The sequence below is a fragment of the Neodiprion lecontei genome, chromosome 2 (assembly GCF_021901455.1).
Source record: "Neodiprion lecontei isolate iyNeoLeco1 chromosome 2, iyNeoLeco1.1, whole genome shotgun sequence".
Classification (NCBI taxonomy): domain Eukaryota; kingdom Metazoa; phylum Arthropoda; class Insecta; order Hymenoptera; family Diprionidae; genus Neodiprion; species Neodiprion lecontei.
Window position 1 is genome coordinate 35,998,625 of NC_060261.1, and position 144,179 is coordinate 36,142,803.

The following is a 144,179-nucleotide window of genomic DNA, read 5'->3' on the forward strand; positions in this document are numbered from 1 at the left end:
TCCTCCTCGGGTCCTCTCGTTCCTCCGCGTATCGATGCGATGCTTGGGCGCGTGGCGCTTCGCCCCGTGTCGCGAAGTTCAACAGCTGAGGGGACCCGACCCCTCCTCACCTCAAAAACCGAACCGTATAATACGAGAAATTTGACATACCTCTCAAGCGCCGCGTGTCTATCTGGGCGCGATATACGCGCACGGATATAATGGATTTGTCATGTAAAATCCCCCGCGTTTTCTACAGATTGGCGGAAATTTTCGCAAGATCGAATCAGTGCAGCTTCGCTTTGAACTTTCAATCTGTTTGGAGTTGGCTTAGATTTGACATCAAGGGTGCGTGGCAAAGAGAACTCTCGAACGAAGTGCTATGAATCGGTTAAACCTTTTTTCGTCGCACGTTTGCACTCGCTAGTCGTTTTATACACACGCTTGCCGAAGTTGTTTCTTTTTTTTTTTTTTTTTTAAATTCGTTTTTCTTGCAGCATACGAGTTTGCGGAAGGAATTGGCAAAGGCAATCCGCGGGGTGCAACTAATTTCACGTTTTTTTACCACGCGATTCAAACCGCGATGCGTGAAGAGAGTAATGAGACACGGAGATAAATATTTAGAAATAGCTTTCGAAAAACATCGGAATAACTTTTGGCCTATTTTTACTCCGCACTCTTTGTTCGGAGGATTTGCATTTTTTCGATACTGTTATTTACACACACAGATACATTTATACACGGGTTGGTAAATTTTGCGAAGTAATTTTTTTTTTTTATTCACGTTTGACCTGATTTTTAGACGATATGGTAGAAGATAAATGAAAAACAAAAAAGGAAATCAATAACTCGCCGTTTCTACGGCTTACTGTACCAGCAGCCGCGTATTCTCATATCACATGCAGGATAGAGATATTCCGCAGTATCAATTCCAGACGAAAGATTTTCCTCAGGTGAACAATCGCGCAGTGACTGCAGCCTCTGTAGAGGAAGGAGAAGAGATTTTTCTCGGATTCTTACACAGGGTGAAATCCTCGTCTACCCGGGGGCAAAATCTCGTGTATACGTGTATACGGATGTATACGTTTAACGTTATATAACTGTATATATGTATATGTGTATACATGTAGATACATGTATCCTAATATACGTATACAGGTCTCAGTGCGCGGTGAGAGTTGTTTGTTTTGTTACGATAAAACGTGAAATCCTTGCAACGTCAGTGCGGGATGAAGAAAAGTATGAAGTAAAAGGAGACGTATACGTACAACTATATCGAATGGGCGAAACTTTCCTATGCGGATGTAGTATCTTACGCCCACATATACATATACGTACCACATCTGCAAGCGTTAGGTATATGAGGCACGTGTGAGTAACTAAACAAGCATCGGATTCTCTTAGAGCTTTCCCGGTAGTTTTAGACCTCTCTAACTTTCAAGAAAACTTTTCCACCCCTTCGGGCTCCCGAATACCCGGCAACATGAACTTGAGTTTCTCCGAAGGATTCCTTATACCCGAATTACGGGACAGGTTCTCTGCTTTACGATCGCAGAAACGGGCTGAGCCACGCGAAATTGCCGATGATTCTGTTTAATTTTTACAAATGTTAAATCTCATCCTTCGCTAGACGTAAAATCGAGGCTGCTACGCCGGCTATAAATCTTCCGCAAAGTGGTTATACCGAAAGCTCTAACGCCCGGCTGACGACGAGGTGTTCATTTTATTATCGGCAAGTAGGTGGGCTTGCGGCTTGAATTAAAACCCACGTGCCGTTCGTCGACGTCGAACGTTTAGCTTTTACTCCCACATCAAAACCTGCGTAAATTCCGAAGCGAGTTGTGTCTGAAAGCGGTAAGCTGAAAATTGGATGTTTGGAATTTTGGTCTTAGTTTCCCATCTCGTCGAAATAATCTCCACTTTCACGACATGCGTTAACCGCTCGATTAATTGCCCCTCCTCTCTAATTACCGCAGGCAATTATTCAACAGTCGTCCAAATCAACATCATCACGTAATATGGTTACATCAGGTGTCGGACTCGCAACTATGTGTCGAGATATCAGCTATAGTGACGATATTAGTGATACGTATAGTAAAATTCGCCTTGAAAAATAAATTGTTGATTAATTTTCAATACTCCATCCGCTGTTTAAGTTTAAGGTTGAAATTTCTTTCTAAAAAAATCGCCTCGCGTTAAGCGACATTGGCGATCTGAAAAAAGGGTCTGGTGAGAAAATTCGACAGATGCGATGGAAGAAAATTTAGAAGGGTTGCATACCTGTCCGCGGTACACGTATAGTCCAAAGTAAAATCAGGATAACAAAAAAAAAAAAAAAAAAGAAAATACAGAAAAGAAAAACAAAAAACCGGCGAAATGATAGGAGAGTAAATTTTCAGCGCCTGCACGTACATTATAGGTATAGAAACCCGCACTCAGAGAATTATTTCCCTCCGACTGCGCTTCCGCCCCCGTCTTTTTCTCCCCTTGTATTCATCCGGTTCCTCTTTATACTTATATCTGCTCCTATCCACTTTCAGCGGTCCAACATTCGCGTATAGTATACGTTATACGTGTACATATATCGTGTGGCACGGCCAGTAAATTTCACCCCTGGAAATTTCCTAAATAAACACCGCGCGACTCAGACTCTGCAGCAGCAGCGGCAGGAGTGGCGACACAACGAGCGACGTAGTATCGCGGCAAAAAGTAACGAAAAAAAAAACAAAAAAAATAAAAACAAAAAAATAGAAAAAAAGAAAACAGAAAAAGTGCAACGAAAAAACAAGAAAAAAAAAAAACGGAAAAGGAAAACTGGTGAACTGTGAAATGAAAACGGAAAACGAGAGAGTAATCCTAAAAACTGCGGTAAGCGTAATATGCGGAAAATGCTGTTGCTGACAGATACTCCCTCGCGAAAATGGCTACCCATTTATTTTTATACTTGTTGTACTCGTACACCGTAAGTGATAAATTGCACGCGTGCGTATATGCATGGTGAACGTACCGTATTTGTGGGAGGTGTCAAAGCGAGATTTCGCCAAATCAGGTTTGCAGGTCTCGGTGTTTCAAATTACTCTGAAAGAGTCGTCGAGGCTGCGCTGAGAAATTATGAAACGCTCGCCTAATCAAATCGGTAAGTTTCACTCCAGGGATTCATCGATGTAGAATAATTCACCCCGGATCGAAACTGGTGCGGTATATTAAACGCGGCGTGATTGTTATACATACGCGTTGTATCCAGTATGGTTGTAGTGGTTCATCGAGAGAAAATTACCTCTCTGAATCCTAGTCTTTGGATAATAATTGACGTAATTATCACGTGCAGCGTGCAAACTTCGGTGAAATAAATCGACTTTCTCAAGCATTCCGCCGCATTTCGTCGGACTGTAAACGGCCTCGCGTGACCGCCATCAAGGTTTGCAAACATTCCTTACCCAAGACCTGAGTAGACGTGAATTCTTTCGGGTCACGGTGTTTTAACGATCTGGTGATTTTCGACCATCGCGTACGATCGTTCACGGTAAAAAATCAAACGGCTAACTTACTTGTGTTGTATAGGCCTAAACATTCGACGCAGCGAATGTTCTGCCCAGTTCGCTAATTGTCTTTTTTTTCACCTTAATCGCTACCTACGCCGCCGCTTTCGTGTCTAATAGCTTTCTAACTATCAGAATTTGCGGATAAAAGAATGAAAAAAATTATGGCGGTTTGCGTGGTTGCCGAACCGGAAGAAATAGCTCAAAAGCACTGGTCAGTTTCGTCCTTGATGTTTTACTTCGAGAGAAAAAGTTCACGGGTCCCATTTCTTCGCAGGCGATTGTTTCTACTATACATACATTATTTCTTCTCTTTTCTTTCCCCCGAATGTTATAAAAATTATCAAAGAACCTACTTTTAATGAATATGCAAATGGTTTGTTATTTTGCTTTACCATTTCTGATATCTGCCGCACGGAGAGCCTCGAATCAAAATTTAATTATGTTTCGTTAGGGTAGAACTTGAATCCACGTAATGGAAATTCAAACCTGCACAATGTACAACAGGCGCAAATTGTTTACATGTTTCCTTTTCTTTTTTATACATTCTTATTCGCAACCGGTTCAAAACGAGGGAGGAGAAGCAAAGAACCGTGCTCTGCGAAATTGCGAGAGAAATATAATTCTAAGAAAAAAAAAAACGTCAACAAAAGAAACTCTCCGTTCGCTATTTGCAATTAATTTAATTAATTCCTAAGCTAATGAATTTTCATTTCAATTAATGAAATGCAGCCGTTCGTTGTGACCCGAGTAAAAGTATGCAATAACACTCAACAACCTCTACGGAGCGTAGAATCTTTTTTTCTTATGATTTTTAATTACATTTTCCCTTAATCGTAAGTCAAGAAAACCTGAAAAATGGAGAAAAACTTGAAAATTAGGAAGAATATTTAATCAGCCAAATTCCACGAAGCTTTCATCGATGCGAGTATATTTTTAATCCCTGATTTACGTTCGAAGATATTTTTAATGAAAATATTTTCTTCTTTGTTTCGCTTCTGTTATTTATTGTATGTAAGGTTACTTTGGAAATGAGATGGGATCTGTCTTTCGAAAAATCTCACAACTTTGCCCGAGCATAAAGGTGTAGCGTCAGCTATCTCGGCTGATAATGAGAAAGATAATAATAAATGCGACGAAGCTTGAAGCGACACGCGCGGCTGAGACAAAGTTCCCCTTTCCCTTCGCTCTTCAACCCTACATATCTTTCATTATTTGTCCTTTATCCCTAGGTGGATGAGATAACGTTCGCTACCCGTGGTCCTGAAACAAGCGAGCGCCAGAGACGGGTCCTGAAAATGGTAAATGGCAGGGGCAAAAATGTCCCCCCTGGGGCTGCAGAAACCGTACGGGTGAGAAAAAAAGATGCCATGTATTATGTACAGATGACGGGCCGAAACTTTTAGACCAACATTTCCAGAGTTTCATATATACGGACGATTTTTTTACTAGGTATAAAAATACGATATCTTCCGAAACGAACCCGCTGCAGGAAGCAGACGAAAAGTGAGCGAAATTTTCACAGGTACGACTAGAAAGACGTGACGTCGAGTTAAGGTGACGGGCAGGAATTTTCACCGCTGCTGTCCACGTAAAAATGTGCGCAGATACGTACAAGGGAGAGAAATGGCCGAGCTATAATTACGTAATAACCTGCCCCAATCTGGCGGGGTTGACAGTGCGTGCCGCGACTCTATTTTTCACGAGAAAGTCTCGTTATTACCGTCTCTCTCTCCAGTTTCGCACCAACAGAAACGCGACGTCCTTTCGCCAATAGAGCTGCACGGAGTGACGGGGTTGTTGCCACGTTTGGGGCTGATGGAAAAGACCGTTTCACAGAAAATCTGTACTTTACACCGATTTCATTGCGAAATAGTCGTTCGTCGAGTATTTATCATATATTATTTTTGGAAGCTACAAGGATCTCTTCAAACGTCCAAAGATAGAAAATGTTTTATTTATAAACGAGAGCTTGGCCAGAGATGCTCTGCTTCAAGGCGCTTGAAAATTGTTAATGGTAAGAATCTCGTAGATTCGTTCAGTGGCACTTTACGATGGCTCGTTTTATTCAGAAGAGCATAATTTTCTGCACATCGTTAATGTTTAATTTTGCAGCATTGCACGAATATCGATTGTTATCAAGGAGTAGCGGTAGTCAAAAAAAAAAAAAAAGAAAAAAACTACGAGGTGGAATTGTCCTTTCAATCAAGTATTGAATTTTCCCGACTTTTTGAAACTCAACGCTTGCAGCTTCGCTCGGCGGTTGTCGGGAGGTTTATGGCGCCTTGTGGGGGGTATTGAGACCCCCTGATGCCCCTGGCATGAGAATAAACGGTAGCTGGATTTTAACGGCGACCGTTAAAACGACGGGCGAAAAGAAACGGTAGGCAGAGACCAACGGTTTGCACGGGTGATTCTTATACTGCGGGCAAGCCAAAACGAGGATTTTGGAAGTACGCTTTTAGCTTTTACGGGTCACTTAACGATCCCGACTCGGCTCTGCACCTGCTGGCAGTGAGATTACCCTCGGTTCACTATTAAAACTATCATTCGGAGTAGATTCCTCGAGTCATTTATCTCGTACTCGTTTTTCCAGTCTTTTTGTCACCGCATTATGGTGAAATTATTTCACAGTCGACGGAAAAAGAAATGTGGGGAAATAAAAAATTAGAAATTTATGTCTTCCAATATTTCATACCCGTGGATCAAATTATAGTAATAATATAATCATTCGCCGTAATTAGTAAACGGTAACAGGAGAAATAATTATAGGCATCGATCAGTTTTACCGGAGTTCATTTACGAAATCAGATTTATAACGCGCGTCAAGGTACACGCGAAGCTTGGTCTAGTTCTAGGATTAACCTAATGAGACAATTAATTTTCACAAATAGCAGACCCTGCAAGCTCTGCAGCGTGTTTCCTTTCTGTTACTCTGACATTTCTTATTATTTCCACCGGAAGGATATTAATTAGCAAAAGTTTAAACGTAGAAATGCATCGTTTGCGTAAAGTTACAAATGGTTCGACCGATACTTCATCCGTCGACGTGATCAATTACAATGCTGTTTGAATTTCCTTGAAGAATGAAACACGCGTGGGGAAAATTGATCAAAACTCAACGTCTTGCCATTTTCGTTCTCAACATTTAAGTTGCAACGGTATTTGCTCTCTCCAATTGTTGGTTTACCACTTCGCAAAGTAAGCGTCAGTCCTAATGGAAGACTGACGCAGGAGATTGCCAGTCAGAAACTTTGCCGCTTTACTCGAGTTCTAAAACCAGAATCTTCTCGCAGTAACGCCACTCGTGAAATCAATCCGATATCCATGCTCTGGAATATTGGAGAGCCTTGAAGTGGTTCGCTCCTGAAAAAAAGATTGACCCTTCATACTTACGAAAAAATTCCCGATTTACAGTTATTTCGGTTATCGTACGACAGAATTTACTCTGAAAAAGGATCAAGAAACTTGAAGGGATCGTGTTAAGAACAACTGCTCGGTGTTGAAATTTTCGTTTTATTCGAGGATTCACTCCCATCATAGCTTACAAGATACATAAGCTCACTCAAGAGATTTCACCTGACTGCGATGATATTGCAGTTAGATGTTACAACGATTCCGTTATATTTCGGTGTAACATCGCCGTTCGTTCAGTCCTCCAAATTATCGCGCGGGTAATTCGGACTCCGATTCGCTGCTTTCGTCGTTGCCGCTTCGACGCGACGTGGACAATTTTAGGCCCCGGCTATTAGCGTCATTCCGCTAGAATCGACCCTTTCGCACCCAACGCGAATCGCATTTGTTCAGTCAATATCTCTGCAAGTACGCGGACAGTTCGCGAAACGGAATGTCGTGCGAAACCCTGCACGCGTGGTTTGAAACGTGGGTAATTACGAGGGAGTAATTACATCCATGCAAAGTGATAAATTACAACGACGAGCTTCGCCGAGCATCTTGCATAATCTCGCGATTAATTAATTAGCCCGATCGCGTTCGCTCTCTTTTATATCGCTGGTTCAGTCGCCCGCTAAGCGACTTATCGTTAGAGTAGCTGGCTTTACGGGGATACTAATGAACGGGATTTACAGGTGCGATGAACTCCAATCTTTTAAGTTTCAGTTTCCCAGGCTGATCACGGATGTCGGATCAATTTCAACCCCCGCGTCTCGGGAGGATTTTTATAATTACTCCACTCCCACGCTTCCGTCGCACTCGCCGTCCATCCAGATTCCCAAATCTGTGGAGTTGGCAGGAATAAGAATGAACAAAAGTAAAGTAAAAAAATAACTTCGGCGACCAAAGGCGTTTGTTCTTTCTTTTCCTCCCACACATTCGTAAGGTATGAATATCAGCCGCATTCGCAGTGGATTTACCTGACGGCTCTTGAAATTATTTACCGCATTCGAGACGTATAATCGTCAAAGAAACGAAAATTGAGTTTCGCTGCTTCGGATTCCCTCTTTCATGGCTTTTTCAATTCATAGGGTAAAAATTAACCGTTCGAAATGTTAAATTAGTTTAATACATATAAGACACAGACAGTTTACTATTTGTGAAAAAAATTTAATTCCCCTTCAATTGTCGTACGAAAATTTCGTTCGCAATTACAGATATCATTTCGTTCTCATTTTATTCAAAGTGTTTCAAGCGATTAACGTGCAGTTGAAAATAAACTACGTTTTGTTTCCTGAGAAAATTATATCAGACGTTACATTGACACAACGAAGAGTAGTGCATTATAATTCGTACGAACCAAATTTCTCCCGCGCTTTTGTCCATTTTGTAAAAGGCTTTCAACGTCATATCGTTTGTTTTATTCTCTTTCTATTTTTTACTCTCTCACTCGCTCTTTCTCTTTCTCTCTTTACATCTTCACTTTTATTTTTATTTTATCACATCCAATGGAGCCTTGTAGTTTTTAGACACAATCTCGCGCGCGGCATAAAATCCGTTACGGATTAATTGTCGTTGGGAGGTAGATAAAAAATAGAACAAAAAAAAAAAAAACAAATTAAAAAAAGGACGTCCTCTTTTACCTTCAGATCAAGTTTTACCGTCCTGATAGACTGCGGAATCGTTTTAAAAAAAATGTCCGAAAATGCAGAGCATTGCGAGATAAATATAATTGCAAGAGCAAATATTGTATATATTTCGATGAATTTGAATCAAATTACAGGCAAAAAAAAACTGATCGTTCTCTGTCATTTTGAACGAAGAGCAACGAAATTCTTGGCTGATCTTCGCGTCTTCCCGCACTCGTCAAAAATCAAATCATGCATCCGCAACTTTACGGTGATGGAAAAAAAAAAATATATACATCCACGATATTTCGCGATACAGAGAACGATTTTTCGTACGTATCTGCTCTGCAGTTTCCACAACGGCGCAGGCATTATATCAGCTGAATTAATGAAAAATACCGAGGGTCATGCATGGAGCAGTAAAAGCGGGACATATTGTGTGGGTCTGTTTGCGGTCGTTGCGTCAATTAGTATTCCGCGTCGACGTCGACGTCGGCCTCTGGCTCTGGCTCTGGCTACGGATAGCACCATGTAGGCAGAGGGCTATCTCAGGAATATAATACCGCAGCTTCGTATTTATTGCTAACGCTAGCCGCTGAAATATTCATGAAATATACTCGCAGTCTGCGTCCGTGCGGTCCTTGGATCACAGCGGTGGTCCCTATAATGTATTTAATATCTACCCTGTCTTGCGCGCTTTTTTTTTTTTTTTTAATCATCTATTCCTCTATTTATTTGTCTATTTATACTTGTTCAATTTCTTATCCTTATCTTCCCTCAGATGCACAAGTTTTTTATTTTTATTTTCACCAATCAATTATTCTCCATCGCGTTCTTATACAATTTAGAAAATTTATTCATTGATCCGCGACTAATAACAATCATTAATCGAAAACAACGGGTTTCATTTTATCCAAGTTATTTGACTCAATTCTTTATGTATGGATCAGCTGTATACGTATACCTGCGGCGATTATACGGTCGTTGTTCAACTTAGAATTAATCGACATTCAAAGTAATATCTCCTTTCTGCACAACGACAATATAAACTTGTATTAACGATACTATTGTGCAATGCGTATTTAACTCTGTCACTGCGGCAGCTATGCGGTATATTTTGTCATGCGGTAGGTATAATCAATTCACGAACGTAATAAATGTATCATGTGTAAGTTATTATAAATATTCAGCTTGTCGCGTGTTTAGCATATTTACAAAACGATACCATCTCCTCTGTCCCTTTAATATACATATACATACAATATGTATGTATACATAGTTGAATCTCTCTTTTCTTCGAACTTCAATCTACATACCAATACATATGAATATAGATTATATCCTCGATACTTCAATATACATGATGTGTTCGGTATAACAATTATAATGTAAAAAGTTACTCGCTAATTATACATGAATAGACAAAGTTATGGCATATATTATACATGTATATGTTTATTTTATTCACTGTTCAATTGCACATGGTATAACACTTCATGCGTTATTCAGCTTCGTCGTCAGATCAACTCGACAACCGGCACGATACAATAACCCGTGAATCAGACGATCGGTTCACTAATTTAGAAAAAAAAAAATTTTTATTTTTCGTTTCCGCAGTATCGCCGTGATCACAAAGATTTCCGCAAACATTCCGGACTTGATCGAAGTCCGGTTTCTGTTTTTCTCCATTTTCTTTACAACGATCAATTTTTTCAACAGGGAAAATAAAATTTTTGATCTTTGTAACGATGGTTTAATTTCATTACGTGTTTTACGAGTACTAATAAAAACAAAAGAGATTCTGACGCTCCTCATTGCGATAGTGATATTTAAATTGCCCGGTGTTCCTGCAAGACTTCGCTATTTTGGATATAAATTTTCAAATCGTACCACATTTCATAATTGCCAATCACTCGCAACTCATAAATTGCTCGCAGCTGACAATAAAATTAAATTTCCTGTCACATTGAACAATGTTAAATACCATATTCGCCAACGTTTTCACACATTTACTACCCCAAGAGGGAGAATTGCCGCATCGGCGATTACATTATTACATATTATGTACGTAATTATTGATCGTGAAAAAGAAAGACGATACCAAGAGAGACGATTTCTATTTCTTACATTTTATTCTCGTTCAGTAGGTGAATTCATTCGATTTCTTGGGATGAATGTATCAGGGCGATTTTTATTGCAATGTATTTCTACCTATGGGGGATGATTAATCATTAGGGGATATCGATGCCAAGCTTGACGAGAGACAGTGCAGTGTTCTTTTCTCAGAACTCTGAACATGCAAAGCGCATTTCCTTCGTTCTCGTAAATACACCCACCCATCAATATTATCGCGTGTCAGATGTTGGTTCTCAGTGCATATCAACGTTTCGGACAAAGCTCCTTGCAGTTATCGCTGGAATACAATTGACGATAGTTGGATACGTCGAATCCATTACAGAGCTTCGTTCGTTACCTACAGAAAGAGTAAAGTACGTATGGTGCTATTTTATCGCATCTTTTTACACGGTGAGTTTTTATTGTCGCCCTAGAAAAATCGTCGCATTAGAGAATTCAGTTTTTCCGATAGTCTCACGTCACTGTATGCGTATTGATGCAACTGCATCGTTAGGATTCGATTACTCCACGGTATTAGAAACAACGTGACAAAGACGTAAGGCCACCGCGTTTTTCTTGGACCGTCGAGAGTTTCTAATTCTTTCGGCACGAATAATTCTCGCTCTGCCGGGCAAAATTCTTCGAGAACGCTTCAATTCCAGTCCATTCCAAAACTCATCGAACGACATTCCGATGACTCCGGCTAGGTCGCCAGATTCTGAAACCAAAAAACAGCAACGTGTTAGAATGAGGATATTAAATGAAGCGAAAATGGCATCGAAATTTCCTTCGAGATGTCGGATATTCCTCAATTTTTTTTATAAAGTTGGCTAAACATATGGTTAAAAAAAATCTTGGCCTAGAACATTGTACATGATTTTACGTAATACCGAAGACTCCGTAACTGGCGTGTATTTTCATATTTTTCATTTGCTTTTTTCAATTACCGTTCAACGGTGGGTAAATTCAATAACGTAATTGTTACGCCTATAATTTTTGCGGTAATTACGTCGACGCGATATTATTTATTACAATACAACACGTTACTTTTACTATCCGCACCACCGCGGTAATTAGGTGAACGCGGTGTAATGGATGGTGGGAAAATTGGAGAGGCACGTATACGATCAGCAGAAATTACCTATCTGCAGTACTAGAGGTGTATGTAGGTAGAGGTACAGGCCGAATGAGCAGTTGCAGCGGAGCTTTCGGCACTGCAACTTCGTTGACAGGAATGAAAAAAGGAAAGGCAAAACAACAGCTTGCAAAACTACGAGAAACAATTGGAATTTGAATTTGAATTTGAAGACTCCCGAAAGCGCCTGATTCCGAATTATTTGGTGGCGAAACTTGAACAAAAAATAAAATTCTGAAGAAACAACAAGATTTCGAAATTCAGGACTCCGAAAATTCAAGTTACGGTAGAGCAAAATTCCGAAAAATAAAATATACTCACACAGCATAGTTTGCTCAACGAGTGGGTGTAAAAAATTAGAATAAACAAAAATCAGAATTACCAGAATTCCTTACGAACAAATATCGAATATCCGTGAAATCAACGTGATGAAATTCCACCAAGCCAGAAACTCACAGAACTGAGAATCTTTGATCATATTCCGAATTTCCATATTTTAGATTTTTTAATTTTCTCATTTTCGCACGTTCCGAACTTTAACTTGTCCGAATTTTGAGGGTTGAGTTTTGTACCGTTCGAAACTTTGACGTTTCGTCGACGTTTGATTTCTTTACTTCAAGTTTCGCCACCAAAAAATTCGTAATTTCGCGCTTTCGTAACTTTTCAAATTCGTAATTACACCCCCGCCTCAAACAATTATTAATACCGCAGCAGCAGCAGCAGCAGAGAAACGGCCAATGCAAAAAATTGATGACCAAAATTGATCCGAACATGTTTGCAGGAAACTCGCGAGAAGATCAGGGAGCCTCGATAATTTCTGGTTTAAATTACCGAATCGAGCGTGCACATTGACGCGATTTAATCGCCGTGCGCCTGAAGGCATCGATGATTTTTGAGGTCGAGTGTACGCAATCAGCCGCTAATTGGGAAATGATTGGAGGCGCCTTTGCCGATAGTATCAGCTCTCGGTCTATAACTACCCCCTCAGCCTACATAACTCCAGCGTAATATTAATGCCGCCGTAAATGCCGCAGCACGCACATACCGTTGATACATAGGTACCTACGCTTATGCGCAAGGTGAGCATGATAGGGGATCTGGTGTACATACCCTTACGGTAGGTGTACGTAAATATAATGCATTCGCGATGTGGGCCATCAGATTTTTTATCGCTTTTACTCACCCTGAAATAAACCGAAGTGAAACGAGCCGAATTATCGGGCGAGACATCGCACGGTTGTAATTTTTGCGCAATAAAAAATTGGATGAGAAAACGAAGCAAAATTAAATTTTGATACTGATAGTAGAGCGGTTTTATTTTGATTTTCATTATTCATTCTGCACCTGCGTCAATTAAAGTTGCATAATACACTGAATATATATTTACATACTGAACATATATATATATATATATATGTAATGCCGTTGCGAAGAATCGCGCAATCGGAAAAAACGTGACCTGAATTTATGTACAGCTCTTACGGTGTTCGGTGCCAAAATAGTACTTAGTGTGCTTGCAAAAGTCGGTAAAATTAATATCTTAAGTTTTTGTGGGAGCGAGTATGATTGAACGCAAAGTCTTATCACGTACGGTACGAAAAATTAATAATCCTTCGATATTTCAAATCTGCTTCAAGTAAATTCAACGTTACCAGAATTGATCCGAAAGTATAAAATTATAGTATAAATAATTTCAATCAAATATCGATTTATTACCAGCGTTTCTAAGGACTGCACGACGTTCTTGAGGGGTGCTAAAAGCTCGCTGGCAGAAGTTAGTTCGTTATTAAACATTTAATTACATTGACGATAATCGAGTTAACAAGTGCGCGTCGCTTATAAAGCCTGGTGGTACCTGACACAGAAGAGCTTTGCATGTTTGTTCGGAAATACGAGTACGGATTACAGTTTTTGAACCAAAAACTTCTCTACACAATTAGAGAAAATGATACGCAAAGCTGAACGATCGATATTTCATTTAATTTACATTTAATCGCCGGAGATAATTTTCAGGGTATAAAATACGTCTAACAGAGACAAATTTTGTACAAGATTATATGCAAAAGGTATGATAAACATTGTCAGGGATCACTTGCTTATACGATATCTTGAAACTTTTCAACAAGCTCAATATTTCATTTACCCGAAATTGCCCTGCAGTTTCTGTATTAATATAATTAATATCCGTGATTCTAAAAGAACAACAGCAGTTCTGGGGCATCAAATAACCGTTGAAGAACATTATAACACACATCTACGTAGGTATACATGACGTTGAAAAGTTTGTTCAACAACTTTAAAATCGTGTCACGAATTTAAGGTAAGTAATCGAGTTGTCGGCTCTTTTCCTTCCGGGGTTTATAATATGGAGAGAGCTAGCAGAGTTTCCTTCGCGTGTCTCCCTGCTCTCTCTCTATAATCTCTAACCTCATGCACCTTAATACCTCACGAAGCCACTCGCAATACTCGCACCCAAATAATCACGAGTTGAAAAGGTCTCGGTATACCCCTTATAGAATCTGAAAGATAGGTATTAAAAAATTCTGTTTCACAAAGTATCGCAGTCAGCCATCAACTGAAATACTCATGGAAAGTGATGGCTGGAAACAATATCGATTCTATCCTTAGCGTCGTTTCAGGGGACCAATTACGGTCATGAGTTAGTGATTTCAAATGTTTGTAAAAATGATTCGAATAAAGTTGCGTAGTACTGCGATTATGCGAAAATGAAAGGTGGAATAAAAATAGGGTAATATTAGGGTGAAAAATAAATAACGGTGCATTGATCAATGTATGATTTCCTACAAAGTCACTGAAACGGATTTTCTTTAATTTCTTGGGTAGTCAGTTCGATACAGCAATTTCTTGATCACGATCAATATCGACGCAATGTTGTAAAATTAAATATTAGACTGTGATAAAAAAAAAAAAGAAGAAAAAATCGACTGCTTCAGTAAATTTGTACAAAATATTCTCCCGAATAAAATGTGCCACGAGTAAATTAGCAAAACCGAATGAATGTAACAGATTTTTACTAACTTCAAAGCGATCTTACCCAACTGGTCTTTCCAAAGCGAATCCGTTTTCGTATAAATATTTTAGCTTTGTACTTTTAAACAATTAATTAGAAAAATTCTCGACGCACGACTATCCGTTAATAAAATCATTGAAACTTGGCAATTTTTAGCGAAACTTGCGTGCTGCTAGCTTGCGTCTTGAGCGCAGAGCAGACCTTGTATAAATACATAGTTATACATATACAGACAGCAATGTATACGGAAGCGTGTGAGGTTCTCTCGCAATCAGGAGCGATACGAGACTGCGGGTGCCAACTGTGCTTGTTCACCCTTAACAAGGATTTCCGTGGCTGATAGCGGGGCGTGTTGGCGGAGTCGCCGTCTGCTGCAGGGCTGAAACGACGAAGGGGTGCTTTTGGGGTCGCTCCTTGACGTGGGGGGGAGATGGAGATAACGCGTTTAGCCTTAGCTGTAGATTGGCAGCATTTAATTGCCGAAATTGATATCGTGCTCGTGTAAACGGGAAGCGGCGAGAGTTCGTCGCCGGTTTCAGCTCACCTTCTAACCACAGCTCGTGCATATATCTTCTGCAGGGATCAACTGCACCTGCACTCGATGCTCGTTGCCCTCCCGTCATGTTCGCAATCAGTTGTATTCGCCACTTGTTTACAATCAACGGTAGTCAGTCTTGATTATTATCGGGTGTTAGGAGATTAGGGAAATCAGGTAGGTGTTTAACGTCTAATCGCATTAAACAGAGGGTATAAAAAGTTGAATTCCCGGACAGAGAAATATTTAACGTAGATTTTAAATCTGTGCAGCTGTGTGGTGAATACATGGATAGCATTTGTTTTTTTTAGTCAAATCTACGTCAATTGTGGCAGATCTACCAAAGCTTATTGTAATTCTTACTATCGGTTTTTTTAACACTCGTTACCGGATTTGTAAATCTTGCCACAAGTTACGAAATAGATTACGCTTTGATGTCGCGAATCCACCAAGCTTTTGCAAAAATTTCAATCTAATTGTACCAATTTCCGGCCCGTTTTTCTCCCGATAAACGGACACGTGCGTACGATTGAAATCGGTTTTCAAAGCGAGAGATAAAAATCACTATATTTATGACCGTTATAAATGCAATGTGGTAATATTGCATGTATAAATGAAAGTGGCGCGCTGAACTGCAAGTGCAACGTACGATATAAAAGATTGGAATTTTTCGAGCACCGTTTATGTGTCACCGCGTCACGTAGCTTGCCTATCCGCCATCAGCCTCGCTTATATCTCTGCTTTCATGCACGGATGCGTCGCGACGTTGGGCGTCGGAATATTTCTGACTCCCAATCGCGTTTCATCACGCCTTCGGTATACCGGATCACCGAGCGATACGTTCCATAGATATTACACATGCCTACGTATATTCACGGCAAAGGTTGGGTGGGTGTTTAAATCATTCTCGCGACTAAAACCTCGCCCTGCGTTCAGCACGAGAACTAAAATGGTAAATCAGATTCCAACTTATTGTCATTTACAACTGTATCGTTCGACAATTTCAAATATTTGATCTCAGTGACAGCTTGTAGAGTCCTTACATGTCTATGTTATGTTTATATAAGCCCCTGATGTTCGACAGTAGGAAAATCGATCAACACTTATCTGTAATATATTGAAAATAGGATATATTTTCCAGACAAACAACACTTGAAGAATAATAAAATATGTCACACTCAGCTTTCGGTGGCGTCTGGATTAGGATGACGAGATGTTAGCTGCGGTTGTTCAATAAAACAGCATCGCAAAAGCTTCGCAACTATTATAAATTATTATATTTCTCTTAAAGTTTTTCGTAACCCTCGTCACAAGACGATCGGGATTCATCTAACGCAGATTATTGATTAGACATTACAGTATTCGTAAAGTAAGAGCAAGTTTCCCATCCCTTTGAATAAGCAAACCAAAGTAAAAAAAAATTCGATACATCGAGTAACTATTTATTTTCACGTTCCAATCACGAACAAGACAAAAACTGTTCGACAGATTTTGAAATTATTCTATGTAAGAAGAAAAAAACAAATAATTACGTAACATAAAGCACAATATATTAAAATGCACAGCAAGGTAGTGATTTTAAACTGTTGCGCCAGAAAAAAAAAATCACGGAATAACTTTCATTTTCACGTAAGAAAAAAAATAAAAAACGGTACACCCTATATGCGCATAATTACGCGATGCGTACCTGCGATACGATAAGCGTGTACAATATTTATTCGCGTGCACGCAAGTGGTCAGCAGTTATATTCGTTACCCGAATGAGGAAAGTGCATTATATTTTACGTATGTATACGTGCTATACCTACACCATACCATTAATATTTGAACAACCTCAGTCAGATTTTCGATATCGCGAAGGTATAAAAGGTGATGAAGCACTTTCGCACTAACGATAAGATTTACGAGCGATAAAATATGTCGAGGTAGGGTAAAGCGTGTGATTTTTAACACGTGATTCCGCTTCGCTCTGCTGCAGCACGACACAATCGTTGCGTCTGCAAACTTTTACATTTTCTATTTTTCTTCTTTTTTTTTTCCTCTCGTGTACAGCTGCAGATACACGCGAAAGAGTTTCACATTTCAACATTTTTATTCCAGGACGTTGAATTCTTCGGCACGTTGCAGCGATGTTCCAACGATTCCCCGATCAAATAAAAATCGAAAAACCTAATTCCTTATTTTCTAGGCAGTTTTTCAGTAGAAACTATTTCATCACGTCAAAAATTACGATAGTTGAAAGGAGAAAGAAAAAAAAAGAATAACTGAAATGCCTGTGTAATCCCGAAAAAGATTACAAATGGTCGTTAAAAAGTGACTGAATATTTAAGAAAGCTATCAAGTGTTTCCCCCGCAGCTGGAATAACAAGAGAGAAAGAAAAGAAAAAATCCGAATGTCAAATAAATACTCCAGAATTCCTGCAGTACCATAAATGTTTCTCATTTTTCTATGCAAATTCTTCCTTGCGTAACGGTTAATCCCTCGAGTCCGTAACTGCATGTGTACGATAAAAAAAAAAAAAAAAAAAAAAACACTAGGTTCTACTGCTTTTTTTTCCATGTGTAAAAGATTGTAAAATACAAGTGCACGTACATTATATACGTACGCATATATGTATAGGTGCGATACGCGTGCACGTTTACGGATGAGACGTAGCTTTTTCCCGCGGAATGATCAAAGCCTGAAAAGAGCAACGAGTGTACGAAACGGGGGACGGACGTTATTGTAAGAATCTTGCTCCCAGCGAAATGCGATGAGGGAGGGCCGAGATACGCGCGTGGTGCACATCACCGTTGGGAACAAAGGATGACGGAAGTCATCACCAAGGATTCGCCCCCGAGCGACTGATTTTTACCGTGTACTCGCATCCGCAATGAAAATCCGAACTCTCGACCAAGATCCTGCATCCTTGAGCTGCAGGGCGATTAATCCGAGATCTAAAACATCGATGTTCGTTCGAAGAAAATTACTCGAATTGTGTCTCTCCGGTTTTCTTCAGTCTTCGATACGTTGTAGTGCGTCAAAAAAACACCAGACACATGTTCTTTTGTACGCGCAAATACGGCCGTTTGACAGGTAGAAACCACACCCCTAAAATTTACTTCCGAAATTCGATTCTTCAGGATTTCTCGACAAGGAGGTAAAATTCTTTGTTAAAAAAAATTTCGTGTTACTGACTATCGACAGATGATAATATGTACAGTGATTCGACCCTCGGGGTTTGCTGCACCAATTATTTCTGAGGGAGTAAACTGTGGAGATGCTTTTAGCCTCATCAACGGCCAAATTATAACACTAAAAAATATCTACGTGTCCGATGTTTCTCGATGTATCGTAACGTGTCACTGCAGAGTAGGGTGCTTCATTTCTTAACTTTTTTCTTTTCATAGTGCCACTAGAAAAATTTGTGACAAATGTTGAAATAAAAATTGTAAAACCTGGAGGTAGTACGAAGATATTTAGATATCGCTACCAATTGTTGTAATTTTTTTAATTCCTTTTTCTATGTATATATACAACTTACGGACTCATATACATATGTATTTTAGTTTATTTTTATCGTATGGCGGTCTAATTAATCATTGTTTATAAAAATGAGTACTGAAAACGAAATGGGGGCATTAAGCTGATGCGATACTCCTACTTCGGTAACAAAAACTGTTATCCAAATTTCTCCGAGACGATTAATCTTTCGCATAAAAGACGAGACCAGCCAACTGCGAGATTGTTAGGCACAGTTTGCTCTTGATTGTTCAACGATTAATTGGACCACGATACAAAAAAAACAATAAACTAATATATATATATATATATATATAAGTACGTAAGGTGTGCACGTAAAAATAAATAAAAAATATTACAATAATCGGTAGCGACCTCCAAATAGTTTTCTACCTCGTCCAATTTTTTTTCGTCGCATATGTCGCAACTTTTTCGAATGGCACCTTGAAAGAAACAGAAGTTTAAAAAATGATCCACCCTAATGAAGAGTGAAATATATGCGCGTATATATAATGCACGTGAAACTGTCGCGTCGGCGTTTAAAGATGATTCGTAAAACGGACAAACGAATGATTATCCGCATTTCGCCGAGTTTCCCGAGTGCAACATATGCATCGTCCTGCGAGTCGGCAGGATTCTATCGACGTGGTCGGGCTTAACGTTCCAGCTCTGGAGGACGTAGGAGGACGGAGATAAAAAAAATCTGATCTACCGTGTCATGTTCCGGCTGCGTTCACTGTTCCGTAATAACGTTAAGCTACGGGGTGCCGAAGCATACACGCGATAGAGACATGACCTGGTGGCAGAGCCGGCGTAAACCGGAGCGATATATCGCCAATGCTCCGAAGCACCCCGGCGTTGCTGCAATAGACAACAAAATGACGAGATGAGATCGGATGAGATCACCACGGACGATGCGGTGAAAATAGGCATCGTAGGAAAATCGACGATCCCGTATAATTGAAGTTAAGCTTTGAAATGTGAGTAAAGAGAATCCGGAACCGGGATTGGAGGGTCGAAAATATTGACCGTACCAGCGAGAATTATTCGGGTGAAAATGACACGGTACTTAAATAGGACGTAGGTAAACCGTAAAGGATCAACACCCTAGATTTTAACGGCAAAATCTGTGCCGTATATATTTAGATCGAAAATGAGGATTGACCCTTGAGTGAAATGATTTTGCAACAGTGGAGATTTCAAGTTTAACGTATAGAGCCATATTCGCGATGCAGACGTAGAAACGATTCGCGTCACTCTGTACGTTCGGTCAATAGTAAAGTTGATCTTTTTCCCGGCCCTCCGGAGAACCGCTGATTTTTTTTTTTTTTCTTTCCTTTTTCGTTCGTTCCGTGAAATATTGAGGACCTCTTCGCGTTGATCGAGAGAACTTGCCGTCGTTCTCAAGTGTACGGAAAGTCGATCGTTAATTGACGTGTTCCTTCCGCTGACCGACTTCTGGCTAAACATGGTATACGTAACGCAATAAGGAAGCGAGGAAAGGGAAAATGAATAAAAGTGACGAGAGATCGAGATTAAATTTACGCTACATCGAAATGATTGTATTCATAGATTATTTTAATTCCAGAATTAAGGCTGCGCTTTATCTTGTTTAATCAAGATTCTGTTCGATTGTACGCTGTTTATAGTTACATACATAAATTATTCATAGACACGTTACATGAATGTTTCAGCGGTATCGCAAGGGTGGAAAATTTTCTATTGTACCGCAGCTACGCCGAGTTTCCGCATGATAATAATAATGATGATAATTTGTCTGAAACTTTAGTAAATTCTGTTCTCTAGAAATAATAATAATTTTCCCATTTACATGTATTAAATGGATTATCATTTTTCAAGAGGTTTTTTATTCGTCTAATATTATACGTATTATTACTTGTTTCATACGTGCGCCTGACATAAATGTGAATGTGATGAATTTTCATTGACAAAATAGAAAGAAAATATCCGTCAATATTTCTGGACTTCTTCAACATATATTGGCAAAAATTGAATTTGACTCGTTTAAAATAAATCATATTTCTGATCAAACTTTCAACGCTTCGCTCCTTCTTTCCTATTTTCTTTCTTTACTCCCATTGACTTGAGCTTTATAAATATTCAGTATGAAATCTGGCGAATTCACGCCAATAATTCTACTCAAATGACGACATTTTTCTTCACCCCTAAAATTTCTACCCCGAATATTTACGAATACATGTAACGTAAGATTGATGTCTCGTATGTTGTGCGAATGACGAATCGATTATTCCTCGTGTATGGAAATTGAAAACGTTCTCACCGAATCACGATGTAAGAAAAAGAAAGAAAAAACACGCAAAATAAAAATAAAAAGAATTTTTTTTTTTTTGACATGGTTCGAGTCGTTACGATCGCGTACGTCTGTTCTCTCCTTTTCGGCCTTCTTTCTCTACTCCTGCAAGATTGCGTTCTTGATCCGCACTCGAATGGGAATCTCTATTGGCGAAGGTTATAAAACCGTCGATATATGGGATGAGAACGGGGGCGAAACAAAGAGCGGAGATCGATATATAACCTGTTATCAGCCTCCTCCTCCTCCTCCTCCTCATCCTCGTCCTCCTCGTCCTCGCACGTCGCAGCTACGTAACCCAACAGATCAGGGTACACGTAAGTCTGCGCTAGTGTGTCGCCTGGCTGATGTAGCAGTGTGGACATCATGCTTATATCCACACCCGCAAGCTCTGCTCAGTGTCGCATCGTCAAGCGAAACACGTGCGCGGGTTATCACTCCCGAGCTTTATGCTAGTCTGCATGTTTCGGGAGCACATGATCCACGGTACCTACGTGCAGGAAGAGCACAGTTTACCTCGGCAACGTCATCCGTCGAGCTTCGAGCCCTCCGCGCGTCGACTCACCCTCGTTGTCAGTCCCTCAACCGCCTTGCAATATTGGCCACGAAGTGGGTAAGAAAGAAGAGACCCGGAAGCACGTCGCACGCCTGTTCGCCTAAGATTTCTACTTCCGGAAAGGTTGTGTAAACAATTTAAAAAGGAACGAAAATTCCTGTCCGAATTGCGTTCGTAAGGTACTACAGTGGTGAGTTTATTAGCTTTGAAAAATTGATGTTAAAAATCTAAATCAACGCTCGTGGAAAGTTCGTGGCCAGGGAACGAATAGCAGCTTTCCGTCAGTCGATACCTGGCTGGTTATCGAGGATGCTGCAGCGATCGGATCGGTACGGCAAAAAGTAGGAGTCGCGAAACTAATTAGAACCGACGATCAGATATCCACAAGGAAGATTATAGATATACGTATAATCGACAGGAAATTAATAATCTATATTCCGGTTTCGAAGCTGTAACCACTATGCATAAACTGTAATTACAGTTGAAACTATGTACGTATGTCCGTTATACAAGCTATAGGTATAAATGCAACCAATTACTACGAGCAAAGTTGTAGAGGAAGAGTTGCAAAATTGTTTTAGCTGCACGTGTGTATATATGTGTAATTGTATATATATGCGAAACTTTGAAAGGGAGAGAGAGAAGTTCAATTTCGCAGCCCGTCGTATAATTAAGTAACGCAATTGTGATTCGCTTGGGCGACAGGCGGTTCGGAAAGAGAGAAAATCGCGACGTCGAGCGTCGTTTCCATCGAATCGCTAATTTTACAAGACTTCTCAATTCATTGATACGAAGTAGAAAAAGTACGAGTGAAAACCTCTTTTACTTGCTTGGAATCGGATGTTCTTCTCGGAAAAAGAAGAGAATATATAAAAAGAAATGCTTGAAGAATAAAATTACCGTGCAGCGATGAAAGTCAAAGAAATTATTTTAATAAAATATTGGAAATTGTTTGACGAAAAAGTTTGATGTAATTTTTTCACGACCGTCTCTCGTTCCTCGTGTATTTTTTCATTACCCGCTCACCGGGATATTCGTTTCCTCCACAAATTTCACGACACGCGTGTACGCAGCTCTCGAAAACGGTTCAAATTCTAAACAACGTAGGTACAAGCCATCCAATTTATCAGCAAATTACCCCCGGGCAAGTCGAAAATTACCAATGAACCGGAGGCCGACTGCTCTTTGTTTTCATGAAAATGGAGAGCGAATGAAAAAAGGACAAACTGGGTGCGAAAGAACCGAGACAAACAAATCTCACTCCCTCGGTTTTCAATGTAGAATATAACAACATTTCAAAACGGTGGAACGTGAACTGAAATATGCGGTAACATGAGCATGAAATTAACGTTGCAGTTTTTCGCTCGAAATTCCCCAATGAGTTTGTTCACCATTCGCCGTGAACAAAATTAGTTTTTTTCTGTTTGTCTGTTTGTTTGTTTGTTTGTTTGTTTGTTTAGGCGGCCGTGTAAGCCCGACCGTCGGAATATCGTGTTTGACGCAAGAACGGGTCCCATGTTTGTCCAACATCGTTTACATTTCATTTTGCTGGAATCCCAGGGTCGAATATCTTCGGCCCAATAGACGAGCAAAGTAACGCGCCCAGTTTTGCGCATATTGTAGCTATATACGGACGTAGAGCGTGGATCGCGGCATAGTCGTAGATAAATGTGTTACACACGGTTTGTCCGGGCGCACCTCCCAGCTTCCGGTTGGCGAGCCTTCGACCGAACCTCAACCCGCAAGCCCCAATTTTCCTTCCCACCCCCGCCTCCAGGGGCGGCAGAACACGAGGCGTAATTGTTTAGAAGCTCTTGATCTGTAATTCCACCCGCTCGATGCCGTGGCTGAAATAACGTTAGGGAGAAAATCCTACGGCGATCAAAGTTTCCTCCCTCGAAAACCACCAAGTGAGCAAACTCGTTCTGATTCAATTAAGTATCGACGGCGTTCCGCAAATTCGCCACCCCAGCGCTTCTTCTCCGGGATCAGTTTGCGACTCAACGGTGAGAAATTGGGTATTTCAGATTTGAAAAATCACCCAAACACCTTATTAGCCGCCGCACATCCGGTTCCGTTTCGAGATATTAAAATTGGAGGCGGAAAGAAAGTTTCACGTTAAATCAAGCCCACTTTCTGTCGTGCAAAAATAAATCCCACCAAATTTTTCATCGACCGTAAGTATTCTTCAAAAATCGTCTACTCCGAACGGAAGACTGAAAGAGATTTCCTTTCCTATCAAACTTTTGAATCTCTCAAAGGTATGCGCGAATGTCCGATAAGTTTGGGTCAGTTTGCGCGTCGCAGCCACGGTTACGAACGTCGATAAGCAAAATTATACTCTTCGCCCCGGAAGGATAATGAAAAAACGAAGATTAGAAGAAAACAAAAATTCAAATAACAAATTAACATTTAAATGTGATAAGAACGAAAAGGGACGTACCTTATATACGGGACACAATGGCACGGCAGCTGTCCATTTAGAATCTCGTAATTTAATTCTAGAGACGCAAACAGAAGCGAGGAAGTCGGTATTTGCAGCGGGCAAGTAAGGGAGGGATGGAGCAGAGAAAGGGGGAAGACGGAAGATTCGAGCTGGAAGATTTTCAAACAATTTGCAGCTACTGTGAAAAGAAGTGTTTCAGTTCAGCCGTTCTCCCGATCCCGTCAAAGAAATGAATATTAAGAGAGTCGGTCGAGAAAAAAGGATGAAGAAGAAAAAGAAGACCAAGAAGACGAAGAAGAGGCGCGAACGAGAGTGAAAAGGGACTCCCCTTTGTTTACCCTGTAAAAATGGCACGGATTTCCTGAATCGCGATATCCTTCTCCTTGTGTTACCTTCCGCTTGGTACAAAACGTTCGCACTAAAAAGCATATCGTTCGGAATTAGTTTTGTTCAACCTTTTTTAACGGAATGAAAGGAAAAGAAAAAAAAAAAATCGGAAAGGGACTGGGGGGGGAAGGACAAAGAGAAGAAAGCGAGAATATCCTTCCTTCTTTTTTCAAGCTTTCCCCAATTTCCATATTCGAGATCCGTCAATAATGTCCCTCTTCTCTTTTTTCCTCCTTGCGTACACAATATTTCGCAAGATTTCCCGCAAGTATTTTGCCGCGAATCTTATCTCGCAAGAAACACAACGTAGAATAAATTTCGTACACGACAGAAATACAGGTTTAATCTGTGGTTAGGCAGCAATAATTTTCAGGAAAAAAAAAAACAAATATATAAAAAATACGTTCCACAGCATTTTTTGGAAAGAAACAAGTAACCGGTTTTTACCATAACCTCTCGACGATTGCGAGATTGCAGGCTAACTGTTGACCTGAGGCATGAGCGATAAAAATTTTCCTACGAATACATTTGGATGTGTCATTCTTCCAAATCGTGATATTTGGGACATTTTCTACAACTCATCAACCAAATTAAAAGAATATCAATTTGTGTTCATCTCTATAAAACGCATTAGTCCGCATTATTGCCGACTATCGATACGAATCGAGTTGATAAATTCTGTATTGGCTAAGAATCAAGTTCAGCACCAAATTTCTCAGCCATCAACGGGCCGCGGTATGATTTCTAAGAGTTATACATACATATACATCGATATCGATTGATTTACTCACGATATCTTCGATCCGCGAGCATCCCCGCCTCGCCGTGCATACGAGGGCGACTATCACCCCGCCGCCGAACATCAGTATGAGAAATACGGCAATTTTCCACCCGTGATCCCGCTGGGGGACGATTTTCCTCGCCGAAGGAAGTCCGGCTACATCGCCGGTCGAGACGCCGAGTCTCGAGGCCTTGAAGAGCAGAGTCCTGAGCCTCCTCGCCGCTTTTTCGCAGGCCATTTTCGAAGGATTACTCTTGGACGTCGGCCTCGTCCTGACGTGCACGTGGTCCATGGAAACGCCTCGATTCGCAGTTCGATTGGATTTCAGTCAGAGGAGGGAGGAAAAGAGAAGAGAAAAAAAGAAAAAATATAAAAAAAAAAGAGAAAATACACACCACCAACCGGAGAACGTTTTCGCCGTTTGTGAAAATCACTTGCAGGCACCGACGAGAGAGTCAACCGCAGCCTGATCCCCTCGATTCTTCATCTTTCCCTCGCATTCACACTCCGCCCTCCTCGTATATCGTCTTCGTAATTCATCTTGGAAGAAGGAAAAAAAAGTCGAAAGTATCGTCCGGGTGGTGCGAAGCCAGTGTTCACCTGAAGTAGGAAAAGTCGTCGTTCGATTCGGCCAGATGTGTTCATTCACACGATTGTGAATCGCCTCGGCATCATTCTTTGCGGGACTCGTTAACCGGCAGGAATGGAAGAGCCATATATCACAGCGATTACTCCGCCCGTTCGGTGACAAGGAAAGGTTTTACCCTGAAAAACTTTTTCTCTGTTAATTCCGGGCTTTGCATTGTCCGTTAAAATCCACCGATTCCGATTCGCCGTATTTCGGAGGAACGAGAGGAAAGGACGCTGATTAATCAGCGCTTGCGGAGATTCGATCCAAGCTTCTTCCCCGCAGAACCGGAAGCAGCCCGCAGCGGCAGCTCGACGCGCCACATCCGTCCATTTTTGAAGTAGCGACGTCGTATTTCCGCTGATCGTCGAGGTGCGGAATCAGCACCGGTTCGATGGGTCTGTCGTTAAGGATTGCAGCACCGGATTCCCGGCGAGGTTTTTCAGCCGATACGTTTGCGTCAGCTCCTTATCCTGCATCGGATAAATTTTATAGTCGGTATGACGTTAACGGCGTTCCCGTATATCTTCAAGACTCTTTACGATGACGAGCCAGCTGATAGTTTGGAAAAACTTGGCCATCGGGAACGCTCAGCTTCTGAAAAGAAAAAGAAGAAATCCGTCAAATGTAAGTTACACGACGAAAAGGCCGCAGACCGCGCCTCCGACTCGCCTGTAATTCATACTAACGCTGAAAGGACGATATAAGACATCCTTTGAGGCCGAAGTCAATTATTCGCGACAAGCAGACCGATACAATGACAAACTCCCTCCCACTCGCCGTGCAACGCGACAAAAGAGTTTTGCCTAGGAATATCGGCGCCGCGAATCGGCACACGTAGATGGAAAAAAAAGTAGGGAAAGAGAGCGGGGTGAAAAAAAATTTCTAGACTCCATTGTCGCGGGAATTCTCCATTATGCTCTGAAACTGCCTCATATACACGTATATAATGGAACGCACGTGAAAAGTTCGATTGTCCCTTGAGGATTTCTTTGGAAAATTTCTGATCCAATCTAATTATCATCACGGCGATGTACCCTTACGCTTTTTACGCCAGATCCCCTATTATGTTATCAAAGACCCGAGGGCTTTAATTCTGACCGGACGGGGCCCGTATTTTGTCTGGGAACGAAAATAAAAGGACGTAACAACTTTATCCTGCGCCTTGTTCACCCTCAAAAGCTTCAGACTAATTAGACAGTTTCCATTTTCCTGTTCCTCTTTTTTCTTTTTTTTTTTTTTTCTCTCTTTGTTTTGTGTTGTTTTTTACATCACAGTATCGGAAGGAGATAACGCTGAACTAAACGCGAACAAAAACCGTTATTACCGTGTGGAAAAAATCATCGAATTAAGTTTATCAATCAAAAGTTTTTCACTATTCGTTTTTCATTTATTTTCAATTTTGTCAAGTCTCCGAAGGTGGCAATAATCCTATTCGAAGAAACGGCGAGAATGGATAAATTTTCGGATCTCCGATGCTCAAAGTTGTATTTTAATGTTTAGCAATGTACGAAATGAGCGATAATTTATGAAAATGGTAAATTCGCCGTCTCCGCACGTTTCTCACTTTAGAAATACTTTCCAATTTCGAATGCTGTGCACACACCTATAAGATACCATGTATAAAGTATCCGATCGATTATTCTCGTGACAAAGTTCCTGCCAAGATTACGCCCCCAAGACTTTCGGCAGTCCTAAACTGCCACGATGAATAAATAAACAAGGAAAGCCGCGAGGGTCACCTTGGCTTAGCCAAAAGTCGCGTTTCGGAGTGATTTACGACGTGATTTATCGACATGGCCAGCATCTGAAGAACTTGTAAAGAAAAAGAATAAGGAACAAAAAAAAAAAGAAAACTTTATCACCAGCTCAAAGCTCGTACGTTACGGTTAGAAATGCGTACACATTATACATCCAGGCATTCAGTATTTACGCTGCGTTGGTAAAAAGTTTAACCCTTCTTAAAAGTAGGTACCCCTCGTTTTTCCCTCTAAAATTTTCACGAAAAGCATCCGCCGGCTATACAATTTTCGTATATCTAATCTCAACTCCGAGAGGTTGATTCAAATCACCCATCGTATGCCGACGACGACGACGATGATGATGATGATGATGATGATGATGCTAAACAAAAACGCTGAAGTACGCGGATCGCTACAATGTTTCTCTTTGATACGATATTAATTAACTGCGTGAATAAAAGGTGAATACGGTAGAAGTTGGTTCAAGGATCGGGTTACGCCATCGCGGCTTGCTAACTAAGCGAGCAAAGACTCGTCCTGTCACTCTCTCTCACTAATTAGTTCCTTGAAGCAATAAGCAGCCACTTGGCTGTCGGAGGAGTCTTCCAGCCTCGGTGATATCCTCCCTTATAAGCTATGCGCCTCTCACCTTTACCCGTAAAATTTCACCCGGTGGAACTCTCTTATTTTCTCCCTTTGAAGGGGAGATAAAAGGGGAGGGCGCGGAACGATTCGCGATGTATAATTTACCGGGATATATTCGCAGGGTTCTCTTTCCGCTACTTTGTTCATCTATTTTTCATTCATCGGTATAGTTACTTTATCATGTATATTTTACAAAAGGTTCGTCTTCGCGTATACAATTGAGTTGCAGCGAAAGAAATATTCGCAGCTACAGATCGGTTGGATTCTTTCGATTTTTCCGTATCCTTAGTTTGCATGAAAATAGACACTTGTAATTTATATCATAATCCTTGGATCACAGCTTCGAAATTGTGTAAATTATTTTTTTCGCTGTCTTTGGCGAAGAAATAATTAAGGATAGCTAGGTATTTAATATTTTTCGGAACAATGTAACAGAATTAACCTGAAAGAAACCTGTCGACCTAAAAAATTTAAAATGCATTGATAATACAGTGCTGGATGTGTCAAGAGTCTCGAACGAACGGTGAAAAGCTTTTGAGGAAAGCCTCAATAGCTGAGAAAAGGTCCGCGTTCAAACGGATCACTGAACAATCCATTTGATTTTCAATTTTTGAATGGAAATATCGACTTGGCGAAGCGTAAGAATTGATCCATCCGCCGTACTGCACAGTGAAATAAAAAGTCGACACCTTGTATCTTATCTTCCAACTTCTCCTTTGCATTATTTAACACTAGAAAAATATTAATCATGCCAAGCTAGGCGAGATCTGCCAGCGTGAGAATTTTCCTCGCGAATAATTCTCTTTACAAACTTTTACGTCAAATTTACCAAAGAATATAGAGGAAAAGTCTGTTTTAGCTGGAAGATGGAATGAATTAAAACAATTTAGAATCAAAATAGACAATGAGTTTTTTCAGGTAGCCGGTCACAATGTCATCTGTTCAGATTCGCGAAATAATATTAGTGATGATGATTATACGATTGACGGTTTTCTCAGTTTTCGTGCATTCAGCTTATTCTTTCAATCTTATGTTTTGTTTCAGTGATCGAATCGGTAACAGGATTTGACGATCGAGCCAGTCTGGTGAAGAAAAAAAATATGTGTTCAATGCTAAGTGACAATCATCAATAAACGATTGTGAATAAGCTGAGCCGAGCTTTTGGAAATATGAAAATTGATTTCCAACAAAGAATTTTTCTCCTCAGGCTAAAGGATGGTTTTCCTTTATGAAATATTCACCGTTACGAATAGCTACAACTTTCCCCCCTCGTTGTCAAAGTCGTCTATAAATACTGAGCATACTCGCAAAAGCCTTTCAACATTTTCTTTCAACATCGCATCGTACTAGCGCGAGAGCTGTTTATTACCAATTTTTCTTCGCAAAAAAGAATCCGCGAGCGCGCAACGAAGTGCAGAACAAGTTCCTCCGTCGACGCGGGTTGTTCTTTGTATTTCAATCCAAGAAGTGAACGAAATCGCGTTGCCATCTCGGGCTGTCGTTCGATCGAATATTTCCGGTGCTACTTTGAATTTGGTAATATTAGAACGGAATTGACTGTAGGTGGTTGTTTGTTGTAGGTGGAAAAAGAGGAAGAGGAGGACGGGAAGAAGTTCGACGGTTTCTAAAATTTACATTCAATTCCATCGACGATTGGAATCGTCGTTTGTACGAAAAAATTTCCACAAAGAGGACGACGAGTGAATTGTCCGAGAATTCAGCACCGGCAGAATAAAATAGAAGCGAAATTTTAATTCTATTTCCTACGTAACGCTGAATCATTCTGTTCAATGTGAAAAAATAACGTCAACTCACCTCTATAACCACGCGCAGTAACGTGCAGCGTTACGTTTTTTCATCTATATTTGCAAATTTCTGATTGGACGGTAGATTGTGATAAGGGTAATAATAGCAGCGATAACGAACAGCGGAAGGGCTGATTTCGGGCGAGGGGCGATGGATCAAAGTTACCCCGAACACGTGTACGGCCGGGGCGATCGCGTTTGTAGACAAAATAACGGAGAATTATTGAGCAAAGAAATAAATCAGTGAAACGGGACGAAAGCACCGGCGGTTCAACCCCTGCGGAGTTTCCTGGTCGAGTATGAACGTGATAAGAGGAACACGTGTTGAGCACGCGCTATCGTCGAGCACTCTTCTCCCCTTTTCACCCTTCCTCACTCTCACTCCGATGATCCGAGCTGATTTCTTCCTTATTGAAATAATGCCTGAGAGATATTGAGAAAGGGAGGGAGAGAGAGAGAAACCGAATAAGAGAGAAGAAAAACAACGGGCTCTGTGCCAAGATTTAATTCCCATAAAACAAACGGACCGAAAGTTTATACTGCCAATATTATTTTTCCGCGAAATCATGACCCGCTTTTTTACTTTCGTTCTTAGAGCAAGATCAATTTCGAATAAAAGTACATTTTCACTGAAAGGAAAAAAAGCACGGTTAATCTGATTTTGAACCCCAGTTTTTAGAGGCATGCGAGTAAAATTGTGAAATTCAGCGAAGTTATTCGATATCTGTGAAGGAGTGAAACGGTGATGATTCCGCGCTGTCGGCAATATTCGCGACAAGGAAACAGCGGACAGCAACTGCAAGAGGCGAAGAAATGTTGAAATTTAAAATGCCGGCAGCTGTCGGCTGACAGCAGCAGGATGACGATGTAAAGCACGATAAGCACCTAGCCCAGACCGCGTGGCGATGGACCGAAAATCGTTTTAAAAATATTATCGTGTCGCTAAATTGTTTCAATAACGCTTCGCGCCGCGCGTCAATCCCCCCCCCCCCCCCCCCCCCCCTCATGCCGCAAGCACGCGTGCAGCTTCGTTCAGTCGAAATTGGAGAGGGAAAATCGGTGAAATTATAATCGCGATACAGGTAGTGTACTTTGGGTATGATATGCACGTGGTTATAATCGATACGATAAATTCCAGGGAATACCGAAACCCGAAGCTGTTACCTAATTCTATTACTGACTGTGTCCTGAATAATGGAGTGCTTAACGCTGCGAGCTTTCGTCCTATGCGGTTTGAAATAATTCACGGTGTTTTTCCATTCGGCGTATTATTTCACTAACTTTTTGAACCCTTGGAACAATGATGAGAAATTGATGACGTTTGGATAAGCCCGCATCCCTACTATTTTATTTTTGTGCTCAGAGACATTTCTTTGGTAATTCGAATTATCGCAAACGTATTTGTTAATCAATAAAAAGAATGGGAATCATTTCAAGTGTACTCTTGCGGACTTGAACCATTGGGAAAATTCTCTCGACCGAATATTTCTGAAAACCACGTAAATTCAAGCTCCGGATATATAGGTACGTGTACAATACTCATCACGGCAGCTTTGTTCCTTCTTACGGTAGTGATCAAGGATATAAGATCCGTAACCGAGTCTCGGCTGAATATTCAAATCGCGAGGGAAATATTTCCGAGTGCCGCGATTGATGCGTGACAGATTATAATGTCTACCTCGACGGATTCGTAAAGAAAGAGAATCCGTAACTGGAGAAAAGCCCGCTTTAAAAACACACTGAAATTAAATTCAATTTCTGTACGCGAACCCGAAACGATACGATTCCGGTACGACCGTTCATTCTGTACTATCTGAATTATACCCAAAGGGAAAGGAAAAAGGATTTGAATAATTTCCGCGCAATCGGCGTAAGAAGCACGATAATAAAAAAAATAAAAAAAAAAAAAAATAAAAAAACCATGGCCATTCGTTTCCTTTCATGTATTTCATAATCACTCTGTGCCCGTCTTCCTTTTTAAACAATCAGAATCCGAAATCGCGACGTGACGAGATTATCTCGGCTGTAATATCGATCAGAGATAATTCGCCACGTGTTTTCCAGGGACTGCATAATCGAGTCGGCCTGCAGCCACAAGTGAAGCTAATTAGCGTGAACGTTCATTAGCCCGAAGTTGACTCGACACCGAGTCATAGACCGTCGACTATGCAAGGACTCTTGAATCCCCGCGCGTGCAATGCAGCGCCGCTAAGTACACACTTGTCTGCATACATACGCCTTACACATCCGTTGCACGTGCGCGGATCAATTCAAATACGAATGAAAAATCCGCTGATAAATATATTACCGACACATACTAACCTTTTTCGAAACTCTGGCAGTTCGTCGATCAGCGAGCAGTTCTTGTATCGAAAACGGATCACCACCTCAATTTTGGCGCGAGTATCGAAACATTCGTTATTTTCTTGTCTTCTTTCTTCTTCTTCTTTCGTTTTCATACGTTTATAATCGTATATACCCAGAACTACGTATGTATATTATCAAACACAATCTCGATTACTCGTTAAAACGACAATAATAATAATAATAACAACAACAACAGCGATAACAATTACGACAGCAATTCTCTGAGCGATCGAGAACGCGCAGAGCGTTGTCCGTATTTTAAAATCACGAGATTGAAATTATACGGACGAATTTGTATCGCCGAATTTCTTTCACCCCGGCACTCGTACGGATGATCTCTGCGCTTCGGGCAGCACGCGCGTTCCGATTTTCTAGGCCTCGTGCCCGGGATCGAAGATCGTGCGATCGCGGCTAACGGCACTCGTCAGGCGTCGCGACGCTCACTGCGGAGGCGGAGCGGCGCTCTCGCCACTTATAGCTGGCTCGCTGCTCTGCCACCCCCCGGCTTCGTGCCGGTTGTCGGCGTCCTTCTCGCATTCGACGCAAGCGTGCCAAACACGGTTTAGTCAGCTGGGAAGACGGAAGAAAATTTTTCAACAGTGGCGGGTGGGTTGGACCGTTGCTTTTCCCACTCTCGGCCGTCGCTGCTGTCCGTACACTAAGAGCCGCTCCATAAATTACGTTCGCTTCGGTTCTCAGGTGGGAAACAAGATCGGGGAAAATGGAGGAGGGGGGGGACCTACTCGAGTGTATCGTTTTTGCTTTTTCAAACTAATCGGAGAACGTCTCGGAGGCGCTTGCTTTCTTTCAACCTTTCTTTCCTCTTCTTCGCGAATTTTTTTTTTTTTTTTTTCTGGGTGGGGGGGGGGTTCGGCGAGAGTCAGGGTGGTGGTGAAGATGTAGAAACAGTCGATGATGGATGGCTCGGAATGCCGGATTTTGACAACGCGAAGTCTGTTGAACAGAATTTTTTAATGTATGACGTCGAAACACGTGGAACAGTCAAAATAGAGAAAAACAAAATTTTGACGAATCTGTGACTGATTTTTTATCACTTTTTATAGGTATTTGCAATACGTTATATAGTTCTGTGCACGTATAGCGATGATAGAAAGTTTCGGCGCGTGGAAAGATAATTCGAAAAGTCTCGGATCGATGAATTAAAATTCGGAAAATTAGCCCGAACTTTCGCGTCTTTGAAAATCGACTTTTTTAGTCTTACGTGTGATATACATGTATGTATACACGCAACGAACTAGGAGAGAAATCAAAATACAGCTTTTATTGCAAATATGAAAACTTGAGAAAGAAAGGAATTACGAAGAGGCTGTACAGCGAAATTCACTTGGCTTTACGACGGGCTGCCGGAGCGAATAGAAGGGATGAAAAAAATTCTGAAAAATAACCTCACGTAATTTACAGACGACCTCCAGGGCTTAAGAAACCATCTATCTTGCGATACACAGTCAGGTACATGTAGTAACGTTATTCAGTCATTTTTCGTTCCCACATTTTGAAGCGTGAGAAAAAAATGTCTGTATGCTAAAAATTTTCAGATTATCCCGAGCGTTTAGGTACACGTAGATTCGCGCTTTCTTTTTCACGGCTCTACATTCTATACTTCTTCTTTGATGTTCTAAACTAATTTATCATATCAAAAGCAATTGTTATACTTACGTGGACGTGACTGTCGATTTTCTTCAATTTTACACAACGTTTGTACCACGATAGCCGTTTCATTTATATTCAAACATGTGTTTCAAGCATCTGACTACCCCGTCGTTTCGCTTTTTCAATTATTCCGAATTACATTATACGAATAATATTTAACTTACAGGCACAGCATTATATTTTGATTCTGGGAAAAAATTATATCGTAATATTATGTACAATAATATGCGTACAATTCTTACATTCAACATGATCACAGAGTTATTGTAGCAACCATTTGCGTTGGCAGAATATACAGTAAAAATTTTACGAGTACAAATTCCGTTCAATTATCTCAAATTGGCCGGTCTTCCGTACTTTTTTCGTAAAAGTTTTTCTTCTTCCCTAATGTAATGGCTAAAAGTACAAAAAAAAATCTTTTGCGTAAGTATCTTTTCGACCATTTCTCTTTTTTTTTCTCTTCACGAAGACAGTTCAAGAAAATGAAATCCACTATCGCGTTCATTGAAAAAGGTGAAGTAATGAAAAATGCGATGATCATGCGATGAAGAACAAAAATTAACATTTCAAAACTATGACGGATCACGTATCACGACATATTTTGTACTCGAATATGTAAATGAACCCTCAAGGAATCATATAAATTTTTAACGTAACGTGCACAAGTATATTGCTTGTACGCATCGTTATTTCCCAACGAAATGCATTATTTATCTATCATAGACACCCTAACTTCGATATGTTATAAATTGATTGCAAATAAAAAGTATTCGTGTAAAAAAGTAGATAGTAAAAAACAAACGATAAGAATTAAACGATAACGATAAATCGTAGAAAAGTTTTTTGTGACGTTTTGTCTTTTCGTTTCATTATAAACTTTGAGCTCTCAAGTCTGTACTATATAATTATAAATAAAGTTCGGAAGGAATTACAACGTTTTATCTATACATCGAATTAATACGTGGGATTGTTTTCCGACAGCAACAATCGACTAGTTACTTGTAAAAGGCACCGGTTCTAAAAAGCACGATATAATTACAGTAATGATGACACCACAATTGGATTCTGTACATGTTCGAAGGCCGACGATGACTGATCTCAAGGAGATAAAAGCCAGTCTTAACCGTTTTCCTCCCAAAATGCTCTTCAATCCTGTTCCCTAACTTTGTTCCATTTCCATTTCCTTTTCCTTTTCCTTCTCCTTATCTTCTTCTCGGTGAAAAAGAAGAAAACGGGGGAAAAAAAACCAACAAAATGACAAAAATGCGTCCGCCGCAGGCAGGGTGGAATCCGATGATCGAGTCCTCGTGTTATCAAATCGCGGACTAGACGACCGAGTAATCGTTGATCAACGCCTCGCCAAAGTGTGTCACGACATAGTCGTGGTAGTACATCATTATACAGAGTGGTTGGCCGATTATTAGACTAGCCCAAACGATAATGTTGCCCCATCTCGCCCCGCAACGGACCTCGACGATCCTGCTAAGCGCCGACAAAGGTATCTGACAAATTGAAAATATCCCACGTGTTATTGCGGCGTTTTCGAGTTGAAGAAAAATTTGTCCCAACGTGTGAACCTTGGAAATGAAAATTCCCGAAGGTTTTTATCGCTCACCTGACCCATCATCCCCATGAACGCCCATATCTTGAACGTCTTGAGCGGGACGCTGACCAAATATTCGTGAAAGAACGCGCTGATGAAGAAAACGGTGATGCTGGCAACGGTCTTGCTGTATCCCATCTCGACTACGGGGATGTACAAATGTCTACGGAAAGTACGTAAGGCATGAACTGTGCGAAAATAAATACGAGGATGAAACCATAATTTTCCATTCCATCAGCCAGCTTATGGATAATAATAATTCAGGAAACTGATCGTCGTCGAAACGGGTTCGGATGATGACCTAAGGACAGTTGGCCGTGACGGGGATCTCGTTATAAAAGTGCGGAACAGACAGTTCCTTTTTCCAAAAATTTGCGTTAAATCTCCCGATTTTAGCATCTCGTCACTGTCACTCGACACCCTCCGCCATCCGCGACGTAAATAATCTCTGGATCCCACTCACCGCACGGCCCATCGATGTACCGGTAAATTCCAACTCCTCCAGAAGGTGTCGATGTTGTTCGAGTTCCACCAATCACCGTAAAAATTACGGTCAGCAAAGTGCAGCAACTCACCCATCAGATTCAGGTAGGAATGAAAGGATAAGTAGAAAAAGCACAGCCACATCAAGTGGTTTGGAATCTGTGAAGGAAAATTGAGCCGTAGTAATTTTTCCCCCCTTCCCTCGTTTTTTTTTTTTTTTTTTTGGTTTTTTTTTTTGAAACTCGAAGAATTGACGCCATTGCCGTTTATAATTGATGGGTGGGTGGGAGGGAGGGTGAGGGGGGGGGGGGGGGGGGGGGGAGTTTAGTCGCGAAGAGGGGATTAAATTGACGTGACCCTTTTTCAGCTTGGATAGGGTGGAAAATTTGAGTTTAAAAATTCACGACTCGATTGTTCTTTTCGTAAGAAAATCACAAGAGGTAGCATACAGAGCGACGGCTGCGTCGATTCTTTTTTTTTTTTTTAATCATCCCTTACACAGTATTGACGAACCTCTTACAGCGACAAAATGACAACGAGTAAAGACTGATAAAGCAATGGGACAATTTGAGCCAGAGGCGAACGAATTCTTGTATATAGGTATCTCGATGCTCGTACGTATGTGAAACCGTTCCTTGGGAGTTAGAAGTAAGTTTCAATGGTCGTAAATACGTACGTGAACCGCAAGAAAGAAAAGTTTGAACAACAGTAAAGTACGGAATCGTAATGTCGCAAGGACCGTATCATATAGTGGTGATAAAACAGTAGAAGCTAAAGGAAGAAAGAAATAGTAGAAAAGGCTTCATATAACTTCTGGCTGCAGTGCAGCGGCGTGTAAGGTGCATCAAGGTAGGTATGTACGTATACAACGTGTATGTGTATGTATATATATATATATACGCACACATACATATACATGTACGTGTATACGCATTACACACAGACGTACGAGGATCGGTAAGAAAACAAAATTAAAAAGCCTCAGAGAAACGGAAGTTTCTCGCTTGGAGGAAAGACCTCGGGAAAATAGAGTTGGGGGCTCGTATGTGGGGAGGAAGTTCACCCTTCCCTTTGTCGATGCTGCAACATTATTAACCCCTTTGCGGGCCGGAACTGGCGACTACGTCGAGAGGAATGTTCGGACAGAGACCGAGACGAGTCATCCTCGTAATGTCAGGAATGCGATGCGAGGGATCGACGCGGCCCTTCGATGATGGGGGAGGAAACGGAAAGTCGGTATCCCGGGTTTGCTTGTTGGGTGCGTAAATTTGACGACGACGATCGACGATGATTCGGATGTACGCTAATCGAGTTTGGAATAAATTTTACCGAAGAAAACCGATGCGTTATAATCGATTGAACATCCGCGAGGACGGTAAGAAAGAATGGAATTGTAAAAAGTTGAATTTGGCAAGTTAAGGAGAAGAGGGGATCCACGGTGGTTTGTTTCCAAGTACGTATGTATATGTATGAGATTCGTTGGAACGGTTCGAGATTTCCCGCTGTCGGGAAGAATCGAATCAGATCCAATTAACACGACAAGGAGTTAACAAATATTTGCTCAAGCGGAAGAAACAATTTCAAATACTTACAGCGAGCTTAAGAAGACGCTCCGAAGCTTTGGCGACGTCCATATTCTGAAACATAAACAACAGAGTCTGAAAATGATAACACGTATACATAGTATATTGTATATACCTACTACCCACCCACGCACACACATATACATATATATATATATATATATATATATATATTGTATACGTATAGATAGATGTACAATTGAACAAACAAGGGTCGAGCTGGGAAATGGTAGGATGATGTTGCAGGGAAAACGTTGTAATGCCTTTAAAACGCAGGTGCGGAGGCGACGAATCGTATAACAAACCGGAGAAATTTATCTCCGAGTCTCCTTTCTCCTCGCGCGCTTTACTGCCGAGGGCTTTGATAATTTCCTCAACTCCCCTAATTATTCATTCGTAAAATTATATAATTAAATGAGGAAAATAAACAATGAATCCTGCAGTATAAACTCTCGACACAGCTGCGCCGATTTGAAAATGAAAAAATACAAAAAAAAAAAAAAAAAACAAAAATTACGAGATACACAGCGACAGCTGCAGCAGCAGCAGCAGAAGCAAAAGCAGCATGACAATTCTTTACTCCCGATCTATTTCTTCGGCGTGTCAAGTCACCGAATTTCTATACCCGGCCAACAAACCTCCCGAGTAAATGGTTAAGGCTTCTCCTAAGTGCTTTTCATTCTATTTATTTAACCGTACCAGCTTCTTCTTTCCCGATGGCGCGGAAGCCTCGCGTTCTCTCCTCGAAACAGGCAGGTTATATATATATATATAATAAATATACAACCCTGCACCGCAACTTACTTTTCCCTGACAGCCACCCAGCTGGTTACCGGCTTGGTTAAATTAATGCAAATCTTCAAATCCCCCGACAGGTAGGTAACAAAAAATAAAAGTAACGAAGATTAATAAGCCTAATTTATGTATTTACGGGAGTGAAAACGCGGGAATGCACTCTGCTCGATAAAATTCTGATGAATTGAAATCTTTACCCTTGAGTATCTTCGCGCCGAGTCTCCTCGCGCTTGACGCGTGTAAATTCACGAAAGCTTTGTTTAGTAATGCCGGTTTACACGACGAAAGTTTCACGTGTTAAAGTCAAACGACAAAACTCACCGTACCGTACGAATATTGAAATTAACTTCCGCGTCTTCCCTACGACGAAAGGGACGCTTTTCAAGCAAAAATTTCTCCATCTTCACATCACGTTTTTATACGTATAAAATATATGTACTTGTATGCGTTTGTACGCGTATGAGACGCCTTTATTATACCGAAGCATTTAGTAGGTAGAAATTTGCGTAAACTCCCGAGATGAACATGACAAGGGAATCGCAATAAAAGTTGCACGTATGTATCGGTATTACATACATCTGTACAATACGAGAAGCCGCTATGCACGGAGCTGTTGGATGGACGGAATTAATGTAAGTCACCTAAAGAAGGTGACGCATAAAATTTCATTCTTAGGAGGAGTTTAATATCTCTCCGACACGTTTCGCCAACTCGCAATAAAATGAAATCCCGCGCGGACGTATTTAATACATACATCTACATACGTACGAAGGCGTATATACGTACGTTTGTATATTATGGCGGCTCACACGTACAACAGAGACACAATTTAATAAATGCGAAAGAGAACAATATGCAAGAACTGGAATGAAATTATTAAACTGCGATATTGTTGCCACCGGGAAATTTAGAGAAGTTAATAGACACGCAGCTAAGCCAAATTCAGATTGACGTTCGTATGTTTTTCCGTATAATACGAGAAAAGAAAATTCACAGCGACGTCTGAAACTAATGCGGAATTTCCCGTTTAACCGGGACCTGTTGAACTGATCTGTTCCCAGGAAATTTCTCAAGCACGAATGACGCGGGAATCGACGAACTGGACGATTTCCATTTGTTCAAGAACAGCGAGTAATGCCATTTTCCAAAGCTGCAAGCTCCCGGATCACTCCCCGATCAGCTGAAATGAAATATACACAGGTTTATATGTACGTGTGCGCGTATATACAAGTATATACGTCTGGCGAGTAAGCTCCGGTAATCTATCTGAATCCGGCAGCGCCGCCCGAGTGAATGCACTACGTTTCAAGTGGTAACGTAAATAATTAAAGGGTTGTTCCGGATCCCACGGTGGTAGGACGACGCCAGAAATCTTTCCTGAAAGCTTTCCATTAGCTCCGCTTTCCCCGTTTTCCTCGTGTACCCCGAAGCCGAAAGCTTTAAAATACATTGGCTCGTTGTGTCGCTGTGCAGCTTTATTCGAAGAGACAAAACCCCCGTGTTGTACCTCATACCTGGAGCTTACATTATAAACACCCAGAGACATACATACACACGAGGAAATTTCACAAGTTCGAGCTCGTATACCTGTGTGTAGAGAAAAAACACGAGAAGAAAGTGTGAGAAAATGAGAAAACTCGCGCGTTTCCGTTTTCGAGTGAAATTCAACGCGAAGGATTTTTCGAAACAATCAAACTCCTCGACGAGCGAATATTTACGCGCTAATTTACCTCCTCAAATATTTTCAACGAGTCACGAAAAGGAGGTTGGCAATACCGAGGAAGATATCGCTTATAACCGCATAATAAAAATCGCTTCAAGAGTTTGTTATTATAAGATTGATTCCCCGGGTGGAGGAGGAGAAGGAGGAGGAGGAGGAGGAGGAGGAGGAGGAAGTCCCCGCACAGCGTTATAGAGGAGGGGAAGAGGAGACCGCATCAGACGCTAATTGGATTTCTCAAATAGAGGCAATCAATCTTGAGATAATGGGTGTCTAAATGGACAATGAAGGGGTAGGAGGATATACAACCCGAACCCGTGCGGTGGTGAGTTGATAGTTGATAGTTTGTTGTTCACAGAGCATATCCCTTTGCCCGGCTCTGTATCGCGGGTATTCCCGTTACAGGAGCTTCCTGATAGCTTTGCAGTTGTTAGAGCTAGGCCGCAAAACCGCTGCAGGTTCCAGGCAACGCGGATGGTTTATAGACGGCTCGTATTTTGTCATCCGTGAATAGAGTTCGACCATAGTTGTAAAAAGCTGATCCGAAAGCTCTGGACAAGCATCGTTCCTGACAAGATAATATGCCTGACAACGAGTACAAGAAATTTCACTGCAATAAGTGTATTAGGTACTGACAACGAGTAAAAAGCCGTTGAAATATCGATACAATCGATCGATATCGAACGGAAAACAGCAATCGCGACGGTCTGTTCGTTATTCATTATAGAAACTGTAAGCAAACAACTGTCCGAATTGATTAATCATTCAAACCGTGTAATCAAGCATGTCGCGTAGAGATACATCGGTGAGTATAAGTTGGACTCTTCGTTAACGGGGGATGTATTATTGACCGGCGAAACTATGACGGGGGAAAGAGTGTCGGTTGAGATTTAGGGAAGAGCTGACGAAGAGGAAGAATCTGGGTCGCGAGAATTGTCGACAATGAAAAAGCGCGAGAAGCTGCCTATGATCAGTGACGTATGTAATACCCGGGTGCACGGGGGGAGGAGGAGGAGGAGGAGGAGGAGGAGGAGGAGGAGAAGGAGGATCAGGTTTGAAGGATAAAACCTTTTTCACCCCTTCTTCGTACAATACAAGCGAGAGAAGAAAAACAGATTAATTCAAGACAGTAACGCGGTGTATCGGAATAGATATTCGACGAAGTGATCGTTTCCGTGTAGAAATTTCCGCGAGAAAAAAGAAAGCTTTATTTTCTTCGTGCCAAATATACGCGCACATACGTGTTTCTTGATAAACATTTTAGCCGCCGCCGTTCACTCGGGTGAAAATTCAACCGTCATACCAGCTGCAGTGATAAAACGTTATCGACAGCGTGAAAATATTACCCCGAACGGAACCCCGATGTTGTACGTCACTGATCACACGTATTATACGCCGAACACTGTGCCCAGCTTGTAGATACGGGGAACAAAGAAGCGGGTGAAGTTGTTTGACGAGCAATCGACAAGACAAGACATTGATCAGGTATGGGAGTAAGAAACAAAAGTAAAGTGGCAGGTGAAAGAGAAAGAGAAAAATAAAATAAAAGAAGAAGAATAAAAAAAAAAAAAAAAAACATAATGATAAAGCGAGTGTTCTATGCGCTCTAGTCAAGATTGAAGAGCTTTTTTCCCTTCTTTTCCCTGTTGTAGAAGTGAAAAATAACGGGGAAAAAAAAAACCATGTGTATACCCAAGCTATCCGCTATCCGCTATCCAGTATTTCGAAGAGCTATTTTTCATCTTTCGCGATTGTCTATACATTGCAAAGATCTTCGCGTACAACAATCAACCGTATAACTTATTTTAGACTTGTCAAATTAAGATTTATATCTTAAGCGTATACGTATATTTTCGTCACGGTTATACACTCGATACGACGTGTGGTGTCGGACTCGTTTGTCGGGAAGAGAATTTTCGTCCGCTTCCATGAACGAAATATGATCTATGTTACCGGTATAAGTTGATAAAATACTCACGCTGAACGGGATCAATGAATTTTTCACCGACGGGATCATCCACTGCTGAAACAACGACATCACCACTTGGCATCCGACGACCACCTCCAATATGCGTTTGATGAGGAAACTGAAATCGAAAGCGTTACGTGTAGAGTGAAAAAATGATCGAATACTCGACTGATTTCGCAACGTGAAAATCCGAACTGAATCGTACCATAATCGTGCGTTTCACCTTTTGATCGGACGGGATGAGAAGAAGATTGTAAAAATGAAGTTTATAAAACGAGGTGAGGCTGATTCGAGCCTTTGTAAATCGTTAAGACCACAGCGTGCAACGTATAAAGCGGTGTAGTTTTGTCCGACGCGATAAACGAAACGTAGGTGGGATATCAAAGTTTACAAGTTAGTTGAACCAAAGTTGTTTTATCCTCGATAGAATCGGCCACTTGAATATCTAACTTTACGACTATTTCCCTCTTAAGAGTTGAGAGTTGGTAAAAGTTTATACACGAGATCCCCGGCGTTAAAAAGAAACTACAGCCTCGTGCCGGGTTGGTAGACCAGTTTGGCGAAGCACCGATCTCGAGAAACCAGAGGCGTTTCGCTGTCCGGGTTGATGAGTGCTTTTTTTTTTTTCTACGTTATTATTGAATTATCGAGCGGGCACCACCGGCGAATAAATTGCCTTCGTCGACGATTAGCGTCGCGACGCTTCGCGTTGTTCACCGTCAAGGCCGCGAGAATGTGATAAACGCCAATCTTTCGGCGGCCCCTTGACGCTGAGGGTATTACATGCCCGATCAAATTGTCTCTCCATCATGATTTCCTCTCGCGATGGAAATTGAACGTACACCCGCCTAATGTAGCCACTATCCCGAAACACCCGAGAACGAGACTCGAGATTTGTTTGCGTTCAATCGTAAATTTTTACTAAAATTTACTTCGATAACCTTTAACGCTTCTGTTTGTTTGTTGTCCGCTTCGGACGTATATCACGATGAATCTGTGAAAACTGTTCTTACCGTTTGCGGATCCGTTGCGTTCTGGGAAAATTCAATTCGTAGCAGAGAGTCGGTGCAAGAATGTAGTAGTAGACGTCGGCCAAATTCAAGTTGTCCGGATACTGAACGAGCTCGGTACTGCCGTTGGTTTCATCCCCATTATCCTTCGGCAACTTTGCGTTCTGCTTTGCTTTGGTGGCTGCAGCGGCGAAAAAAAGAAAAAAACATCGTTCAATTAAGACTTTCTCCGACTGCAGAATATGCCGCGGTTTCTAGCCCATGTATAATTCTATCTATTCACACTGAATCCCACCGCAACTAAGACGCCGGATCCGTTCATCCGATAAAAATTTTCTCCACCTTCAAGGTGTCTCGCGCAATTTCAAAAGCACAGGAATTAAATTCGCGCTTGACAGCGTTGTTGTTAGGTTATTATTCTTCATCTTGTTGTTATTTTTCGAGATATCGGAGAAGAAGAAAATTAAACGAGGAGATGAAAATCAAGTGTGTAAGCATTTGCAGGATGCTTGAAAACTGCGCTGCAAAGGAAACACGTAACCTGCAATATGAGAGGGACGTTGTAAAAGTAAACGGTGAAAGATCAAGCGAATTTTAGTCTCAAACGCTTCCCGGGGAAAGGAAATTTTCTCTAGCTCCGTGCTGCATAGAGGCGTAGAAATAGTTGGGTAAAGAGGCTCTTTCAATTTCGTTAACGAAACAACAAAACAAAGTCCGCCTTTCAGTCCGAAACGGTGGCAGCAGCAGCAGCAGCAGCAGAATCGCTCCAAAGGTCTGAAAAACGTTCCGAGCGATCTTTCGAGCACGAAGAATAATCGACGACGCGATGTTTCCCTCTTTTCATTTAGCCAATTCGCTTCACACGCCTCCTCCTCACTTGTTGCCCAATCCCTGCTATTACACGCTCGGCGTAAGTAAAGAGCTGCATTGGCAGTCAGTGACTTTTGAGGTGTAAAAAAAACGAGCGTCTCTCGCCTGCACAATTTTCCACCCTTTCACACGGTACGGGAATAGGTTAAAAGAAAGGTACGAGACGTGAGAATAAATTATACCCATAGAGAATCAAAGTGCTCTACTTTTTACCCGCCGAGAGAAATTCCGTGTACGTGCATGCAACATACGTGTGTAAGTAAGACACAGACGAAGAGCAGAAAGCTTCCCGGCGTGCGCCTCTCTCCCATGAGTGTACACACATGCATGATGCAGATGTTCACGCACTTTTTCGTACCGTCTACCCTTTATATTCCCGGACTACCGCGGAGCATCCCCCCTCCCCTCCCCATCACCACCGCTACTTTATGCGCAAGAGAGAAATAAGCTTAGGAAACTAAAAAAGTTTCACCGTGTTGCAGTTGCATCCCGAGAAAGCACGCGGCAACGGGGGTTACACTGTGTGAACTTCTTTTCACCCGCAACGGCAACGCTCGGTACTGCACTCAATTCACTTTCCATCATTTCCGTAGGGTTTTACCCTTGCAGGGTTTTCAGCCGCGAATTTAAGCTCGTTCAAAGGAACCATGTTTTTTATTGTATTTTTTTCTTTATTTTTTTTTTCCTTTTCTCTCTTCGACACAAGCGCAATTGGCACCGGAGTGATTTTGCAACGACTCGCGGAACGTGCTTAGAGGAAAATACGCTCTGCGAAAAGCCACTCAAAGGTATAGTTTCATTGATAACGTGTTTAAATAGGATGGGAATAAAAACGGGATGAAAAATACGCGATTCTGTATCGAAGAACTTGGGTAAACTGCAACTGCGCTTCCTTTCCCAGGCTATTTGGCCCCATTCAATTCTGCCTGCAGCCTCAAGACGGCGAAGAGGCAACCGGGAGTCCCTCGCCTCTCTACGGGATCAGGAATCTCTATTCGACGTCCCGATTCACGTGAAAGTCAACGCCGTCCTAGTTTCCTCGGTTCCCTGCAAAGCGGCGTTAAAAGTAGCGAAACAAGAAATTACATCTGACAATTTCCACCCGCGCATTGCATTGTAATGGCGAAAATTAAGCGCGATACTTTACGAGTTGGGTCTTCCAACTTCGTACGTCGTTTCGCATCTTTTTTTTCACCTCCGCCATCGGATATATCAGGGAGTTTGTTCGACAAGTAATTACGTATTCTTACCGAATCTTGGGAAAGACGCTTGCGCAATTTTCATGCCAAGGGGTGTTTTACTGATTGTGAGAAAAAAGTAACACCGCGGTTACAATGTATATTTCATGATTACTTGTCGTTGGATAAAAAGTTTTAAATCTTGATTTCTTAGTTAGGCATTTCTTAATTGAAAACTCAAAGTGCACAAATGAAATCACTTCATATTGACAACGACCGACCTTGTCTTTTGCCAATTGACGCATTTTAAAATAACTACGTTTGACTTCTATTTCTAAGCATATATTATATTCCGAATTAACTTTTGTTACTGTGTTCCAACCCATTTATTTTAAATAAATCTTCCGTCTTTATGTTTAATTCGAATTAAATACCGAGCCCTTAATTATCGTCCATTGTTTTACCAAGATTATATCAGCAAATACTTTATCAAGAAAAGGTAAGTGCCACCCTTTGATTACAGGAGCTCATTTCCTCTCAATACGAGCTTAACCAAGAAAGGAAAATTCAGCGTTCATTTCAGGTAAATCGTGTTTAGGAACTTTGAATTAGAACCAGCGTTGAATTATCGGGGCGAGTTGCTTCTACCGTAAATGAACAATAGTCTTAATTATTAATACAGAATTTTATTTCAATATTATTGATTTCAGCGTGAATTCGGAGATTGCGAAATTAATTCGAATCACACGGACACCGTGATTGCTTGAGTGAATGGCCTCTTTTTCCACGAACCCCGAAAAATTTCTGTGTGCATGTTAAGCAAGATAATGTAACGGAGAAATTGAGTAATCCCCGAGAACGAGAAACCAAATTTATTCCTTCAAAATTATTCCATTACTTTGCCGACGGATATAATCAGTCTTAAATTAACTCCGAACAAGAGTCGCGAATTCCGCAGCGCTGCTAATTTGTAAATTCAACATTACATGTAGTTAAAGTGACTTTCATGAAGAATTCGCTTCAAAACTCCGATAATTTATTCGAATTAAAAAAGTTGCCAAAGTCAAATTAACAGGAATTTGACGTAGAATTTTCACGTCACTGCGTGAAAAACCTTGTCCAATTTCGATTATTTTCTTTTTCGCTGATGTACCAAAACCGAAATAATAAGAAAACAAGTGGCTTTATGCCGACAGCGAGAAAGCCCTCGAACTTCTCTTTTTCACACTGCCGATTCCAAGTTCAGGGAAAAACAAAATATCGTTATCCAATTCAAATTCGTGATTGACGATTCAAAAGCTCTTGGATACCATATTGCATAATAATATTACGATTTTTTTTTTTTAATTTGAACCACTGAAATGGATCCAGGATTATAAACTTTGGAATTTTAACCTTGGATTCGTATTTCCACCAAAATTCGAATAAGCGAAACGGGAAGTTGAAAAAGAAATTATTGAAAGTGGAAAAAATTTTGCGAAGAAGCAGCAGACAGACCATCTCGCGGAGAAAATTTTACACGCAGTTTTGATTAATTTCCGGACACTAAAAATTAGAAGAAAGAAAAAAAGTAAAAAACGGTACAAGCTCGTAATAACTCGGTGGGCGATAATTAACGGCAAGCGGGTCTGATTACCGTTTACATTGGCAGGCATATTTCGTTGTTCGGCCAATGTTTGCGTAGGGTAAGTCGAAGCCAGGGAAATGAGTAGAGAACTCGTCGATGGTTCTAGATTTAAAGTGACGCTTTACCGGAGAATCGCTGATGATAGCAAAAGCGTCCGACTGCTGCAGCGTGAAATCTGCATTCGTAACTGATCCGTGGCAGACGGGCACGGACGTACAGGAGTGAGAAACTGATAGAATTCCTTCAATTATCCAAATCCGATAGATGATCCAATCTGGAATTCAAATAAGCCGTAGCAAGAGATGAACCCGGTCTATATCCACGCCCGACTATCGCAACTCACGCGCTACATCCTGTTATCGAAAATCTAAGGCTCGCGGGGGAGGGAAAGAGGGAGGTGAAATCGCGGAGAATCGGAAAGGAGGCAAGAGGGACACCGACGACGGCACAGAAACACCAGTGGAAAGCCGTCAGTGCAACAATGGACGCCTGCCGTGTAATAAGCGCGAAGAATTCGCCCCAAATGAAATTCCAGTCTATTCTTTCCCGATTCTTTTCCCTCTTTTCTCCCTCTCTATCTCCGGCCTTTCATTTTTTGTTTTTTTTTCTTGCTTTCTTGTTTCGTTTCTTTGTTGTTTGTTTTTTCACCTCGCAGAGAGCTCTCCTCTTACTCCTACTTTTGTATTCAGATCTCGTCCTCCGATGCCTCTTCTCCTCATCTCCTATATTCCATTGTTATAGGTTGTACGCGTACAGCTGACTTATTCCTATTCGAGAATTCGCGTTTTAATTGTCACCGTTTCCCGGGTCAGTACTTTTTACCACATTCATGCATGAGATCGGGTTTATTAATTTAAGAAATAATTTTCTACGAGATTTCGACGAGGATACGATGTTTTCGTGAATTCTGAACGCAAACTTTCTCAAGTAGCAAAGCTCTTGTATACCAACGGGAACGGCATTAAGATTATTGGTTTCAGAGAAAATATAGTTTTTTTTTTTTTTCTTTTTGTTAGTAAAGAGCCATCGCACTAAATCCCTGCGATATACGTTTAATAACCCGAAACGCAATCACAGCTTCAATGGGGACGATTTTCACTGACAATCAGGCAAAGCTCTGCAGCGAGTCGGAGTCAAAATCACGACGCGTTATTATATGTATAATAATAATAATGTCATAATAATTATAACGCGTCAATCATACCGACGATCAGAGTTGCGGGTTATTCGAGGCAGTCGGTAGATCATCAAGTCTTGATTATACAAACCCTGTGTGCCTACACGTCGCGTTTACGTACATGCACACATATATATATACCTAATATATACGTATATAGATATATACGTGAGAGTCGAATTTTCCGCGTGAAATGCGCGCGCTTATTATACGTATATACTAATATACTTATGTATAGGGCAAGGCGTGCAAATGGCAGGCCGCGTGTCGAGGAGCAATTATGGAAGGTGCTCAAAATTGCTCACGGAACACTAGGAATTGTCTTTGATGATCATTCTGCCGTAATAACGTTTGATTACGCCTTCGGCATACGCAGCTGACATACATCCACACTTACACAGGTTCGGGTACGTAACTCGTCTCTCGTATGTGATACACATGTTTATACATACCGGAAAGCTTGCTGAATAACTAACGCGCCGAAGCCTGAATTATACTCTAGTTCCTGGGCCTTGAATTCGGAAGGGATCGTTACACTTTGCAGGAAGCGATTTTTTTTTTTTTTCTTTTTTTTTTGCCGAATTTTATTCATACTGACGGGAAAAAAGTATACGCCTTGAAAATTTCGTCGATATATGAGTTTAAAAAAAAAAAAGAAGGAAAAACATTAAGGAATCTCTTCTATAAATTCCGATACCTTAATTTCCAGCAAAAGTTTGGAGAAAAATTCCTCCGCCAAGCTGCGACCAGAGGAAGGATCAAAGACGAAGTACGAAGGATAAGAAATTAGGAGTTCGGGAAGATATAAAAAGGAGAAAGGGTGGATGGAAGGAGAGTTGGCGAAGTTGCGAGCTACCGACAATCGATACGCGTACGTGTTACGATTTGTCTATATAGTTCAAAACAGCCCACAGGTGAAAATTGCGGAAGATTCTGCGGTGTGGAGGAGAATTGCCGAGGAAGTAGGTATCATAGGTATCAGAGTTTCCCTGTTCACGCTGCGAGAGTTAATTTGTTGGATTCATTGCGCTTCCTCATTGGGGTCGTTACGGGAAATAGAGACCGAGTCCTGCGGGTTATATCGTGTGAAGTTGGAGGAGTTTGGGGAACGGTGAGAAGAGATAAAAATCTTTCAACATGTCCTCAAGACCACGTTCGACAAACCTGAAATTACTTCGGGCAACGGAGGTTGATTGAAAAGAAAAGAAAAGAAAAGAAAAGAAAAGAAAACGGTGAAGTATAAGAAGAGCAGAAGAATAAGAAGAAACAAGAAAACACCGAAACGTTGTGTCGGATCGATTTCAACAATCACTATCGGCAGACGTTCTCTCCAAATATTCCGAATTCGGTAAGATTTTTCACTATCGATTATTTCGATCTCGTAACTGCGCGATAACAAAATCTTCGCATCTCGATATTTACGCGACAAAGTAAACAACTAATTCATACGCGTTACATCTACATATAACATAAAAATGTCCTGTACACAACAAATTGAAATCGTACCTACTCACATTTCGATTGTTCAATAATGTAGTATACGATCGTCCGAATAAAGACAGTAAATAAGCAATTTGAAAGTATCGTAAACGATAACGTACAAGTCTCCAGTTTAATATAAAAACGAAGATTTGCTTGAGAAGGGAAAGGAAGAAAAAAAAAGAAGAAATCAAATTTCACCTGATACACCTACACGTAGCGAAGAAACAAATATACGGTTATTTTATATTCTTTACCTTCCTTTCTTATACCCGAGCTGTTCAGTTCTTTGAGGACATGAATTTTCTTTATTAGGGTAAAATTATCGTTGCGCAATTTCGGCGGCCTCTCTCTCTCTCTCTCTCTCTTTCTCTCTCGCTCTCCTTCCGCTCAGTCCTCTCGTGTCTTGGAAGAGACGGTCGAGTTCTTGTGTTATAACAACGAGAAAACTACATTGACCTCGCGTGACGAAGAGGCATTCGACGCTGATGAATTTTCTTAACTACATATACTCTCTCTCTCTCTCTCTCTCTCTCTCTCTCTCTCTCTCTCTCTCTCTCTATCCCATCGTCCGTAGAATGTTTTATACAGCTATATAATACAGTTGCCCCCTTCCTCCCCCTGTCAATAACGTGATCAAAACTCTATGGGAGTTTAGGGTTGCGATGGTGGTGGTCGTTTACAAACGGAAGGGCGAACCCGAATTATGAAAACGTGTAATTTCACGGGCAATTTTAACCCCGAGAGGCAATGGTTCGGCCCAATCAAAGCGCGACTCGTGAAGTGATGAGTTCTGATCGAGCATTATACCCAGGCTAGGTATACATATGCGTGTGGGTACAGGTTTATACGCACGCAAACAATTTACGACTCCATGCAACTATCGGATTATAAATACATCTAAAATCTTCCAATAAATCGGTGGTTTTACTCTACAGCACCTCGAATTCTTGGGCAATCAGTTTTAAAGGTACAGGCGTCAACTGATCCGGTCGAAAAAGCATTGAAACGAAAACCATCAACCGAAATCTGGCGCATATGCGATTTGTAGAAAATTATTTCCGAACAAAATCAGCTAAGATTCTTCAAAGTTAAATGAAATTTATTACAGCTTTCGATTTGCGTGAGAAGACTTGTCACAAAAATCGAACGTTTTAAACCACATTTGTTGAATTCTTGTATTTTTTTTTATGATGAAAGAATACTATTTCAATTCGCTTACCTTCATAATACCTAAATAAGATTAAGATACACACTTTAAGGGTGTCGAATAAAAAAATTTCGACAGTTATTTCCTGGCGAGCGTCGTAAAACAGTCGGTTCAAAATCCAAAGACGCGATCGAGGGAAATTCTCTGAAATTTTTCGACAACTCGTTGAATTCCTTGTGAAAATTTCTCTCGCCTCTACGTAAAAATCTTACCCCTCGACGATACTTAGGCTGTCGTGGAATGAAACCTTTGCCAGATCCGAGATGCGGACGACAAATTCCTCCAAGTTTCAACGCACGTTATTGTATAATTAATTAAAGCCAAGAAATTGTGCGGATTTATTATGTACGTAATACGCACACAGTTTAAGCAAAGGACGCCTATATTGTTCTACGCTTACCCTGAAGATTGTTGTACGAAAGCGATTGCCTTCGCATTCTCCCCTGCGGGTTGACGTTTCTTCTTCTGCTAGTTCGGCACCACATGTTCACTTGAACGTAGGACCACAACTTTAGGAACAACATCGCGTACAGCATGCAGACGTACATCGCACCGACTGAAACAGAATAATTCCGAAACACGTTAAAACCGTTTGAATTCCGTGTTAAATAGAAAAGAAAAAATAAAAAAAAAGCAACAGGAATTTAATTTTTACGCCCGTATCACGGAAAGTGACAAAAGTGTGAGAGATTAAGAAAACACATGAGACTGGACACAGAAAAAACTTTATGCTTTTTTAAAGAAATCAATTTCTAGACGCATTATGTAGAAAATTTTGTCGCGGGAACGCAATATTTTCTTGTAAATACCAAAGTTGATGAAAAACGATTGTTTAAGAATCGTGAAAAATTTTTATTCAATAAAATATACTTATTAATACGAAATCTCGATTTTAATTTCATCGATTTAATGAGATAACAGTTTTTTCGTGATATCGTCAAGATATCGAATACCCTCTGGCAGATTCATCTAAATTGCTTCGTACAGTTCACTAAATCTATTCGGTGGATAAATATTAGTAAAACTTACGAAACCATGAGAGTTACCGATAGATTATCGCTATTAAATAATATGTTATATCGCAAGGCAAGAAAAATTTTTGTCGAAGTGGTAAAATACTCTGCAACGCGTTTTGTTTATTACGACCAAATTTCTTTTTCCGAATACGAAACGTAGGTAAATATTATTGTTATTACTATTATTTCACAATATTGCAGTTCAGCGAAGGCGGCTATTTTTATGTATAACACACGGGGTGAAACCCTCGGTAGATCTGCACGTTTACCCGCAGCATTTACTATATATGTACACAAGGTATAAAATTTTCCGATATTTCCATTAACCGGAGAAAAATTTCTTCACCCTGCATTGTTGGTGTCTTAATTAAAACGCTGCACAGTGAACCTCCCCTTACAATTTCCTGTATAATACCTCGAAAGCCCGTCTCTGCAGGTTGAAAATCGCAATCAATTAACGCCCGCGGGTCGAGAATCAATTAAAAAATTATGTGCATTCCGCACCTGCTCACCTGCAGTGTTCTCGATAATTCGATTATTATAGCTGTAAAAACTCGCGTAATTAGTCCTGCAATTACTCAAAATGGAGATGAATTTTTTTTCCCTACCCTCGTGTATTTGAATCGCGCAGAAGTATATTAACCAACCGTACATAGTGATATTGATCTGATATTCCTGATATTAATTAGTCCACAGATGAAAATAATAAATCAATGAATTATAGTAAAATCCAGGATATGTAAAAATTACAAGAAATTTCCAGGTTTTCCAGAACCTAAAACCTAGTTTTCACTGACATTTTTCCAGATCCAGTAAGTTACTGAAACCTAAATCGTTCGGTTTATAAACTCTATATTCGTGTCGAAATTCGATTCGAATTGAAAAGAAGTATAATCTATCAAAGAGTCAGTTCAAGCCAATTTGTTTTCTCAACGAGAAGAGGTGAACTCGATGCCTCGAAAAATCATTTCTAATTCCCACGATAGAAAATTGATATTTTCATTTTTTTCCATCACCAAATTAAACATCCCCTAACAATTCCAGGTTTTCCAAGTGTATGGCCACCCTGATATTCGAGTTAAAAAAAGATGTTAAAAGAAAGCAATTCGTCCGCAGCTTACACCGCGACAAAAATTTATTTCAACCATTTCTTAACGCGTGTACATTTTGTACCCACACAATTTCGTATTTGTTTCTAAATATTTTATTTTTTAATTTAATTCTTTCTCCCATCTCCCGTTTGAAATGTGTCAGCCGCGGCGACGAGATATGCCTAAAAGTTGATCCGAGCTTTCAGGTGAAATATATGAATAGCAGTCGTAAAACGTGCCGGCGGAATAAGTTCGCCGATTTGTATATCCTGCGAGGGCAAGAAATATGTACGAAGAAAAAATTCTCTTTCCCATACACGTGCACATCAGGGTTTCCCCGCATCGTATCTACACGAATATCAAACACGGATACGTTTCCTCGCTTCGACGATCCGTCGAAACGTGGCTCGAGAATCGGCCAAGAATAAACTGAACCGGTCTAATAGTGTCTTCCTCCCCGAGAAACAAACTGGAATGAGTTCAGGAATACGAGGGAATATATGGATCCACTCACTTCGCTCGGCTGCACAAACGGACCATCTTGCAAGGGTCTATCAATTTCACATGATCCTCGTGCCTGTAATAATGCCGATACGGTACACGAGCGATAATCGCCAAATGTCGTGGCATACATTAAGGATATAATTCTCCGTCACCTTCGCTTCAGGGAACATCGAACACGTTTTTTCTGTTTCATTTTCTTTTCTTTTTTTTTTTTCAGTTTCTACGCCTCTTCCAAAAGCAACTTGGCCCAATGGAATTTCGCTCAACAATTTTAGTAACGGAAATATTATCGTTTACTATCAAGTTTGAAAAAAATAAAAAGTAGAAAAATGAATAACGACATTGTAATAATAATCCATCTTTTCAAAATCTCGCAGTCTTAACATTATAACTGTAACCGTACAACTTGAGCTTCCGCTGCGATTTCAGGAATGAAAAGTCAAATTTCCTTCCCTAATCGCTGTATCGTATCTTTGTACGAAAATAATTCCCCCGACAGGATATCGAGCGTTTTAGTACCTGTAGCTGTACGGAAGTTAAACCGTCCTGGCAAGGATGGACAACCCTTTAACCCCCCGCGTCATGCTTACCGAAGAGAATCCCGTATAAGCGTTCAGACAAAGCTGGAGTATAGCCAGCCTGTTAAGTTAACTAGCTCGTTTCTGGAAACGCGGACGCGCGGCACTCGCCTACGCAAGATAATCCCACCGAAATTGGTTTCGCGTATAACTTGGAAAGCCCGATGACGCATGACACAAATTACATCCGGTAATACCCGCGGCACTGATTGATTTTGGTACCTTTACGCGACGATTAAAAAGTCTGCAGAGCGAAACAAAAAAAATAAATAAATACTTGGATACCAGGCACCGGCACATTTCAACGAGAAGATCGAGCCTGTCGCTTTTCCAAAATCGCTCAAGGACCGTCGGGTGTAATTCTTTCGATTCGATTGAGTGAAAATTCAGTGCTAGAAATTTTTAAGTGATGGGAAAGGCGACGCTGCCTGTGGTAGAAATATGCATAGGCGTCTGTAAAAAGTCGAAATTTCCGAAACAAATAAAGGCTATAACGGGGCTGCAGCGGGTGGAGGTACAGCTACTGGAATAGCCCTGGAGTTGGTGCCAAGTTTTGCCTTTATACGCATGGTGGCTCTCGATAAGTATTACTGCGCCGTTGTGCCAACAGTGGTACAAATTCGTGCCAGGAGAACGAGAGGAGCGAGTCTCGGTAGGATCTGAATGTTCGACGCTAAGGAAATGCCCGAGAAATTCGAGGGATGAAACGGTCTGTCCGTTTCATTGCGAAACGTATGCACGGTGTGCGTGTGATTCTACGTCTTCGATTGCAAAACCAGGGACGAGGCAAATTGAGAAATGGGGAATGAACGAAAGAATTAACAATAAGAGATTAAAAATGGTGTTAGCAATTTAACGATGAGGATTCGCATAGCTGATAGTTAATTTTTCTATGTATAGAATTCACGTTTATTTCATACAGTATGTGGTCAGTTTGAGTTTTGAAATTAAATAGTCCGAGAAAAATGTGTAAATGAGGAAGAATCAACAATTCGATGGCGTAAAAAGAACGGAGCGTGATAATAGGATAACGAAAAAATCGAGCGACGAGACGTACCTCGAGTATATCGAAGGAAAGCGAAAGCAAAACTATCAATCCTTCAACAAACATAGAAAATAAGTTGGCAAATTATTTCCGCCAGGGTGAAATATATCGTCTGCATCGACTCGATCCGCAACAAATGGTGAAACAAAAAAGAAACGATATTGCTTATGAATCAGAAACGGGAACGAAGAGATTGTACAGAAAAAAAAAGAAAAACTCCTGCGTTAACGATCAGCGATTTCAATTTTTTTTTTTTCTTTTTTAAACCACGATAAAATAAGCTGAATAATAATTTGAACGAACTAAAGCGTGTGTGAAAAAAAGAATGTATCGAATTTATATGTACAGAGTAAACGTCGTACGCGATGCTTAAATTTACCGTGAGATTTCTCGTTAATTCTTCATGCATGTGTGCAGTCACGTTTCCACTGTTGAAAATTTTTATCGTAAGCGTTTGAAATTAGGAAAAATCAAGTAAAAGATTAAATTAAATATTGGCGAAGACCTCGAGGAGGGATAATAAGTAACTTTAGAAAGCACCATCAGACCGTGAGACAAAGTCTCGCTCGGAACTCGGATCAACGCTTCCGAGATAAGCGTTTCAAGTTTTTTCACTACATCTGTACATATTCCAAAGTTGTTGCAAATCTTTGTAAATTATTTTTTTGCGCTTGGAAATATCGCCGCCGCACTTTATTCTTTGGAAACTTTTGTCGCGTTTCGTTATATTTTTCTTTTTGTTTCTTTCCTCGAAATTTTTCTACAAAAATTTGCAGATGCGTAATTTAAGAAACGACTTGAAATTCCACTTGTCGAGTATCTCGGACGTTTCGTTAAAAAAACCGGGCATCCCGAGTGTGTAGTTATCGACTTTTGGAAAGGTTGACACGAGGGAGGAACTACGTGCAAGCTTGATTCGAAACCCCCAAGTGAATCGGGGCTCGTGTCAGAACCGCTTTAGTTGTTTCGCCCCTTAATTATACGGTGTAATGTCACATTCAATACCTTGCCGATTCATACCCTCGAAGTAGCACGTTCCCCCCGTTGAATTTCTAGGAGTTTATACACGCGAACTAAGCCTAGCACGATCAATTAGTCAAGTGTTTGGAATGTCTCGCTAACGTGACAAAATCAACAGATCATGATACGGAACATTATACCCACCTCCCTGCATATGAGAATAAATACGTGAGGAAATTTCTACGGGTGATATTTTTGATTTTCGTACAAGATTCGGAGTGGATAACGGTACAGGTTGGTTTTTTATTTATTTTTTTTTTTTTTGTGCGTTCTTTGGATTTACTCACCCAAACTGAAGCCCGATTCCTTCACGTGGATAACCACCATCGGCATCAGGACCATCGCCATGAGATTGACAACGTGAAACACCATTCCAGGTCCATGAGCGATTATTTCCTGTGAGGCATAAAAATTGACCGATTTATCGCGTTTCCCATTTCTTTGCGAAACGAGATTCAAAGATTTATCAACCGCCAGATTTTTTCTTTTTTTTTTTTTGTTTGTTTCGTAAGTAAACGTGAACAGTGCACGTGGATTCATTAAGCTGAGTAAACTGAGTGATAAATAGCGGATAGAGTAAACAGCTGACGCAATGGCGGTCATGTTTCAAAATATAATCCACTTCGTGATTTTGGCCTTAGTTTACCGTCGATTTAGTATAAATTAGTGTGAAAACGAAGTTTTGTCGAGTTTTTCAGCGGTTCCAGAATTCGAAGACATAAATTTGGTTCAGCTGAACGGATAAACTGATTGGATACCTTGAAACGCAGAGATAGTTTCCTAACCTAATAGATCGGCATTAATTGTTTTGAAGCGGTATTTTTGATGCCCGATATTCCGTAGAGTTAATAACTTCAAGAGACCGCTACGTTTATCCGTTTTTTTTTTTTTTTTTGTTTTTTTTTTTTCTCTTTTTACCGATGTTTGTTTCAGGAGTAGCAAACATTGCTGCGAGGCATTTTTTGCCAGGTTGTGATTGATCGCGGTTTAGTTGAATATATCGTTTTATCGAAGGGCTGGTTAACGGGGTCAAGCTTCAGGCCAATATTTATTCAGTTTGTTTGATTTGATAGACCGCATCACCATGTGTCGGGTAGATATATACGCACCCACCCTCTGTTCCCAATGTTATGTTTGGGAAGCTTTTTTACTCGCAAATTAATTAAAAAGAATAAAAGAAAAAAAAAACGCAGCGGGGAGATTGGTAGGTACACGAAAAAGTAAAAACTCGTACATAAATTTCAGGCTTTTTCGTACTCCTCACGCTTCACACAGCGATATGAATATTGCATACGTATGCAAAACACGTATACATATATATATATATATATATATATATATATATATATATATATATAATCCATCACACGTTCCGACTCAACTCAATTAACTTCAACACTGCAAGTTTTCTTTTTTTTTTTTGTTTTTCATCTTCGATAGAAGAAAATTTCGTTTCGCTACCAGTAAAATAAATTAGAAAACAAATATAAATTCAGAATTCTAATATAAATGGAATGGAATTCATTATATAGGTACATAGGTTATATGTATAACCTATTTATATCGATGAGCGCGATCTTTTGATAGTCCCAAGAATAAATTCTTTAACGTTTCGAAACACAGTCCGACGTTGCAACTGTGGTAAAATAATTTGCAAATTACGACGTATATTGGTTATAATTTAAAGTGACAAAGCTGATAAGAGGTCGACTCGGCGGATCAGTAATGACTGAGCGTAAATTAACATTTCTGTAATAAGAATTCATTCAAGAAAAGCAGACGATTGTTGCTATTATAACTATTATTACAACTTATAATATAATAGATCAAGCCACATTTTGTGAAATCTATAAATATATAAACAAGACACGCCGCGGTAAATAGAATATAAAGGAGCATCGATCAGTTGTAAGGTCAATCAATAGCTGGCGAGGCTGTAGACTTTATTCGTTCGGGTGATATTAAGCTATCGGAATCAGATTAAGGGACAAGGGACATTTATTAGTTATCGGATTCTCGTTCGAGGCATTCACTTTGTATTAATAAAGTCAAATAGCAGTTAATGAAATACCGAAGGGGCAGACGGTATTAAAATTTTCCAACGCCGCGCGAGTTTCCCCCGTCGCTTCAAGAACAAAGGATCGTCATACGCGTACAGATACACCTATAGAACACCCTACCCTACCCCATGCACTCTACTCGGGGATACGCAAGCTCTTTCTCTCATTCTCTCCCACGCCGGCAGTAATTATTTTGACGTTAAAGTGGTCGGAAAGAGAAGAGAAATCGGACAAAATAACGCCGTACGCGCGTGAAATTACCGATCAAGGCACAAGGTGAGGAAACGGGGTACGGTAGTTGTAGGTATAACAGGTATAAGTATAAGAGGAGCTTAGGGAAACAATCGAAAAGCACGTCTTAACTTTTTCCCGTCGGTCACGTAGCTACGAGTTCGCCTTGTGGCTGCAGGGAGGCAGGCAACTTCTATACGAAAACTTTTACACACTTAATAAATCTTCCCGGAGCCCGGTTTCGTCTTGATAACAACCCGGGACTGTAGCTACCTACTCTATACGAGTGTAAGGCAACCCGAGCGGTGCCTTATAACCAACCAACCAGCGCCAGCGAAACCTCAGGATTCTCGCGATCCACTAAATTGGAGTCACGTACTTGCTGAGTTTTTTGATCCCGCGTGACGCGGTCAATTTTTCTTCTCCGGATCTTTTTCCTTCGCGATTATTCTCTCCGTTTTACCATCGTTTTTTATTTTTTTCTTTGCCCATGTTTTGTATACTTTCTAAATTTGATCTCGAGTGGATGTTTCTTCATTATTATTGTTTTATTTATTTTTTTTTTGTCATAAAGAAATATGAAAAAAAAAACGTAGTTTCTAAAAATTTTCCTTCGACCACAGAATATGTCTCAACGACGAGAAATAATTATTGGTAAAATTTTCGTGACTAAGAGAAAACGTGTTATAGAAACTTGTTGAATCAGTTGACATTGTATTACCTGTTCTTACATCGTTTCATTAATATACTGATTTTACTCACCACAGCTAATCCCTTTTCGATCAGTAAGCACAGGATAACAGGTACCGTCGAATCTGTAAGAATAAAACGGAAAAACCCAAATTAAAATGTGTTAAATTAAAAGACTACTATATCAATTTTGAAAAATTGATTATCCGAATTTGTGTCTATGCGTACACAGTATGCGATTCGAGAGAAAATACAATAGAAACAACTCCGATCCTTCAGGCACGATGTAAAAGTCCTTGCAGGCAATAATAAACCGTGACGCGGTTACGCGTATAGGTATAGGATATACTGTATATCTGCGGAATCGCGTATACATATATACAGATATATGCAGGGTTTAATAAGAATATAACCGCGAAACCTCGACGATACTCTGTACATAGGTACAGGTATACGTGACCCCTACATAGATTATACGTATGCTTGTGTATGTGCATGTAAGCTCATGCAGACCAAACTGAACCGAAGGCAAAACTCTCTCCGTGAGCGAGTTAAAATATTGCAAAACTTAAATAAGTTTAAAAGATGTAAGTAGCGATATGAAAACGCGCCGAGCCGAACTGCGCGAAGAAGTGTGTAATATAGTACATAATAATTTTACAAGGTATACATAATCACACACACATATATATACGCGATATGTGTATCCTTAGATGCACGCAAATCAATCCGCATATACATGTAGAATATAACGCGAGAATTGTGCATATTATCATAGCGATTTCAAAAAATCCTAAAATCCTGCGAAATTTTGCAAACAAAATATGATTGTATCACAACGTCTAGCGCAGAGTAATAACAATGACTTGATATTTAATGTGTAAGAAAATAAATTCCCCTGCACAACGCGACTTTTCACTCGGATGAAAAACGTTTTATTTATTTATTTTTTCATTTTTTTTTTGCATCCATTTTTCAAACACGCCGCGCGCACGCACGCTCGATACAGCAATAAACAACTGCAAAAAGCTTATTCCCCGAATGTAATAATCAAGTCTGCAGCGCACCTCACGTACTACTGCAACAAACAAACAGCAACAACCTCGCATGCTCGTGCAAATTTTTTGTTTCGTTATTTGTTTATTTATTTATATTTATATGTCAATTGTAGGAGGAAAAAAAGGAGAGGAAAAAATGTAAAGAAGCGGCAAACGGTCGAAGCGCGTGGGAGGTAGTCGTGAAAAATAAAAAAAATAAAAAGAAAAGAAAAAGAGAATATGAAATTGCAAATTTACACACACGCCTGCTGCAAGCACTCCGGAATAACAAATATAATTATAGGAAACTGCCGCGGAATTTCCGCAACGGCTCGTGAAGCGACACACTTTACAAATCACTCGATGTAATAACTCAAGAGGTCTCCCGACAGAACTGGCGAACTGATAAGCCGGAAATTGCATTTGGCATTTCGCTCTGCTGACGAATGAAAAAGTTAATAATTACCCACCGGTGCCGCCTCTACGCGGCTTCTAAAAATACACGTGCCTAGATTCTTTACCTCCGCGTACGCACACGTTTTTCATCAAGTTGTCGCAAAACAATTTTTCCCAATTTTCCGGACACTCAGAGAATTTTTCTGTACAGGCCGCATGACGTGAGTCTTTGACGAAATAAAAGAAATTCAATGTCTTTTTGCTCGCGCGGAATACAAAATTGGACACGGTTCCCGAGAGCGTTAAAAAATAAAGTAAAAAAAAAAAATATGTATACAACCATCAACGGGCAAAAATACGAGATTTCTGTGTATATTCAATTTGAACACCCACGCCGTATTACATTTGACACAATTGAATTTCGCGATTATATTATCACGGCTGCATAATTCAGCGAAGAAATATTCGAATAAGAATAAAGAAAATAAAATGTAAAAAAAAATAAATAAATAAATAAATAAAAACACCCGCATTAATTCATTCGTGTAACGAATCTCGTTGAATGCTATAATAGTCAATTTGCGTGGATAATTTAATTATAATTCGTATAATATATCGTAGAGATGAATAAATGTTGAGAGAAAATGAATCGTTGACTTATGAAACGTACGAAGAACAATTACTCGCGGGTGTATAATTATCTGTAATACGGCAGCCATATAATGTTATAATTTATAAGTGTAACGAGGCGCCGCGACGCCGTAAGAAAGCCAGGTTTGCACCTGGGTCCACCACCTCGGGCAGGGTGTAAAGCTGCGACCTGCAGGTAGCAGGTAAGACGTAGTATCGCAGTTAAGTAAAGCTTTAATTAGTACTCGTAATTATTCGTAATTAGCACTCGTCGTCGTTGCCCGCGGAGAGCGAGCTCGAAGGCTTTGGCGCGACACAATTTTCACCTTGCAAACCGCATGCTGCGGAATACAGAGGAAGTGGAAGAAGAAGAAGAAGAAGAAGAAGAAGGAAAAGGAAAAGGAGAGGGAGAGGAAGAAAAAATGAAAAGAGCAGAAAGAGGGAGGGAGGAATAAAAAAAGCCGACAGAAAATTATTACTCCTCTCCTATAGCCGTCGCACTGTCCCCGGGGACATTAATTAGTCTAATAACAAACCTTAAAATAACTCCGTCTTGCACAATTAGCATTGTATAATATGTGCATTATGTAATAAGTAATAACACATACAGAGTGGTCGAAATGAACGTGAACAAGGTTTGACCTCGACCTCCACCGAATTGGTCGCCGATTCATTTCCTACTTTTACTCCACTAAATATAAATTTTACAATTTTTTCAGATTTTTTTCACCCGTCCTTTAGGAGTAGGTACTTTAGATCTGACCTTCCATAACTCGAAAACTGTGCATTTGGGAGTAAAGTTGTACAGGGGAAGAAATTGTGTTTTCTTTTTCTTAATTGGTCGTAAATGATCTTTTCAGAATTTTTCAGAAATTTCAAGTCGACGTGTTAAAATTACTCTCGACTGCACCTTGTTCACGATCATTCGGACTACCCCATATAATACATGTTACGATTGTTATGCGGGCAATATTGCACGCAACTGCCGGCTAGCTTGACGTCAAATTTTATTATGACAAACCATGTCACTCTAATTTGACGTAATTAAATATCGTTTATCAAGATTAACAAAATACAAGTAAACTATTCGTTTCCATGCATTTTACTTGATTAAAATTGACCGCAAACCCCGTTTCGGTTGATGATATTATGGATTTTTCGTTTGGTTTTTTTCATTTTTCTTCCAAAACTAGCCATCTACGCACTCGGTAAGTTGTACCCTAGACTTTCTGCAAGGCTGCAGACGACTGTTTACGCAGGGTACTTTGCAGGAAGTTTTCTGGGGGGGGGGGGGCAAATTTTCGCACCTTGATACTCCGAGTTCCCGGTTAAATTAGTAGAGCAGGTACAGGCATATATTACATATGTTACAAATCGGGTGGACGGGAATTACAGATATTTTATGCGAGTCGAGCGTTTTCCGAATGGTAATTATTTTGCAAGAATTTACCGTGTCACAAACGAAGGAGGCAGTCAAATTACAAACACTTCGGTATAAAGTTTAGGAAACCTTAATTCTCGTTATAATCATCGTCGTCAAGGTTTGGCTTTTGGAAAATGGCGAAAAAGGAACAAGAAGGCTTTTCTGGCCAATTATGCCAGTAATTAGCAAGACATGGGGTAAAAAATACAATGACTCCAAAAATAGTACATAAAAAAAAAAAAAAAAAAAGCGAAAAAACTGGCGATAAAAATCACGAGCATTTGAAAGAAAAAACAAAAGAAAAACCGGAAGATAAATTGCCAAAAACAAACAAGATAATTGTGCGTAAAAATGATGAAAATAAATTTTTAGTGAGATAATACGCTATCGCGTTACATTTATCATCGTCTGGGTAATAATTCCAACGATATGAAAAACAGAGTTTATCGTTTCAAAGCCTACAAGTTACAAGGTATATCACTTTGTTTTCTCCGAATTAAACTTACAGTTTTATCGTTAAATTGGGCTATATGTACGTACACTGATATTTGCGACAAGTGACTGACAATTTGTAATTACTTTCTCACAAGTTGTTTCTATTTTATTCCTTCAACTCCTGAAGTCACGCCATTGCATCAAAAAACTCGAAAAAAATTCATCGATACTCTTTGACTATTATATTGTAAGGCAAGTCAGTTATCTTTAGCAATATAAAATTTTAAATATGAAGCAAAAATTCCTGAAACAACAATATACCGGGAAATTAATAATTTTACTCAAAAGATCATAACTCACTGAGTTTGAAATATTTTAGAAAAAAAATATGGATTTATCTGAGTGAGGAAAGTTGAATTTTTGAAAAAGAACGAATAAACGATTTTTATGATATTTTATTATTTATCTTGAATCGAATCAGATTATTGTCCGATGTTTTTCATATGAATCTTTATGCGGAGTCCTTAATCACGTAACGGATGCGATTGTGGCGAGCGAATAATGAAATTAAAACTAACTAGCTAACGGATGCCTGGTGTACCTGGTTTTTGTGCTCGTGCGCTCGCTTACTCGTTCTCAGTTTTTTACCATATGATACGAGATTTACCAGATACCTCTTGAGGATTGTTCAATGAGTAACAAATGTTAGTCCGCTAGTCCGTGAAGTCGATTTTCATCAAATTGCGGACCTCGAGTGCAGTAACTACGAAGCGCTAATCCTGGAAGTTCAAATCCACAAGATAAAGGACCTGGACAGCCAAAACTACGGAGCGCTTGTCCTGGAAGTCAAATTTCACCAGGTAGCGGACCTGGAGCGTAAAAACTATAGGAGAGCCAATTTTATTGTTTCAGCAAAGGGTTATGTAAAAGATTATTAAACTTGTTTCTGGATTGAAATTTTCAACAATCTTATTATTTTGCAATATTTTCGGTAATGTTTTTTTCGTATTCTGTATCAACGGCTGTAAATTATACTGAATATTTGACGGCGCCGTTCGATTTCGATATATCATTCGCCATGTTTCACGATTCATCTCAACATCAGCATATTTGCACTATCGTATAATTAATCAAATTTACGTCAGCTAATGAAGATACACGCACAACGGTGCAAATTTCGCTGTACAAAATTTGCAAATATTTTTCCGGAAGCCCGGGGATATATTTTCAGTTTATTTCTGTTTAAAATTTTTCTATCCATTTGTTTATTCACCCTTTCATATTCGCTTCCTGCAGAAATAATCTGCTGCATGGTGTGGATCGTAACATGTCGAGCTGCATTGAGCCGTAATATGAATTAATGGAAGCTCTTTGGAGAGAGAGAATATGCGCATAGTTTCGATGGTCGAACGGTTTCATATTTCACAAATACGCTGTGTGTGCGTAATATTATTCACCATCTATTAAAAATGCTGTCCGAAAAATCGCGACGCATCGAAAATCTCCAGAGAAAATACGTAACTTTTACATTCCGTACGGCGTTGGTAGAAAGAGGTAGGAATATAGTAGAGGACAGCGATAAAAAAATTTCTTCCACTTGACATTTTCATCGTACGGATCCTTGCACTCATTTTTTGGCTATAGTCAACCATAAATAAATCGAAAAAAAGGAGAAAAAAACGACGAGTTTAACTTTTTTAAACGCTTCAATTCCTGCGACCGACCGAGCGTCAATTTACGTACGATTGAATCACATTTATTATTATATGTCATGAAATTGCTATACCTGTAACGAAATAAAGTTGAATTTCTTTTTTTCTCATCGCCTGCAATTCGCCGTCTGCTAACTGACAAGCAAATAGATATAGGCGCAAAAATATACGAAGAAAAATCAATCAGACAGCCTTTCGACGTTATCGATTTTTCACCAACCGGAGCACGGATAGAAAGTCGACAGCGAAGCGTCGTCTGTAAGTGACTGACAATGAGAGCCAGAGAGAGATAGAGAGAGATGTATTCAGATATTAACGACCTAATCTGAATGCAGAAAGAATTAATAATTTATTACCTAATCTCAGAAATACTTGTCTTATCACACACACACCTATACTTGCGCGTTTATACATATTATATACAAACAAGTACTGCAGGGGTCAGCTGTAACGGGCAAGCTTCTTCATTTGAAGAGCAATCTTGAAACAATCCCATCAAAATAACCCACCCTTGTTGAAAAAGATCCGGGATAATTCTACGATATATATAATATACCAGCTGCCGCATGTAACGCGCCAGTTTCGCCCCAGAGAATAATCTTTTCCCTGCTTATGGGTGGCGATGGTAGGGGGAATGGGGATACTTTAGACCCTTGCGAATACTTACGAAACGATTGCATGAAAATTGAGGTGGATATACGAATTACCAACATAATTCCACTCAGTTATTCATAATCCAAAGCGAAGAAACAAAATAGTATAAGTGTGTGTGTGTGTATGTACGCAAATATAAAAATGGGTTAGTAGAGTTATTGTTATTGCAATACTATCCCAACCATTTAACGAGTATAAGATATCGCCTCGATCAAGAGCGAGGATACCAAAAAAATGTGGTAATCAGACCCACTCGAAACGAATGCCTGGAGGGGAAAGAAATGAAACAGAAAAAAAAAATGCAAAGAAAGAAAGTAAGATAGAAAAAACAAACGGCAATATTTTCCCCGGTCTCTCTGCAATTTCGCAATCTTAATATCCGAGGCGTTGCTTGCTTGCTTGCTTCCTTGCTTGCCGTAAAAGCTAGGTATACGTTATTCGCACTACTCGACGAAAGGATTTCACCTCCGCAGTAGCTCCACGGTAGTATTTATTTGCCAGTGACAAATCTTCGATGAAAAGTTTCAATACCACTTGAAAAATGCATCTGGCCCCCGGGGGCGGTGATGGCAGTTGCAGGCCGAGTACGGATCGCGGGGCGCGTCTCCGTTTTCTCGGGGTATAAAGGAGCGGCTGGGGACTGGAGGTTGGGAGGACGGAGAGGAGGGAGAGGAGGTAGAGGGGGATTGAACGGTGGGTAAACAATGATCAGTGAGACTCGCGTCTGCCTCCATGGACCAACTTGGCAAGGCTCCATACGGCGCGACGCGACGAGGCGAAATAAGGAACAGATTAGAAAAAGAGAGTTGAAAAAGTAGAGGGTGAAAAAACGGAAGCAGGGAACAGAGCAGGGGATAAAAAAAATAAAAAATAAGAGGGTGGGGGCGGGAGGGGGGGGGAAGCAAAAAAACACCAAGAGAGAGAGAGGGAGAAATATTACTTGGCGAGGATGCTTAGTTTGTTGCTTCTCCTCCTGCATATCTGTCTTTATTTTCTTACCATTATATGCACACATGTATATATGCAATGGACATGTATATACACACGGCTGTATATACATATATATGTATATACGATACCAACTTAAGTTGTAGCGTTCTTTTTTTGCATTTTTTTCTTTTTTTTTTTTTTTTTGCCACCCCACTCGCCCAAAAGTCGCGACAACCTGCAGCCGTCTGCACTTTCACGATAAATTACAGACTCGAAACTTAATATACGCAACGATGCGTACGCCACTTTCAAATTTATTTTTTGGTTATTTCTTCCTTCGTGTTTTTCATTGAGATAGGTATTATACATATACAATGTACCGACATGTACCTGCAGCTGCGAAACATTTTGTCAGCCCTGTTTGTAACGATGAATATTTGTTTATTAAACTTGGTAAAAATTGAGTGTATTGAAAAAATATGAGTTAAATTTAACAATCGGGGTGAGATGGTGAGGAAAATTTTTTTTTACGCCGCGGCGTCGAATCGCTATAATACAACTCTGTAAATGTGAATCAGTATATTTACAAGTATACCTATACCACTGGAAAATATTATTGTTATCAATGATTCCTAGACTGGAATTCAGTAAATTCTTACTAATTTAACTTTAGAGAGAGAGAGAGAGAGAGAGAGAGACTGTAAATATATAATAACTTGTAAAGCCGACTTACAAAGAATTAAGACGATCGATGGACACTCGGTACCGCCGTTGTTGCTGCCGCTGAGAAAGAGGAACCACTGTCGAGGATCCACCCTGATTCCATACCTGAGAGAACGTAAGAAATATGTAAAAAATCAGAGAGAATAAAATATCGTGGAGTATAATAGGAGAGAGGGGAAGGTTATCGTAATAATACGCAATATTTGAAATACCAACTACGCGAGCAGGCCGCGATTCTTTGATATTATACGTCGTTTGTCAAAGTTTTGCACTCCTGGCACCTTTTCGCGTCCCTGCCAAACCTTTTACACCGAAACTTCCAAAGAATACCGGGAAGCAACGATTCCACAGTTTGTACGGACAATTGGAGTGTATTTGTTGAGCGCCTGTATATTTCAGTAATTTGCCTATGAACTTAGTTCTCTTTATTTTTTATTTTCGCGCATAAGAATAAAGTTTTCATACAATTACATTCCAATCACTGTTAAATTGTAGTCGATACAGACGCTTGTCTGAAATTTTCTCCGAATTCGAAGACTCGGGCAAAAATATTTCGTGTAAGTAAAAGATGTATTCCACTTGTAGGAATAAATTCGGCGCGATAACGAAATCATCGGCGATTAATCCTCACGACGATTTTAAGCTTCGTTCGTTTGCGTCAACAGCGTATAAACGTATAATTCATACGTGCTTCCGTCAACGAGTCGGCGAGCACAAAAGACGGGGTAGATGAAGATGAATAAAGGAGAAGGAAAGAAAAAAGAAAGTAGAAAAAAATAAAAGGACAAGTGAAAGATAAAATTTTCCATCCGCTCGTCCTCCGCTTTTCCCGTGCAGTTAGCAGCCGTCTGCATGGAGTTTAAAGCCGAGGTGTATGGGTGCATGGTGTAGGCGTACACCTGTACACACGTACGTTATACCTACCGACGGCTATAAGCAGCGTAAATAATAAATTTCATCCTGTCCAATTCATCCGAAAATGTGAAAGGATCTTCGGAGAGAAAAGACTCGGCGAAGGCAAAAGTCCGCCGCCCTCGCCCGCGCAATTTAATGGAGAAGAAAAGCTTAAACATAGGCTCTAGCCTAATCATGATAAATGAGTCTTATTGTCCGAGTAATTAAAGTAGGTATTTCGAGGGAAGTCGACGCGGCTTCGGCGAAATAACGCTTCTTTTCTACAGCTATGTACATATTTTTTTTTTATGCGCATGTATATTGTATATACAGATATATGTACGTGTGTATACGTGCAGTAATTGCTGTGCGTTTATTTGATAACATGATAAAAGTTCAGTCGGATGAATGAATTTCTTTTTTCTCTCCTTCTTTCTTCTTTTGCCTCAATAAACAGAAAATATCCGAATATTCATAATTACGTGTCAATTGAACTGAATCGATAAAAATCCATCGGGTGATCTTTTTTTTTCTTTCCACTCGTGCATATTCAGGGTTCGTACGTTTTTTGGAATCTGAAGTTCCCCGACTTTTCCAATAACCTTTCAAGACATACGACGCTGATTGATTACAATTTTTTTTGTACACGTTAATGCTAATACCTTTAATATTACCTGGTAACTATCTTACTGTCCGACTATCAATTTACAAAAAACAACCTGCAATTTTCCGTAAGAAAAAAAAAAACAAATGAAGGTTTGGTATCAAGTAATATACATAGAATGCATGATGAAGTGGTGCGACGAAACAAAATTTCGAGTGCAATCTTTTTTTTCTTTAAGATCGACTGTAATTTGTATACGAAGAAGTTTATTTCTTCGACAGACTCGAAATTCTACTTCTTATTTTTGAAATTCCCTGAGTTTCCCCGCTTTTTCAGGTTTTCTCTGTGCTTACGAAGCCTGATATCGTACGAGATGCGTCGCATTTGTATAATTCGTTGAGAAACAACAGAGGTCCGGATGATTTGGCAGAAAGTTATTAAAAAGTCGGGCATATGTTAGAAGTGTACACAGGAGCCGTGATGGTGAGAGGGAAAAGAGGATGAAATTTGTAAAACGGATTTCGTTAACAAAACGAACCCCCTCTTCAGAATCCTGAATTAATAAAAGCCGCCTAGAGGTACAATAAGGCCGGTTGCTTGTCTTTGAAACTTTGTACACACACCCAATAATTAAATGCCAAGCCGAAAAGAGACGGTTGTCGCTAATTATTAATATACAACGAACGTAAAAACAAACGAGCGAGACCCCCTTGAATTAGTCATATGGTTACGTGCCTAACAACTTCGTGGAAAATCTAATTACCTTATACAATTCGGGCCGCGTTATAACCTGGGTGAAACGATGATAAAATCAAATTATAATCTGGTGACAACAAAACAAAAAATACAACTAAATAAGTGAAACGTATAATCCCACCAGCGACCTGTGTGAACCTAGCACCCGATTTGAAAAATCCCAACTATTTTTTGTTGATTCTTGTGGGTTTTTGGAGGTAGTTGTTTGCAGTAACAATGATTTCGATTGTAGTAGTGCCAAAAAAAAATATAAGCGGTTGAAAAAATGTCGGCACCCTATTTTAAAAAACATCGAATTTATCGGTAGATTTCCGTACAGAATCGTTTGTAGTTGATTGTAGTGAAGATATTTTCGTTTGGAGTGAAAAGGAAAGAAAGATACGTTTTGTTTTTTTTTTTTTTTTTAGCTAGAATTTCTGTGGCCCTGCTATCAACTAATGTTTCGGAATTTTTTGTAGTTGTTTGTAGTACCATTTTTTTCGTTTGTAGTTCCTCAAAACTTCACTGCAATGGGGCGTTGAAATATTTCTGCATCATACAACTCGAACCCAATCTTTGCCCCCATTATGTTGCATATAAGGTAGCCTTATTTTTTCAATCACAATTTTAAAACGACAAGGTACATACCTATGTTTAAAAAGATTTTTCCTGAATTCAAACGATTTCAAAAGCTTCAAATTTCAAGAAGGCATAAACCCTTGAACATAAACCCTTCGTCCGATAAACTGCCGACTCTCGTAAAAACGCGAGTTAAATAGTGTGGAGATATTTAACGCGGGATTCGTCCCGATAATTTCACCCCAAAGGCTCGGGAATATACGTATGTCAATCGGCTTACAAGCTGCATGCGGGGAATCGAAGCAGCAGCAGCGGCAACAGACTGCAGCGATTCCCCTGGATTTCGAGCACATTTCACCACAGCCCCAGAATCTATCCGCGAATCGTTGCCATAGTCAAGATTCTCGATTATTATCGGTCGCATACTTGCATGCCTGAAATCCAGCTCTAAGTACTTCGAGTACCTTGCATTGCTGCAGCCTCCGTTAATTGGCCCGACGAGGGACGCGATATATGCCCGTCCCTGATTTAAATCAGGCGCTCCTCGTTGCGTGCGCGCGATTCATTCCCGAAATTCGCTAATTTATCGCTCCTACGTTAGACATTCTACTCAGCGTTTAACGGTCTTCAATTTTTACCATCGCAAACAAGCTGCCGATTTACGATTGTTTTCAAAGAGAGAAAAAGCAAAAAAAAACATGAATAAATAAACTGATCGTGTGCGTCAAATTCACGGCATCTTCTTTTCTTTTTTTTTTTTTGTTTTTTTTTTTAATTTTAATCTGCCGCAGACGGAGTATGTGAAAAGTACTAAAGAGGTATGTTACTGAAAAACTATTAACCCTTCGACTCATAGTGGTAAGTATTCTTACCACCTATTTTATATCCATTTTTTATATATTCAAAGAACTTTGAAAACATATTTCACTGCGAGTTTTTGCTATCTTTGATATTATACTAACAGATTTTCAATACTCGAGAGTGATTATTGCGATATAACGTAAATTATTATTGTTAGAAACTAATCGATTGAAAAAAATCGTGAAAATTGAAGAAATAATTTATTTCTGAGAAAGTTACCCCTCTACACGCATACATGGTTTACATAAATTATAAGCTTTCGGAGTCGTTGACTATCGCTCTGAAATAAAATTTAGAAAATTCAAGATGGCGGACGAAAATGTCAAATTCGATCGAATCCGGAGGCAAAACTCTGTCCAGGGGTTTTTGGGGTCACCGAATACGAATCTGAAATCAGATTTTGAAAGTTCCGTACGTCAAATCCAATCAGCGACCCCGAAAACCCCTGAATAGAGTTTTTTGACCGGATTCAATCAGATTTGAAATTTTGGTCCGCCATATTGGGTCCGCCATCTTGAACTTTTGAAATCTAATTTCAAATTCGTAATCTTGTTATAAAACTTGACTCGGCACAATCATATGTGACTCAAAGGGTTAAAAAATTTATCAGAGCAATCGAATGAAATTTTTGAAAATGTAATATTTTGCTACTAGAGTATAGAGAATAAAATGAGAACGAAAAGACGTTGAAGAAAAGGTGCCGAGGCCGCGAACGTTGTAAGCTTGCCGCGTTATTCAAATTGCGGTAAGGTAAGTACAATGAATAATTAGTAAAAGGGGTATATATTATAGCAGTTGCGTCAAGTTGTATAAAAGTTGGCAAACGAGCGGCGGCAGCTATATCTATATGCGTATCTGTTCATTTATAACATACATACGTTATAAGTATACGTATACAAGGTGTATAATATATCTACGTATCTACGTGACAAAAATTTATCACACTTCTTAACGAAGTGAAACTTTAAGAGGAACTTTGAGGCGGTATAATTACTTCGGTTGGTATCTATAAGTGCCCTCCTTAACTCGGGCGAGTACAAGGTAATTATACCAAAAAATCTTTTATCTTTACATGTATACGGTGTATAAAATATATCCACAAATCCACACGAGTATCGATTAATACGATTATTTTCTTTTGTTTCTGTCAATGTTTTACCGCTATTTAACATACTTTTTTCAAAAAATATATTGTCCATTCAGCGACATACGATTGAATGATTTCTCGACTTGATCGCGTGGAAAGAGATTGTCGATGAATCTGATATTAGTATATATGAAGGAATACAGGCTTTGGGGTTTTATTCGTGAAAAAATGAGAGTGAAAATACTTGTATAATGTGTACGTAATAAATTATATGAAATATACGTATAATTTCGGGTATTACGTTCATTCAGAGAATTTCTGAGGCCGGAGTTGAGATTCTTTGGAAAATATTATATACAACATGTAAGAAAGATTTAATTAATCAGCTCAAAAGTTTTCTCCCACTTTCTCGGACGTCGTGGTATAGAAAAAAGTTTTTCACCTACCACCCTCGGACGCCCAGCGGCGTTTAGTATCGTTTCCCAGCTACCCTTCGGAAAAGAACTTTCCTCGACGGAACGTGATATCGTCATTATTTATTCAGTTAACAGGGAATTGTTCTTCCGAGTTTTAAAGGTTTCGTGTTTGAGTTTATTTGTTCGAAGGTACTTTACGCGCCGGTTATATTGCGTGCCGATAAAGACACCCACCACCCATGATGCCTTTCAAATTCATGTACATACACAATGTATAGACTTGTACATTCACATCGATTCCGTGAAAACTTTTCAACGGATTTATCAAAGTCTGTGTCTGATATTATATTATCGCGCGAACAGTACGTCAATTATTTTAAACCTCCTATTGATAAGAAAGAAAAATGATATTTAATTAGAAAAAATCCACCGTCAACTCACTTTATGAAATTCTCGAGAAGCAGGCGAAATCCACCGATGCCAAGTAGCAGAAAACCCCAGTTAATGAAACCGGTGAAATTGTTGAAATCGGAAGTCCAGGAAAACAGGCTGTCCCTGGGTCGATGACATCTGAAACAGAAACACAATGCTTGGTTTAATTCCAACTTGATTTAATTCCAAGTTCCAAGCGCCTCAATCTACGAAATCCCATTCGGGGTAAAAATATAAAAACCAAAAATTGCTTGCTCCTCGATTCGAGGCAGGCACAAACGGTCGAAAAAATTGAGGAGTAGGTACTTAAAGGTAGGATACACAGTGCGATCAAAACGAAAAAAAAAATACCGACAATCACGGAAAAAAAAAAAACTGTCGCAACACGGAATTAATTTAGGCAAACAGTTCCGCTCGTTTAACATTTCCCCAGGTATACCCACTTGGCGACGGCCTCTCACACGTACAGACGCGAAATTCAGAGGTTCACCTATTAGGTGTGTTTGTGCAGCCAAGAGTCGACGGCATCCCCTTCAGCGCCGAGTTCGTACTCACCGACTGGTAAGTGGACAGTGTACTAACGATGCTCCGTCTTTCCTGATGAATTTTGAAAAGCGTCTGTCCCGACAAAACGCGGAGAGTAGCTGGTGTACGAAACACGTTAATAATAGAGTGCAAGCAGCCAAGCTTATCTCGACGGTGCAGCGAGCTCTTGAGAATCCGGCAACGGTAACAACGACGATATCGGTACCGAGGAAAATCATTGCGACGCTGAAAGTTCGTCCAATCATTTTTTACTAATCCGGTACAAATAACTTCCTCCAGATACGGTTACACCGGGCCTGAATTTGTGCGTTTTTCAATATTTCTCCTTCCTCAAATTTTTCTTTAAAATCTTAAGGGATGACAAGTTTGGGATAAAATTTTTTGAAGTCTTATCTGAAGACTTAAAAAATTGCGTTACGTACATATTTTCAAAAATTTTTTTTTTCACGTTTTCTTAGTACCACAAGATTCGATTTCCAATTTTGGTGTTAAATATACTTATTAGCGGTAGTGTTGATATTTAAATATTCATCTACACTCACTAGTTGTCGTTAATCGTGATTTTAAGCATATTTAGATCTACGTAAGTACAAGAGAAAAAGATTGAACAGAAGTTTTGAAGAAAGTAGAATTTTGAATGATCTAGACTCTTAAGTTTCGTTTGAAACTAATGCTGTTCATTTTGTATCCAAGCATTCAGTTTTATATTCGCTGTATTTTGTTGATTTTTCTCCTAAAAATTGTTAAAAAATCTGTAAATATGAGTATCCAGCATAAAAATAAATCTCGATGTGCTGTAAAAAAACTAGCGATATATTTTAATTCAACGAACCTAAATACCTTTAACAAAAAAAGCATTGTTAATTAAGGGGGATATCAAAAGCTATACTTCGCAGGCCTGTGTAATCAACCAATTACAACGCTGCACTGACTGTGAAGCGATAGTCGCCCGTATGCAAAGTGATTTACCGCCGATAGAAAATCTACCATTCTCAGCATCTTCTATACCGACCTGTATATGGAGATTGGAGAGGAGCCGTGGGAATCGAAACGAAAATAAGTTTGTCTACCCGGACGGCATGAAGCCGTAGGAACTGTCCGAGAGACTAGACTCTCAAGTGACGTCACACCGATCGCCGGTCACATGAGACCCGTTTACCTACCTCGTCATTCGTAGTGGAAAGAGTCTCTTATAACTGTACCGCGATTCCGTGCTCGCCGGTGTCACGGAACAGGAGATCTGTCAGTTAATATGTTTTAGAGTGCGTAAGAATTGACGATATTAGTTTGCCGATTATCCTCGATTTTCTACGTGCCCTAAATTCTCAAATCAGTATCCATCCTCCATCTCTCTTATTGTTAGTCTCCGCGTGACAAAAAATGGGACGCAAAAAAATTTCCCGATCACGTATTATAGAATGTATAATAATGGATCCACCATTATAAATTTGGGAATTCGCCATTTCAGATTTTGCAAATCTGATCCCATATTCGTGATCAGCGATCCCAAAAACCTCATGATACCAGTTTTCATTTAAATCTATTGATACATTCTCAAGATATTTTTATTTTATTTTTTGGAGATTTGTTGTTCGAATAAGTCAAAAAGTACTGAACCGATCAAAGGAAAAATCTAATCAGTTCTAAGTTTTGAAAAGCCGCGTCGATTGAGACCAAAATTATTGAAATCCAGTGACTCGTTTTTGAGACAACGTCGGACAAAAAAATTAATCACATACATATATACATACATACACACACCCAGACGTCCATCCGAAAGCGGTCGGAGATGATTCTCTAGATCTTGAAACGTCGAGATCTAGTGAAAACTTAACTTTACATTTTCGGGGTGATTACAATAATTTCCTTTTTTCTCCGAAAACGGAGAACCGGGAAGTTAAAAAGCACCAAATAGTGTTACTTCCAAACCGAAATGCAGTCTATAGAACTTCACACCGCCGATTGTTCACAATGTGTTGGTTTGACGGCGACGGTGTCAACCTCAAAAGCCAAGTCTGTCACAGAATTACGTGTACACCGATACAGTGTTGCTTTGACACCGATGTAATGTTGAATTGACACCGATGGTGTCAAGCTGATGTCGAAACCTCTTGCGCGTACAAGTTTGAACATGCCACACGTCCTCAGCCCGCGGTCAGAAGAGCTCGGTTTCCTCCTCGCGCGCTTACAGGCAGTCGCGTCGCATTTGAGGTAAAACGTGTTGTCTGTCTTGTAAAAAATTATGTCGGAATCGGATTTTGTAAATGTTTTCACCGCGAATTTGCTTGATATGGATGGCCCTGAAATGGAACATCTGTTAATTAATAATGCACAGCAAGCAGCAAATGTGCTGGAGGCACCGGATAGTGGTGATGTTGTTGCCGGAACATCTTTCCATTTGCGAAAGGGACGATACAACGGGGAGACGAAATGGATAAAAGTACTCACTCCCAATGGCAAGCCCTTGGAATATAATGATTTTATTATTGCAGGTAAGTGTTAATAAATAATATTTTCCGATAAATCGTTAAATGCTATTTTCTGTTCATCTAACACTATTTGGTGTTCTTTGAATAGTATCTAGGGTTTTTTCAACGCTGTCTGGTGTTCTTTTAACGCTATATGGTGTTATTTTAAACTATTTGGTATTGGCTTGTGTAATTACGCACCAACCAAGTATTATCATTTCATTCTGCGTACTGAATTACCACACGCTCACAATCAGTGTACGCTAATCTATCTCCATTTGGTAAATTTATTGGAAATAAACTATTAAATTGGAATAAAATTCTGCCACATTCTAGTCGGTTTTAGCTTTGATAAAAAACCGGTAGATGGTTTTAAATCGGCCCCAATTAGTGTTCAGCTTACACCATAATAAAGTCTTTATAAAAATCCACTCAATCCACGCCACATTTGTTTAAATCATCATTCGATTTACACAAGTTTTGTGAGAGCATTAGTTAATCGTTTTTGTAAATAATTGTATCCTAATTTCGGTTGCATTTTGCTTATTATTATTGAGGCGCGTACCTCGGATGCGTGTGATCAACGCAATGTGGGTACCTATATTGCTGTAAAACAATCTACCGCTTTGCATACATGTACTTCGGTACCCTTGTGTTGTGAATTCTTATAAATACAGACTTTGAATAGTGCTAAAGAGAAAGATACATTTTCACTTGAGCCCCCTACGAAATGTCGAGTCTTCTGTGAGACTGCAACAATTTAATTGAACTGATACACTTGCTGATGAATAATAGACTTCTATTTTTCTTTGGAATAACCACTTGAATTTGATGCCGGTTCTCAAACTGCTTGCAGCTAAAGCAGCATTTGGGCTTGACGACAACTACGAGGTAATAATACGCGATGAAGACGCCGCTGTTATTGAACCATCTATATTTCCTCTGTTTCCGACAACAGTTTTTCATTTAACACCAACATCTCACGTACCGATTGCACGTACAGGTAAAATATATCATTACCTGTATCGAAATCTTCAACGACCAGATTGCATGTAGCAGCTATTCATTCATTTAGCATAATTCACCTTATAGTTTGTTAACTAACTGCTTTGGTATGGGAGAATTCAGAACTTATATAGTTGATATATGTTGGTGTAAAATACTTACATTAGACTGGGCCAAAAAAATTAACTATTTTTTTTTTTTGAAAAATATATTGAGAATATCATTCAGTATGGCAAAAAAAAAATTTCATGAAATTTTAAGCCCTTAATATCAACTTTAAGAGGTCTATCATCGCTATTTTTGATTTTTAGTAATAATTTGATGTTTTACGTCAGAACTGTCGAAATATTGAAGTGAAAAAATTTATGTTCACTTATCCCTTTATAAAATTAAATTCCCTACAAAAAAGGGCTGATTATAGATTTTTGTCAGACAAGCCGTTTCCGAGTAATTAAACTTAATAAATTGATATAATTTCTCGATTAATTCTCGATTAATTCTCGATTAATTCTCGAGAAATTCTCGAGAAATTATATCAATTTATTAAGCTTAATTACTCGGAAACGGCTTGTCTGACAAAAATCTATAATCAGACCTTTTTTGTAGGGAATTTAATTTTATAAAGGGATAAGTGAACATAAATTTTTTCACTTCAATATTTTGACAGTTCTGACGTAAAACATCAAATTATTACTAAAAATCAAAAATAGCGATGATAGACCTCTTAAAGTTAATATTAAGGGCTTAAAATTTCATGAAAATTTTTTTTTTGCCATACTGAATGATATTCTCAATATATTTTTCAAAAAAAAAAATAGTCAATTTTTTTGGCCCAGTCTAACTTACATAGCCTGAATTCAACTCTATTTGGGGTTATTCTGTATACTTATATTGGTGTCGAATTTTTAAATCAACTACGATTTTTGATTGTATCAGTGATGATTGTTAAGCGTTTCATACTAATTATAGAATCAACTGCAGACACAGTTTCCATTTCGGAGATTTCATTGTCCAGTGCTACAAGTTGTGCTACAAGTTCTGTAAGTAACGGTTCACCAGCCAGAAAGAAGCAAAAGCTTGCAGATTTGGTAACTAGTTCATGTTAACATCATATTAATAATCCCAGTGATTTGAATTTTATATACTATAAGCACAGATTCAGTTTTGTCACAGATACCAGTAATGATGTTCGAAATTATCTATATTCACCCAGTAATACTTATAGGGATTAGATTATTTGTATTGATTAAAGTAATGGTTAGTATAATCTGGCTCAAAAATAATTATACAAACACTTCTCTTATATGAGTCTTATATAAACCAGGACTTGAAAGAAAAAATTAGAACTTCACCCGGTGGCACTGAAATTTTGAACGAATACGAGAAAAATGGTGGTCTCACAGGCCATACTCGACGAAAACTCGTTAATTTAGTTGTGAATCTGATGATAACCGACGTAGGCCCGCATCCCAAAAAAGATGAAAAAATTCATTATGCGAAGGAAATCGTATCTGCATTTCCCTTACTGAAGGATCCAGGCACGAAGGACGGTTATGTAAGTATGCCGTAAAAAATCGACGCTCTTGACTTATTGGCAGTAAATTTTGATGTGAGAGCAACATTGTTTGGTGCTAATTCAATACCATTTAACGGATTCTGACATCATCTGGTGCTAAATTTTGAATTAACCACCATATGTTATCTATATAGAACTAAAACTTTAGCCCGATATTTTTTACAGAATCATATACAGTAGCGAATATTTTATGTGTTAATAAAACTGTTTAACATTTACTGATTTAAATTTCAGGAAATATTCTATGACCCTGAAGGCCGGTCAGGTTACATCTCCTGGAGATTGCGCACCCTCAATAGACGTCGGCAGGTGCCAGGTAAAGAAATTAAAATTGAAGAGAAAGAAAACGTTCAGCCCCCAAAAATTGTGTACCCTCACAATGAGGAACGTGCGCAAGGACAGTTGATCTTCCTCCGCAATGCCTGTCCTAAGACACAAAAAAAAGAAATTTTATTGGCACTGGAAGATACGTTTAACATAAGAAGATCCGCACCTGAAAGGATTTTTGAGGATTTTCCTAGATTTTTGGATACGCCATACCTGGTATGCTACCTTGTTCTACTGATATAAAAGCCACACATAAAATAATGATATTGAATAAATTGATTCATGTTTCAGATTAACGCTGACTTTCGTCTTATGCATCCCAATGTAAAGGTCACAAATTTTTCAGCAGATGTAATTCTACAAGTGTACGAGAAATATTCTGCCAAGGCTAATAATAATACGAAAAGTTTCGATGATGAGGAACCAGGTATACTTTTATAATATTTTTTAATCGAGAATTGTTATTTATGAATTAATTTTTTCTATATGAAAATTTTATACAAATATGTAGAGATTATTTTGAATTATTATTTTGGATTGTGCATTTTATGGAAAACTTCTATTTCGAAATTAGTTGTGAGTTATGATATTAACTGTTCCAATAACCTGTTCCTTGTTGTTGCACTTTCTTCAATATAGATTGGGATAAGATGACCACGGCTCACATTACCTTGTTGAAATTACTACCTCCGACGGCGAAGGGAAGAAAAAAATCCGAACGCGACGGAGTTGTATCTGCCATTGACAGGCTGATTCTGTTTCACAAGGTTATACGATTAACGCGTATACACATTATGTTAATATTTCTTCTGACGTGCTTGGGGGTGTAACAAGTATTATGAGATCATCTAATTGCAGACTGGGACTCCATTGGACAACGCTCCGATAAAAACTGCACAGCCGTGCTTACTTGCTGTGGGACCAAACAAGGCAGCAATATCATCGTACTTCATTGCTGTTGAGAAAAAGGTGCTTCCCATAGATGCAACGGATTCATCAGCTGCGTTCGACACATTGTTTAAGTGCCACTTCGTATTTAACACAAACTTCGATACCAACTTAAGTATGTATTACAATTTCCTGCAAGAATTTTATTACAAAATGGAAAGCAATGTTCGTTTTACGGCACGAATGCGCGAAGTTCGTGCCTGGCTCACTCAAATTTGAACAATACGTGACTTTCTCTTCGTGATTGCTAGCTGCTATGGCAGCTCCTAGTCTTGTATCTTCAGTGCTTTATTCTTCTAATTTAGTTACTGCAGGTGCCTATTTAACAATACGTTTTGAAGTAATTTCTAATTAGAAATTATTTTTTTGGTTTTTGTTACTTCCTGTGATAACAATATTCATATCAGTTTTAAATGCTAATTTTAAGTGTGATTTGAAAGATTTTTCATAACTGCGCCCAATTTCTCTTCTTTACTTTCCTTATTTTTCCGTTTTTTTAATACTTGTATCATTTTGGGTTGAATGGTAAAGTTGAATGGTAAACATAACCCCGGTTAACATCACTCTGGGTTACGCGGATATAATAATTTTTGTTCATTTGCGCTCTCAACCATCATGGATTTCCAATGCTTTCTTTGCCATCAAAGATTTGCGACGATTCCTGAAATGACTAGACACCTTCGAATCGACCATGCCTTACTTCCTGGATTCAAATTAATCTTGAAATGTTGCTGTCCGCCGTGTTCAGTTTTATTTCAAACGTACAGTGGCCTGAGGAAACATTTACTAAAGCATAAGCAGGAGTCAGTCACTGCAAACGAATGCGGTATACAGTCCAATGTAGTTGATAATCCCGAATCAGATTTAGAGTTTCAAGTACACAACAATCCTTCGGACTCCTCTGCAGATCATTCATTCACAAATCTCGAAGACATGCAGATTTTCTTAGACGATTCTAGTTCTAGTACTAGTTCGGATCACAAAGATGAAATTCATTTACCTACCCAAAATAATCCATTGGCCACTAATTATTTATTGAAATTGGATGCAACCGGGATACCAAAGTCGTCACTGCAAAGTGTTATTGAAAGTAGTAAAGAATTAGTAAATAATGTGATCGACAACGTTTTGAATTTTCTGGATTCAACTGACTTAGGTCATAGCGAACCTTTGAGACAATATTTAGGTGATCAAAAAAAATTGTTCAATGGCATTGACACGAATTATAAAATTGGAAAGTATTATTCCCGCTTGGATGATTTTGTCAAACCTGTAGAGTTATCCATCGGGACTCGTTTTGATCAAATATTTGATTCTTCCACGAACACATACAAAACCGTCGCTATACCGTGCACCTTTATGTATGTACCAATTCTAGATAATCTAAGATTTATTCTGGCCAATCCCTCTGCAAGGAAAATAATATTTCATAAATCTAAGCAAATTACTCGAAATGGTAATAAACAAAAGAATAACACTTTGCAGGACATCAATGATGGTTCGTATTTTGCCTCACATCCACTTTTCGCTCACTCAAATTACGCACTACAACTACAGATATATTATGATGACTTTGAAACTACAAATCCACTTGGGAGTAAGACCGGTGTTCACAAATTAGGAGGAATCTATTTTACATTAAGAAATTTTCCCCCGTACGTTAACTCAAGCTTGGAGAATATTCATTTGCTGGCTCTATTTTACGCTGCTGATTATAAAACTTTCGGATTTGATGAAATTTTGAAACCAATTATCAAAGATATAAAAATATTAGAATCGGAAGGCCTTGACCTTGGAAAAAAGAAAGTTAAAGGTTCAATCATTGCTCTTAGTTTCGACAATTTGGGGGGAAACTGTTTACTCGGTTTGTTAGAATCATTTTCTGCAACATATTTTTGTAGATTGTGTACCGCTACTAAAGAACAAACTCGAGTTATGGTCTCCGAGAATGAACACTTATTAAGATCACACGATAATTACGAGGAAATATGTCAGCAATTAAACGCAAATACTCCACATTTACTCGGAATAAAGCGCAGAAGTATATTAAATGACTTACGGTACTTTAAAACATTCGATTGCGTCACTGCGGACGTTGCGCATGACATATTGCAGGGCACTGTACAATCGGAAATAAAATTATTCCTTAATTTCATTGTGAATGATATAAAAATTATAACTCTTCGTGAAATAAATGAAAGAATCAAATCATTTCATTATGGAGTCATTGAAATGGCAGATAAACCAAGTCCGATAGTGTTAGACAAGTCGGGCGTATTGATAGGTCAGCGAGCTGCACAAACATGGTGCCTTGTTAGGTATTTGCCACTGATACTAGGAGACATGGTTGATCCTTCGCATCCTCAGTACCATCTTATAATTCCCAAGTGGCGCGTTTTGACATTACTTTTGAGTTGCATGTCCATAATTTTCTCGCCGGCAATCAGCATTGGAATGATAGAGCAGTTAAAGTGGCTAATACAAGAACATCATTTGGAATTCCTGTCGGAATTTAAAACTCATCTATCGCCTAAACATCATTTCATGCTGCATTATCCTAGAATAATTTCACAAATGGGACCTATTGTACATTTATGGACTTTGCGGTATGAAGGAAAACATGCTTATTTCAAAGATTTGGCAAATAAATACCATAACTTTAAAAATATCTGCAAAACATTAGCCAATCAACATCAACGCTTCATGTATTACCACTGGAAGACAAACAACAAAGATTTGAATGTCAGTATCAGCTGCACAGGCGGAGGCAAATTTGATATGTATGGCAATTTTATATCTGAATTTTTGTTAGCGAGAAGCGATTTTCAATTTAATCCATCCGATAGAATATTCGTGGTAAAAAAAGTAGTTTTTGGATTTCTTTATAAAGTCGGATTTTTAATTGTAACCCATATTGATGAACTGACGGATCTACCCGTATTTCAGGTTATCACTCATATCTTTGTACACCACAATGTACCATTCGTTATTTGTACCGAGTGTGAAACAAAATATTTTAGTGATGAGTACCATGCTTTTGTAGTCGAACCCAAAATTATAAAGACCTATAGTTTAATAGACCTCAATCTGTTGAATCATAAGTATGCCTATGAATTTCATCAAAGTTATCACAAAACTACTTTGTTCGTAGTGCCGAAATGTCATATTTTTTAAACGTACCTATATGCTACTATTTTCATCATTATCATAATTATAATCTATATATTGTACTATTAGTTTTTACGCTTTTTCATGTCACTCAATTTACATGTTTATATAAATGCATACGGTATTGGAAAGTTCCTATCGCGCAGAACGGAAAGTACAAACAATAATAATTAATTATTATTTAGCTAATCTATTGTTAAAGAGAAAATAAGTTTTGTACTTTTGATATCAAATATATAATATGTAAGATTATTCTAAGGTTCGTGTGATTATATATATGTATGAGCAAAAATAAGTTTATATATGTATATATTTGAAAGCACATCTTTGGTGTTTATCTCTATAACAGAAATTATATATTGACTTCGATTATCTTATGAATCACTGTATTTTATTTTTAAACCCTACCTCATGTGTCATATATGCATATACCTATATTCATATAAGAAAAAATAGTCGGTTCGCCAATTCTCTGGTGTTATTACCATGGTGTCAACTTTTTGGGGTTGTTCTCAGGGTGTAAGTTCTATGGTGTTATATTGCGGATGTCAATATTCTGATGTTATCAACTGGGTGTCAGTTTTTTGGTGTTATTGCCAGGGTGTTAATCCGCTGGTGTTCGTTCGCAAGGTGCTAATTCAGTGGTGTGGATTCTTATGGTGTCCATTTCGATGTTGTTATTTCGCAGTGTGCAAATTCGTTGGTGCTGATTTTTATGGTGTCATAATTGTCTGGGCGTCAATACTCTGGTGTTATTCTGAAGGTGTCAGGTTTCGGGTGTTACTGCAATCGGTGTTACTTCGGAACACCAAACTTTTAACACCGTCTGTTAACACCAAGTATGCACACCAACGGAGTGGACTTTTCGGGACTACGCGTGGTGTTAAAATGGTGTTGATTTTGACACCAAATTTTTTACAGTGTAGTGGTTCAAAATAAAAAAAATCATAATATCTTCATGTAATATGGTATCCAAGGGCTTTTGAAACATCAGTCACGAATCTGAATTTGTAGTTCGAAATTCGAATCGGATATTAATATTTTTTGATTCCGTAAACTTGGAACCTGCAGTGTGAAAACGGGAAGATCGAGGGCTGGCTCACGGTCAGCCTAAAGCCCTTGTTAAACACATACAACTCGTCATTTTCGACACCATATAGTGCTAAATTTTGAATTAACGAATAAATGTTGCCCATATAATAAATACTAATTTATACATACATGCGTATAATCTGATATAATCTTATTGGATCAAATTCGAATTGTAATTTGTTTGTTTTCATATAATTTTATCGTGTTATAGCGGACTATTTTTTTCCCGTGTAATCTCGCGCACGGTGAAATATAATCACTGAATATAATTCTCAAGTTATGTACGAACATTTCCGATATCTAGACAGTGAATATACCTCAAAACACAGACGCCTTGTCTGTGGTATGCATCATTGTGACTATGGAAATTTTTATTTTGAAGATATACTAACTTCTGAAGAGGGTAAATCAACACCTCGATCATTCAAATTGCACCGAAAGGTGTCTGTTCGAGTAAAAAACTGCAGATGGTGTTGATTCACGTAAGATGACATCATTTTTAATCCCAACAACATTGCCGGAGTATTTCATAAACTTTATTGGTGTTATTAGTGACACCGAAATTCTCAGCCAATAACACCGAGCTTGTTTGCTAATTTCTGAAGAGGCTGAATTAACACCTTAGTCATTCAAATTGCACCAAAAGGTGTCAGTGTGAGTCAATCACTGCAGATGGTGTTGATTTAGTTAAGATAACACCATTTTTAATTTCAACAACATCGCCGGCGTCTTTTATACACTTTATTGGTGTTGTTTGTGACACCAAAATTCCTAAACATCAACTCCGAGCTTGTTTACACCGCAAATTTTTTACAGTGTAGATGTACTTGTGTGGGTATAAAAAGTTGAATACTAGACAAACGGCATTTCAAATTATACAATACTGAAAAACGCTGGAACAGGTTTAAAAATCGGTACCCACGGTGAAACAACACGAAGAGTTAGAAAAGTGGAGAAAAATTCTGTTCATTGACTGATCCGTACTTTGAAAGTTGAAGGATCCCGAGATTTGCCCGTACAGACAATAGGAGCGAAAGTCGAGATACGAGGGATGAGAGACGAGAGACGAGCGGAGGCGGGTAGAGGAGAGGGGCCGAGGATCCCCTCTTGTATAAGGTATAGGATGGGTACCTACAGCTGGACGAGAGGATAGGGGAATCTGAAAACGGTCCTCGTAAAAGATACAAAGGTGCGAAATCTTTTGTTTCCGGATTGTCTCGAGAGGCGGCGAGAGGCGGCGGGAGGTGGAGGACCGCTTCTGAACGGGGATGAGTCCACAAAAGGGGGATTCCCCGTCTCTCGACGCGCCGCGACGCCGAGCGTCAAGTGGAACGAACCATGGATACAGGTTCCACCGACGTTCCAAATATAATATACATATACATATATGTATAGCAATGCATAGGCGGACGCGTGCCTACGGTCAGGTGTATTCGGCTGTTCCATGGTAAAAGCAAAGTGCCGTTTATGGAAAAAAACGCGAGCAGGATCTCTCAGATTAAGAGAGAAGATCGTTGTTTGTAGAGGCGTGTAAAATCCTCGGGAAATTATCAGAAATCTCGACTATATGACGGTAATGACAAACCGACTGACGGTATTCTTGGCCACCGCCATCATGATTTCCGGTTTTAGTTCTTTTTATTCATACTTTTCTAGATTATACGATTTTATACATCCGGATGATAAAGGTTTTTTTGTTTTCTACGTGTATGGCACTGCTCTTTGAGCACCTTAAAACGAGCTTGGCAGCAAACCATTACGGCACGCGTGTGTGTTCGTAGCAAGTGTATAACCGTTGGGCGATTTTCCTCCTGGCAACGGAAGAACCTGAATATTTGAATGACAGGCGGATACGGGAGTATTACTTACCTGTGCAACGCAGGTGAAGCGTTAGCAGGAAAACTCGAATGCCATACTCAAGAGCGGCAGGCATTGTACGGATAGATACCAACCGGCGTAGCGATTCATAATTCAGTGGTGGAAATTAAGCTTATACCTTTCAACATACGTTATTTATTTCATCCGGTCCGGTCCTTTTGGAACGGTCGTGCCGTTTTACTTTTTCAACACGTTTTTGGAGGCTGGTCAATTATTTCGCCTAGCTATTTATACGTATGTATCATGGATGCGTTTTTAACGAACCGACACCCGAACAACAGAGCATGCAGGATTTTCCTTTCGGAGCTGCGATTCGACCGGAGATCAAGCCGACGATGATAATTAGAGGGAAAAGCACGAGTGAGAAAAATTTCATAAGTACAGATACGACCAACTGCGAGTTTGTCGGGGGAAAAAAAAAAAATTAACACGAGACGAGATGATTTTTCTCAAGATTTTTAATTGCCTTCGAGTTTTTAATCGCGATCCTGCAGCAGCATAACTGTTTCCTTTGCAAAACAGAAAATTATAAGACGCCACGTAACCGTGACGCCGGAAAACATTAAGGGACCCAATTTAAACTTGTTGGGAGCCAAAGTTTTCGATCCCCTGTAGCGACGACGTCAACCTGCCGAAAGATAAAACCCACCCAAGGCAAGTGTTTGATAAAAAAAGAAATAGCATAATTTCCGTAACTCTGGTAAAGAGATCGGGCGGCTTATCGTCAATGGCGAAATTTCAGCTATGGTTCAAGATCTGTAAAACGAACGTCATCGATCACTTGCACAGTGTTTTCACATAATTTCATTGCTTTCTCAACCATTTTCAGCTATTAATGAGTCGGAATGAAAAATTTTCACCCATTAATTGAGTTGAAATTTGGCCTGCTTTTTGAAATCTAAAATCTTTTTCCAACGAATCACTTTCGTATCGGTCAAACAGCCGTGAAAGAGTAACAGGTGTATACAGGTTACATGCAGATGAATATATGTAACGCCATAAATATACAAGCAAGGGTTGTTCATTCGAGATAAGCCGCTGAGAGAATTTATTGTGAAACGGGAACCGATCCGATGTGAATATACGTATATTGTTAATATATTATATGATTTTTTATTTTTTATCTCCGCGCCCCTTCTTGACAATTATCAGTTGTCGTTTTAATCTGTTGCGTAAGCTCGAGAATAATTATTCCAGATTGTAATACCCTTGTTGCGTTGTTGCTGCAGGCAGCTGATATACGAACGACCCTCCTCGTTATTTCCCGATTAATCACATAACTCGGATATATTCCAATAAATAATAGGTTTAAATTGTACAATGTATCACGGGTACGTTGCTAACACTTGTTGAAAATCATAAATCAACATGAAAGTCTTTGCATAAATTTCATTGAAATAATTACGAAAACAAAATTATCAGACAATTTCGAGGTCGAAGGATCTTTTGGAAAGACGTTCGTGTCCACTTGTATCTTACACACGAACGCGTAAGGCATACACGTATTTTATACGTACACACGCGAGATGATATGGAATTTCGTCAAGTTTTCTCCCGCTTCGCATTATTACTTTTATAATCCGTCAGTCCAATTTCGTTGAGCAGCAGCTTTTCAACATCGCGTTTACACGTGTGTGCGCCGTATATGTACAATACGACGTACGTGGCATATAATATAAATGTACACGTATGGGAACGCATTGTACGAAAAACGGGCCAACATGACAATATAATATCTCAACGTATAGAAATGAATTGTGTATTATCGGGCCATTATATATCTCACTGTGCGAAAAATCTGGATTGAAATATCCATTTGGATATAATTTTTATCACAGGAACTAAATAAGAGAGTTGCGAATAATTTCCTAAGGGTATAAAATAACTCTCACGAAAAGGCACGAAGTAAAACCCTAAGAAATTTCTCGGCCATCTTATTGTTAGACTCGATGTAATGCGCCCGTGTGAGAATCAATTCAATTTCCTTTCGATAGATTGATTTTTTTCTTTTCATCGCGTTACATTGAATTTCTTTTATACTAGAATTTGCACGGTAAAAAGAAAATTTGCGACTGGAGTGCGAGAAGCAGGCATCTCATTGTTATCTGTACTTAGTGAAAGGTCCGTATGAGCTTTCAACGTTTTCCTTCTTCAGTTTCACCATTTTCTGATTTCCCTTTCTCTGAAAATTCCCGAGCAATAATCGCGCCACAGATCTATTATGTACCCAACGATTTCGCAGCGAGGCATCGATGCCCATAGACTACCATTTTTCGTCTGTATACAGAATGGATTCTGTTTTTCAATGCACGCGGCACGAAGAGGAAATAAGTTGTTAATTTAACGAATTTGAATAATCTTAATTTACCCAGGCAGGTAGGTGGATGAATAGGTATTAAAAGTAGGGAGGGGTATGAATTACGTGAGGAGGAAAGAAATTGATGAGATGCTCAAGCCGGATTGAAGAATAATAATTAAACGTTAACCGGGTAAAACGTTTATTAATTAACTCATCACAACGTAACAGCGCGGTAACCCCGATACTTTCTCATCAATTTATCCAATAAAGAGTTTACAATATCTGTTCACTTGGAATAGTTTTTAATTATTTCTGAAAAAGAAGGAAGCTCGTCGTACCGAGAAGTTGAGAAAGACCTGTTCAAACCAGACGGTGAATTTGAAACTGCAGATTGGTTTTTTCTAAGATTTACAAGGTAAACTGAAAATCCGCACCATCGCCCCGATAGCTCATCTAAAGTAAATGCTTGATTTCTAAAGTGGGCATGCGGCGGAAGTTTATACGGTTTCGCCTTTAATTGCAAAGTTTCCGAAAATAGGGTAGATTGAGTGCTCGGCAAATATAACGACGTGAGCAAATACAACGTGTCTGTCTGCTGCTGCATCGCGTAGGCTCGCCTGTCCGTAAGACTTGTGAACAATAATATTGCAACTTGCTCGAATTACAATTTACTTTCGGCGATTGATCGAAGTGTGATTAACGAAGTGAAGACGGATAAAAATACCGCATAAACGACTAAATAAGAACGCAACGATAACGAGACCGTTTACCTAAAATTGGTTAAATTTCTTGACAGAAAAATGAGATCGAAACTGTTTGAAAAAATGAGCCAAGACAAAAGGATAGATTAATATTATTACACCGCGAAATATGTAACGATGAGCTATTCGTATAAGGGGGAGGAGGTAATTCGATTTGGTATTAATACCTGTGTTACTCATCCCGCGTGGTAAAATTATCACCGGTCTCCTCGGACGGTAAATACGTAATGTTAATTACTAAGTTCGATAGTAATTTGCGTATGCAGATTGCAACTTTCGCAAGTATAAATTTATTACCCGAGAGGGAGACGCCCTTTGACCCTGAACCAGTGACCAGTTGCCCTGCCTCCTCTACGTTCACCGAGTGAGAAACACTTATGAATTATGCAACGTTCCTGCAGCGTCATCCAGAAGATTGTGAAGCGACTGCTTGACCCTGCAGACTCGCCCAGTCGATTCAACGTGTAGTAAAATGTTGGTGGAAAAAGGGAATTGAAGAAATAAAATCACCAGGTTTCAACTATCCGCTTAATTAAGGCATTTGTTTTTTTTTTTCTTACTCCGGGATACCTAATTAGGTCGTTGAATGAAGAATTTGGAAAACTTCTATCAGGCCCGTTAGATAGAATGACGAACAATAATTGGCACGTACTTTTTCTTTTTTCAATTCAATGTTTATTAACCAAGATACGTAGCAGTTTGAAATTGACGCGTGACGTGAATGAATTAAAAATAATAAATAATGAAGCAAAAAAACTGCAGCTGTAATACTTTACAAAGCATACGGTATCGGTACAAATATTATCATTCTTATCAGTTCTAAATCGTTGCTTATCGCATTCTCCACAAATTATTGATAACTTGAATACCCGCTACGGCCTGCAACTGTGGGTATAGTTACGAAGGCTGAACCGCGAAATTCGACGGTATTTGCAATTAGTCTGTTCAATCCCGCTTTTTACAAGTCGAAGAGCAATATACGCAACAAATTCAAATCTCCCATGCTGATTCGTTGGACGAACAGAGGTTCCAGTGAGAAAATTCCGTATCCATGAGCGAGTTTAAAAACGGTTCTAAACCACCTTCGAGAGATTTATCTTATCTGGAAAACCTCTGCTCCTCGAGAAATAACTCGCGTAATCTTTGATGGAGAGCGTATAAGCTCGTTATCGAGGTTCTAGGGGAGGATACAAAACGAACGTTCAAGAATCGACCCGCTAGTGTGAATTTGGGATTTCTAACGGTAGCATCCCATGAATAAATCGATGTTCCGTAGGCGGTCAGGTTACTTTTATGGTTAGTTACGCATACTACCGTTCATTTGATAATCTCGGAACGCGCATCCCAAAGAAATGAAATTCCGTAAGGATCATTTGACGTCGGTATAATAGAAGCATGCAAATACAGAAAGTTCTACAACTTGCATAAGTTGCATAAATAATTCCGGCACGTTTATTATTTATACACAATGCACGACGATGTGCAATCCAAATTGCAAGCAGTTATCTGAATAGTACACCGACATTCTCCCAGTATCCAGAGTACTCGCCCGTAGCATCCGATAAATGATTATATGCTTACGATTTTCTCGAAACAACTATCTATCGAATTTATCGTTGGCAACATTTCCGAATCATAAAACGAAAGACCAGCACCAACATCTCACCGTTGCGAGTCAAAGAAGCTGTAGTTTGAAATCTACGAAACTGTAGAACTAACCCGAATGCCAACGCGCCCTTTGACATGTATTCATAGCATCCAACATTCGAGGTGGTAAGTTCACACGGTTCAAGAATCGTACTCAAAAAACAAAGCAAAAGAACGACTAAAAAGAAGACACGCTCATTGAAGGTACGACAGTTCCGATCGTGACCCGGACCTGGACCAACATCCAGCAGAGACGTCGTTAATAACGAAATAAAAATAAAAGAAATAGAAAAATAAGGAACTTAAGTATAAACAAATGAAACAAAAAGCAGTAGTTATCACTTGCAGGTTAATCCGATATCATCGACTGGCGCACTTTCTGAGCCTGTGACCTCTCTACATCGATAGCGCGTCTTTCCCTCCGCGAGGTGAGCCATTGAGTAAGCCTGAAACGTCGAGTAGGACGAGGAGAGCGGCAGAATGGTGGGGGTGGAGCGGGGGAGGGGGGGCAGAGAGGCGTTGGGGAAGGAGGAAGGGCGGGAGGGGGGGGACTCTAGTAGCGATCGCAGCGACGCGACGCGAGGAGTTGCGCGTAGAACTCGCGCCGGACGGTCGTCGGTGTTTATCCGTTTCTCGCTCGGCGAACTTGCAAAATGGAATGCCAGATCTCTCGTTGATACGTACGCAATACATTCAACAACGACGAATCTCCGAGGTTGTAGGATTAGCGGGGGAATAATAGTAAGAGGCACGGAATAGTTTTCATTGCGATATTTCTTTTTCCTCGTCTTTCTTCCATCGAAGCCGTCGTGCTGCGGACGGCGACGTAGGAAATAATCGATCGTCGACGACACTCGGTGCGCGCTGCGTTACGTGCGTAACGTAGAACGCGATTTATCCGGGATATCAAACAGTCAAGTGTTTCGATCCTCTCCTTCCTCGTTCCAGATATGCGTTTTGTACTCACGGTTTGTCGGGCTGCGAGCTCCGCGCCCGTTTCTCAGCCATCTGTATCTCCTCGGCGCGAGTAACGCTCTTTGCTCGTCTGTACCTGACCCGGGTTTCCGGCTCGCTGCGATCCTCTGCCATCGCCTCGCCCGACGCCCGACACACCAGATTCTATATTTAACCGCACTCTACTTATTCACGATTCGACGCACCGAACGGCCACAGACGACCAGCACTTGCCGTCAACTGGACGCTCTGTACTCGGAAAACGATTAGCGCCGCTTCAGAGATATTATCCGGCGATTACAGTACGCGACACGACGATACGCGTGTGTCTTCGCTCGCTCTACTCGCTCGACTCGCGCCCGGCTGTGTAACCGATATTTCCGACCGGTGTCTGCCGCTCTCTCGCTTTCTCTCTTTATCTCTCCGCGACTCTCTCCCTCGGTTCTCGATTGTTTTTGTTTTTCACTTTTGTTTTCACCGACGCGACGTCGTGTTTTCGGCACCGGTATTGTGACCTACGCCACACTCTCTCGCTCGCTCGTTCGCTCACTCGCGGTATTGTGAAAGTGATCTGTAATACCGACAACCGCGGCTAGTCACTTGGCATGCCTGTAATGTTCATAGAATTCACATGTTTCAATCACGTAAGTTTTGCCCAGGCGGGCCTAACGTCTTTACCACGGCGATAACAACCTTCCGACTCGTTGATAATACAAGGATAAATTATATCTACCGACTACAAGACGAGTCTATAACTAACTAACTAACGAACGAACGACTGACCGACTATTTCAGCTTTTTTCTGCTTTTCTTTCGCTTACTACTCCGCCTTGGTTTTTTTCATTCCTTTTTTTTCTTGCGCTCGGTTTCCCTCTCTCCGGGAAGATAACGAGACGATAATCGGAGAATATGATAGAAGGCTAAGTAGGGGGGAGAACCGGACGCCGTGCGTATCGTTTAGATACAACTGCAGACGAGGTGATTTACGGTTTCATTCGTTTCCTCGAATCCGAGGAATTTTACGTTAATCGAGGTCCGATTCCACGCGTTTCAGGAACGTCCTGGAAGCTTATCGACGAAATGTGTACCTATCTGTGGATTTAATTTACCGGGTGAACTTTTGCGAAAATCGGCAGCAACTCTCGCTCGTCAACGATCAGTTGGACGGAAGCATCGGTTTATCGTCGAACCAACGTCAAAGTCCTAACGATTAACTGACGGAAGGCCTGACTTGGCAATTCCAGCTGTGGCGATTTCTTCGGTGAACATATGATGCGAAAGGGCGTTGCTGAGTCAGCAATATGGCGGCGATAACAACGAACAGCTGATCGTTTTATGCAGTTTGCGGGCTCGCTGCAACGCGAGATGGTTCGAACAGGATATGTTGTCGGGCTTTTATTCTGTTGGCTCGTAGTGTCGAGTCGTAGCTGTAAGTAAAAAATAGGACGAACAAGGACTTGAAATTGAATATGCGATTATTTCAATTTTTGAAAATACAGCGGTATTCGATAACACCCGAATAATACGATCAAGCAGCTTGAGCGATATTCCCACCAAGACGGAACGACGCGCACAAGATAATGAACCGTGAAAAAAAAACAATTTGATTAAACGAATCGTCACACATATTCACAATCGGCAAAATGAGTCTGAAAGTACTCTTTTCGCCTATCAATACTCGTACACGCATCTTTCAGTAACACTGTCGCTAAGTTTTGAATAAATTTTATCGCGTCACGTGTTGGGCGAGGTTATAAGGTTAAATACAACTGAATATGAATGAGCTTTCTTTGCCGCTGTTCCTGCGTCTACCGCGTTGCTATCAGTTCATTTATATAGATGGCATTCCACGTCAAATCGACTTGGTCCTGACCTCTCCGATTGGGTTGGCGATTTTTTGTACGATAACGAATTCTTTGAACGCAGAGCCGTATAGGGCCGGCGTTCCCTTCATACTTTTTCGAGCTTTTTTCGAAAGAAAGCATTTTAAAAAATTAGAAGGAATAGCGAATCTACTATTGGCGGTGGCTCAAATATTTTCATACCTGACACATGGTTTTTCAGAATTCATTCAAATTGTTAAATTGTTCTGATCAATACGGTCGTTTTCAAAAGTCGTAGCTAATTCAAATCGATACCGAACGTTTTGAAAAAGACGAGTGCCTTGGAGAGTCAAAACAATCATATCAAAAAATCGGGAGCCAGATCGGAGAGGTCAAGGGTAAGACCCAGGTCGATTTGACATGGAATGCCCCATAATTATGTGTACACACGATCAGAGAGCGCATTATATAAACAATAATCAATTATATATTGCACATCTTGCTGAATTCATCACGGTGATCACAACCTGAGAGCCGTACTTACAGAAATGAAAGAGATGTTGAATGCAAATGTGAATACTTGATTGCAATTTGCGTTGTTTATTGTCATAATTATTATATCAATTTATGACGTAAGAGCTGTTTTATAGCAAAAACAAGAAATTACGCAATAAATAATCTCTGTGTATACATAACCTGCACCGAGTTTCAGTACCTGATGATAAATTTTGAATTTACTCTATGATAAATAATACCGCAAGGAAGGTCTCGAATGAATAATTTTATTTTACTTTCGATTCTTCTCTCATTATCCTTATCACTTTTACACCCGAAGATTTGCGTACACCTAAAATTAAGTGATACGTTCCTTGGAGACATTGAAAATAACATCGTTCGTTTTACTATCATTATCATTATTATTGTTTTTATTGTTGTTGTTATTATTATTGTATAAAAATTGAGTTCAGTCGAGGTTCGGCCTTTGTTACATCTCAGGGATGGTACGAGCATACCTATTATATTTTTTCAATATCGCGCTGCTGGATATCATATCCTCCACGTTACGTGCTTCAGCATTTTCAAGAGCCAATTCAATTTTTCATAACGGCAATTTATATACCAATACTCCCTGCGCGTCGCCGATGTTGCTGCAGGCGGAGAAAAATACTGGCGAATAATCCCCCTGATAAGAACTACCTCTTACACGAAAATATAACGCGATATGGTAATATGCATCCGACTACTCTACTATCCGATAAGCCGAAGTTTTCACATATAATCTCTGTTATCCCAAACACTTGCTGCAGCTCGCAACGGGGTAAACATAAAAATTGAAAATTGAAACACATTCGAAAAGAGAAAAAAATAGGATATGTGTTAAACAATTCTCAAACGTGGCATGCTCTAAAACGTTTGTCAGGGTCCAAAGATAGGTTCTGGGAAAAGGTGAGCATTCTACATTAAATGAAAGATCATGCTCGTTTGATTTTTCGCGTTTTGTCATTTTTTATTTCACAGCTTCTTAGGAACAGTGAACGAAAAAATTATTTTTCATCTTTATATCAATCAAAATATCAATTTACGTTGTAAGAAAGACCACCACTTTTATCAAGTCTCCAGTCGATGTTTGAGAAATGTGTCCGACGACTTTGTCATTATTAGTTCAATATCGTAAAGTGGTTGTAATTTAATACGAACTTTTAATTTAGGAAAATAAGATCTGAGCGGAATATATAGTTATATTACGGGTCGTGATATTTGGGTAGAGTATAGATGTCGGGAAAGAAATAAAAATCGAAATGCTACGACACGTTTCTTCGTAACTTGTGTAAAATGTATAAATAAAGTGAAAAATAGAATGAGGACGATCTTCCACGTAGCTTAGAACGATCATCTTTCCCAGAATCTTCCGTTCAACCTAATTTAACATATTGCATTGGCAGTTTGGAAAATCGCACGTTATTTTTTTCTGAAACACCTTAATACAGATAGATACGTGCAACAGGAGTTTTGGTAAAACTCGCCGCTGAACGCCACTTTTAACGTGGTAGCAACCGAAAACGTCGTTTAAGTTGACTGTATTCGGCTTTCGGCGTTGAGCGCGTCGAATTGTCGCACAACGCAGGCGTGTTGAAATAAAATTTAGTCACGGGTCCTTTATCTTCAAAATAATTAGACCGCCGGGGATCAAGGCTATCAAAACAAAAGCGTGACAGAGAGAGAGAGAGAGAGAGAAGGCACGATGCGGGGACGGACATCCAGGAATCCCGGGGGAGGACTCTTTCGAGTGAAAAATGTTGCAAGAGTTTGAAAGCAATAAACGTCCCGAGATCACGTAGGATAGAGGTAACCTGACTGCCTGCTTTCACGTCTTACACACACACCCTCATCCGCAAAGGAAAACCCTCATGGATCCCGGATGCGGTCTTTCCAGAGCGAGGAACTAATTAAAAGATGTGTAGGTATCCCGTTTGCCGGCTGCATTGCACCGCACACCGTCGAAACTTTCCTCCTGAGTTTGGTATTGCGCCGTGGTGCAACTGCAGAGTGAGGGTGGATCCGTCGCTAAATTGCTGGCTTAGGGACGCGTGACTCTACCTCGAAAAGCCCGGATCGAGAAATAAGGGACGGCCAATGCTCGCTCCACAAATTGTCCAAGGGGCGCGGAACTTGGGGGATTCGAATTGGCGGAATCGACTCTTTCTCTCGTCCCTAAGCGGGTTGGAATCGCCGGAACCGCGCCAAATGCTGTTTTCTTCACTAGGGTATTCGTCATTGTCATCGTTGATAAATTTTTCCTACACACATTTGCCGATGTTTTATGTTTATTAATACTTACAAGAAGGCAGGAATGGAGGATTTGCAAACTCCGATACGGAGGGAAAGAAATTTTCTCGAGGACTTTGTCGAAAGGTAATCGAAACGTTCGATTCAAATTAGCTCCGACAGACCCGTCGGATTCAGCCTTATTCCTGTGAAGTATGGCTTTCCTGCACCAGCACGGCGGTCGATAAATAACGAACAACAATCAGTCCGCATGAGGTTTTGCGTGCGTATATATATATATATATATATATATATGCTAGTGTCGTGTTCGGAAACCAAGCAATAGAAAATTGCCAAAGGGTAGGTATTTACGATTGAACGGTGGGCTCCTTTAATTTATTTAAAACCCTCGGGCGACGCACACCCCCCACCCCCACCCCCGCCTCCACAACCCCCGCGTTTGCCTGTTGTGAAATATTCACCGCTCCCCGGCATCGCTCCAGTCTTTCTACACAATGTTCCGTTTTTCAGAATCGCTCGATTGCTCGAATAGCGAGCAATGAAATTGGAGAGATTGACAGGTGCCGAAGAAGTGTAAGCTAACAATCGCAATGAAATAATGAAAACTGGCACGTGGAAAAATGTGCACAGTCCCGGAATAATCGTGAGGATAAAAAGACTAAAAAGGCTATAGCCTTAGGCCCTCGAAATTTTCAAAATCAAATTTTTCAAAATATTACCTAGATTTTTGAAAATTCGGGTATTTGAACTCCTAATCTTTACCGTTAAAGGATCGCTCGAATATCGACGTCGCATTGCAATCCAATTCCGAAGAATTACCTGCATAAATGTTTTCGAGAACTTTGTACACACGTGTAAAAAATATCGTAAACTGCTAATTTTTTCCCCGGTATCGCAGGAAAATCTAAATGATTCGTCTCTGTTGAGCATAGAGAGTGAAATCGCTCGTGATTTAGATTTTGAAAACGTAAAGGACGATATTGCCATCGTTAACGCGCAGGCGCGAAAAAAAATATCATATATAATTACTCAATATCGTAATACAAAATGTACAATACTATTTTATACGAACTTAATTGCGTAACAGGAATATAATAATAAAAAAGTATTTCTTAACCTTAGTCGATGAAATTTTCTGTCACCACTTTTCAAATTTAAACAATTGGGCCATCTTGCAGGACCGACATTGTACCTTTTTTGTAGAGCACCGTTAGATATCGTGCCCCGTTAATCGGGTCTCAGTGTGTACCTGTAATATAATTCACAGAATCTATAATGCTTGTGATTTTTAATTTCTTCATTCCGGGCTCAGAATTTATAATACTAATCCTGTACGAATCATATAAAAAGTTGTGAGGAAATTAAAGAAAGAAAGAAAAAAAAAAAAAAACGCGTAGGTTTTATTATTCCTTGATGTTCGGATTTGTTTGCAATAAGTTATTAATTATACAAACCCAATTATCGTCTGCAATTGGACGTACATCTGGTGAGTTTAAAAAAAATAAATAAAGAATCTCTAACCATATTAATCGGCAAAGCGTGATGGAGAGCGTAATTAGTTGTTTCAATCAATCCAATTACTATCGACAGATCGCTGCTGTGGTGAGAAATGTAGAGAAAAAAACGTCAATAACGATGTCGAATATTATTATACGCACGTACGAGATGCGTGTAAATAATAAACACAAATTGGCCGAATCCCGTAAAGTAGATATTGTGGTATAGGTACATATATATATATATATATGTATATATTCCGTTCCGAGTTTATTCAGGTCCCATTTAAACGAGCAGAGAGCATTGCCCGCGCTAACGATAAGCAAATCCCAATCAAATTACATGACGCCCGTTTCATAACCGGCCGAACCAACGCTCCGCAGTTAACAAACGGATTCCGGGCTTTTGGTATATCTATCAGCTATACGCATATACGCTACGGATAAAACCCATTACACCTTATATCTATACTGGACGTGTTCGTGCTGACCGTAACTGTTCGGAGCTCTCGTTGTGAAGGCTGTAAAAATTCCTCAGGGTACATCAAACTCGCACGATTAACTCCAGGGCAAAATCCATGATTAATTGTCGATAACTCGTCCTGGGTGAAACCAGTGAAATTTCAAACTTTTTGTGAGGAATCGGAGCGTTGATTATCACTAAAGTTTCATAAAACAAGTATTTTGCAGATTATTGCAACCAATTAGTTTCGAGATGGGTATGATTCAAATCGTTTAAAAAAATTGACGATTTTCAAGAAGCTTCTTGCCTCACGCCTCTTTTCATAAAAATTTTATAATTCCACATCTTTCAGCGAAGCTTATAAGAGAACAAAAATTGGCACCTAATTTGCAATACGATGATCGAATATCAGACTTGTGCCATTTATGGGCGAAAAAAAAAATAGCAAACATGTTAAAATTTGAATTCAAGATTATCTTGTCAATTACAAATAAGTTGCACTATTGGATAATTAATCATTAGATGTGAAAATTGAATGTTAAATTTTGTTCTCTACGTTAACAGGAAAATTGTGAAATTATTTGAATTTCTACGAAAAAAAAGTGTACCCATTACAACGCAAGGAGCATTCCGAAGAGCGTCGATATTTGACCTGATACGAATCAATATCTATAAACCTGTTAAATACAATAACTAAACTTTACAGATATACTTGTTACTATAGTTAAAACTTTATGTCCGTAGAAAAATTTTATAGTTTCATTAAGACGTTCCCTTAATTCGAATCCGCTTGACTTGTTACGATTAAAGTTTTAACTCGTAACACGCTTACTAATAGAAAATACCAAAGTTAACCAATGAATTTCTTTAATAAATATTGCGTCAACGCACCCGAACTCTTTAAAACAATTCTACCGCAGCAAGAAATTTTTGTGCGAACACAAGAGCCGCAGGTGGGGTGCACGCGTCTCTCCAACGATAAACGAGAGCCCGTAAACTTAGGGCAATGATGAAAATGGCACACTACAGCGAGTGCCTAGATACCGGCGAGCCGAGCCCAAATTCATCGAGCTCATAGGTATACATATCCGTATCCGCATTGCAGTTATGATGACGATTAGCGTGAAACTGTCTCTGTATCCGAATGGTACCCGCAACCGCATGTCGTAAACCGTCGAAACAACGGCGTTATTATAGATCGTTAACTTAGGGAATAAAAAGAAGCTTAGGTATCAACGGGAACATCGCGGTGCTGGGGAACCGTCGACGTTATTTCCGCACGACGCGGCCAGTCGAGTGAATATCCGAGGGCAACAAAACTCGACGATCCCGACCCGGCATTGTTAACACTTAACACCCGGACACCGGCTCCGTTAGCTAGATTCACGAATATTTTGATCCACCCCCGCACCACCGGACGACAAGCCACGAATGTACGTGTATTCAGCGGTTTTCTGGAATCGCGTCTGCGGTTTTCCCCGGTATTTCGTCTGGCAGTGTGGTTAGGTACCTTGAATCCGCCTTACGTACGTCTAAATTTCCAGAACTCAAACAGAGCTACGCGCCTGACGCCGAAGGGGATCTTTTCACAACGCACACTCCCAGCACCCCAGCTTTGCCATCGAAAGACAAGGAAGAGTTCAAAAGTTTACAAAAGGTTATTGGCTATCGTAAATGCAAACATATTTTTACGATACGTGTAACGATATGCAAATACACACAGAGTTGAATCTCTTCTTCGAAACGACGCGGAATATTTTCACCGACCATTTCGATGGTCCTGATAAATTGAATCCAAGGTTCAACGGCCTGCGAGAGAACTTTGTGTAATGTATAAATTCGGAGTGGAATTAATTCGACGGAGTTAGCGGGAGCTAGAGCAACGGCCGATGTAAGGTACGTGTGGGTACGAGGATAAGAACGGAGAAGTGATAAGGGCTCGGGACGCGGGCTGGCCGTCCCGAAATCTGGGACATATATCCCTATTTCGGTGATCCCGTATTTCAAATCGATACACTTATTGCGAGAGAAGGGTTGATCAATTGGGCGAGAGGAAATATTGGGGGAGTGAAAGCGGCGAGACGGAATTGGGGAGAAAATAGTAGATGGACTTGTTCCTGGGTTTGACGAAGGCGCGTACGTACACACCATTCGTAACAAAGTGTACAGGTACGGACGATGAATATGTAAATACATTTAGGCTGATAATCACGCACGAAATCTTTTGACGTATCGAGTACTCCTTATCAACGACAGCCGCGGGGCGCTGCGCCGTAACATCAGGGGCCAAAAATGAGGAAAAATTAAAGATTCAAATACGGCTGAACTCCACTTATACATGATATTTGCATCCGCACGCGATCAAACCCCGTCCCTGTGCACGACAAATGTCGCGTGTGTTTCACAGCGAGGCGTTGCATCCTGTCCCGTTTCCTCCGCGTGCCGCGTTGCACCCTTACAACCGTGATGACGAGGAGAAAACGACTTGTTCACATTTAATCTTGGTACACCTGTACATTCGGCCTCATCCACGTACACGCGGCACGTGACAAAGACGTAAATCTGAAATGTCATTCCGACGAAACTATCGGGCATGTAGCATTTTCACGATCTTAAAAAAGCACGAAAATATGTGGCAAGGAAAAGCGTGAGGCACCCGCATTACCGATTGTGATTAATCCCTTCAACATCCGCATATTCTGCACTGAGAGGAATTTTTAGTTACGGTTACGGCTCTCAGTCTTTGGCTATTTTCATTTTTTACCACAATCGAAAAATATAGTTCTAGGTAGAAAATGAACATTAGATTTGTAGCTGTTAACGGAAAGTCTAATATCCGTTACCATTCTTTCTCATTACGATCACCGTTGCTAAATTTTCTTGCAACTCTTGCGAAAATTGAATGCTTGCGCAACGATAAATTGACGTTAAAGCCTTGTTTGACTAAAAAAGTAGAGTAAACCTGAGAAACTGATTTTGCGTTGCAATTAACAAAAAAGTACCGACATTAGCGCAAAATGGTTAGGCGTACCTCGTTTTTTGTAATATTTTCAACCATGTTTAAACAGTTTTTTTAACGATACCTGTTTTACTGATTTTTTCTCAGTGTAGATGCTTGACAAGCCTATCGCTGTATCGGAACTAACACTCTGGATAATCGTTTTCAAGCGCAATTTCTGTCGAACGGCATCCGCAGTCTGAGCACATTTGTGCACTTAGCATCCCGCAATTGCATTACCATATCGGACCAAATCGCAGAGGTTGAACGGTTGGCTCCTCGAACCTCGTGATAACTTAACATAAATTCGATAAGTTTTGACACGGATCGATGTCTCCGCCGGGTTGATCCTCGGATTAATTTGACTATGAGAACCCGGCACGCCACCGGTGCTCGAGGGTTTTCGAGCGCTGGCTGAAAGATCATTGTTTGCAACTCTGAACCGGCTTAGGCGTCGGAAGGTGTCCTAGTAGGCGAGGAAAAGGGTTGAGGAATAGGTAAGAGATGAGAAGAGAAGGATTTCGAGAGGGGAGATCAGGAGTAACCGAGGCTTCCTTAACCCGGAGATTCCCGGCTTAACGTAGGCGCGATCCTCGTAAGCTAAAGCTAAGAGGCTATTAGTTAGCTACGCAAGCACAGGACCCCGTAACACGTAAGATCAACACGGCATATTATCATCGACGCGCGAAAATGTTGGATGACAAAACCGGGAGGGACTTTGTACTTACTTTCGATCCTATTATCTCGCCGCGATCTGCACCCTCCTACCACCTACACGCTTGTAAAAGTTACGGTCTTACCGTCGTACGGCGTGTCATCGAAAGCGAAACGTGTACAGTGTGCACCGAAAAAAATTACATGGGATACGCGATTCCCTCAAATTCGGTTCAAACTCGCGACCAGTTTGCCAGCTGTACGGCTCCTTTATGAGGAGGAAAGAATACGTAAGAATTTTTATTGGGAAAGCGGTTGAAGGAAGAAATTGGTACCGTTCACGAGAAGTTTGTACGTAAACTTTTATAAAGCGAAGGCTACCGATCGTCGTAGTCGGGTTGGGTAGTTCAGTAGAAACAGATGGGGATGAACGGTCCCGACCATCAGCGACACGGGTCGTGAACGATACTCTACAGTCTTCTTGGATACATTATGCACGGTATCCTGGAGCCCAAACCAACGTGAAACCTTCGCAAAGCCGATTAGCAGTCAAGGCACGTTCGTTATTAGCCATTCGCGAGATCCCGACTAAAACCACTAAAATCAAACTTAACGCTGTGCACGAAAGGGAAGGAGAATAGGGGGAGGAAGGGGAAGAGGGGAAGGATGGAAACGCGGCGAGGGTGAGAGGACGAGAAGAGGGAAGTTTGCACTCGGATGATCGGATACCCATCTGGGGAAAACATTTGCAGTTTAAAACCAGCTGCTTGAGAAGAGGAACTACCGCGAGAGAGCGGACCCGACTAACTTTTAAATGTATCTACGTAATAACTTTTGCTGCAGGTGGTAAAACATGAGCTAAAATGCAACTTCACTGCCCGTTTAACGAGTGGTTTAATCCCGTTCAGGTTTTTTATACTTCTTTCCTTCTGTCTTTCCATGCATCCTGTGTTTTCTTTTTTGTCTGTCGTTGTTGCTTTTTTCTTCTCCCTTTCTTTACGTTTTTCGTACAACACTCGTAGGATTTTTTTCATCAGCGAATTTGAATATCTGACATTGAAGAATAATTACCGTATAGCCTTATTCTTATATCCGAAACGAAATTAATGTCGAATTTCATTGGATGTAAATCATAAGCGAGTCATTACACGTCTCGTAATTTTTTAATCATGTTTTTCTCAATCCTTTCGTCGAGTGAGAGAAAAAGTAGCGACTCTCCTTCCCCCGCGGTGTCTACACTCTGATTGAGGCGTAGCTGAGGTTGCCTGTATAAGGTATAGTTTTGGGCGAGGGTGAGTCGATGACGCGGTCGCAGTCGTTTGATGTCCCGAATAATAAATGCCAGTGTGCGAAATTGAAGGAGGAAATGAGTTAATCGCGTGCCGAGGTGATGCATGAATTAAAATACCCAAGCCCAGCTCGGGCGAAAGACAAATGGCGGATGTAAGGTGGCGAAAATTCAACTGTCATTGTTTAATTTCTTATCTAAAATATTCTCCCCGCGTACATGCTGAGCATGTGAGTTTTTCAAAATCCATACATGGACTGTCGCCCGTATGAATATTGGCAAAAATAGAAATCCGTAGGCATGCAGATAAGCTGAGAGGCTTACGACACGAGTCACGAATGTGCGCCGTTAGGCGCGATTAGATATTCGGATGACTCGAATTTATTGGTACCAGTTAAACCCGGAGTAGGAATAGTGCGATAGATTGAGGAAAAGCCGTTCTAGTATCTTTAGCAATACGGTATGCGGAAGTGCTCTCGTAAATCCGATGATAACCCAGTCGGTACCGTTTTGGCACAATTGCTCGGTACCCGAGCAGCCCTGCAAACTCCTCTTTAAATACGAATTTCCAAGCTTTTACCACTCTTGCGAGTATTCGGCCGCAGTTATAATTTCAATAATACGTCGATTCCTCTCCGAACTTACAGGCATAGCTGTTAGTTGTACCACCGCAATTGCGAGAGCTTTCGAAAGCACTGGAAGAGCAGTGCGGTGTGCGTGAAATCGGTTAGCAGGTACGTGCGAAAACTGGCTTTATAAAAGGCGTTAACAGGTCCCGAAGCAAAGCGTTGGCAAGCTCGCTAGCTCGTAAGATCAGCACTTCTCCTCCATAAAAGAGACGATTTTAAGTAAACGTGGAGGTAACTGGGCGGAATATGTGACATCGTAAAAAAAAGCATAAAGGGTAATTGTATGATAATGAGAATACCGTATGCGCACCGACTGACTTGCGTGTCTGGCAAATAACGTTTCTACGGACCCTCGTGGAACCAATGCTCGCATGCGCAAAGTGATCTGAGCGAAGGTGTTGGGTGAAAAGAATTTAATCTGCGTGACACCTCATCATCGATTATCGCGATTCAATTTAAAGAATGGCTAATTATTTTTTTTTTTTTTTGGTTTTGTTTCTTTTACTCCTCTTTTGAAATTCTACATGCGATTGGAAAACGGAGCTATGGATAACGTTCGAAATGAAGGGGGAGTCTCTCTCAATCTCTCCATTTGCAGCCTGATCTGTGTGCAAACCGGATAATTATTATTTATATATCCCGAAGTGACTGAACTTGAAATTTTTTATCAAATGACTCGCCTTGGTGAAGAATTACGCAGCGTGGGAACCGAGACATTTGTATATATATTGATCGTCTCGAGGAATCATGCAACACGAATTGAATGCCGGTTTGGGAATAATTGAGTATGGAAAAATATGTACATTATTCCCGGACGAGGCGTTAACGTTTTCGCGGTGGAGTTCAGTAATGTCGTAAAGAATGAATGAGCGAGGCTCGCCGTTCTTTAAGCAGAAGAAGAAGAAGAAGAAGAAGAAGAAGAAGAAGAAGAAGAAGAAGAAGAAGCAGCAGCAAGTGTAGAAATTGTTTACGACCACCCTAGCAAAGTTTTTTAACACCTCGAGACAAGAGCTTTGAAGAATATTGGCCCAGGGGCTTTACGAGTGGGATCCGGTCGTCCTCGTTGCTCAGAATCGCGGCTCAGAGAGAGAATGGCGAGTGGCAAAGGTGCTAAATATATTCCGCGGGAAATTTATTTAAAACGAAATCGCTTTGGCCATACTTCGAGGAGACTTTGAGGGCGGTACGCATCCGCTCTCCTCTGAGAAACTCGGAATAAAATCCAAGGAGCCATGCAATGGCTCGTGAACGGCTTTTACGGACTCAAGAATTGGCCTCGGGGATCTTGACCGAACAGCGTCTCGTCGTCGTCTCTTTCTCTCTCTCTTCCTCTGTCCTCGGTATCGTTTGCCAGCGGAGCTTTTATGGTGTGACAACCCGTCACGATGTGTAAACCATGAGCCTTTCTTCTCGGCGCAAACCAAAGTGGAACCCTTTTACGGTCGAACCTTTCCGATTCGGTGTACATTGTACATATGAGTTCGACTCTATACGAACCAACCGACTGGCTTTTCTCTCTGCATCGTCTTCTACGTTTTCGCTCCATCGCTGTACGATACCGAATTTTTCGGCTGTAACCATTTAGGCATGGTCGCAAAAGTTTTCTTTAGAAAGAACACGTCGGTATAGCTTATAAAACAACTCATATTTCATACCAGCGTTTGTCAAAATCACGCGAAATCTTGGCAATCTCAACGTGTCGTGTATAATTTTTTATCGAATACTTGCTGCGTACGAGGTTTAAGTCGGTAACTTTATCTTAACGAAACATTGACAAAAAAATCCGTATTTTCTTATTTTAACAGTGATTTTTTAAGGATTTAAGATTGCAAAGTATAAGTATGTCTTGTTTTTATTACGGTTTGCTGAATTTCGAACAGTACCAAAATTTTTAAGCAACGGTTTTTCCTCAACACGAATCCCAAAATGGCTACCGACGCTTTCGAACCACTTAGAAAATTGTACGATGGTTGAAATACTTGTGAATATTGTTAACACGATCTTACCGCGACAAAGTAACGAAGCGAAGCTAATTAGATTTTAATAACTTCTAATTGCGGTTGGTAGGTCCAAATTGACTGACGTGACAGCCTTAATTTCGGAGTGAAAAATAACTTTGAATAATTTAACGTCCGTTAACTTCATCACGACTAATTCCTGCCCCAGGACAAAAATCTCTGATACTTTCTTGGCGATTCCAGTTATCCCAAATCTCCATCTCCCACGTTCTACACACCCTGATTGAAATTTCCCATCACTCGGATTTCCAAAACTTGATTCGGTACGCCGTTTGATGCAAAAACCAACTACCAATCAATAATATCAAAACCGATATGAAAAGTGTCCTAAGCGACCCTCGGCGCAAGAAAAATTGACCCGAATCGCGCGAAGTGAATTCAGTGAAAGGTCTCGCGTACTCTTTCTATAATCAAGAGAAATAGGCGCAGAGCGATCTCTAAAAGAGGGTAGAATTCCGGAGAACGTCTAATCCACCGGCAGGCTTTCATTGATCCGGCAACATCGATCATGGCAAGACGAGAGAGATGATAAGAGCGTGTTGTAAACAGGATGGCGACGCGTCGCGTCAATCTGCGGAGCGGCTGTTTTCACGCCATCCACCCGCGTCGAAGGTTCCCCGATTTCTGTTTTTTCTCGACGCGAGTAAAGAGACGCTTCGCGTTCGGCTTTCGTGATTGGAATCGAACGCAGCAAAGTGCTTAGTCACGGGGGCGAAAGTCCGTGCGGGAATAGAGCGGGGCGGGTGGAGGGGCGGGGGGAGGGAAGTGCAATTTTGCGGGATCGTTGGGTGACGTCGAGCAGGAAATTTACCGGATGGCGTCCGCCACCCGAAACGAATCTCACCACTGGCAAAGGGACTCGCTCTCTCTCTCTCTCTCTCTCTCTCTCTCTCTCTCCCTCTCCCTCTCTCTGTCTCTCTCTATCGTCCCTCTCGCTCTGCACTGATCACTGATCACTGATCACCCATCAGGGGTTGTCAATATTTGATTTCGTCCGGTTACAAAGCCAGACATTGAATGTTGATAGGACGCCATCAATTATGTCCGACACACGGACAGTCTCTGGGCCATCCACCCCCCCGTCCCCCGATTCATACGTAGAATTACGTGGTGCGAGGTAAAACATTTTTCACCGACCACAGTAGCCATCCACTCTCGCACAAAGTGCTCGATCGTTACATTGAAAATTAAATTCAGTCACGTTTCCCGCCAAAATAAACTAGCCCTAGGTACAACAATCATTTCCAGGTTTCATCGCTCTGTCACTGCCAGAGGGTAACCACCGCTCGTCGTTTACCCGTTACTATTACTATTATTATCATTATTATTATCCTCACCGTCGCTGCGTTAATATGTATTTAATTTGCCTTTTTTCCTTCACACTCTGAAACGTCGATTGTTACTTCAACGTAGTTGTATATTATGTGTTAAAATGTAGCCTCCTGTAACAGAGAAGAATAATTTTTTTCAGGGATTTTCAAGAAGATTTCCATGCAAATTTAATGCACATCATTTATCATTGATTCTTCGATATTTATTACTTATATTCTTTTTCGTTTTTTCTTCTTTCTTTTTTTAATCCGAATAATTTTACTTGTGCTCAAATTCATTGCCATCATTATCGATATATGTATATACCTATATACGTGTGCATTATTTCTTGTTCTTATTATTTACAATCGTAGCGGAACAATGCTACGGGAGACAGCCGTGAAGATAGGACGCATTATAGTTTTGTCAGTATTGTGAAAATATTCGGTGAAAAAAGTGTCATGACAGCTGGCTGACAGTGTTAGTTGCACCCTATGCTTAAAGACCGTTGATGAAAGTATGTTTCCTTGTTATTACTTTGTTTTTCATTTACTTTTCTGATTTTTTTTTTTTTTCTAATTACAACTTATCAATTGATCCACGTATCAATTACGTGGTTGATTAATTTATTTATAAACTATCTATTATGTATAATAACAATGAATTAAAGTTAATCACTAGATTCTTGTATATTTCTCGCCTATCTGTATAATTATTTAACATATATGTAATACAATATAGGCATGTATAATAAGCGCAAGATTGAGGTAACGTAAGATTTTTTTCTCTCACTCTATCTTTCGTAGTTGTTGCTGATAGATACTACCTCTGTTAAAACTTTTTACATCAATTTCAATGATATGATGAAACGGAAAAAAAAAAAAAACTACATACAGACAAAGAACAAAGTTCTCTCGGATGAATTCCGAATTCCGTTTTACGTACTTTTCGTTCAGAATAAAGCTTGGCTGCGATCTTCGGAGAATTTGTGTCCAAAGAACTTTACGATAAATTACTTTTAGTGAACGATTTTATTACATTTATTATAATAAATTGTTCGATTTTTTGTTTCTTCTTTATTTCTTCATTGTTTTACTTTTCCTTCTCCCCGCTATATTCCTCGCACATTTTAAGTTTCAGACAAAGTTCGGCAGACCTCTTTTTATTCTGCGTGGAGTTTTAAATACAATATTTCATAAATTCTCTATTATATGTTATTGATTTATACGTCACGCGCTGCGGTTTAAATAACCAAATAAAAGAAACATTATATGTCACTTTTTGCTTTCAGTTTCTTCTTTATTTCCCCTCGTTTAAACTGCACGTTATTTTCACTAAGCTATTTCCTCGTTTGGTTAATCTCGTCGATTGTTTTCCTCTCTTTGGTCGACGTCCTGGACAGGCGGTTTCAGCGCGGATGAAGGTAAATTTTGATTCAATTGAAAAGATTGAAACTAGTCCAAAATCTTAGTTATAATTTCGGTATAGATTGGGGCGGTGGTGCGGTCAGATTGTGAATCTCATCGAATGACTTTTTCGCCGCCGTTTGCAGCTCGTCCATACTCTTCCGGGTTTTCACCGTCAGATCGTCGAACTGACGTTTCGTCTGCGCCAGCAGCTCGTCCGTAGATTTCACCGCGTTATTTGCGAGGTCCTTTACCTCAGCGTCAATCTTTCCAATCACCCATTCGATCGCCTGTCTTCCCTGTTACACAAATTGACGAAAAACGGTGATTAACACTCGGCTAAATCGTGGAAACTAAAGCCGAAAGGGAATAATAAAAAATAGCGAAATCTCCGTAGCATCGTTGTGCAAAGTTGTTTACCTTTCCGGCATTGGCGGAGATTTTAGACGTCAGCATATCCTCCATATAGTGACCGAGAGGAACGCTCTTGACTGTAACCACAGCTTCCTGTGTTAGCAATGTGCTTTGTGGATTTTCCGGATGAGGTGAGTATTTCACCGTTTCCTCGACCCCGATATAGTTGCAAAAAGTAAGCTGAAATGGAATTTTTAACGGAATTAAATTCGAGTCGAAACACGATACGGAAATTCTATGTACAATGATAATAATGATAATTTGGGCGCGTGTGCAGTGTCACCTATTATTTTATTCTGAAATTGGCCATCCTGAAAATGGTTCTCTGATGCGATAACGCACAACGCGGGTCAATCAGCCTTTGAAGTCAGGCATTCGGTCAGACATTCATCAAACCCTAAAAACTCCAGAATTCTGTTGAAGTTCGTGAAACCAACTGAAAGTCGTGTGAATTTTTATGAAAGATATTATCTTGAATTAGGTTAGACTGAAGATAATATTTGAAGATTTTCACTCTCCAGATGATCTCCCAATGTTTCCTCGCAATATTTGAGAACAAATAGTACAATATTACAGTATTTACATATCACTTTTTCCAAATAAAATTCTTCCCAGAAAATCGGCGGTTTCACAATTACGAAATAAAATCGCGATGTGCCTTTATCGTTCTTCGAAAATTGAATTTCCTTTCGAGGATAAAAAATAAAAGGCTTCGGTTGGCGAGGATTTACATTTAACAAAAAAAAAAAGGGATTAGAAAAATGAATGAACATTGCGCCAAACCGTTGCGTTCTGGAAGTGCAATCGCATTACTAAGTTGCAGGACAATGAACGCGATATCGATGCAGCAGCGTGCCGATTGTCGGTGTGTACGAATTGTACAAAGCTGGGCTAGGTATAAACCACGATGGCATGCGCATCGCTGATGATGATGCAAATTCACGTGCCCGTACGCAGATTGTTCGACAAAATGAACATTGCGTTACACCCGCGTGGGTTTCAGTTATAATCGTCCGTTTACAACCTGACGGAATTGTAAGCTGCGATAACGCGCTAAAATGTTACACATGTGAATGCTTCAGTTTTCACAAAAAAATATCGGCAAGTCAATTAATATCCTGCTTGATCGTTGTTCCGTTATCCGCATTACATACGATTTAACATACATATTAAACTAATCCAGATACGGTAATTGCAATTATTCAATTCATGTACCAAAATAATACGGTCAGTTATTGAAGTTAGCAAAGAGGTAAAGTACGATAATTTTTTTTCTGTTTTGCTTCTTTTTTTTTACAACAGTTTAAAATTCCCGTTTACGAAATAACCTGCACGAGGCCAAAGAATTTTGCACGCGATTCGGTTGCTGAACTCTCTTATGGTGTCCCTTATACGTGTGGGGTTAATTACGCATACGCATATGTATACGTAATAATGCGTATACATGGATATATAAAGCAGGTTTTAGCCAAGCGGGTAGCTTTTGCTTATATTTGCTTTTCATTTACACCCGTATTTAAACTGTATGTTTTTGCAACGAAAACTGTTTCAGATACTAAGCGAAAATAATTGCCGTACTTTGCTTACCCATCTGTGTATAACAGACGTTTGTGTTTTCATTCTGTATTTCTTTATTTATTTTTTTTTATCAATTTGCGTCTTATACCCTCGGGGCTTAAATACGTATTCTCGCTGAAAATGTGGAAGAAGAGTAGAAACGAGGTGGGAATTAACATTGCCTAAAAGAAATACAAAAATTAAACAAATATACATGTACTTATACAAAACAACGTACCTACGCACGGTATAAAAATCAAAGGTATGTTCCGATGAAATTGTTCGTTCTCTTGTTTCGTTATTTCTATATACCAAATGAAAATTATGATAAAAAATTTCTTTTACAAAATTTTGATTGATACAAGATACAAAATGTGAAAGCATAATTTGGATCTAACTTTCGAAAATCCTTTCCATTTTCTACACACAAAATTGACCTCTCTCAAACAACCCCTCAAAATAATCGCACCTACAATTAACTCGACGCACTATTAATCGCGAATTGGATTTCGCGCATCCCGCAGACTCTTGGCAGCTGCTGCACAGAATGGCGCATTGTTCGAAGATCTCGGACGGCATTTGTGGCAAGCTTTGGTCAGTTTAACCATCTCATTAGCCAAGCTTAATCCGTACTCAACACAGCTCAGCTCGACCGAATCTATAACCTCCCCTTTCCAGCGCCAACATATCACGAACCCCTTGACTTCGTTACGTTGTGTCAAGCGTCCTCCTCGGAGGTTCCTATGCACATACGTGTCTCGATAGCAATCGAGTGTTACTCGGTCAATCTGCATTCCAACGATAACGGAGATGATCACTGTCGGTGAATATTTAAAATTGCTGGATGGAAAATGGAGGAGGAGTGGCAGGTTTGACGCGAAAATTAAACATGTTTTTTTTGGGGAGAAGGAAAAATTCAACAACAATCAAAATACTAAAATTGAATAATACTAGAATTTTAAACAAAAGGTTGGATATTGCGGTGCATTATTTGGCATCGAATTGGTTTTAAAAAAAAAATGCTAGCGGATGATTCTTCTGAATGATCAATAAAAAATTGCAATGTTGAATTGACTAACGTAAGAAAAAAAAAACAAAAGACACAACTCTACCGTAACCATAAGTAATTTCAATTACAGTTGTATTAAACATAATATAATCGAATCTCAATGTTTAAAACAATACGACACTCCGAATGAAGCCGATAAGACGCAACACTTTCAACATTTTCAAACGTCGAATTCTAGGTAAGCGATACGTCTGATCTGATGACGAATATAAATGCTTTTTACGAATCTTATTGATTGAAGAAAAAAAAATTTGTTGCAAATTGAATTTTGCAGGCGAAACAAAGTCGTATGAGAGATAAAACAGAAAAAATAGAATATAAAATAAAAAAAAACATTCTTTCATCCGTTTATTCTTTAATTTATTATGCGTCTCGCAAAGAAAAAGAGGACGGAAAAGAAACAAAAAAAAAAAACACCGCCTGGACTCGCCCCGCGCAGCGGTTTATAGCTTTACGAGGGCCGAATGAACGCGTATAAAAACCGGGATGCACGTTACGACGAAAAAACCGTATTGTTGTAGCCGAAACTGGTGCAGAAAGGAGTAACAGTATAGAGTAAACAGAGAGGAAGTACGAATGCAGCAGGAGCATTATTTTTCATTAGGGGGATACGGATACGGGGATGGGTGGCTGGGAGCTTCTCCGCAAGCCGAGGGGGTGGAGGCTGCACTTAACCCCATATTTCAATCAATTCGAAAACTCCCGTGCGTTACAGCATTCGGTGCGGCATCAAACCTGAATGCACGGTATACATCCTGTGCGGAATAACGACCGACGTGTTTCGGTGTTACCCAAAGTAGAATCAAGCTCGCAACGCTTGCAGGATGATGTCCAGTTCAACGTGCAGCGCGTACGTTATTCGCGTGAAATTTGTTACCTTTATGATTTAAAGGGCCGTATTCCTACGTCCGGCGTCCGGACGATAATTCAAAGTCGGCGCGTCGCGTCGTTTCTCCGACACACCCGACGTCCTTTTTTTTAACCCTTCGGGGGGTGGATTTTCTCCGCGGTATTCGTTGTCAACGTTACCAACCGTTGCACCAACGATATTAATTCCGACACTTTCACAGGCCGCCGTGCTGCTTATGTAGTATTAGGGTGGTCCTTACTATGGGGTTGTTTTTGAATTTTTACGCTCCCAGGGGCTTAAAAGTTTTTAATTTGATAAAAAAACAGGGAAAAAATTCCCTGAAAATTTGAACTCACGGTACGAACTCGTAAGATAGTCCGCTTTGCGATCGAAGTATCGTATGGAAGTAATATGGGAAAAACTTTTGTTTTCTTTCTGAAATTTTACAAATCGTTGATGAATATACCGACAATAATGGGAAATACAGTGTTATATATTTATGATACAGTTGTTTATTTAATAGCTATATACTTGACAGAATGATAATTTATAAATTGAATTTCGAACGTTGATTAATTAACTCTCTCAAAAATATGTATTTTTCATTATCGTCCGGTATATTCGTCAACGATTTATAATACTTCAAAGAGTAAGATAAGTTTTGTCATGTTATTGCCATGAGATACTTCAATCACAAAGCGGACTATCTTAGAGTTGATACGGAGAACTCAAATTTTCAAGGAGTTTTTTCTTTTTTTTTTGTCAATTTGAAAGCGTTCAAGCCCCAGGGAGCATAAAAGTTCAAAAATAACCGTATTAACGAAGTACATACACATGTATAGTAGAGTAAATAATATTTGTCTAAACTTCCAATACCGATGAACTAGAATTTATTTCACCGAGAACAAAGAATAAGATAAAAGTTTCTACGGTAGCAACCGCGTTATTGTTAACTCGTTAGTCAGAATCGAGATACCCGCATAGACGACGCGACGGTGAAACTTTCGACTCCCTCGGGAACTTTCGAGTGACAGTATATTTATGAATATACCTGCCTATATGCCTGGCGTTACGTTATATCGAATGAACGGCATTAAAACAGGAATATAGGTATACATATACACACATATATAATATCTACATACAGCGTTGAATGACCTGCACAGGTACTCGGGTACAAGGAGTTTCCATTATACGTTCACATGCAGTGTTATTATAAGGTATACGAATATGCCTTACATAGGGGTAGGGGTACGTATAATATCCGGACGTACATATTGTGTAACGACTAACAACGCGCCAACCCGACGTTTCGCACCTGCGAGTTACACACACGCGTTATTATATATATATATATATATGTATATGTATATATATATATATATACTATATACATATATATATACTATATATATGCAGACGAGAAGATATATCTCTCCTGGGAATCGATTGGTTAGTTAGCCAAATATAGTCTATATCCCTGAGCTGCGCCGAAACTTTAACGAGAATTACTAATTATCAAACAGCAGGAGAGCTGTTACACGGAGAGCCGGCTAACATCGATGAACACCTAACGACGCGACGCCTCTGTACACCAGGAGCTCGTATTATCCGGGGACGACTCCAAGTTTTATATTATACATCGAGTTGGTTATTATATCGATTCGGAAATCAAACCGAGATAGCCGAGAAAGTAACGGACCTAATTTTCGCCAGTTACGTATATACGTTGGGTATGCGAAAATCGTTACAAAAATATTGTAAATCGGCAATGTAAAGAGAGAAAAAAAAAAAAAAATTCACTTCTCGCATAAGACTATTTTCACTGACAATGAGCAACAATAATGCAATTATGTTTTAATTAATAGAGAACTAGAGAAATTCTCTGTAAATATAACAAAAACTATGAAGAATTTCTTTGAAACTGCACGCGAACGAGCAGCGAGCGAGCCGGTATAACATTACAGCACAGGATATCTATGGGGAATTGTTCAATTCCAGTCGTAGCCCGCGGATATAGTATAAACACAACAGGCCTGCCTGCAGCTTGCTGCCGAGATTGCGAGCAAAGAAATATAACCGTACGTCAGGGGGATTCCCTCAGGTATGAAACGAAGTGTAGGTAGAGGAGGAGGTGCGACTGTAAAAACGAGTATAATTCACCCACGCTTTGGAAATTTTAATCTTCCTAATGTCTTTCTATTTGTTTTACGTTCGTGCATGTTGTGCTTGTTCGGTATAGGAACAAGCTGTGTAGGTATTATAAAGAATTACTCTGATTGTTATGAATTTTCCTAACGAAAGGTCATAATTTTTATTGATCATTGGAACGAATCAGTGATACGAATTGAACGAATAGGATAAATATTAAGGAGAATGAAGTTAGCAACGTTACTGAAACGATTCGTGTTTAGGAAAAATCGTTTTACGATTGTTTGAAATTTAGTATACCGTGATAACACAAAACGTAGTCATACATAGGTATGCATGTTGCAAAAATGAACTCCTTGAAAGTCGTTCTGAAATTGTTGAATAACGATATTTTCCCTGATGTTCCTTTACGTTAACTTTACTGTCTCGAACATTATAAATATAAGCTATTTGCGGTACACGCATTCCCTGTTTTGCAAATACTGCACCATCTGCATCGGTTCAACGGCGGCGCAATTTTTTATCCACCTTCTCTATCCACTTTTCCAGATTTATATTCCGTTTCTGTCTCCGTGAGAGGATTTTTGTACACATGCATATAGTAAGAATATCCCTGACTGTGGGCTGGAGGGGAAGAAGCAGGGTAATGCTTCACGGAAACCAACCCCGAAGCCATGCAGCCGGTAATGCCCGCATCAATAACCTATCATATCCACGGTCTGGGGCTCAAACCCTGCGGAATTATGCGGCTAGCGCTGCAAGTGCCGAGAGGATGGAGGAGCTGCTGGCTGGTGCAGGGATTCAACAGCTTGCTATTCTTGTAATGCTTTTACCATAAATAGAAAATGCGGAATGGACGTATAAAGACGACGTTACATCACACGGGACAGATATTGCGCAACGCTATTTATCAAGGAGTCGATATCGTAGCACGAGACGGAATATCGATGATTCCTATCCAATCAATTCTAAGATCAGGGAGAAAAGTATTCTTACTTCCGTTTCTTTTTAAAGGAATAATATCATTTTCTTTTTTTCTAAAATTATAAACCATTTTGAAGATCGATTGCTCGTCAAATGGATACCAATTTCATTTGATGATTTGATGAAAATTTGTTCTACTATACGGTTGAAACAAGACTTCGTTATTATACGACGAAATAAATTTTTTAAACCGCAGGTTCGTCTTCGGATACATACGTTCGTTTGTTTTGTCTCTCTTGAATTCATTCGCGATAAAATTTCACGGGCTTATCGTCAGCGGTCGTTTGGGATCTGTTCGAAAATCTTGAATCACGATGCGCTGAGCGATCCGACATACATGTATAATCTTTGAATGAGAAATGAACTCAACGACGATTATTTATGTGGAACGAATGGCAAGTAGGTTGGTGTGATATATTTCTGCATTGATTTATTCATTCATTTTTATTTTATTTTTATTCTTTTCTTCTTACATCTCTTTTTTCCATACCGCCATTCTTCTGCCTCTACTTTTTCTTTTTCGATAAAATAGGCGTGAGTGCAGCCTGAAATTTACGAATGCGATTTCCCGTCTCCACAGCGTTACCGCGGAAAATTGAGGGGAGAGGGAGCTTGAATAGCGACATTCAGAGACGCCGCCTACGCGCACTGAATTTTTCCACAGAAATCATCAAGGCATCGAACACATCTTATACATACACATACATACGCGACATCGAGCTTTTATATCATACTACGCGTCGGGAATATTCTATGGCTGGGTGTGCATACCGCTTGTGAATTTTCAAAACTCCCACCACGCAGCAATCAATTAAAAATAAATTGGATTGCAATTGCAGCCTTTTCGAAAGAAAGAAAAACTCACAGTTTTATACTTTTATTTGTTACACACTCCATAACCGTTAAAAGAGGCAAAGTGATCCAATTTTTCGATACGATGAACCGTGTTTGCATTTTTTGGAGAAAAAAAAAAGAAAAAAAAAAAAAATATTGTAACTCGACATGTATTACGTCTGGTCATGTTTTTCAAGTTCTATAATCAATGTCCAATGGTGTTTGGTTGATGAGTATAAAAATTGAATCACACGAACAAGCAAATTATATCCATCCATTCATAATTCTGACATTTCGTTGATTGGATACGGCGCGAAAAGTAATAAAAAGGAAAGCAGGCGATGACAAATGATATGACAAGAGGTGACATTTGCTCACCCCGCTGGTTCTGCCCAATGTGCATATATGCATACCTTGAACAACATCCGTTGGCAGCTCGTTAGAAACTCAATTATTACATTGAAACTGTTTTCATACAAGTATATTGCTCATCTGTTATTCGATCACATTGTTCTATACCATTCGAAAATATTTCCACACTCATGAGCCATTGGCGCAGAACGAATTTCGTATACCATGCAAAAAAAAAAATTGGGAAGTATGCGATGTGTGTATCAAATGACTTTTAATTGGATATTAAAAATAAAAAAGTCCTCAAATTTTTAAATAAGTTAAACGATATTGCTGCACCATTTATTCTTTTCTTTTTTGTTTTTTTTTTTTCTTTCTTATCTTTCTTCTATGAATAAGCAATTAATGCTATAATTTATATTTTACAGTTTTATTGTAACTTTACCTGTAATTATGACCTAAGATTTCTTATCTTCAATTTTTACAATTACTTGAAAAGTTCGTGTGACGCCATCTCTTGCTGAACAGGGAAAAACAAATCTTTAACAACGCTCGGTAAAACAGACAGCACCAGACAACGTTTATAGTTTACCCTTCAACGATCATAAGGTATTGCTCTGGCCTTTTTTTTTCAATATAACAATCATATAAGACAAAACTGTCACGAAAATGCAGGAAGAAATATGATAAATAGGTAGGTATAGTATACAGAAATGCAATTGGCATTAAATTTGCCGGACTACTTTTCCTTCTTTCAATTAGTCGAAGAAAGATGGAAATCTAAATTGCAAATTAGCACAATACCGATACTTTGTCGCATGTAACAGGATAAACATGTTATACGTATTAGAAATAGCGTAATAGTAAAATCGGTGACGCACGTGAGTCCGTATATCATTCTCGTAAGATCTGGCACAGTTTCCAACGAGCAACGAAAATAAATCATACAATTGTTTTCAGGGTCAACGCGTATAGGTATGACCGTGAAATGATAAATGCTGGTATGAAAACGTGAGAGGTGCAAAACCGAAGGATAAAGACTACAAGTAATACCGCAAATTTCGAATCACGCGTACAAGTAATTTCATTCAATTACGCAAATTTTATTCAATTATCATGACTATCTGTAAATGGTAATTAGTCGGATTATGGCAAAACCCGGAGCAGCATTAACTTTACGATAAAATATTCCGTATTACACTTTTATAAGTGAACTCATCCATTGATCTCAAATTCCAGTGACGTCACTGCAGCAGCGGCAAGATATAAAATATCACTTAACCGCCGCGAGATGCGCAGCGCATAAAATTGCGATAAAAATTGATCCATCCTTGAACCGAGACGAAAAATATTCGCTTATCAATTTCACCCTAATGTAAAATGCATTTCTGCGATAAAGAAGAACTTGAAAATGTCTTTTATCAAATCATTTCAAAACAACCTTACTAAAAAAATTCCAGCGCGTGCTAGCGGCACGCAAATACTGATGCATAAGTATAATATTATACATCAAACTCCGAAGGTTCAACCGATTCGTAAGATCGTATTGTTAAATTTTTTTTTTTCACAACGCATACAGCGTTAAACTATGCAACAAAGGAATTACTCACGTTTCTGGTCTTCAACGTCATCTGTTTGTTCTCAATGTCTACTTCACTCCATTCGCTGGCGTAACAAACGGAAGCAGTTCCTATGAGCTGTAATAAAAAGTGTGAAAAGAAACGGAATTAGATACAAAAGACTTGGCTTACTACCCTCGGAAATTTCCTCCTCACAAACATATTATATGTATACATACAGAATTTATTCCTCTCCCGCGTATTGAATAGAGAGGATGTAAGTTTAAAAAAATTGGATCGGTTCATGTACAAAGTGGCATAAATTAATAACCGGGGGTTGGAGGCAGCACTTGTCAAAAGTAATTGAAGTAAATGGCGAGATGATCCGCGAAGGTCAAATCCAAACGGCAACAAATTAACGTGTGCCGTGCAAGAAGGGTAACGGAAAGTTTAGCAGAAAGATTGATCGCGCCTCGGCAAAGTTAACAAACATTATACCTGCACGAAATTGTTATACAGCGAATCGTTAATATTATCATCACTGAAACTAACCGCGAACCGCGCATATTGAATGAAAGACTACTCATATCAGCGCCGTGTCACATGGGGACAATTCTCGTTGTTGGATGATTATCGGGTTGTCAGTTTTATCTTGAATGGAAATGTTCCTCTCAACTCGCGCCGTTGCTCATTGTCAGCTTTTCAGCGTATCGAGTCGTCTGCACTAATCGCGTTTACAGCCTCGATAGAAAACGAAAACGATGTGTTTTCTAATTTTATTCTACGGTCAACCGTTGTCGTAGGTTTCTTTTTCGCATTTTGCGCCTATCGCGGTCATTCCATGTTCGAAAATATACTTCACCGGAACGGCATGTAAAAGAGAGAAATTCACTTTGCTCGATGTACGTTTAATCGGAATGCAAGCGAGCAAGCGTACTTTGACGTTGTGACGTACACCTTGACACGTTTTTGGCACGTGCAATAATATCTATATATATATACGTCTTGCAGGATGCGCTTACTTCAATCAATTATTGGCAATATATGCACTTGTACAAATAATATGATCAAGTGTATAGAAAAGTTTTTTAGGAAAAAGTTTACTACAAACACATAGTTGCACCTGCTTAAAAACGAATTTGAAATTACTTTGTTCCAGAAATTTTGTGTAATTTTTCAACTTTCATTGGCATTTATTGCTGTCTTTGAAAAAAGCTCCGCGATTTTGATCCAAAATTAAAATATATTACATTTAATTCTGCCATCAATTTGTGATTGGCCATATTCGGTTTTTAAATATTTTTATCGGGTGTGTAAAACTTTAAGTATGCTTTGAAAGGCTTGCATTAAATACAAAGAAATTAGCATTCCCTGAAATGTATTTCATATTTCTAGACACATGAAATTCCTTCAAATTATTTCTTATAACTACAGAGTCCCTGACCCAATCATGAGAAGAAAAAATTTGTTTGAAATACTAGGAAACCTTGAACATTTGAGGGTCAAGATTGGTAGCGAAAGTAACCTTCTCTCAATCTAAATAGTAATTGTGCATCAAATGGTGGCCATTTACAAGGGGCACTTGAAAGCAAGGTTATAAAGATGTTGAAATTACCCAGAACAATGGCGACGCGGTGACTCAATATGAAACAGGTCTATACCACAATATTATCTTCAGTTTCCAGCTCTGGTTACAAAAATAAAAACACTTCGAGATTGAATATACCAATCACAAGATCAGAGTTATTGCAAACTTTGCAAAGATTCGCATCATTGTACAATTTTTCTATAATATTTCAGCCTACGATTACGAATTAACCAAGTTAAGCTTAGTTCGTCACCTTTGTTTCGATACTTTTTAACAAGACTATACAGCAGATGCGTCCAACTATGCTGTAGGTTATCATTGATCATTCGTAGAAACCGCGACAGCACCGAGCCTGCCTAGAGTTTCAAAGCGGATCGGCAGCGTAAACTTGAGCCTGACATGATTGACCTTTGAGATCGGATTTAATGTCAGAGAAATCAGACAAGTGCAAAAATAAATCCGCGATCCAAAGATCGGTTTGGCAACGTACGATATTCGAATTTTCATAGTCGTAAGTCGACGTTGCGTCACTCGAAACGGAGTACGGAGTTTGAGGTTATGACACGTTAGGCAACGGACAGCACGTGGTGTCTGAGAGTTCGACTCGATGATGGGAGAGGGAAGGGAGGGATGGTGAAACGATAATGAGGTAATACTGACCGATTCGACCCACTTTGGAAAGCCCCATTCGCTCGAGACTATTCTGTGGGAGTGTAAGACACCGTCGACGATTTTCCTGTCGACGACATCGATGCCGATCACCGCAGGGTTCATGGGGTTCGGGTATTTCCTCCAAATTGCTTTGGCCACCGTTTCCCACGGATGGCTGCAAGAGTCAAAATACTATTAATTCTCGTTTCGAGAGTTTAACGCGTAATTGAGGAAATTGGAATAATAGGAAACTTCAATATGGCCGAGGGTAACTCACTTGAAGACGTACTCCACATTCCAGATCTTCATTTTCCGTTGATAAGTTTCGTAGAAGCACAAAACTCTGCGGCCAGTGCGAGCCTTGTTCGAAACCCAGAGGCAGAAGGACGACCGGACACTGTAATTTATCACGGAAAACTGGTGACGGAACGCGAGCACGTCTAGTGAGTGAAATCAAGATCTCCGGGCGTTGCAATTAGCGCCGTAAGAAAATTCCAACTTTTAACCGCCGGAGCCGTAGACCGAAACACCACCACACTCGCTATATGTACCGAATAAACGGCCGAATGAACGATACGAACGATTAAAACTGAATGCCAAGGTTCACCCCCACCCGAATCTGATCGAAAAATAAAATACACGAGCTAAGTACGAATCTCTCACCACACCTGCAGCCACCTTCATACCGTGCGTACATACCGACCGAGCGCTGAGGCGGTCAAGAAGTCGCGACGAAACTAGATTTTTGCCGCTGGAGGCGCGCACTGCGTGCCGGTATTTAGCGGAAATTTTGACTGGTTTATATACGACGCAATAAAACTGAAAAGAGAATTATATGATTGATAAGGCTATATCGCCTTTACGATACAAAAATTGATTGGAAAAGGGAAAAATTTGTAAAGAAAATTACGATTGCACTATACAATGGGGTTGTTTAGACCTTTTTTCCAGGTTTTCGAATATGCCTTGAACGCTTTCTGCAGTTTTCAAATAATATTTTTGACAAACCAGCTCCGACCCCTGATGTTTTCAGACCTGATGGGCAGACGATCTGATATATATTTGAGTCCGTAATACATAAAAAAAGGCGTCAAACTTAGTGAGCTTTAATTGAAAGAATCGAAGCGCGACGTAGAAGGGTATTCAATGGGTAGTGGCCATATTGGAGGCGTGGAACAGCTGTGCTTGGCTCTCTGGCTCCGAATGTGAAAGGCGAGGTGTATGACATGCGGCAGTATCCGAGCATTCTACCATTTTACGCGTGTGAAATACCCGCGTCAAAGATCACACGGGATCGGCTCTCGTCTCGTTCTGCCAGCCGGTGAGTTGCATACTCGATTGAAAATAATTTCCTCTCCCAGACTTTATGACTTCGAACTGTTTTCATTTATTATCATTTGAAATAACTGTTGTCCACTCCGATGCCGACTGTTTTATCAACCGAACGTTCGATGATCACATACAATTTTTTTCCAAAAAGAAAACTACAGTCGCAAAAAATTCATACACGCCGTAGTTATTGGTATAGTATAAGTACAACGTGACCACATGACGGCAACGGCGTTAACGGCGATGCTATAATACAACCGAGATTACGAAATTTACGAATAAAGCGAACTTTAGAAGTAAATTTTACTTCTCGCATTTAATCAATATTTATTAAAAATAGCTTGAGTTCGATTAGTTGAGATAAATTAATAACTCTATGCTTAAACTAGGTGATGAATTATTAAAAATATAGTTTTTGAAACGGTGCATATTTTTATTTCCACGTGGCCGAAGGTTGCGTTAATGTTTGCGATTTATAAGTGAAAAATAAAAAATCTATCCAGTAGAAAATACATATTATAAGTGGATATGCTTTTTATTATATTTTTCAGTAGAATATATCTCTACGTTCCGTGATTTGAATTATACCTGAACGATCTCAGCTTTAGTGAAAGCAAATCCATCTCGCATCTGCGCTAACGAGGGTTAATCTAAAAACTATAATGAGGATAATTTCAGTCGCGGCTACAAGTATTATATAGCATCGTCTGAGATTTATGTACAAATTATTATATGTGAACATCAGACAGTGTAAAATCACACCGGTGATAATTTAGACTGCAATTGCTGATTATCAATCACGCACATTTCGTTCGCCAATATATTCGATAATTTTTAATCGACTTTCATTATCATCTATCGAAACGTGTTCACCAAACATGTGAATAGAAGGCTCGCGCAAATATTTGATGATTTCACGTGCCTATAACTATAATATTACACTCCGATCGCCCACCTATAAATGAGTTGTCACGTTACATATTCTCACGTCTGTAATATCATCATCGCTATATATATATAAACATAACCGCCAACGCAAAAAGGCGTGTATTATAACTCTACGAGATACTAATCCAGCTATAATTTCCGGTTCCAACCGTTTGTTCTTCCAGGCCTCCAGTGAATTAGGAAAATTGTTAAAGTTCCAGTCTGGCCGATGTCCGGCATGGGTTTTAATTACATCGTAATTATCTTCGTTCTCGCTTCGGTACCGCCGGAAATTCTTGCCGATAATTACACGAACATCAATCTGCCCGATGATCAGCTCAAGTTTTACTTCAATTCATTCCCGTCGATGACCGAAAAGTGTCGAAACGATCCGGACTGTCCTTATAAGGCAAGTAAATTTATATACAAGTTTCTTTACTTACGTGGAAGTGAATGAAAGGAAGCTTTTATCTGGTGTGGTAATCTTGAAAAAAATACAGGTTTTCATACGGCGAATATGGGGGGCACTTTTTCATGGTTTTCTTACATGAAACAATCAAACCTTCGAGTCTTCCTGGCAATGAAAACGCGCGCTGTTATTCAAATCGGGGGAAAATGGAAAAGGGAAATAACAGTATCTGCGTTGAATAACGATTGCGAAAAAATTTGTTTTATTTGATACCACTTTTTTTGCCTCAGGAGCACCTGGACAGCAAAGCGTGCTGGGGATACGAGGACAACTGCAAGCCGGAAAACGCTTACTCGATACCAAAATGTCCGGGAGATCACAAGGGTTGGGTAGCCACAAAACAGGCCCAACTTGACACGTTTTATACGCAGGGTGATTTCGGCTATGTCCGGGATCAAAAAAGGGAGATGAGGATATTATGCGAACCTCTTTTTCTCGTGAGCTACCATAGTTTGCGAATGCATTAAAATTTACGAATCTTTTCTGATGTTCTACATTTTCGATTCTCAGGACGATTCATCGCTCGAGTGTTCGAATCACATGAGATTCTGCAGAGGCCGAAATATTATGATCAATTTCACTGATCTCGCTAGTCGAAGGGATCCGATAAGATACAAGATGGACGTTTTGAAAGAAGGTCAAATCGGTGGCTATTGCACGTGAGGACATGGAATACGTTGTATTTTTATTTTTCTAATTCTATAATTACTGTACGAATGATGAGCTAAGTACAAATATGGCAACTAAAAATAACCGATATCTGTTCGTGCTTTGTTTATCAGATTAAACGAAGGTAGACTCAAGGAAAATGCAGACCATATCAGTCCCTTGCAGTCGTGGGGACCAGAAATTCGAAACTTTAGAAAACTGGCTAGACGTCCAATACCGGAAGGGGATTGTGACGTGGTTATTGAAAAACCGACATTTCTCATGAAAATTGACGCCAGTACGTTTTTTCGAAATATAATACGAAAGGATCTACGCCCATTTCCGCGGTGACCAAATCGAATGAAATACTCTTTGACGATTTATTTTGTTGCAGCAGTTAACATGTACCACCACTTCTGTGACTTTTTCAACCTTTACGCATCCCTTCACGTCAATTTATCGCATCCGTCAACTTTTGATACTGACAATCATATTTTGATATGGGAGAGTTATAGGTCACTTTCTCTTTGAACTAAAGCACGTTTAGCCGTAGCACCAATCACTTGGTCTGTAAATGCTGAAAAAAACTTTATATCTGCAGTTATCAATCAGCGTTTGAAGATACTTTTGCTGCATTTACCAGCAATCCGTTATGGGATTTAAAGACCTTTCGAGGGGAAACAGTCTGCTTCAAGAATATAATATTTCCGATGTTACCACGAATGATTTTCGGACTCTACTACAACACGCCATTGGTAAATTTATTATTTGTCTAACAAAGTCGAAAGTGTGTGTTTTATTTAATTTATATTTTCACATACAACAAACTAATTTCGTCGATAAACAGATTTACGGATGTGAAAAAAGCGGTCTTTTCAAAGCGTTCAGCGACCACGTTCTGCACAGATTGAATGTACAGAGGCGTGAGAAAAAAAATTCGAATATTCGAGTCACGCTTCTGAGCAGAGACACACAGTACAGGAGAATACTCAACGAGGATGATCTTGTTGAGGCTTTGAAAAGGAATCCCAACTATAAAGTTAGAAAGGTTTGTAAAGTCGATAGAGCATTGAAGTTAACTTACTAAAATAATGCATTCTTGACGTAGATTTCGTTCCATGCAGGTAACTTACAACAAGAATTTGTCATTCAAAAATCAACTACGGATAACAAGGAACACTGATATTTTCATCGGAATACACGGTGCTGGGCTTACACATCTGATGTTTCTGCCAGAGTGGGCTGCAGTTTTTGAAATGTCAGTGATTTTTTATTCCATTTACGTACGCATTTGAATTGATAGATTCATAAAGCTATATATACATATTTCAAATCCCAACGTACTAATTTTTTAGATACAATTGTGAAGACCCAAGCTGCTACAAAGATCTTGCTAGATTAAGAGGTGTGAAGTACTTGACATGGGAAAATCTGGAAAAGTTGGTTCAAGAAGATCCTGTAAGAAATTAACACTCTCAAAGCTTTAAAAACTTTTTTCTCAAATTGCCAATTTGAAGCATGATTCTCATTGTTTGTTTTCTTTCTCCAGGGAACACATCCGGATGGCGGAGCTCATGCAAAGTTTACAAACTACAGTTTTGATGTCGAAGAATTTCTGCGACTCGTAACTGTTGCAGAAAAACATGTTAAAAATCATAAAGCGTTCAAAGATTTCATCAAACAATCATCAAAAAAAAATATTACGTCTTACAAAAATGTGCCCAAAGACGAGTTATAAAAAAAAAAAAAAAAATTAGATCAAACCTGGTCAATGTGAGCATCTAACAATAGTTACCATTTATAACGGGAAGATATACTATTTATATGTAGAACACAATTAATTCAGCGTACAAGTAATCCATTAATCCGAAAATATCAATAATCGTGTGTTGAATCTGGATGATAAATGAGGTTTTATATTCGATTTTACATTACTGAGACAACTATTATTTCCCAATGATGGATTCGTATCTTGCTTTAAGTCTGAGTGTGTTGCTTACAGTTTAGAAAACAAGTCGTCACTTCAGTGTTCAAATGATTGCCATAAGTGACAACAAAATGCATTGCATATACATATACGTTACTGATTCCTATTTAGGTAAATGATTTTTATTATTTTTATATAAAAAATCGTTGTACATACTTAATTATATACATGTATATTTAAATGTTTTAGAAATGAATACATGAATATAATTTTTAACCGTTGCACGATACCTGAATAGAAGATGGTTTAGCATACTGAATTATTTAATTATGAAGGCACCAAATTTGAACAACAAGAATGCATTTCAGTTAACTTAGATAATCCTAAGAGCAGTAACTCGTCGTTAAATCTCACAACTTAATTTGTATTTTAAATCTGAACAAAACTGCGAATAGGCCGGTACTTGCCAACATATACGCAGTGATAATTTGGACAGCTTCAATATCTGGTACATACAGCGTTCTAACAGTCATATTTACGGCACCAGTGAGAAAATTACAGATGAGAAAGAAAGCTAGGCCATTATAGTTAATCGCTTCGAAAATTTCAGGTATACTAGAGATCTGATTCCGGACTTGCGTAACGTTCTTATTCTTCGATGTGACCTGCTTAAAAATATCTGCTATAATATCGATCAGCAACAACAAAGTCAACATAACTGTGGACAGAGTAACCATCCAAGCACAATATCCAGCATTAGCCAGCTTTCGAGAAGTTCTGCGGTACCCATTTAGAAAAAGGGTGGCTATGCATGCTTGTGCCGCAATTAAAGACAATTTTACACAGAGAATCATAGATTCACTGTATTGAGCCTCGAAAGTTCGTCCGAATATGGTAAAATTGAAATATGTGGATCTACCAGTCTGTGCTCTGCTTGCCCTGAGGTATGTCGAGTGTATCAATCTGCCAACGACAACGCCAATAAAATAAAGCCCTGTGTAGCCCAGAGTGGATACAATCCCTTCACGATTAGCATTCAAGAATCCTTCTCTGGAGTGTCCGAAAATCCATTTTTTCACAGTTTTCTGACTGAGTAAGTACTCGTACATGCCAAGAATAGAAATACCAAGAAGCAAAGAACGGTTGGGAGTTATCAGAGAAGTTACAATGCTTGTTAGGATCTTCACCGCAGCTAGTGTGATGAAAAAATTCCAGTGAACGCCGTACTCCGTTACATGTTTCTGATAATTTAGATATTCGACAGAGAAGTATCTAGCCGAACCCAAAATCAAAAGAGGAATGCAGCTCCTCAGGCAATCGTGCAAGTTTGTCGAAGCAGTCGTCAAAAAACCTGAAGTTCGACGATCGCCAGAATCTCTTGCCTCCGGAGAGACCAGCGCATTTGCAATTACAAAAAATCCCACGCCTGTATCCATCAGGCTGTAACCATATACTTCAGTCTTTGCGTGACGACGTGGAAATACTTTGAAGTCGACAGCCAATATGCAAATAGCAGTCAACAGGTTGGTCAGGGCTCGGAAGTTTGTTATAAAAGGATGGCGAGTTCCTACTCGTGATGGCTGACTATTACCAATTGTTGTAGGGTTTACCATGATGATCATTAACATAAAATTTGTGCAAGATAAGGCGAGGAGAGCTAGGCAGACGGATATTTTAGCATCGGAGTAAATCGTGCAGCATAGAATTGTCGGTACTATTACTATCAGGAATTCTAAAATGAATCTTGTTGCGCGATTCAGGTATTTCCCGAGTATGCATGATGTCGTTAACATCAACAACAAGCTGCAAACGCTCGGCATTAACATCAGCAATGTTTCTCTCGCTGTAGTGCCGTGGTTGTTGGTGACGAATTCTATTTGCGCTTTTCTGTACGCCGCCTCGTTTGAATCGACCGCCATTATTACCGCGTTCCGTATTCCGCGGCGTTTCTTGTCAGATGCGGTGAGCGATAGCCTAAAAAATCGTGACACATGTCTTTGAGAATTCGCCTCGAATTAGTGGAAGGAATGACGAGCTGAGCTTACCGCGTAATTCCCTTTCTCGTATTGATCGCCCACACTTGCCTTTTAGCCGATCCGAGTTTCTCTGGTATCGGTTACACCCTCCTCGACTCACTTAACGACACAACGTCGTGCCGCCATTTTCAAGCACATGTCTCGTCCGCTACTCTGCTTTTACTGTGCTTATCGATTGCCACGCGTCTAAGGATATCAAGTCGACGTAGTACAAAAGGAGCGGTCAAATTTGAGACACTTGCGAAAGTGTGAGAAAACATTACTCATTAAGCTATTTTCATGTTACTATCGCAACAGTGAAATTTACATCACTACCAAGCTCGTTGTCAATGTTAGTCGAACATTTATTCACCCGCAGTTCTCGATGGTCGTTATCACGAATAATATAATACGTAGTACACTTTGCGACTACATAGGTATACGTATCCATGAATTCCACAGTATAATAATAAATCCAAGTAAAATAAGCTCATAGTTCTAAATGGGTACTATCACCGTTTCAATTGTCACAAAATCTGATCATCGTTATTTAATTTGTTTTTATCCTCTCTAACGGAGAAACAGGATAAACATACGGCTCTGCGCAAAGCCCTTTGAACACTGGCCGAAAATCGTGCGAACAGTTTGTCATCCCTTCTTGTCCTGGAGGGTGAGCTATGATCGATAGATTCAGACTGCGGACCATTATTAACGATCTCTGGATCATCGCCAATTTTTCCTGCAGTGACCGAAACCAACTCGTTCGAATCATCAGTGACATCGGCCGGCTTACTCATCTTGCTGTTGGCCAGTTTCTTGTCGAAATCCTTTCCCGCCGGAGTCTCAACGAAGGCCAGCGTGTACTCGGGGCTCACAACCTTCGACAACCTTCTGCAGGTTGCAGCCTGTCGCGAAACGCGTCGATCGTTGATCGACGCAAACGACGTGAGTTCGAAGTGAGATAATCCAGACTGCAGATCCTCCAAGTAGCTCGAAATACGCGACGATCTCTGAACGGTTGTGTCCGAAGCGGTGTTTATCGGGACTTCGCTCGAGGCGTCCCAGGAAGAGAGGGGAACAAGGCCTTCCTCTTGGAAAGGCGACACCGTGCGAGCCTCGATCATCGTCGCGAGATTGACCATCGACTGGGAAGCGGCGAGGTGATAACCATCCCCCAGGACACCTTCCAGGACGCGAGAGGCAGTGCGCTGCACCCTGGATCTCCTCTGGACGCGGATGACGGTGATGTCGGAGTCGCTCGGGAAAGACGATCCCTCGAAGTCTTTGTATCTCTCGGCGATTTTGTGGCGGCTTGATAGGAAAAGATCGCTGTCGCTCCTACTCCTTGGGCACGTAAATTCGTGGGAACGAAATTTTTGCAAAATTCGAAGGCCTAGAAACCTCCCTAATTCCCGGGAGTTTAGTATCGTTGTGGGAGGATCATCACAGCAGAGATTTTTCGATGAGTTTTTTGCTGCCGGATGTGTCGTTGTTGAATCCTCGGGGTGATAATGACCGCTTGCATTTCTTCGGGTTATTATATTATCGATACTGAACTTGCGCGCTGAACCGTTGTCGCACATTTTTAACACAATTTAATTAATCAATTCGCTTATTCTAATTATTATTGACGCGGGTGTTGTATCGTTTATACCGTTCAATGTAAACGGTTAGCATAGTAATTTTCGCTTATGCTCTTGTGACAATCGATGTCCATGATGTAATTACTTCGAGATTTAGATTAATTGACAAACTTCAGCTGACTGATAAAGCTCGCAACTAGTGGCACCTGACTTTTTTTTTCCGTCGCCACTTAAAATTCTTCCCAAATTTCAATGTAGCTACTAGTATAAACCATACCCGAGCCTCTACCGAACTCTGCCGAACTATACTCGGAGGGTAAAGCGATAATTGAAAAAATTACCAACCTACAAATCGTTGATCGTTTCAAGGGTTCCGACTTCGAAGGTTGTAAATAACACAATTCTTACTACTCCGAGTTTGCAGTCAAATAAGCAGATTTCATTAAACCTGAGAGTTAAATATAAGACCGCATTGAAATTCCAAGCCTGCCACTAACAGTGAATAATATCATAAGATCTACTTTTCAAAGAACATTCCGAATGGTTGGTGCAAATACTATACAAACTTGCCGGGTCATCCGGTAAATTAGAAAACAAATACAAATCAGCTGATCAAATTTTCTGGCTCTAAATTGTTGCACAAATTCCGATAAGGAAAAAATAAAAAATTCACACTTTCGGCAGCTAAATTCAATGTAGGCATCGAAAATTCTGACGAATTCAAACTTACCAAGGTCTTACACCTGCGGACTCCAAGTGATCCGTAAATCAAACAACTCCCGCGCCTGGTTCAGCTGACGCGGAACGCGGACCGTTACGTAACCTTGTTTTCGAATCATGACAATCACCTCGTTGCGTGTATCTGTCACTTTCAAACGATACCCACTCACCGTATCGTAGACTTTGGCGCACAGCTGGCCGCGGTTCTGGTTAAAATCGTGAAATATAAGTGAAGATAATCATCGGTGGTGATAGGTTCAGTGACGATACCGCGTCAATACACCTGATATGACCTTGAGAAAACTGGTATCGCCACGTAATGGAAACCGACGAAGATGATCTACCTCTGGTGCAACCTGTTCCTGGGCCGTTGGACAATTCGGTCGGTGAATTGGTTAGAAATGCCCCGTCGAATCTTCGGAAGAGGAATATCGGATTGGGTCTTTCCGAAGCGAGTAAGAGGACGGAAAAAAGGGAATCGACGTCGGAATCCGACGCAAGACTCAATTCGTTTCCTTCGGACGCGACGAAAATCTGGGGCGACGGTGAAATTTCCCCTAGAATACCTGGAATTGAGGTTCTTGAATCACCAGGTAAATCGAACGGTGTCAAATCTCAAGCTCCAGCCTTAGATCCCTCTAACACTTTGCCTTCGGATCAATCCGACAATCTAGAATCACTCACCGCCAGAGAACGCATGAAAATTAACATCGTTCGAGGATGCCTATCGAAGCCAGACCTCACCTTTGGGGAATTAAGATTGCTCGGCTGCAGTAGCGAAGGATTCGTTAATGGTAATTATCACCAGACATTGTTTAATTTGTCCAAAATAAATAAGATCCAGAATTTGTTCGATGCAATAAGGAAATGTAGATCGTCAGCGAACGACAAAACAGAGTGATAATAGCTGTCGTTACATCACCGATGATTACAGGATCTGAAATATTTTGTTAAATAGCCGTTTATTTGTTTCAATGCCTTCCATTAATAGTGCAAACCATGAATGTGTTATTTTATCTCTTTCTCTCATGAATGTGTATCCGGTATTTGCTATATTGACTATTAGTTTTGGTACTGTCATATTATTGTGCATCTAGCTTGTGATGACTCAACAAAATGCTTAATGTGTTCTCAATGTCAAACGAAATTAGCGTGTTATAATAAGCCCTATTGTTTCACATAATTGAGCGCTCTCCTGTACGGTGCGTTTGCGTTGAAAAAAATTCATTAATCATGTTAATGGAGCATTAGCGATGATTAAATGGCTATGTAAATATTCAAATATTCTCTACTCTAAACTGTTTTGTTGTTTCAAGTGGCATCACTTAACATTAGTCTGCAATTAGTATTTGCCCAAGGAAAATACTTTTTGAATGGAGATATTTTTTTTATATATTTTTTTGGAAAGAAGTTTTCAGTATGCTGACTGAATCTAGTTATTTATTAAACTTATGAATTGTAGTTAGATCAAAGGTCATATTCGTGAGTCATTGCATCGCACAGGTTGAAGCGATCCAAATTCAATACGAAAACTGGATCTAAGTATGAACGGTACCGCATCAGAAATTTATAATGATGTGAATCATGTACACATATATATACTTTCAAGATATAGATAAGTTTTGAATTAGAAAAGGAATCAAATCCCAGCAGTTTTTGTTGCTTTATTTTCTTGTTTTGTTTTGGTTTCCACATCCCAATTCTTATAATTCCTTAAAAAGTATATATATCATGATAAAAGGATACTTGATTCCACATTGATGAAGATGGGTTTGTTCTACCCAAATTTTGTAAATGAAAGTTATCTGCAGATGATATACGAAGGATGCTATGGCCTCGGCTCTTAGGACTGAGTGACAGAGAGCCTGATCCAGTGAATGGATTGGACACAGTACACACTAAAATACCCAATGAGGTTTATCAACAAATATTGAAGGATGTAGTGAGGAGCACGAGTCACTTTCCACAAGAATCGACAGAGGATGAGACCACTGCACTTGAGAATGAAATGACACAGATGATATGCTGGGTGCTTCATAGGAATAAAAAATTGAAGCATGTACCATTTTATGCAATTACAAATAATTTTAGAAGAACCGTCAAAAATATCTGAACAGATGAATGGAAATTATTTTATGCAATTTTGGGACAGCCGACTGATTCAACATCTATTTACAGTTATTATCAAGGCTACAATGACGTAGCAGCAACAGTCCTCATGGTGATGGGTCTTCAACGTGGGCTACAAGTTTTAGAACAAATATCGCTAAGATTTCTTCAAAGGTTCATGGAAGCTACGATGGAGAAGGTCAACCAAGAGTTGTTTTTTATATTCGCGTTACTAGAACGAGTTCACCCAACCCTATTGCAACACTTGGAAAAGTAGGTGGCAATTTTTTAACAGGTAATGCCACTGTAACTACTCGAAACCCTTGTTGTAAACGTCGAACAACTTTTCTTTTCTAGTGTGGAACTATTCCCGCACTTTGCTCTTGCCGAATACACAACGTGGTACGCACACAAGTACTCCGAGCATAGGAAATTACTGCACAGATTGTTCGACTACTTTCTTGGAAGCCCCCCGCTCATGCCGTTATATCTAAGCACAGTAATAGTCGCCCATAGGTCTACCGAAATTTTCAACACAACACCTGATATGGGACATACTCACAAAGTGCTTTGCACGGTAAGCTGTTACCCGCATCGTACACTGTCTCGTTGATGATGTAGTCCGAGTGATGTATTTTAGCTAGAAGTTCGTCAGTCACTTTTTCGTCCTGCATTTAAATTCTTCGCAAATTACTCGAATGACGTACTGGATGAACATTATTGAAAATTAGAAAAGTTCGTTTCATACTCATTTGTTTTTCTAGCTGCCCGAGGATTTACCGTTTGAAAATTTGCTGGTTGATGCTAAGGACCTGTACCGAAAATACCCGCCAGACTCGATAGAAAATGATGTTCGAGACTATGACAACAAAAGGCGAAGGAAGGAGCAAGAATGGAAGCGAGCGGCTGAGAAAAATCGTCAAGAGCGTGAACGTCGGAGTCGGCTTCAAGTTGCAGTTCCTCATCCACGCTTGCCTTACAGAGTCGGAAGTTACAGAACTATAGCCGTCGTTACTGTCTTAGCTTTAGGTATTTACGCCTTCTTAAAAAGCTCTTCAGGCCTGAACTGATAACAAGTCAATAAATTTATATACCAAAGTCAGATGCACCTCGGTTCTTACGATTAATTGTAAGACCGACTGTTCGATAAACTGGATCTCAAAATTTTGAAAGTGATGTTAAAAAATAGAACAAAAAGCGATAAAACTCGCAGTGAACTCTCTACCGGTTTAATAATCGGTCGAATCGTAATTCATTAAGCCAACGCGCTTATTGCAAGCTACTAAAGATGTGAATTATAATTTATAGATGCCTCCTAAGTTTATCGTTTCCGCGTAAATGTATTAAAGTTTTTCTAAGCATTCCTGCACTGCCTTATGCCGTGTTCTGTGAAAGATAATATATGCAATTTCCCGAGTCATAGATCCGCACAACATGTGCAGTAAGAGACAAGCGTGTGACAAAAGCGACCATGCCATTTACTCTGTACAGTTATAATTAAATTAGTTAACGTCTTAACGTGTGTCGCCGAAAATTTATACAGCAGGTTTCATATGTGGCTAAGTAACCTTCTTCCCTCGACTTCTTAATTGTCTGAAATTTTCATTTTGCATGTTAAATTAAAAATTCCCCTTAATAGATGAATATGCGCGTTCTTTTATTTGTCAAAGGGTACAGAGTCTATAAATTGAATAACATAGAGCAATTTCGTTGGAAACACGTGGCTTACAATTAGTTGGCGTAAAATCTCTTACAAATGTATTTACGAGAAAGTACATCAGAAGGGAACACAAAATGGAACAGAAAATTATTTGTAATAAAATAAGAACCTTGTATTTAGGTATGAGAATATAAATATACCACAAAAATTTGACAAAACTTGATTCGAATCAAACCTTGAAATAGCTGGTTTTTGCGTGAATTCAAATTACGTACATATATGTGCACACATATGTATATTTTCTAGCATATTGTAATTAGACTTCAAATACGAATCACAAAAGATACATAGCCGATAGATATTAATTTCAAAGAATAATAATAAGTTATGAAATATATATACATATATATATATATATATATATATATATATATATATATATATATATATAAAATATATAGTATATACATTATAGATGTAAGCACGGTAGTGCAATATTCAAGCCGTGAATGAAATATTAATTTTTGGAATAATTCAATGCAACATTTTTTCAAAAGTATGTGAATCGTAAATTTTCATACTTATGAAGAAAGGTTTCCGACCCCCAACGTAATTTCGTTTGGTTCATTCTTCTAACTGTCGTACAGGAAGTAAACGAAACGTATGTCAGGCCGGTTGTTTGCGAAATAAGATTTTTGAAAACAGTATATTAATCAACAGGCAGGTGTCGATATAACAAAAATGTATCGACTACATAATATGAAATCATATGTATCACCGTTTTTCTTTCCTAAACAGTTTGAGTATTCATTGTCTCAGGCTTTAAATTGCGAATTGAATACATAGAAAACCGTGTGTATATAAATTCCTAAGCGGAAATCTTCTTTTCTAAGTCGTAACGTGTAAGATGTTTGAGTAATATTTGCATGTTTTTTTTATCTCGATCTATCTCCGATAAATTCTTTGATTTCTATCATAGCCGCCAACGCTACCGGGACGTCCATAGTTGCCGTAATTTCCTTGCGTCGCATTGTAGCCTCTATGATGACCAGGTCGTCCATAACTTCCGGTATATCCAGGAGTCGTGTTGTACTCTCCCTGGAGTCCAGGCCGCCCGTAGTTTCCGTAATTTCCGTAAGTTCCTTGCGTCGCGTTGCGGCTTCCTTGGAATCCAGGGCGTCCGTAACTTAATGTGTTTCGGGGAGTCGTGTTATATCCCCCGGGAAGTCCAGGCCGACCGTAGTTTCCGTAATTTCCTGTATTTCGAGGAGTCGTGTTATATCCCCCGGAAAATCCAGGCCGTCCGTAGTTTCCGTAATATCCTTGCGTCGCGTTATGGCTTCCGTGGAAACCAGGTCTTCCGTAACTTCCGGTATTTCCAGGAGTAACATTGTAGCCCCCGGAAAATCCCGGCCGTCCGTAATTCCCCGCATTTGGCATAACAGTGTTGTGACCTCCAAAAGATTCGGGGTGACCGTAGCTTCCGCTACTCCCATAATTTACATTGCCCGTATTGCCTCCCGGGATTCCGTAACTACCGGAATTTCCATACCTCGGTGTGTTCACGTTGCCTCCGATATTCCCGAAGCTTCCGAGATTTGGGTAGAGTCCAGTGTTTCCATTGCTACCTCCGTTTCCGTAATATCCCTGCCCTGTTAATTACAACTCAGAATGTGTAATGTTTGTTAGCGGTACCCAGTGCGATAATCGCGCGTACTGATCAGAGTGTCTAAAAGTGTCGAAATCATTATTTGCGACTGAAGAAAAGATTTCAACATCCCAAATTCTTAGCCTGTAAAGAATAATCTCTACGACCTTGCGACCTGCGTTTACCGAATTACCAATACCCGAAAGGAGAGTTGAAGTTACACTATGCAATCGAGTTGCTGAGAAGACGAGAAGAAGCAGTTATTCGTATGGAAAATGGGGATTACTATCCACCCGTTTACCTGAGATTCCGCCGCCCCCATGAGGCGCAAACTCGGTACCATGCAATGGTGTGCCGGCATAATCAGCACTTCTGGGGCTCCTATGAGGTTTATCGGCAACATGGCCGGTGACCTCTTCTGCCAGTGGAGGAGCCGCTAGAGTTCCGGTTTTAGTACTCTCTTCGGAAACGTCATCCTTCTCCACCTCGGCTCTTCCGTAGGATCGAGCTTAAAACAAATGCAGCGGTTCAACTAGATGAATTCGATGGAATGAAACGAGGGAGATAAGAATTTTTCTGGTCTTTATCACGGAAAGGTCACGCACTCGAAAGATATGTCGCATGTTGATCAAAACACCAGGTCACTCGGTAATGTTGTTCTTCTTCTTATCTTATTTGAGTTGCTTCTGGAGAATATCAATTCTCCACGATAGAGCGATTTGACTATTTTTCACTACAGCTTCGTTGTCCACAATATTATTTTTTTCTGTCTATAAAACATTATTTTCGACTCGCCAAATTCTTCATCTAAAGCAACACACGCATTTAAACACGCCAGAATATTAACTTTAACATTCGAGCGAACAGCACGAATCGGAATAAATTGGTTGTCGAAAGTTGTACAATTATCGCTGATCGCATCAACATAATAAGGAATTTCATGCTTACTTTATTGTCTCAGAATTCGACTGATTACAGTTACAACAATGAGAAAGTTCATACTGCGTCATTTGTAATAATAAATTACGGAACAACGACAGCGATTTAAAAAAAACACATTTTTAGATCCCTAAACGCGATTTAAGGATACTTTGAGCTTGCAAATACCTTCAATTTGGGCGCAGAGCGATAATATCGCCAATAAGCCAATGATCCCTTGCTTCAAGTACATGTTTAACTATTCATGTTTTTCACGCGTCGGTGGATAATACCGTAAACGTTCCCCTTCTTCACGCATTAGCTGAATTCTTATCTCTGTTTGAGAAGCCATTATTGAGGTGGCGTTGTAGTACTCATTTTGTGATTTAACAGTTTGCATTCAAATCTGTACGTTTTCTGAGTAAGATGCACAGCAGTAAGTACAGCCAGGTAGCGTTGTAACTTACTTCAGGTATCGCCACTGTACGACTTGGTACTGCCCTGACAGTAGTCGTGCACTGTAAATGGTAAAAATATCATGTCATACATGTGAGTATGTACCACGATTGTAACGAGTTTCCCTGATCTTGCAGCGTTACCAGCTAAAAAGTCATTCGGTTATCAACCATCAAGATGGTATAATATCGCAGAGGAGACTAGCCGCCTAGTGGAATGCCTAAGAGTTTATCATTGTTACCGGATTGCGTGCGTTACTGTAACCACTGACACTACCGAGCATATTTGAAAATTAACGGTTCAGCAACTATTCACTCAATTTTGTATAATTTTTCAGGTGGCGTAGGCCAAAGAATCTTGGTGTCGAAGGCCAGGTGAATGCTTACAGAATCAAGGAAATAGGGCAATTGTAACGGAAGGTACTCTTTCCGATTCAATTTTTGCAATTATTTTTATTCTCCTAGATCGTGCAGAACTAATTTTACAAACACCGTTTTCATCAATCAATAAGGACAGCGTGTTGGTATTCTCTCTGAATTATTATCTGTTAGAGGTTACTATGATCGAAAGACAGAGTTAATATGCAAGCACAAAATACTAATATACAAAGGCACGAGAATGTCTCAGATGAGTGTGACTATGGTTGGTTGATGGTATTCTTTTGAATTGCCATGTAAATATTTTTTATGTACTACGTTTCTACATCATGTATTACAAATTACAAATAAGTATATTCAAATCTTCGCAACACTTGTAGCCATAAAACTGTCAGATGACCGGCGTAACCATCTTATTTGCTATCCTGGCTGCTAAAACTTAATATGGTCTAGTCGACCTCCTTGGCCTCCAGAAGTTCCTCGGTTTCTGCGTTGATCGGCGGAACTTCGCCGACTTCTGAAACCTAGACTGCTTGGTGACTTCACTGACCGTTTACCTTCTACACGCCCCCGGCCTCCAAATCCTCCGACACCACCCAGGACCCCGATTCCTCCTTGGACAACACCCTAGGCTCTGATGCCTCCTCCAGCAGCACCCTGGGCTCCAATTCCTCCTCCGACACCGCCCACGGCTCCAATTCCTCCTCCGACACCACCCTGGGCTCCAATTCCTCCTCCGACACCGCCCACGGCTCCAATTGCTCCTCCGGCACCACCCTGGGCTCCAATTCCGCCTCCGACACCGCCCTGGGCCCCGATTCCTCCTCCGACACCACCCTGGGCTCCGATTCCTCCTCCGACACCACCCTGGGCTCCGATTCCTCCTCCGACACCACCCTGGGCTCCGATTCCTCCTCCGACACCACCCTGGGCTCCGATTCCTCCTCCGACACCACCCTGGGCTCCGATTCCTCCTCCGACACCACCCTGGGCTCCGATTCCTCCTCCGACACCACCCTGGGCTCCGATTCCTCCTCCGACACCACCCTGGGCTCCAATTGCTCCTCCGGCACCACCCTGGGCTCCAATTCCGCCTCCGACACCGCCCTGGGCCCCGATTCCTCCTCCGACACCACCCTGGGCCCCGATTCCTCCTCCGACACCACCCTGGGCTCCAATTCCCCCTCCGACAGCACCCCGGGCTCCAAATATTCCTAGGCCATAGCCCTGGGCTGCATATCTTCTTCGGTCACCAGGGCCACCTAGGGATTCCGAATTTAATCCCAAATATGTTTATACTTGACATTGTTACTATATGCCAGCTCGATACTCATGTAATTTATATAGGTATGTTGGCCTTACATGTATGGCCTGTATGTTGTTCGCTTTTATCTATTTACTACCATTCAATCTACTATTTACAGATTGTCCCCCAGTCGTGCTTATTTTCTTGACGGAGGTGAAAGGTAATTTCATACCTCTATAGACCACTAATGTGCAGTTATGTATCGATGTTACAGACAGTCAAGATCGCAGCATAGGCGTGTAGAATATTCAAGTTTATTGTCGGGAGCATTGCTTCTTTCAATTTTGTACAATTCTGTACAGTAAAAGTGGCCGTTAAAATTATCCGACCTTTACCCATGTGATGTGATTGGATGTCATATCACACCCAAGTTACATTTTCACGTGCAGCAAAACACCTGGATGCAGCAGCAGCAAAAATGCTCTGATTGGTCAATGATTCTGGTGTTTTGTCAGCATTCTGCTGTGCGTGAAAGTTGCTCTTCAAAGTAAAAATGAATCTACTCTCTACAGCAGTTGGTTTTGCTGCATACAGTAAAAGTCCCCCCTCCCCCCATAAATTATGAACTTCCGTCGATGGAGATGATGGATGTGTGAAATAGAATGATCGATTGACAGGACAATTTGGCGTTTCAGATCGACTGTGAACGTTTTGCTTAAGGATGAATGTGAAAATATTTGATTGGGTGTCCGCGATGATTTGAAACTATTTAGAAAACGTAACCAAACAAGTTCAGTGGCTGTAGAAGTGGAGGCACTAAAATGATTTTCAAAGGATAACTGCTATGGCAAAAGAGAGAACTTTGGGTTTGGTGACTTCGAGCAATAGATGGGTATAGTATATTTCCTGAATTTGTTTCGATTGTTTTCCGAAAGGCTCATATGAAGATTTCGAACGATTCTGTAACAACCTTCTCAACCACTCACAATGAGTTAAATCAGTAAGTTATTGCGGTTAATGTTAAATTTTTGAGGCTTAAGAGTATCAGTTGAGAATGTTTTGGAGTTAGGCCTACCTTGAGCTGCGGCACTAATCGCCAAGAATGCAAATAACACAGCCACCCTGTATTGTGTACTCATTTTGTCGAACTGTGCTCATTGTCTGTACGGCTGTGGTTTAAATAGTTATTATCTGTTCTCCAAATTTCCCCGATGAGGATTTCAGTAGCACACTGTTACGTGTAATATACCAATCAATAATTGTAAACGAAGTTTGCTGACAGTGATCTTAATGGAGAAATTTAGATAAGCAGTAAACTAATTGCGCTTTCTGATGCGTTAATAACATTATGTCAAAATTCTCATATTTCTCCCCTATGATCCAATGATATCACGCAGCTGAACACGCATGGCAAACTAGAATTCGTTTACGAAACATCAAAGTAACATACGATTTACAACGTAGTATTTGCTACCCTGGCTTCTAAAACTTAATATGATTCGGTCAAACTCTTTGGCATGCGGAACTTCCTCGGCTTCTACCTTGATCGGCGAAACTTCGCTGAACTCGTCCACCTCAAAAACCAAGGTAGATAAGTTAGCCCCGACAGGTCCCTGGTCTCCATTTCCTAGCCCCAGACTCCTCTTACGTCTTTGTCACCAAGGTGTCGTAACGAACATTAAGACAGGTACTATTTGAATTCATAAACCTTTTCTACAGGTATTAGCAATTCAACGTGTACAGTCGACCGGATATCTCGACCCTCTCAAAATTTTGCTCGAGCACTTCCACGAAATTGTTAGCAAATATTTTGCATCTTCTCATAATTCTGTACGTAATGGTTGTTTTCATGCGATAAAGACTTCTGAGAAACTATAAATATACAAATTCGTCAGCTATTATCTCATATTTTATTACGAAAACTTTACATGTTAGTACTTGTTCCTCAACGTATTATGCAAAACAATATTATCTAATTCTGGTTGAATTTGGGATTGAAAAAAAAACGAATTATAATGGAGGCGAATACGCAATGAGGAGAGTCTTACGCAAGCTTCGTGGCAATGCCCCTTTGCTCCCTACGGATCACTGGTTTATCTTTATTTCCAGTTTATCACTTTGTCGACGCTCATAGGCGAATTGCACTTTCTTTAACCTGCGCATATTCCATTCTATTCCTACGGCAATTGTACGAGCTAACAATATTCAATAATATATTCAATAATATATAATATAATTCACCGAAAGATTTCGTTGGCAGCCATTCTTGCAATAATTAAACCAGGATTTGCATGATCGATAATTGTCGTACACCTTTTTTGCAAAGCGTCGCTAAACAAATTCTAAAAACACCTACACCTACTCAGTATTCGATTTTTATTCCTACCTATAAGCGATGGCAGTATTTTGTGCTATGGGAGTCCAATTTAATCCCGAAAAATCAATATTTTGGTAGTCGTGAGTGAATTCAGACCGACGCTTGGGTACAATACGAATCACATTGCTCGATGATCGGTAATTATGCGAGGCATAAAACTCGATATAAATAGATATGGAATATGTTATAATTATGGGATGCCGTTAGGTATTTCACAGCCAATCATAAAGGTGTGAAAAACTTGTTTTCGTTTATAAGAAATAAAAGGCCGTTTGAAGTCATGGAATGAGATGATCCAATGATCGAGAGACGTCGGAGATTGCTGTGTTAACTATTTAATTTTTGATCTGGTGCCTGAAGTTGAAAATTGCTAACCTCGACTATTTACACAGTAAGATTGCAAGTTTCACTCATGGTGGTGTTAACTAGTCATAAAGCCAATAACTAAGTCAGTGCTCGACAAAGCTATTTCGCGGCCCGAGGCAGAATGTGGCGAGGAATTACGTAAGAAAAGGAGTTTTCGAGAGATATATGTTGAACTTTGGAACACTTAAAAAAGGAGATAATTCTACATTTAAATGTATGATTTGTATTCAAAATTTTGAATTTCAAAACATTTGAAACATATTTAGATAAACATTTTGCTCTTTAATGATTTCTGGTTTTCAACGAATAAATACAAACATTTATAACCCCTAGGAATATATTTCGTTACTACAAGAAATGAAGAGTTAATTTTACTTTAATAATTTTGAGGTTTATGCTGATTTCGGCCGGCCATTTTTGGACCATATGTAGCGCGACAAATAGATGAAAAAAATGTTAGGAATTAACATTTATGAAATCTGTATCTATAGTCAGTATATATTACGAGCTTTACAAGTACAACTGGATTCTTTATTGCTTTAATATTCACTATACATCATGTATTATAGACAACCCTGGCTTCCAAGTCCTCCTTCAGGACCACCGTGGCCGAGAGATCGTCCTTGGCGACCACCCTGACCTTAATATATTCCGTGGTTACCACCCTGGCCTCCAAATCCTCTTTGAGGACCACCCTGGCTTCCAAATCCTCCTTGATGACCACCCTGGCCTCCAAATCCTCCTTGATGACCACCCTGGCCTCCAAATCCTCCTTGATGACCACCCTGGCCTCCAAATCCTCCTTGATGACCACCCTGGCTTCCAAATCCTCCTTGATGACCACCCTGGCCTCCAAATCCTCCTTGATGACCACCCTGGCCTCCAAATCCTCCTTGATGACCACCCTGGCCTCCAAATCCTCCTTGATGACCACCCTGGCCTCCAAATCCTCCTGAGTTACCACCCTGGTCTCCAAATCCTCCTTGAGAACCACCCTGGCTTCCAAATCCTCCTTGAGGACCACCCTGGCCTAAAGATCGTCCTAGACGACCAACGTGGCCTCCAGATCCTCCTTGATGACCACCCTGGCCTCTAGATCCTCCTTGATGACCACCCTGGCCTCCAAATCCTCCTTGAGAACCACCATGGCCTCCAAGTCCTCCTTGGATATGACCGTAAGCTGTAATATTAAGAAGTGCAGATATGATTTTGTGTTCCAATAGAGGTGGTTAACGTTGCATTAGATGTCCAGGAACATGCAGACAGCATAAATATTCGCCGGATTTATCGTAACGAAATTGATTGCATCTTCTCTCATTTTACAGATTACAATAAATTTAGAGTCACGCTAAATTGATCTGAATACCCTCGAGACTAAACATTTGTCCTCAAATGTCTGTACTGATATACCATCTGAATATGGCTAATAATCATAACTACCAACATCAGGAGAATCCGTATACGGAACGCTTTCGTCTGTCTACTACTTATCACTATCGCTTGTGCCATTACTTAAGAAAAACAGATCACGCCTTAAGTCTTGTTTATCATTTACCGCGGAAAAGATAGATCATTGGTAGATAGTTGAGTGAATTCATAGACAGTAGACAATTTTCTAGTATTACTGCTTCTTTTGGTTCTATGCAATACGAGCGGTATTAAAAATCATACCGGGTCTTACCTGTAGGACAAAAATCGGTGTCATATCACACTACTATGGAATGATAATTAAATTTCAATAAATAAAAATTCAAATTAAATTCGCCTGAACTTTTTGGCAAGTATAAATGAATAATTTAAAACGGTATAGAAATGTAACCATAAAAGCTGTGTGGTTGTGAAAAGAAGTAGTGATTTTAACCGTGGTCACTTACATGGGGTCCCGACGACCCCAGACCCAACTTTAACGTATAATTTTAAAGTCAGCGTGCTTGCATCAGAGTTGCTTGTGCAAGTAAATTGTAGAATTATTAAAAAAAAACTTTGGGGTCTCTGAGACCGCATGTATGTATGGGACATTGTTTTACTTTCTTTGCTTGAAGAATTTTTCCCACATCCTCCATCGTTGGAGTCTATTTCTGAATTGTTAAATTTTGTCTCAGAAATTTGTTCAAGTCGTAACTTTGCATAACGTAATGTTGTGTAAAGTAATAACGTTCCAAAGTTGGCTGGGGTAACCCCGTGTAAGTGACTGGGGTAAAAAATTTTCAAGATAGCTTCCAATGTTGAGGCATGTTTGAAAATTAATAGTTGAACAAAATATAGCGCGCCAGTTATGTGAAGTTGATCGAAGACTACGAAAGATTCGGAAACAATCTTCTCAACCAATCACGATGACTTAAATTAAGCTATTAGGGTTAAGGTTAGATTTGTGAGGTTCTTACCTTGAGCCGCGGCACTAACCGCCAAAAACGCGAATAACGCAGCCACTCTGTATTGTGTACGCATTTTGTCGAACTGTGCTTATTGTCTGTGCGGCTGCGGTTTATATAGCAACTATTCGTCCTCTAGATTTCATCGCACCAGAATTTCGATAATACAGAGTTACGTATAATATTATAATCAACGATTGAGAAGGGTGTTTATTTATTGATAAGATACTTTATTTATCATATCGTTAAAGATTCGGACTATGCTCGTTTGTGTTCCAGTCAACATTACGAAGAACTGCAAAAGTAACGCCTTCCGACACTTGACCCCGTGAATCTTGTATTTATAAGTTGATAGTGTGACACAGTCGAATGATAGCAGAAATTTACACTTCTAAACAAAATTCTTGCGGGGAAAAACTCGTGGCAGTCGAATATTTTTAATGGTTTTTACGCAGTTCTGTTGTTCACTATAAAACGTCTCTGCAGTTTCGAACTTTTCTGAGAGTTTACCTGGGGTTACACTAATCGAAAAAAATCACGGCAAAATTAAGATTGGAGATTTTTGGAAAATCTCTGATTTTTTCCGATATTTTTAGACAGCCTTTGCATTCGGATCAGTCTAATATACATGACATATGTCTGCGTATTTGATAATTCCGGTTAGTTGTCTAAAAAATAGTAACGTATCATTTCCACGCGGAGCGCTCATCAAATATTTCGAAACCAAAGGTTGGTTGCCGGACAATTCGCTTTACACACGCAGGCGTTAGACAATTAC

General features: G+C 39.9%; 9 protein-coding genes and 1 long non-coding RNA gene across 17 annotated transcripts; 3 read left to right on the forward strand and 7 right to left on the reverse strand.

Moving 5' to 3' along the window:
- Positions 1-7,018: 7,018 nt before the first annotated feature.
- Positions 7,019-33,001, reverse strand: LOC107218235. The gene is made up of 3 exons (XR_006902908.1): positions 32,502-33,001; positions 25,755-26,584; positions 7,019-11,372 (listed from the first exon to the last, which is right to left on the reverse strand). It is a non-coding gene; the product is annotated as an uncharacterized LOC107218235 (long non-coding RNA).
- A 1,370-nt stretch (positions 33,002-34,371) lies between these two features.
- On the reverse strand, positions 34,372-92,134 carry LOC107218249 (diacylglycerol O-acyltransferase 1). The gene is made up of 12 exons (XM_015656071.2): positions 91,387-92,134; positions 72,714-72,842; positions 67,107-67,201; positions 59,229-59,281; positions 56,463-56,571; positions 51,322-51,477; positions 43,384-43,561; positions 42,380-42,488; positions 37,896-37,940; positions 36,284-36,462; positions 35,833-35,983; positions 34,372-35,719 (listed from the first exon to the last, which is right to left on the reverse strand). Exons 1-12 carry the CDS (start codon positions 91,506-91,508, stop codon positions 35,543-35,545), a joined length of 1,503 nt encoding a protein of 500 aa, XP_015511557.1. The 5' UTR covers positions 91,509-92,134; the 3' UTR covers positions 34,372-35,542.
- On the forward strand, positions 78,857-81,339 carry LOC124292951. The gene is made up of 3 exons (XM_046731818.1): positions 78,857-79,053; positions 79,266-79,393; positions 79,485-81,339. Exons 1-3 carry the CDS (start codon positions 78,909-78,911, stop codon positions 79,791-79,793), a joined length of 582 nt encoding a protein of 193 aa, XP_046587774.1. The 5' UTR covers positions 78,857-78,908; the 3' UTR covers positions 79,794-81,339.
- Positions 92,135-107,387: 15,253 nt separating the features above from the next.
- On the reverse strand, positions 107,388-120,818 carry LOC107218251 (protein slowmo). 2 transcript variants are annotated; one of them, XM_015656074.2, is made up of 5 exons: positions 120,532-120,818; positions 120,264-120,429; positions 118,067-118,153; positions 108,667-108,840; positions 107,388-108,545 (listed from the first exon to the last, which is right to left on the reverse strand). In XM_015656074.2, the coding sequence occupies exons 1-5, from the start codon at positions 120,561-120,563 to the stop codon at positions 108,312-108,314; spliced, it is 693 nt and encodes a 230-aa protein (XP_015511560.1). In that variant the 5' UTR covers positions 120,564-120,818; the 3' UTR covers positions 107,388-108,311. The 2 variants fall into 2 exon arrangements, with proteins under 2 accessions (XP_015511560.1, XP_046587770.1); XM_046731814.1 differs by having other exon boundaries at positions 120,264-120,446.
- A 183-nt stretch (positions 120,819-121,001) lies between these two features.
- Positions 121,002-125,399, forward strand: LOC107218236 (EGF domain-specific O-linked N-acetylglucosamine transferase). 3 transcript variants are annotated; one of them, XM_015656056.2, is made up of 11 exons: positions 121,002-121,575; positions 122,696-122,919; positions 123,210-123,416; positions 123,490-123,638; positions 123,762-123,925; positions 124,022-124,142; positions 124,229-124,382; positions 124,475-124,675; positions 124,752-124,885; positions 124,983-125,085; positions 125,177-125,399. In XM_015656056.2, the coding sequence occupies exons 2-11, from the start codon at positions 122,740-122,742 to the stop codon at positions 125,363-125,365; spliced, it is 1,602 nt and encodes a 533-aa protein (XP_015511542.2). In that variant the 5' UTR covers positions 121,002-121,575; positions 122,696-122,739; the 3' UTR covers positions 125,366-125,399. The 3 variants fall into 3 exon arrangements, with proteins under 3 accessions (XP_015511542.2, XP_046587761.1, XP_046587759.1); XM_046731805.1 differs by having other exon boundaries at positions 124,025-124,142; XM_046731803.1 differs by lacking the exon at positions 121,002-121,575 and adding an exon at positions 121,814-121,879.
- A 305-nt stretch (positions 125,400-125,704) lies between these two features.
- LOC107218234 (uncharacterized protein At4g17910) lies at positions 125,705-127,828 on the reverse strand. 2 transcript variants are annotated; one of them, XM_046731806.1, is made up of 2 exons: positions 127,639-127,828; positions 125,705-127,528 (listed from the first exon to the last, which is right to left on the reverse strand). In XM_046731806.1, exon 2 carries the CDS (start codon positions 127,471-127,473, stop codon positions 125,965-125,967), a length of 1,509 nt encoding a protein of 502 aa, XP_046587762.1. In that variant the 5' UTR covers positions 127,474-127,528; positions 127,639-127,828; the 3' UTR covers positions 125,705-125,964. The 2 variants fall into 2 exon arrangements, with proteins under 2 accessions (XP_046587762.1, XP_015511539.2); XM_015656053.2 differs by having other exon boundaries at positions 127,600-127,827.
- A 2,138-nt stretch (positions 127,829-129,966) lies between these two features.
- Positions 129,967-133,849, forward strand: LOC107218248 (TBC1 domain family member 20). Of its 2 annotated transcripts, XM_015656070.2 has the most exons (6): positions 129,968-130,465; positions 130,547-130,666; positions 131,684-131,927; positions 132,051-132,254; positions 132,339-132,558; positions 132,746-133,849. In XM_015656070.2, exons 1-6 carry the CDS (start codon positions 130,192-130,194, stop codon positions 133,049-133,051), a joined length of 1,368 nt encoding a protein of 455 aa, XP_015511556.2. In that variant the 5' UTR covers positions 129,968-130,191; the 3' UTR covers positions 133,052-133,849. The 2 variants fall into 2 exon arrangements, with proteins under 2 accessions (XP_046587763.1, XP_015511556.2); XM_046731807.1 differs by having other exon boundaries at positions 129,967-130,666.
- Positions 133,614-136,544, reverse strand: LOC107218254 (heterogeneous nuclear ribonucleoprotein A3 homolog 2). The gene is made up of 3 exons (XM_015656077.2): positions 136,397-136,544; positions 135,591-135,797; positions 133,614-135,293 (listed from the first exon to the last, which is right to left on the reverse strand). Exons 1-3 carry the CDS (start codon positions 136,458-136,460, stop codon positions 134,587-134,589), a joined length of 978 nt encoding a protein of 325 aa, XP_015511563.2. The 5' UTR covers positions 136,461-136,544; the 3' UTR covers positions 133,614-134,586.
- A 581-nt stretch (positions 136,545-137,125) lies between these two features.
- LOC124292950 (glycine-rich protein 5-like) lies at positions 137,126-139,813 on the reverse strand. The gene is made up of 2 exons (XM_046731813.1): positions 139,362-139,813; positions 137,126-138,302 (listed from the first exon to the last, which is right to left on the reverse strand). Exons 1-2 carry the CDS (start codon positions 139,423-139,425, stop codon positions 137,668-137,670), a joined length of 699 nt encoding a protein of 232 aa, XP_046587769.1. The 5' UTR covers positions 139,426-139,813; the 3' UTR covers positions 137,126-137,667.
- Positions 139,814-141,348: 1,535 nt separating this feature from the next.
- Positions 141,349-143,568, reverse strand: LOC107218252 (glycine-rich protein DOT1-like). Of its 3 annotated transcripts, none has more exons than XM_046731816.1 (3): positions 143,414-143,568; positions 142,030-142,209; positions 141,349-141,999 (listed from the first exon to the last, which is right to left on the reverse strand). In XM_046731816.1, exons 1-3 carry the CDS (start codon positions 143,475-143,477, stop codon positions 141,671-141,673), a joined length of 573 nt encoding a protein of 190 aa, XP_046587772.1. In that variant the 5' UTR covers positions 143,478-143,568; the 3' UTR covers positions 141,349-141,670. The 3 variants fall into 3 exon arrangements, with proteins under 3 accessions (XP_046587772.1, XP_046587773.1, XP_015511561.2); XM_046731817.1 differs by having other exon boundaries at positions 141,349-141,699; positions 141,730-142,209; XM_015656075.2 differs by having other exon boundaries at positions 141,349-142,209; positions 143,414-143,567.
- Positions 143,569-144,179: the final 611 nt, after the last annotated feature.

Excerpts from the sequence above, each read along its gene's own strand:
- LOC124292951 (XM_046731818.1), top strand. The coding sequence starts at position 78,909 with ATGTTTCAGATTAACGCTGACTTTCGTCTTATGCATCCCAATGTAAAG. Across the intron at positions 79,054-79,265 it reads TTTCGATGATGAGGAACCAG|ATTGGGATAAGATGACCACG; the intron begins GTATACTTTTAT and ends TCTTCAATATAG. Across the intron at positions 79,394-79,484 it reads GGCTGATTCTGTTTCACAAG|ACTGGGACTCCATTGGACAA; the intron begins GTTATACGATTA and ends ATCTAATTGCAG.
- LOC107218249 (XM_015656071.2), bottom strand. The coding sequence starts at position 91,508 with ATGGCAGAGGATCGCAGCGAGCCGGAAACCCGGGTCAGGTACAGACGA. Across the intron at positions 36,463-37,895 it reads AGCGTCTTCTTAAGCTCGCT|ATTCCAAACCACTTGATGTG; the intron begins GTAAGTATTTGA and ends TTTCCTTCACAG. Across the intron at positions 35,720-35,832 it reads TCATGGGGATGATGGGTCAG|ATACCTTTGTCGGCGCTTAG; the intron begins GTGAGCGATAAA and ends TCAATTTGTCAG.
- LOC107218251 (XM_015656074.2), bottom strand. The coding sequence starts at position 120,563 with ATGAAGATCTGGAATGTGGAGTACGTCTTCAA. Across the intron at positions 120,430-120,531 it reads AATGTGGAGTACGTCTTCAA|CCATCCGTGGGAAACGGTGG; the intron begins GTGAGTTACCCT and ends TGACTCTTGCAG. Across the intron at positions 108,546-108,666 it reads TCTCCGCCAATGCCGGAAAG|GGAAGACAGGCGATCGAATG; the intron begins GTAAACAACTTT and ends TTTGTGTAACAG.
- LOC107218236 (XM_015656056.2), top strand. The coding sequence starts at position 122,740 with ATGTCCGGCATGGGTTTTAATTACATCGTAATTATCTTCGTTCTCGCT. Across the intron at positions 123,417-123,489 it reads TATGCGAACCTCTTTTTCTC|GACGATTCATCGCTCGAGTG; the intron begins GTGAGCTACCAT and ends TTCGATTCTCAG. Across the intron at positions 123,926-124,021 it reads TCTCATGAAAATTGACGCCA|CAGTTAACATGTACCACCAC; the intron begins GTACGTTTTTTC and ends ATTTTGTTGCAG.
- LOC107218234 (XM_046731806.1), bottom strand. The coding sequence starts at position 127,473 with ATGGCGGTCGATTCAAACGAGGCGGCGTACAGAAAAGCGCAAATAGAA.
- LOC107218248 (XM_046731807.1), top strand. The coding sequence starts at position 130,192 with ATGGAAACCGACGAAGATGATCTACCTCTGGTGCAACCTGTTCCTGGG. Across the intron at positions 132,255-132,338 it reads CTATTGCAACACTTGGAAAA|TGTGGAACTATTCCCGCACT; the intron begins GTAGGTGGCAAT and ends TTTCTTTTCTAG. Across the intron at positions 132,559-132,745 it reads CTCACAAAGTGCTTTGCACG|CTGCCCGAGGATTTACCGTT; the intron begins GTAAGCTGTTAC and ends TTGTTTTTCTAG.
- LOC107218254 (XM_015656077.2), bottom strand. The coding sequence starts at position 136,460 with ATGTACTTGAAGCAAGGGATCATTGGCTTATTGGCGATATTATCGCTC. Across the intron at positions 135,798-136,396 it reads GCTCTGCGCCCAAATTGAAG|CTCGATCCTACGGAAGAGCC; the intron begins GTATTTGCAAGC and ends ATTTGTTTTAAG. Across the intron at positions 135,294-135,590 it reads TGGGGGCGGCGGAATCTCAG|GGCAGGGATATTACGGAAAC; the intron begins GTAAACGGGTGG and ends TGTAATTAACAG.
- LOC124292950 (XM_046731813.1), bottom strand. The coding sequence starts at position 139,425 with ATGAGTACACAATACAGGGTGGCTGTGTTATTTGCATTCTTGGCGATT. Across the intron at positions 138,303-139,361 it reads GATTAGTGCCGCAGCTCAAG|GTGGCCCTGGTGACCGAAGA; the intron begins GTAGGCCTAACT and ends CGGAATCCCTAG.
- LOC107218252 (XM_015656075.2), bottom strand. The coding sequence starts at position 143,477 with ATGCGTACACAATACAGAGTGGCTGCGTTATTCGCGTTTTTGGCGGTT. Across the intron at positions 142,210-143,413 it reads GGTTAGTGCCGCGGCTCAAG|CTTACGGTCATATCCAAGGA; the intron begins GTAAGAACCTCA and ends TTAATATTACAG.